Below are 139,489 nucleotides of genomic sequence, written 5' to 3'. Positions count from 1 at the left end.
GGCAGCCGTGTGATAGATGACACAATCCTCAGAGGAAGCAAGGGAGGAAGTCGGCCAACCGTTTTCGGTCTTGAACTAACTCTGAAAATACAGCCATTTTGGTTCAAAAGGATACAAAACTACTGAAATGAAAAGGACTTTATAACTAAATTAATTGATTTTGTTTTTCCCCTTTTCATGATGGCAGGGGAGGCCTCCTCTGACCGCACGTCCCTGATAAAGAGCCTGAGCATGGGTAAATTACAACTTTATTTGATATGAGAAAGTTTTGGGGAACATTCATTAAGACTTTAAAAGGCGCCTGCAACAATCATGATTAAAAAAGTCACAGATTGTGCTGATTCTTCCAACTTGACGTGGCTCGTGTGGTCGGGAAGAAGGCTTTTTTGGAAAATGCCACGCAGACGGTCTGATCTCATTTGCGTCGTTTTCATTTCTTCTTGTTTGGTCCTCGGCGTAGACATGGAAACATCGTAGCGCGGCGCACGGATCACTCCTCCGGTCGACGGTGGCCTTCCTCCACGTCGTCCTCCGCTGACGGGAGAGCAAAAGGGCTTACGTTACGGTGCGTTTTGAAACATGTCCACCAAGAGAGCTTGACTCACGGTCGGGATGCATTTGGCGGAAGAGAGACGAATGTCTTTCGGCCACAGCTTGGTCCTCCTCCACGGACTTGTACCCGCGGTCGGCCTTTTCGTCTTGACAGTATTTGATGAGACTGCACGTGGCGGCGGGACGAGACAACGGCGTTACTCTTCAGTCATGACACGCACGCGCCAAAGTGGTCGCGGCGGCGGCGGCGGCGGCGGCCCATCGGCACTCACCGCTTCCACACGGCGTCGGTGCTGAGCACCAGCGGGTTCCCCACCACAATCAACAAGGCTTGGGCCCGAGTCATCGCCACATTGAATCTCTGAGCAAAAACATTTGGACACTTATTTGCTGCATGAAGCACTTTGGCAGGTAGGAGCATTTGGGGGATTTTTCAAATGTGACATTTGTAATTTGACTAATGACATCAAGTCAATGCAAAATTGATCTCGGCAGGCCACATTAGATGATGATGATGATGTGGCGCACCGTATATCTGGCTAACGCTAACAGGTAGCCGGTACGCTAGTCCCGGGATGCAAAGCACGCTCCGTCCGGCCGGCATCCGAGTGTGTACGAACGAGCGCAGGCGTACCTTCTCGCTGGCAACAAAGCCCAGGTTGAAGCGTTTGTCAAAGTCCATGTGGGCGGGGCTGCTGCGGACCGTGCACACCAGGATCACTCGCCTCTCCTGACCTTGGAACTCCTCCACTGAGCCCACCTGACACAAAGCATCCGCCTTTAACTGACAAACCATTTGACACTCTGGGGCAGTTAGCTTTGCAGCTAACGACCTTCAGGGCGCTCATGTCGTGCCCCCGGAATTCTTTCTCCAGTCGCTTGAGGGCCCAATGGATCTTTTGCACCTGTTAAAGCAAACATCGAGACACTGATTGGCATTGCCTTTTCAAACAACGCTGGCCAACGCTGCTATGTGCGCACAAGAGCGACCCTTACTTGTTTCCTGTAGGGGGCGATGATGCCAATGTCTTTGGGCGAGATGGTCGCCAGGCCTTTTTTGCCAGCGCTTTGCAGCAGCTTCTTCACGTAGTCCACGAGAACCTCCACCTCGGCTCGGTTGAAGAACGACGGGCTGTTGGCCTCGCGCTCGTCCAGGCCCGTCACTCCGTGGAAAATCAGCGGAAAGTCCTGCAGCGTATCGGCGGACATGGTTGGCGTGCTACAACGGGGTTAAGGAAGCCTTACCTGTTTTTCCAGGTACTCCCATTTGCAGAAGGAGTTGCGCTTCATCTGGTCAGCGCAGGGCTGCAGCTCTCCGTCATAGAAGAGCTCATTGGGAACCTTCAGGATGGCGGGATGGGACCTTGCAGGCGCCGCAAAATCATTTCAGATGGGGTAGGAGGGAGAGACACGAGGAGGAAAAACTGGCCAAAACTGAACGCCACCTGTAATTGCGCAGCAGTTTGGTGACAAACAGGTCGTTGAAGTTGCCGTCCTTCTGGTAAATTGACGCGTTGGTCATCAGGCGCTCCAAGAGGGAAACGTCTGGGAAAAAAACAGACGGACGGTTGGTTGGAGCGGCATGGACCTTTTGCATCCGCCTGTAGCGGGCCGGGCGGCAAGACCGCACTTACCCATGCCGTGTCGAAAAGCGGCGGGGGACGCCACAATGGGCCCCAGCTGCTTGTGGTCCCCGGCCAGAACCAGCTGGCCGGACTCGGGGTCCAGAAGCCCTTTCGAGCAAAACGCATCCAGTCAGTTGGAAACGGCAATTTTTCTGGGTTTTCCTCCCCAAATAGATTTTAGTTTGTTTTATTTACCGGCCAGCGGGATTAAGCATTCGCTCTCGGTGGCGTGGCCGGCCTCATCCACAAAAATGTGTGTAAAATGACCCAAGGGGAGGTTTCCCGTGACCAGCCTGAAGAGAGCAAGAATGACAAAAGTGACTGACTGGAGCGCTCGCTCGCTCCACCAGCTACGGGCGCGCCAGCCATTGCCGGCCATTGCCAGCCAATGCCAGCCATTGCCGGCCGGCCATTGCCAGCCATTTGTTGGAAAAATGTATATATATATGTTATCATGCGTTCTCTTTTTGTTTCTTTATTTCAATATTACGACGAATGCTTTAGCGCAAAATTACTACGAATATGTGCTTGCTGCTCTGCTTTGCTGTTCTTCTGTTTTAGCACAGAAAAGGTGTGAGGTTACATCTGGGTCGGCGGGATGCAGCTGCAGAGAAAACAATGCCCTGCAACGGCATTGTGTCTATCAATCATCTTTCTTGGTCGAGTGGCTCACGCTCTCGACAGACCGAGCGCTAAGAGCGTCCCTGCTTTCCTGCCCAAGTGGTTGCTGAACATGCTGAACTCTCAATGCCTCTTCCTATATGGCCATATAAGTATATCACCTGGCGTTTTTTACCTTTACGAAGCAGAGCCTTCGCGCTTCCCCTTTTTTCCCTTAGTGGCTTCTGTTTCACTTTGTGGGTAGGGCAAGTCCAAATAAAAAGAGCAAGGATGCAGACAGACATTAGTGTAGTTTGGTCATTGCAAGCGGTCTGTACTGCACTCCTTGCGCAAGCTAAGTGTTAGAAAAATGTATATATATGTTATCATGCGTTCTCTAATCAATGCTTTACCCCAATAGTACCGCAAGAGATGCTTGCTGTTTTTATGATGTACCACAGAAGAGGGATTACAGACCGGGTCAGACAGGACGCAGCTGACAAGTCAGCATAAAGGAAAACATCTACCGTTCCTTTCTAACAAAGAGCACTTTGTTAGACAACATGCCTCATTGCTGTCTTGCACCCCAGATGAACCTCCAAGTGACCATTAAAGTCAGGGTTTTTCCTAACTATCTTTATCGTAGGATTAGGTTGGAATGTATATAACCAGTAATAAATAACTTAGCTTGTTGCATCCTACACAATGTCGTAAAACTTCCCTTGCTATGTTTTAACTAGAGGTCAAAGGTTTTTTCTTCTGTATCCAGTCCACTCAAACTCCTCTTCCCAGATGTTCTTATCAGTATGTAAAGTGTTCTGCCTCACTTGTGGTCTGTCTGCTGACGCTTTTCTCTTAACAGTTATTCAGTCAGCGAATTAAACCTGACACATTGCCGGCCGGCCATTGCCGGCTCAAACATTTTGCCGGCCTCCCTCCCTCCGTCCGGCTCGGAAAAGCCTGGCCGGGCAGCTGACTTTCAGGGCAGCTGACTTTCAAGGCCGCAGAGCCAGTCGTTGTCGGCCCGCTCCCAAAACATCCATTATCTGGTGCTCTCCCCTGAATAAAGAATACTGTCTGGATGCTAGCGTCCGTTAGCCCTCCTTGGAAGATGATAAGAACGGAGTTTCGATTTCTTTGTGTGTCTTGACATATGAAGGGTTTGACAATAAAGCTGACTTTGGCGATAAAAGGCACGTCGGCACCCACCCACCCGCCTCCGTCCCGTCCCGGGCTGGCATGGACTGACTGGGCTGTTGCGCCAGGCTGCCGGTCAGCCTGCTTTTGTGGCGTCCCCCCCACCCTTGCCGCTTCACCACATGGAAAGGACCTGTTGCATGTACGCGCTTGTATTTTTTCCCCCCCAGCACAGAGAGTGGATTCCGATTCCGAGTGGATTCGGTCGGTCGGCGACATGCGACGGCCATTCAAAAGCAAACGGGGCGCAACGCTACCTTCCAGCTGTGATCAGAGTGCTGACCATGATTCGATACTGCATCAGTTTCTCCTTGGAGGGGAAAACGTAGGAGTCTCCAACCAGGTTGGAGCATGCCTGTCAAAAAAAAAAAAAAAAAACACGTTCACACAACCTGCAATGAGACTGGAACACAATGGACTCAAGGCCTCAGTTGGGGGCTGCCCCCAAAAGTCACAGAGCACCTCTTCAAGTCTTTACATTCGAAAATTGTCATCATTTGAGAAATGAAGCCTTTCAAAACATCTGCTGATTTCGAAGCTCGACTTGAGCCGAAGCTCCTTACTCCGTTTGGATGTCAAATGGGTTTATAAAAAAAAAAAAAAAAAACTTTCCAGCCCCAAGTAAGCCAGCAGCACAAATGTTCTGGTTTTCCTCTCTGAAGCGGTTCAGTCATTGCGGCGTAAAATACAAAGCTCTCTCGTAACTCAGAGAGAGAGAGCGGAGGTTGGAGGCACCTCAAGGCACCACCTCGCTCGCTCGCTCGCTCGCTCGCCCGCCCGCTCACCTTGAGCTCCTCGGGAACAGACTGCGGGTCCCGGCTGCTTGCATACATGCGGTACACCGTGCTCTTGTTGCCGTGGCCCTGGAGAATCCTGGTGCAGAGGAGATCGGCAGCACTGTTGGAGGAAGCGCAGGCCAGAATGTGGCACTCTTTCTGGACCTTGTACAGCTGCTTGATGGCCTCCACCAAAGTCACCGTTTTGCCTGAAAGGACCGAGAGGCTTAGCTCAAATGGTGCCGACCGGCCGCCGACCGCCCGCCCGTTACCTGTGCCGGGTGGGCCGAAAACCAAGTAGGGAGCGGGTCTGGAGGTGCCGGCCACGATGTTACGCACGGCTCGCCGCTGCTCGTCGTTCTGCTCCAGTTGTCTGTTGTAGAAACTGCCGCACGTGCGGTCGGGACAAAGAGAAACGCATCAACGATGGGCTCCGAACCTTCAACCCGACTCCATCACGCAATATTGCCCAGATTGATGGCACGGTCCACCATGCCATGCCGTTAAGTTTCCAAAATTCCCTCCCGTGATAGCTGGCACCTCCACCTTCCCAAAACATTTGTCCAATTCTTTTGCGCGCCAACAAAGCGGAACGTGAGCCTCGCCCGCCTCACCTGAGTTCGGGGACGTCGCCGGCAAGCTTTTGGGAGGAGAGCTCGGCCGGCGGGAACAACACCTGGTTCAGGTTCAGCTTGACCGCCAATTCCACCGCTCTGTGCTGCAGGCGCAGAATCAGCCGATTGAAGGTGAACTCCACGTTGAACTTCATGCCATCCACAAAAATAGCCAACAACCTGCGAGTACATACACAAAGCGGCGTGAGGCTCAGACACCGGCTCGATCCGACGGAGCCTCTTACTTAGGACTGAAGCCCAGTTTGAGAAAGTCCCGTTCTACTTTGTGGACGTAGCCGCGGTACTTGGGCCCGCTTTTTCCCTGAGGGTAAACCAGCAGCTGATCTCCACGGAGCACAGACGGCCGGTTCTCAGCCAGACCCGGGACCTGAAAAAGGGTCACAGGTACATACGCTGCTGATCCTTTTGATGGCTGGTGTTCAAAACGGAGCTTTGTTTCGAAATACGTTCGACCGGTGCGAGCCGGCCGGGACACTCGCTGAAAAGGGGCCAGGCGCCGGGCCGGACCGACGTGTTGGAAAACAGGCACGTTAACACGTACAGAGTGGAGGAGCCGCGTCCGACTCTTCTTACGTGCCTTATCATCCCGGATTCATTTGGCGAGCCAGAGTACAATGGCCGCACCTTTGTTGCGCCCTTCAACTGCGGTTACGGGCGCCCCCGTCGCCCAAACACCAACGTGAGCAAAGCGGCCAACCTCCAGAATGAGCAGCTTGTTGTTGCTGGGGTCTCTTTTCATGCAGGCAAATTCTCGCTCGCTGTTGGGTATGAAGTATCGCCTGATGTCCTCTTGCATCCAATACTCCTCCATGAACAAGAACTGGTGGAACCTCTGAGAGTAGTTCTTGAAGTTCAAAGTCCTGTCCGGGGGAAAAAAAAAAGACAGAAAACATTGAGAGCAAGCTGTATCAAGCGTGGCCTGATTTTGAATTCTTGTCAAGTGCTTTTGCCCTACGTTGCTTCAAAGTGTGCTTGTAAGGGCTTTCAGGAAAAAAAAAAGGAAAAACCTTTTGCTATCTAACAGAGAGACTTGAAATGTCAGCAGGTGCATGTCAACAAACTTTTTATGGGCAGAAGGCTTCAAGATTTGCGGGGTGAAATCTTTTGGCAATGGATAAGCATGAAGCTGCCTTTCGCTGATCAGCTCTGTCTGTGACGTCCTGTGGGAGGGAGGGAGGAAGGAGAGAAGGCGGGAAGGAGGGAAGGCAGGAAGGAAAGTCACAATGAGGCCGTCCAAACCCGTTAGTTGCTTCTCTGCTACGAGGAAATGTTGGCGTGCTGAAATGAAAAGGTTTTGGACTAACCCATCAGGAGGCAGCCCATCCACCACTTGGCAGCCGTAGAGCGCAGGTAGGGGGGCGGGACCGGGCCGGGAACGCCTGAAGGGAGCCGTGGGCTTCAGCTCCATGCCCAGCGCGCTCAAATAATGAACCTGAATATAGCGCATGATGTAGAAGGAGGCAGCAGCGGGGGCGAGGAGGGAACCCAGCCTAAATTCAAAGGCCAACGTGATTGGATAGTTGCCCACGTCCTCAAAATGGTAGCGGATCTGGACCACGTAGCTGTCACCTGCAAGGGTCAGAAAGAGAAACGCTTTGAGCGGAGGGAGAAACGCCAGCGGCGGCCGGCAGATGAAAAGTGCTTTCGGACCTGGCTGGAGCGCAAGAGGGTTTTTCCGGGTCACCTTGTGCTCGTCCCGCAAAGTGAAGCAGCTGAGCTTGTGCAATGCCGTGTAGTAAGTCAAAAGCACACTTTGACTCCCGGTGTTTTCCACCGTCAGGTTCACAACGTACTGTTGGAGCAGAAAGACACAAGTGAAGTTTCCTCGTCTTTTGCCGCAGACGCCGAGAAAAGAAATACCTGATTGGTTTCCAGCTCCAAGCAAAGCGAGCCATCGTTGAAGTCGCCGCGGTCCGAGCGGATGACGATGCCGTTTTTGTCGGAAATAAAACGAGCCCTGAGAGATGAGAACAAACAAGTCCGGTCACAACTTTAATTGTCATTTCTCACCCGGCTGGATATTCCGTGCAACTTGTGAACACTCGGACGGACGGGGGAAGCTTGTTGGAATAATTGGATGGTGCAGCTCCCTCCCTCACTGTCTGTCTGGCTCGCTCTCTGGGAAGAGCCCCACTTGTCGCCCGAATGGCCCTTATATAGGCTGCTCGTTTCTCTTGTGTGGTTGAAAGCGGTTTCCTCTCTGATCTTGTGGTTCATTTATCGCGACTTCAGTACATCACAGATTTTTTTCACCCCGCAAAAAAACTCAAAATATATATTCTAAATTGGGCGGCTCGGTGGCACCCTGGCTAGCACGTCCGCCTCACAGTAGGGAGGGTGCGGGTTCGATTCCACCTCCGGCCCTCCCTGTGTGGAGTTTGCATGTTCTCCCCGTGTCCGCGTGGGTTTTCTCCGGGCACTCTGGTTTCCTCCCACATCCCCAAAAACATGCTTGGTAGGCCGATTGGGCGCTCCAAATTGCCCCTAGGTGTGAGTGCGTGTGCGGATGGTTGTTTGTCTCTGTATGCCCCGCGATTGGCTGGCAACCGGTTCAGGGTGTCCCCCGCCTACTGCCCGATCGATGACAGCTGTGATAGGCTCCGGCAAGCCCGCGACCCCCGTGGGGATAAAGCGGTACAGACAATGGATGAATGGATATTCTAAATTGAGGAATTATGGCACGACAGTTGATATGAGTTCTAAAAACATATTGACAGTATTTTACAGTTATTTTTTTTATAATAATAAAAGAGTTCTAAAAACATATTGACAGTATGTACACTTGTACCTTGCTCTAAAAAAGTTGTTAATAATAAGACTTGTAAAACCATATTTACATCGACATATGTTGTATCATTCCTATTATACTATGAATAACGTATTTACACATTTCAAACTATTATTTAATGTTCTAATGATAACGTGCAAGCTTTTAGCACAGCACAGCACAGCAGCCTTTTGGACGTGTCGGACGGAGCACATACCTGTCCTTGAGCATTTCCGTAAGAAGTATGGCAACTTTTTGATTTTCTTGGGCGACAGAAAGTTGCATTTGTCCCGCAGATGCCTCCACACTATCCATGACTTTGTTAGGCCTGGGGGGTAGGCGCCAGCTGGCCTTGAAAAGCTCCGTCACCTGCGTGCGCACAGCATATCACGCTTGCTTTTATAACTTCAGGAGAAGGATTGTCACTGGATTTTGGTTTCGATCTTGTGCTTCAGGCACTCGCTGCCATAAATCCATTTGACCTATTGACTTCTAAACACATCAAAAAACGATTTAGACCAGGTTAGTAAAAGGCAAGCTACTATTCGGAGGGGGTCTATGGGGCCAATTGAAGTGCAGCCGATTCGTTACCTCTACTTACTAACCACTTTAAGGTGGAGTCTTTGTTCAGCTCTTATCATCTCCAACCTCATTTGAGTCAGTCTCTTTGGTGTTTGACATATGTTTGCGTAGGGCCCCCTGGAGGCCATTTGGCACCATTATAAATATAATAATATGTGAACATTTGTAGTTTTCGAAGCAAACTAACATTACGTTATAGAGCGACCAAAAAAATGGACATTGAGCATGAATCTCCTCCTCCATACATACATCAAACTTGACGCGAATTGTCTCTCTGCCCACGTTAATTTTGTTGGCCAGTTTCATGGCGTACAGCATTGAACTGAAGTTTGGCAAAGTGGCCCCTTGATTTCTGAAAAGCACAAACAGATCGACCTAAAAGACTTGAACTCGGTCGGTCGGTCGGTCGGCCGGCCGGACCCTTTCCACTCGCCTTGCTTTGAACTCGCCGTTGTAAATCTCCTTGAGTTCGGATCGAGCTCTCATGTTTGCTCGCTCGGTTTCCCGCAGAAAGGCGAAGAATTCGTGCCCCGCTCGAATTTTCGACTTCTTCTTTCGCGGTGTCCTGCTGCTGATGTCCATTTCGGCCGACAGACAGACAGACTCGACGCTGGCGTGCTTGCCTCGCTCAATGCGGAAATGCTCATGAAGGATAGGGACGGACGGACACTCCGAGTGGGTTCGACTGAAAACGGCGGGGCGGTAGCAACACGGCTCCTCAGCCCCGCCTACCTGGTAGAGACACGCCCCCCTCCACCCCACACCCGACTGCACACGCAGTCTTAAATGAGAACTGAAATCAAGGTTGGAAAATGCCGGATGTGTTTAGCAAAGCCAAAACACGCACGTGTTCCAATGGATGGCTCTGCTTCACCTCCAACGATTGGGAAGAAAACAAATCCCCATTTCAGTGTGACGACGGGCAGGCGAGGGCGTGGCTTTCGGCGTTTTTCCCGCCGTCTTTTAGCCAATCCGGTGCAGTCTACGTTTAAACCACGCCAACCCACAAGACGGATCTCCGATTCCCAAGAAACGAAAGTTAAAGGGACTGCTCGAAAACGAAACAAGGCTGAATTACGTTGGACGACATTTAATCCACCTCGAAGCACAAGCAGGGGGTAATTTTCTGTGTGCGGCTGCTGTAGCCATTGTTGTTTTCAGGGGCACCCCCGCGTAGGATCAGAATTTTGGACGGAAACTATGTTAGGAAGTCTAGCCATGGGCAACACTGCACTCTGGCGGTCAAAGCGGAAACCAATTCTAAACTTTTAGCCGATTTAATATTTTTTGCTAAAAAGGGGGTTTGCGTCACATTAACGGGATCGCCGCAACGGAAAGGAAGGGCGCTCCAACCAACTTCTGGCCAATTGGAAAAGGGACTTTGGCCTTTCGAAGTGTCAAGTGCAAGCGTTGTTTGATCAGCCTGCAGCATTTGTTTTGTACATACCTCTTTTTGGCCAGTTCTTCATGTATCCGAATTTCAAAGAAACAGATCCAGAATGTGTGCGCGCACACAGAGACACAGTCAGACAGACAGACAGACAGACATCTTAAATAGATACTTTGTATCTCAGTAGCTGCCTCATTAGGTGGAGCCGAATTACTGTTAGAAAGTCCTTCAGAATTTTTGCAAGCTACTTTTTTTTTTTTTGCTGCTTGGCCGTGTTTATGTCTTTGCTTGTGTAAGGTTGATCGAGCCGCCTTGTGTACGAAACGTGCTTTGTCAATAAACAAACTGCAATTAAAAGAGGGTAAAAATCTGCCATCCTTCCTTATCTTCCCGATAAGACTGAGCTGGTGCCCATCTGAGTAGACTTGGGCCGCGGAGAACCTGTTATCACAAAAGAAACCCAGTTTTGCCTTAACTTCTCCAGGCCCGTCCGTCTTACAAAGCAGTCGTGTCCAATTCAAGACAAATGAAAGAAAGCAACTTGGTGCAGATGAAGATGTGATGTATTTGTCAAGTCAATGCACATGACTACAAAGACATTTCGGAGGGAGGGAAGGGGGGAGAAAGAGAGAGAGAGTGGCAAGTCCTTGGCTTCAACCAAAGGTGTGAGAAGCCGAGCAAAGGTCCCACAAAGTGTCTTGCTCGTACAGGCGTGCGGTGTCGTCGGTCTTTCACGCGTCCCCCTTACAGGAGCTGGCAGCCGTTCCTCTTCTTGCGCTTGCGCACCTGCAGGGCGGCCCGGGTGGCCATCTCAAACACCTCCCGCACGCCGTCCTTGGTCTTGGCCGAGCACTCCAGGTAGCCGAAGGCGCCGATGCGGTTGGCCATGTCTCTGCCTTCGTCCGACTTGACCGGCTCCTGCGGGGCGGCGAGCTGAGAACGGCACCACCTTTGAGGGATTTAAACACTCGCACCTGTTTCATCTTGGCCAGCTCTCGGCGCGTGCTCTCGTCGTTCCTGAGGTCCTTCTTGTTGCCCACCAGGATGATGGGGACGTTGGGACAAAAGTGTTTCACTTCGGGCGTCCATTTCTCCGGAATGTTCTCTACGGAAAGGTCAAATGAAACCATGTGCGGCAATGGACTTTTGCATTGGAAACGACAGCGGTTGCAATGCCTGCACGGGCCTCAGCCAGCAGGAGGCAGTGTAACAGGAGAGACAACAAAGCCACCTCGGAGCAATAGTTTGCACCTCGGAGTGCCACTCGAGCGCTTGGCGCCTCTTTGGGAGAACTGTTGGTCATCTGTCAAACTGCCCTTGTGTTTTTCGCGCTTGCAGGTCAAAGCGAAAAAAGGCAGCTGAAATTGGACCAGCAAAGTCATGCGAAAAGCTAGCAGTTGCAGATCGGGGGGGGTGCTGCGTGCGCACGATGGGGGCATTTTGCCTTACAAGGGAGAAGCACGGCGCTGGCTGGCTGGCTTCCTCCTCGTGCAAATATAGAGAGAGGTCAGCGGCCCTCCGCTAACGTGCAGAGAGAAGCGCTACCAACGCGGCGTGGGAAGGAGCTTCTCAGGCAGAACATTCCAGCTTTTCAAATTTAGGCTTGCCGCGTCGTCATCATCCGACAGAGACCGAGCGGAAACGATGTTTATGACTCGGCAGATGCTCAAAGGCGTGGACACCTCCTTGGCTGTACGACGCTCTGAAGGGAAGCCTTAGCGCCGCTGCACCGTGTTTGACAACGCTTTACGAGTGGCAAAGTGTCCACAGAGGGCGGCGGTGGCGGCGGCGGGCTCTCACGCTTACCGAGACTGTCGGGGCTGTCGATGGAGAAGCACATGAGGATGACGTCCGTGTCGGGGTAGGAGAGAGGCCTCAATCGGTCGTAGTCCTCCTGGCCCGCCGTGTCCCACAGCGCCAGTTCCACCTGCCGTTTCAACTAGGTCAGCGAGCTGCACTTCCAGATGCTTCCCCCTCCCTTTCCCTGCTGCTAAACAGGAGCTGGGGCCAAAAACACACTCGGACCTCCAATGTGAATGGAACACGCCACCCCACCATGCAACCGTGTCACATCTCTATGCAAGTAAATACGGGCCCATGTGAAAGGGTGGGCTGGGGGGCTGGGGTGGTCTCTTTTCTGAGTTAGAAAGCATTTGGGGCTAGGAGACGACTCTCCTCGCAACACTTGGGTTAGTCTTCTGGCGCTCGACACCGGACTTTGGTCTGCGGCAGACTCCCGGCGGATCCGTGCCCCGTTTGGAGCAGCTCGAGGAAGTGACACGAGTCATCGGGTACAAAGGCTTCAACGGGGATTTCCACGGCCGCACGGGAAGGTGCTGCCGATCCGTTTCCTGTTATTGCGACGAAGAAAAGCCCCACCTACCTGTTTGCCATCCACTTCAATGTCAGCAATGTAGTTCTCAAAGACCGTGGGGACGTAGACCTCCGGGAACTGGTCCTTACTGAAGACGATGAGCAGACAGGTCTTGCCGCAGGCGCCGTCTCCCACGATCACCAGCTTCTTCCTGATGGCTGCCATCTGCAAGCGCAAGACACGTGCCTGAGTGGAGTTACCCGCCTACCTGAACCAAACAACGAGGACGCCCGAGTCCTGGAAAAAACGTGCACTTTGTTCCCGAGCTACGCATTGCGTGATGAAGAAGGACGACGAGCGCAAAATGGGACCACCTTGCCAAGTGTCATTTTTCATCATTTCATTTAGACTTGGAGCTTTGAAATCCAGTTAAGTTGAATGCGTTTGTTTTCAGGGCATGCTTTATGATCATTTTGCCCCAATTGTCTTAATGACGCTAAAAATGACGCGACGAGTCACCGGACAATCTTGTCAGCAACTCCACAGAATGAATCTCCGCGGATTGGGTTTGGTGTCTGTCATCCCGTGCCACAGAGCAAAAATAAATGTACCATCCGGAAGTAGTCTGGCTCCTGTTGTGGATGAATAAGTCGATTGGAGCTCGTTGCATTTGCATGTGCAACTGGCTCCTTGCAGCGTCGCAGCGCTTTGCGGGTTCAAATAGCATCACATTTTTGCAGGAACGGCTCCAAGCCGCTGGGAAACGCCGGAGCCTAGCAGCACAACAAGGGTGTGGTTGCTCAGATTCCAAAGGAGAAGCATTTCGGCAAGCTTTCAAAGTGCTCCGCCGCGATCTACACTTCATTTGTTAGCCGTCGGACAATTGACCGCAAGGCAGTCCAGTGACGGACAGACGGACGTCAACACACTGACGTCTTTTTAAAGTCCAGACTTGAATTTCGCAATCACATGACGTCATCAAATCCGATACACCGTGCCACTTTCAGGGATGGTTGGTTCAAGGTTTTAATTTTTTGAAATTACTTTCAGGGCCAAAGGGAATGCTCGTGGAGTGGCACGCACCCCGAACAACATCTGGAATGCAAAACTTCGGGGGAAAGTAACATGTTTCAACAAGTCGCTGAGCTTCTGCTGCGAGCGAGCTAGCTAGTTAGTTAGCCAGCTCAAAGTCCAGTGCTGATTTAACTTTCATTTGTCTTGTCACAACAAGCCAGTGACGATCCTTCTTTTTTTTTTTTTAATATTTGCCTACCTGGACCGAAGAAGACCTTCACGCGCCTCCGTGTTTCCTGCCCACGCTGGCGGGTAGCGGAGGGACCAACACTAGCAGCAGCAATATATGAAATGAAGCGTCCCGGCTGGGAAGCAATCCCATCCCAACCCATCCCCGGCTGGTGCATTCAGGTGCCCCTCGTAAAACCTAAAGTCATCCGGTCGTCAACACGGCAACTTTGGCATTGAACACCCCAAGATCTTTCCGCTTGGATTTTATTTCACGTCTTGGATCGCACTCGGATTCTTGGAGGAAAACAAACTGCGTCCCAGAGAGAAGACATGTTTCCCGGTGCCCTAACACGTCCCCAGATATTTGGCCAAATCGGATTATCTGAATGCAACCTGATGACGATTCACAACGCCTTCACGCTATTGGCTGAAATCATTGAACTGTTTCCAATTCCCACACCCCTCCCTTAACGGTGATGTCACTTATTTGCTGGACATTTTTTTAAAAGTTGGCTTTAAATAACGAAATTGCTTACGTCAATACATATTTCACCTTGCGTATTTTTAAAGCAATTATAAACTGTTTTGAAAATGGTTTACGCCCAGGAAAAAAAAGACATGATCTCATCTGTTTCACTATCATTTACAGTTTACACCATTTTGCGAGCAGAGGGATTTTGAAACGTTTGACTGACTCCCAGCAGCGAATTAGTCCGGAAAACGAAGTGATACGATATATATCACAAGTATGAATTATGGCATTTTTGTGAGCTGCATTGACGTCAATGCTGTCCCGTTCTGAAAATCACAAGCCTTGCCTGTTCTCTAAGTAGCACATCTACTCTTTTGATACCACGGCAAACTGCATGAATTCATTTTGTTTGGATTAGTAAATAATAAGGGTATTTTCATCATTTGAAAACTCCAAGAACTGGCCTATTCATATCAGCTCATCCAAAAAGATTTAAAACAAGAAAGCGGCAGACGTGCATCACATCCCTAATGTAAACTATTCTTACTGAAATGAGCGTGATCAGCAGCAAGAATGTTCAAATTGCATGAACCAATTAGCAAATCAAAACAAACATACACTGCTATGCACTGATGGCATTAACTGTGGAGAGTCAAACAAATCAAGAAAGGATACATTGTGGTGTGCAAGGACTGGAGTCGGAGGCGGAGTGATAAATGACGGTGCCAACGGCAGTTGTTTTAATGACATTTATATCTTGCTTCTCTCAACCACGGGCCGACTCTTTTCTCCTCGAGATCCTAACACACACTACTCAAACCGGAAACTCCCACACGTGTAAACCATCCCACCGGAACTCGGCAACGTGAACTTAGGTTCCGGGTGAATTATGTCAACCCACTACAACATGATGTTACTGCGAGCAGTAGTTGTTGTCAAATAAGTGCATAATAGCACTTCAACCGATTCACTCCGTTCCACTTTTCACTTATTCCATATATTCATGGCACGACTGCTCACATTTTTCTCGTTCCAAAAATTTTCCGTTTTCGCATAATTCATAAATTTATGGCGATTTTTGCCCCATTCATTCTTAATGGCAGATTCAACATTTCACATTTACGTTGTTCCAGTTTGAAATTCACAACATTCAACACATTCAAATCACATTGGGGACATTCCCAAACTTGCCAAATTCAAAATTTTCACGTTTTCACTTTTAGAATTTGCATAAAATTTTGCAAAATTTCATAAAATTTCATTTTTCCCTTCTCATTTCTACATTTTTCAACCGATTCAACCCATTCCAACTTTCAACTGTTCATCATTTTTCTACCTATTCCACAACTTACCAAGTACTTCACATCTTTTATTTTGAAATTCACTCCCAATTCCTTTTCCCCTTCTCATTTCTACATTTTTCAACCGATTCAACCCATTCCAACTTTCAACTGTTCATCATTTTTCTACCTATTCCACAACTTCCCACTTATTAAAAACTTCACTTCTTTTATTTTGAAATTCACACCCAATTCCTTTTTCCTTTCTCATTTCTACATTTTTCAACCAATTCAACCCATTCCAACTTTCAACTATTCATCCTTTTTCTACCTATTCCACAACTTCCCACTTACCAAAAACTTCACATCTTTTATTTTGAAATTCACACCCAATTCCTTTTTCCCTTCTCATTTCTACATTTTTCAACCGTTTCAACCCATTCCAACTTTCAACTGTACATCTTTTGCCTACCTATTCCACAACTTCCCACTTACCAAAAATTCCAAATTTGAAATTCAACCAAATTCTCCAAAATTTCGTTTTTCTACTCTAATTTCTACATTTTTCAACTGATTCAACCCATTCCAACTTTCAACCGTTCATCTTTTGCCTACCTATTCCACAACTTCCCACTTACCAAAAATTCCAAATTTGAAATTCAACCAAATTCTCCAAAATTTCGTTTTTCTACTCTAATTTCTACATTTTTCAACTGATTCAACCCATTCCAACTTTCAACCGTTCATCTTTTGCCTACCTATTCCACAACTTCCCACTTACCAAAAATTCCAAATTTGAAATTCAACCAAATTCTCCAAAATTTCGTTTTTCTACTCTAATTTCTACATTTTTCAACTGATTCAACCCATTCCAACTTTCAACCGTTCATCTTTTGCCTACCTATTCCACAACTTCCCACTTACCAAAAATTCCAAATTTGAAATTCAACCAAATTCTCCAAAATTTCGTTTTTCTACTCTAATTTCTACATTTTTCAACTGATTCAACCCATTCCAACTTTCAACCGTTCATCTTTTGCCTACCTATTCCACAACTTCCCACTTACCAAATATTCCAAACTTTCAATTTTGAAATTCACTACAAATTCTCCAAATATTCTACATTTCTCAAGTAATTCAACACGTTTCAACATCGTTCGGCAGCATTCCCCGAAAAAGTTATTCATACATTTCGCCTTCACACGCAATTTCTCCAGAAATTGCAAAATTCTAGTTTATTATTATAATTATAATTGCCCCCCCCCCCTCTTCTGTCGAAATGGTCGTCAACGTTCAAGCTGTAATTGCAGTTCTCACCAGAGGAGGGCCCTCGTGTACAAGGAACATCCCACACTTGTTTTATGAGGACTCGTTGAAAAATAGTTGACGCCATCAACTACTGATAAGTATTCTTCATGCCCCTTGGCTTCTCTAGAGGATACTTGGAAGATGTTTGACCTCGATCCAAATCAAATAAAAACCCTCACATTTCTTTACAAATGGCCATTTATTTATTTAATTTGGTAGGCATGTCTTTCATGAGTAGAAAATAAAAAGTAGTGTCAAGAGACCGTTTTAATAAGAGGCTTTTTAAAAGCCACCTCCCTGGCTTGCACACCTCGACTGGGTCAGAGTTGCCCCTTCTTCTTTGCAGAGTTGCACAAGTTCAATCGAATTGTTGTTGTCGTCACTTGCTGTGAATAAAAATAAAGTTAAAGCTAAATATATATAGGTATAAATATAAATAAAGCACAATAATAGAGTTGATTCATCAAGAACGCTCTTAAGTCTGTTTGGAACGATTCGGTGAACGATTCTTTTGAACGAATCCTTTGAGTGAACTGATTCTAGAGCTTTAGTTGACTTCAAAGAACTGGAATGCCCATCACTACTGCGGCTTCGTCACTTGTGAGCTGTTGCTGCCATCTCGTGGGCATTTTGGATAACTGCACGTTTTGCTTGCCTTGCCATCAGATCACTCATCTTTTGACGACCGGCTGGCTCCAAATCCTTATGTCATTAAAGGTCCCCCCCCCCCCCCCCCCCTTTATTGGTCTGTAGCAGTTGTTTGTCAACTGATGGAAATTCCAAGAGCAGTACATAAATATTGGTACAAGTCTCCCGCGAGACGCGTTTTCCTGCTTCGGTTGGGGCGTAGTGTCACGAATCCGTGTTTCATAAAGTAGACTTTACAAAAAGTCATTTTGGCAATCGGTACCTTGAAGTAAAACCGCTTTCACTTGAAAGGTGGAAAGGTCAAGTTCTCTGCTGCGTTGCTCTTATCAGGACATTAGTATGGTTGTTGTTGTTTTTGAATCTAGGATTAATTGAATGAATGATTCAGACAATTTCAACCCTAACCACAACACCACAAGGTTCTACAGATGCTGATGGACAATGTAGAGGCAGTAACCAGGTTGGACTCCGAGTCGGAAATTTCTGATGATTAAAACCCCAACCCTAGTTTGAAACCCCGAGCCTAGCTTGAAACCCTACTTTGAACCCCTAACCCTAGTATGAAACCCAAGTTTAAAACCCTGACCCTTGTTCGAAACCCTCGTCTAAAACCCTACCCCTAGTTAGTACAACGCTTCACCAATAACACCCTCCTAAAAAGGCAAACGTAGGCCTGCTTATTGGAGGATTTACAGTTTCCACGAGAGATTTCCAAATTGGATGGCAGGCATCCAGCATTTTACAAACAAGGAACTTCTTTTCTCTGTAGAAGAAGTCTGACTCAAACACTGTTGACATTAGCGAGTCCCCTCGGGTGGATTAATCTCTTGTCTTTAGATGACCTCGACGTTCTCCCTTGACAAAATCTTCGCCTCATTTCAATGCTAATGTGCTGTTTTCAAAGTGTAGCTGCTATTTATTAGGAATCGGCTTACCGGCCAGGCGGCAGTTAATCCAGTCCATCCCTGCAGAACCTCCGAGAGGTCAAGAAGATAGCGTTTAAATAGACTCGCCTCATCTTAACATTCAGACGGAACAGTCGTACGACCTGCGCTCTGTACAAAGGTCCGGCTTTCCATTTGCTCTCGGGGGCCACGGAGGAACGGGCTGACAAATGCCCCCCCCCCCCCCCGAGGTGGCCATCGCTCATTAAGACACGCAACCGTCGCTAATCCAATTCAACCGCTATTTGTTATTTTCAATCTTCATGCAGGCAGGCGGGGAACAAAACTTTGTTTGGTTCATGGAAGAGTCTCGAAGGATTGGAGCTGCCGTTCAAAAGCCTTCATCGGCCCCCAGAATGAGCGCGTTTACCAAAACGTTGACCCGGCAAAAATGTTCCCTTCACGTTGGTCAAACATAGAAACGACTTTGTGACTTTTCCTTCATTGAACGTCATGTTGTCGTCATCCTGTCGCTAGATGGAAGGCAACATCAAATTGTGAGCCAAAAAAGCTCGGCGGCGGCAGCAGCTCGGCAGCAGCTCGGCAGCAGCTCGGCGGCCTTGCCCATGAATACAAATGCCGCCGCTTGCCACATTCAATTAGCGCTAGAAAAAAGTGCTTGTGTGGAGCAATTCACAAGGATGGCTGTGACATGTTTGATTAGCGGCTAGTGCACGGCATCCAGAGCGCCTGTTCCTTTGGAGGATGGCTGCTATTTTTCATGCAGATGCTGTCAACTTCTTCTTCTTTTTTTTTCTGTCGCCTTTCGGCGTAAAAATGTTGTGACGCTCACCCGCGTCTCGTCTCGTCTCGCCTCGCCTCGCCCGGCTTGTCGCGCTTGTCGCTCAATCACCCACGCTGTGACTGAAAGGAAGGCGGCGTTTAGTTTAAGACTCCTGCGGCACGCACCATGCTATTAGCTCCCGTCGCCCGCCGTTCACCTGTCACTACATCTGAGAGTCGAATGCGGCGGAGACATTTTCTCGGCCGGCCATCGGCTGACTGCAAAACAACGTTGACAAACAAGCACAAGGTCAAGGCGACAAGCCAACGCAGCGCTCTGACGTGACGTTTGGGAGCCAGCTGGCACCTGGGATTTGAACTTGGGCAAAAAATGTCACTTTAGATAGAGCCAGGAACGCAAAAAAAAAGTAAATGTGCCGCTTTTGCTATAACGGTCTTTCTTTTTCTCTGTGTATTCATTACACGCTTTGCATCTTTGCCAAAAACACGATCTTCAAAACAAGAAGTTGAAAAAGCTTCCAGCTCATGAATCGACACGTTCTTTTGAAAGGAGGAACCTCGGCAATATCAAACACAGGTGGAATCATCTTCCGTATCACAAAATGATAGTCTAGTCAATAAACTGACAGCAGAGGGAGCAAGCTAAAGAGCTGACGCGTTGACAATCGAAAGAAAAAATATCAGCACTCCTGGATGGTGAACTGCAAAATATTCTTTGAGGTAAACACAACACCAGAGCACGTCTAAATACTCCTTATCAAAAATAAAGAACCGAGCTGCGTAATATTGTTGGTTGTATCATGTCTTGGATATTGCGTGAAGAAACGAAACGAAACTGAACTAGTGTCAGTGGATGACAAGGTCAGGGAGAGATGGCTGACCAACTTCACTTTGATTTCCAAGATGATAAACCTTTTAAGTCAAAAAACAAAATAAGCCGTCTGTCAGGTTAAATCTGAAAAAGCCACCATTTCACTAATTGTTGGTCTGTCTTCTTTCTTGCTTCTTCCAAATGTGCTCAAATGTTTTAATAACAGATAAGAGCCACCTTTTCACTAATGGTTGGTCTGTCTTCTTTTCTGGTTCTTCGGAACATGCTAAAATGTTTGAATGACCAACTCCACCATACAGTTTCCTTTCCAAGGCGGTAAACATTTCCAAGTGCAATCATTTGAAAAGCTCCCGCTTCACAAATTGCAGGCGTGTCGTTTTGTTTCTTCCAAATGTGCTCAAATGTTTTAATAACAGATAAGAGCCACCTTTTCACAAATTGTTGGTCTGTCTTCTTTTCTGGTTCTTCGGAACATGCTAAAATGTTTGAATGACCAACTCCACCATACAGTTTCCTTTCTAAGGCGGTAAACATTTTTAAGTGCAATCATTTGAAAAGCTCCCGCTTCACAAATTGCAGGCCTGTCGTTTTGTTTCTTCCAAATGTGCTCAAATGTTTTAATAACAGATAAGAGGAGTTTGTTGAAAGAAAACCCCCCACAGACGGCATATGGATTCAAACATGTCACACGCGTCAAGGTTACTTTTAATGCATCTCAGAAAAAATAAATCCATTCAATAGGCAGAAAGAAAAATGCAGTGCAGCTATTCAACACTCGAAGAAAAGCTTTTAAATCCATCCGTCCGTCCATCCATCCGTCCATCCGTCCGTCCATCCATCCGTCCGTCCGTCCGCCCATCCGTCCGTCCATCCGTCCGCCCATCCGTACAACCCATCCATCCATCCGTACAACCCATCCATCCATCCGTACAACCCATCCATCCATCCATCCGCACAACCCATCCATCCATCCATCCGTACAACCCATCCATCCATCCATCCATCCGTACAACCCATCCATCCATCCATCCATTCATCCACCGATTGGTCCATTTCCGATATGATTTTCTTTTGAGTCGCTTTCTTGCGTCACATGAGCTAAAAACCAAGCAAGTTGTTTGCCAGAAAGGAAATTGAACTCAGTGCCTCCTCTGGGATGGCCCAAGTTCATCACCCCTGTATGAAGCATGACGAGCTTGTTGACACCGTGACGCTTCGACAATCCAACACGGATGGAAAAGTCCACGCTCGGCCCGGCGCTGTCAGTCTCTGCGGGATTTAGCAGGTGAGGGGGCCGCGTATAGGCAACGTGACTCTCATTGCTGACCCTCGACCCGCGCCGAGGGACGTTATGAAAAGGGAGCTAAACGACTGGCCGGCCGGCCGGCCGGCAGGCCCAAGAGCGAGATAGTGAACTCTATTATAGTGGAAAAAGGAGCAGGCGGCCAGTGGCAACGGCTGGACATGATGGCGGGCGGGCGGCCATTACGAGCCGCCGCCGATGGAGTGGCTCGGGGCGCACTTACGTTCTTCGTCAATACAATGTTCAAGCACTCGCTAACGGCCAATCGTTGACCCTTCTCCACCCATTGGAGAGTTTACTACTGCTTACTATACGTATATGGCACCTGACTCGCGGTGGACTTTCTGTTCGGTACAAAAGAATGAAGATGGCGCTCGTGACTTTCACTGAGACAAGGCGAGGTTGTCCAAACAAAGGTGACTTTTCCACAACATCAATGCAATGATTGGATTGCAGACAGACGGGAAATGTAATGAGTGGATGTTCCTCAAAACAAAAAGCAGAAAGACACATTTGTCTTCCAAGTGTGGAGAAATGGAGTCCCCTCCCTGCCGCTGATGAACTGGCATCTAATAAGAAGAAGGATGGAAGTGGTTTTATTTTCCTGCGGTTAACACGTCATGTGTGCAGACAGCAAGCACAAATCAAACAATGGCACTGAAGGTACAACTTGAAAAAAGATCAACTTCAAAGGAGAGCAAAAGATGATTGTGACCCTGAATGACTCTTGCGTACCTGTCGGCGGTCTCAGCAAGACGCCGAAATCCGACCTTAACCCTCTGGACAAGCTCCCCGCCCTAACCTGTCAATCTTCACAGGTTTTGACCTTTTGCAAGACCCCCTTGTGCTCCCGCAAAGAGTCGCAGATGGGCTGAACAATTGCTTGGAGGTTTCAAGCCATACGTACGGAGTACGCATGTTGTCTGTATTCCTCTAACAAGCAAAACGTCCGATTTGGGATTTTCTAGAAGCCATAGTTTGAGTTCGGGCTCACCCGACGAATGAGCAATACGAGCTGTCAATTTTTTAGGCGGATTGTTAGGGCCGATAGCTGGAGCTTTGGGGCATTATTTGCACGCTAAAATGTCACACAAATAAGAAAAGTGGGCACAGCATTTCTGAACTTCACATCATCATTTATTGAACACACAAATGTTGGAAATGTATAGTATATAAAATAGGTCATATCAAAAAGTCAGTCATTTACATCAAATATTCGTTTCCAGTTTGTTTGAACATAAGTGTCAATACACGGAACTAGTAATCATAATGATAGTCATGCTAATAATAATAACGAAACACAAACATGGTCCGATGCCTTTTCACAAGCGGTAGTGTCGTGCTGCCTTTTGCACAGACACGCCAGATGGTATTCGGGGTCTGACAGACGCTGTCACAGACGTGTCATCAGTCAAGGCGCAAGGAGAAGACGCCGTCCGATCATTTGACAGGGAACCGCAACTACTGTACAATGCCAACGTGACGCCCGGCGTCACTCAAAAGTCAGCATTAGCGCCCTCTTCAAGGCAGCATGTCTAATGCCAGTGCATTGGAATGAAATATAGAAGCTTCTGTCAGGGTAACATTAAGAATTGATGCGCCTCGTAAATGCCGAGCGGCTCATTGGAGGCGGCTGGCTGAGCATCTTAACCGTACAGGGGGCGTCAGGTCCCAATAGCGAGCCATAAAGCACCACTTGGCACTACTTGCGGCCGGCCGTGCGCAAGCCAAATGTTCCAAAATAAATCAACAGACAACATCTCAATCTCATTTCCCGACATTGAAAAGTGACCCGTAGCATGCCGTGATCCCTCGACTGAATCCCAAAGAGAGGTGGAGACCAAATTGCTGCTTTGGTGCTTTTGTGTGGTGAACCTAGAAATGCAGGCATGTTTGAATATGTTTTCAGGCAGTAAGGGCAAATCAATGAGGTGGCAGGCCCCGCTCATGCAAATGGCTCATTGACCAATGAGAGTAATGGCCCATGGACAGGCAGCATGCCATTGACTGACTGCTGCTGCTGCTGCTGCTGCTGCCGCTGCCGCCTTGGATGCCTTCAAAGACAGATGGGGGATGAAATGAGTGAATAAATTCACCTCCATCTATCAATCAAAGCTCAGCCATCTTTTCCAACCAAGTACGACATGGAAAGAAAGCCTGGCAGCTCCACAAAGCCTGACAACCCAAAGCTGAGAATCAGTCAAAGCTGAGGAGGTGAAGCAGTGCGCGCTCTTCTTATCTCACCCTGCCACCGACTGGCTCAGTCCGTACGGACGGCAAAATCACAATTGCCCTCAAAAGCTCATTGGTATTCGTTGCTTTCCTGGACCCCGTGTGGTCATGTTGCATATATTTATGCGCAGCAAGTTGGAGGTGTTGTATGGCATCCTAATTGTTGTTCATTAAGAGTCTTCAGTTGCGTGCTTTTGGAACCTGCCAAGATGCAGAAGAACTAGCTCGCACTGACTAGCATGCTAACGATGCCCGGCTTTTTTTATATATATGTATATATTTTTTTATTTATATTATTTTTTTTTCTGCCTCAGAAGACAAGCTTATACTTAACCCTGTGGGAGCACCTGCAAAATCTATCTCTGCCTTGCCATAACTTCAGCAGAGCTGAAAGGTCACTCAGCTGTCAGGGAGTAAAAGTCAATAGCTCAACCTTTCAGGCATGTGTCACCCACCGTCACAGCTACGCGATCTCTCAGTCGGACTGCTCGCTGGGTTTCGTGTTGGCATCTGGCTCTGACAGTCCACTTCCTCTCTGGCTGCCACAGCCAACATCTTTGAGAGCAGCCGTAAGATGATGTGCCCAAGGTCCAGACATTGATATCTGTCCGTCTGCGCCCCAATTAAATTGACCAAAAATGCACGAGATCAGCTGCGCCAGTCTTTAGATGCGCTCTGAGCAGGTCTGAATTGAGACCGATTTTTGGTCCTGCCACAATTCCCAGCTTTGGAGCGGTCTGCCAAATTAGAATACGCCATGTTGATGCAGATGCACTGTCTATGAAAAGAGATCTCTGTATATCATACATGTCAATTCCAAAATTCTCAAAGCAACTTTACAATGCTCAAAAACACCGAAACCCTCGCTAACAGCTTGCTGGCTTAACGGTACAAATGACAAATGAGCAGCAAGTTCTTCGGCTTCCGGAATCGGCAGCGACTCTCATGCGTCGCTGTCTGAGCGACAAGGCGAAAGTGGCAGCGGCACAACAAAGTTAGCGAGGCGCTCTTTGATCGGCAGCAATGACATGCGTCTTCCGTGCCACTTTGAAGCCAAAGGTTACAGGAAAAGGCAAGATAAAAGAAGAAAAGCAGAGACATCAAAACAGCCAGCATTCAAATGCCACGGAAAGAAATGCCACTGTGCTGATGCGCGTCTCTTCCTCGTCTGGACCCAGCCCAATTGAAGAACAATAGCGTGCATCTTTGGAAGATGGCGCCATATAGTGCCGCTGTGGACGATGAACTGTAAAATCTCGGACAGCGCATGGGCCGGCGCCCTGCCCCAAATGGCGGTCGATACGGATTTTCGGATCAGTGCAAGGCTCGCTGTGGGTCAGCGGTCTACATCAAGCTGAGCTGGCCATCACGGAAGAAGGCCCGTTTGGTGGCAACCTTGCTCAGACCAGAGGAGGGCAGACAGACAGACAGCAGGCCCACCGTCATTTTCTTGACTAATACGTGAAGAGTGGGCCTCAAAACGGCCAAAAAAATCATCCCAATGCGGGGATTAGCGACGGGGTTAACAATCAGTGATGCAGGGGCGGACTCCAAGTGCTCAATTCACAGTCCAGACATGCTTCCGCGAGCGGGCCACATATAGTAAAAGAAACCAAAATATCGGCTTTGACTTGCCATGATTTAAATCGACTGTGATCGCTCTCACAGTAGCGCATCCCTCCCTACCCTCCCTCACACAGATGGGTGAACGGCTCTCCGTCAGCACCAAGTCGGATGTATGTTTCGGGTAGGATTTCATTTGCTTGACTGACAGGTAATAGATGGATCTCTCCGTCTATGCATTATTACAGTGCGTCCATTTGTGGTAGAGACTGAGCCATTGAACATATTTGGTCCAGCCACCACCGCCACCGCATCAAATCCCCCGACTTCTATTTCACGGCTGGACGCCGACTCCAATGGAGGGATAAGCCTATTGGAGATGAAGTCTCTCCCTAATATTGGTGGAACAATGGAGGATGGCCTTCAGATCGCTCCGAGCAGCTTAGAAAGACCCACGGCTATGTGGCTTGTTTACATCCGCAGCTGCCTCTTGGGCCAAGACAAAGAAAGACGCGTGTGCGAGAGAGAGAGAGAGAGAGAGAGAGACAGAAAGAGAGAAAGAGAGAGAGAGAGAGAAAGAGAGAGAGAGAGAGATTTGAGTGAAACGGGATAAAGGTGATTGTCAGCGTGGCGAGAAGGAATCGTTGAGAGAACGCAAGTTCAACGCTAAATGGGGAGGAGGAGACAAACAACTCACACATTTCAAAGAGGTGAAACGACAAGTAGTGAACGTAAAGAAAACGACAAAGAGGTGGCAACATTCCTCTGGCAAGCCAGCCATCCGGCCATCCGGCCATCCGGCCATCCGGCCATCCGGCCATCCGGCCATCCGGCCATCCGGCCATCCGGCCATCCGGCCATCCGGCCATCCGGCCATCCGGCCATCCGGCCATCCGGCCATCCGGCCATCCGGCCATCCGGCCATCCGGCCATCCGGCCATCCGGCCATCCGGCCATCCGGCCATCCGGCCATCCAGCCATCCAGCCATCCAGCCATCCAGCCATCCAGCCATCCAGCCATCCAGCCATCCAGTTCAGCTGAACAATTCCAGAGAACGGCGGCTCCCATTGAACCCAAGTAGCGCGAGATGACAAAAGCCCAGCTCCTCAAAGGCAACGTAGACTCAGCGAAAGGGCAATTAAGCCGAGCGCCTGCTGCTCGCCGCCAAATGCCACCAGCGCGCTCCGCCAAATTCGCTGCAGCCAAAAAGAACCACTGCTGAGTAAGAACATCAAGCCGTCATGTTGTTTTAGACAGAATGCGCTCAACGGCCGCGCCTCATTTCAAGGTAGGAAAAACAAAACACACAGCCAAGTGTGACCGCCTCATCGATCCTTTTATTACTTGTACCGTGGAAGCTATCGTTCCTCAAAGGGTTCAAGGAAAGGGAGTCAATCCATCTTAGCGACAGGTCCGCACCAGCCAACCTGTGATGGATGGGGGCAGATATGGCAGCGTGGGCGATTAGGCCAAGCACACGCGCCGTCGCCGACAAATTGCTGGCTGGGAAATTCTGCGGGCTCTGGACTCATGAGTTTGTCATTTACCAAAAATCAATTAACTCCTGTTTATCTTGATCTCAACAAGGAAACAACAACCATGATTGATACGGTGGCTTTCCAGGATGTTGCCCGACCTTTGATTTGTTTGGATTTGGAAACAATAGGAATAAATGGAACCAAACAATTCATTCCAGGAAGAAACTGCTGCCATCATGAAACCATGCTACTAGCTAGCTTGCACCTAGCAAAAAAACGTTAGTCAAACCAAACAATTCATTCCAGGAAGAAACTGTTGCTATCCTGATACCATGCTACTAGCTAGCTTGCACCTAGCAAATAAACGTTAGTCAAACCCCACTCCTTGGAATTCTCAAAAGATACTGTCCCAGAACTTTTGGGTCAGCATTTAACTCGAGCGCTTTTAGCTCAGGATGTTGTCAACACTTGAATGTTCTTAACTGCAATAGGTGTTAAAAAATGACAAATGATAAAGGCGTTGTGGGACGACAGTGAGTCACGTGATAAAGTCAAGCTTTTTTTTTTTGTGTGTGTTGACTTGGACTTTGAAAGGCCGTCATCCAAATGATTACGTATACTTGTGGAAAACGACTCAAGTACTAAGTGGTGGGTAACTTCTCTTTTTCCCAAAGTAGAAATAGACAAAAGGAATAGAATCCAGAAGAAGATTTAGACAATCTGTTCACTAAAACTTCCGAGTGTAAATATTTTGTGTATGCTATGCGGCTGCTAACAAGCTGCTAGCAGGCTAATTGCGCCGAATTTTGCCTCCTACTAATCTGTGATATAATAAGACAGGGAATACAGACAGGAAGGTTAAAACCAAATAAAATCACACTAATAAAAGTTCCTTGGATGAGGAAATAAGATAAAGGCTGTTGTCAGCAATCTGGGGATTTTCAGGGTAGCGTAGAGTGAAAAGAAGCGCCCCCCCCATCCCAATCCCGATCTCTGACTAGCCTCTGTGATGCTACGCTATCCACATGTCAGTGTTGCAATATGACCCGACCGAGAGGCGTCGGCGTCACACCTCTCTAAGCTCACTTGTCACATCCGCCACTCAAAGGCCGTCCAATTTCCTGCGGCTCATTTTGTCCAACTGACCTCCTTCCCCGGTCACCCAGCCACCCAGCCACCCTCTTCCTTCCTTTTCCTTTCCATTCCACTCAGCCTATTTGGGCCCAAACAAAGAAAGTTGCTCATAGCGGTCAGAGCTTGCTGAACCCTTGCTGTGCTGTGCTGTGTCTGTTGTTAGGCTGTAGTCTCGTTTCTTCTGTTTTCCCCCCTCTTTCGAATTAGCATCAATTCAACAAGAGCAAGTTTCAAGGCATTTCCTTGAAAGTGTATCATTTTGGCCCAACGTCAGTTCATGCACACCACACCGACCGACCGACGATGGTCTGACAATGGAAACGGGACTGCTAATTCTTATTCACGAGTCAACGCATCGCTCCTCCCAGTTAAGTCGAGCCATGTACATATGAGCATCTTTCGCTCGTCCAGGTTGTGCAAACGTTCTGCTGAGCTGAATGAAGGTGGAGCGACCCAGAAGCAGAAATGTCAAAATTGCTTGCCTCTCTGTCTCGATTGTGCAGCGCTGCCAAGCGTTTCCGACAGACCTCCTCCGCTCAGTGGCCATACGTGAGTGGACAAGGGAAGAAAAGAGGCAGTTTGAATCCAATATTACCAGCACGGCAGCATTGCTGTGGAAAATTGCAGTTCCTGCATTGGAGAGATCAAGCTTGTTGGCCTTCTTTTGCCTTTGGGGACTCTGGATTTCACTTTTGCTCTTCCCGCAGTCCTTAATGGCTTCAAAATAATATCATTGATCAGCGCATTTGACAACATGAAGATATGGAAAGGTAAGTGAGGTAAAGAAGGAACTCGAAATAGTTTCCCCAAATCAGCCACATTGACTTCTCCAAAGGCTTAGGAAAGATGCGCTCGGCAAATAGCCATAGACGCTGATGATTCGGGACATCATCGCCTGCGGGATCCCGGTGACTGAGCGGCGGGCCGGGCCGGGCCGGGCGCTGGTGTCAAAAAGCAGCACAAGCATATCCTACGGCTCGCCTGAAATCAGGCATTCCACCCAGCGCTTAGGCCACATTTCCTCCCTTTCCATCACTTATTCCGACATGCACAGGAGCAGGTCACAGACTACTGATAAGGCAGAACTAATTGTTCTGTGAAGCCCGGCTTATACACAACACTGCCTTATAAGGCTTTGATGGTTTAAGCCTTAAAGGGGATTTGTCACAAGGTCCACTTTTCCCTTCCACATCCAAAATATCCATCCCTGATTTGCCATGATGTATTTGTCAGAAGTGCCATTTAGGTGGAGAGTCAGCGGCAATATGATGTGAAGCATTGCCGCCGCCGGCGTGTCTCATTTGAGTTCTACCTGTCTTGAAACGGCTACGCTAATTGCTTTCCTGACAACAAACACCACGCAGACGTTGCGTGGTGACTACAATCCAATTTCTAGAACGCCGCTTATCAGGGCTGCACTGGCCGTCGGGCAAAGCGGCCAGATGTCTGGCGGGCCACCCGCCCGCTTGCCCGCCCGCCCGCCCGCCGTCTTCGGGGGCAGATGCGACGCAACTGATCCAGTTTTAATTCATTTTTTGTAACGAATAAACCATTAAATACTGTTTTCCTAAGCGCCCGACCCACAGTCTATAAAATGATTCAAACAGTCAATCGAAGAAATTTGTCAAAATGCAAATAGTCCTTTTTGTGCGGAACAACTGACAACCCGACAGCCTGGTGGGATGCTGTGAGGTGCAAAACGCGACATGACCAGAGCAGCCTCACACAAGCATAAAAGCCAGAGAGCTCAAAGCATCTTCCTATTAAGCCCAAATGAATGACTGAGAAACATGCAGATGGAACAAATCAGGCTGCGTGAATATCCGATGACCTTGTCCGTCAAAGATGGACGGAGGTGGCCTCCGTAGATAAAAAATGCGCCTGCCCGCTCTGGTTGATAAAAAAAACATCAGTCAGATGAAAAATGTCTTTATGCATCATACCAAACTGGTGTCTAAGGTGTGCGTGCGCGTGTACGGCACACGGATACGGCTGTAAGCCATATCACATGATCCCACGGGGCCCATGTAGCAGTCATCATCACTCCTGAGTGCATCTGCGTCCGCATCTTTGTCGGCGTTCGGTCACGCTGACGGTCGGTCGGTCGGTCGGGTGAAATGAAATGAAAGCAGCGCCTCACTCCAAGGCTAGCTCCCGTCTTCCCAGTGGCCAATGAAATACGCTGTTCGCACTTTGAAATACCATTAATCCATTAAGGCGGCTCTTAAAACAGCTCGTTGAAGGGATGGCTATAGCCGCTATTCTATTAGATGACATTTCACAGACATCTCAGTCTGATGCTGAAATGGTCTGGCGTGGTTGCTTACAGCTGCCTCAATTCCCCCCTTCAAACCCACGCCGCTCGCTATATGATAAGTTAGCGCTGACGTTTATTTGCCTTTCAAGGTTCTCCTGATACGCCAGTTGACATCTTGGGGTTAGACAAAGTGTTTGGAACTATGTGGGGGGGGGAAACACCCAAAAAACATTCCAGGGTCTGGCTCCTTCATAAAACATTTATTAACGGCACAGCAACGGTTACTGTCTGTCACGGTGGTCCGGGGTGGGCGGTGTAAATGGAGCAGGGGGACCAAGTGCAGCTTGGACCAGCTCGGTTTATTGACAAACTCAAAAGACACACTCGGCCAACTGACATAACTTACTGACAAAATCAACAACAGGAAACCAACAGAGGCGCGAGACAAAACAGACAGGGTGGCATTACCATGACGGCAGCAAATGCATGCAACCGTCCGACGGTGAGCGAGGGGCAGACAGGACTTAAATACAAAAGACGAAAAACACGCGGGCGGTTACATTGATTGAGGTGACACATGAAGGAAGGGAGGGAGGGGGGGACGGCAACAGAAACTATGGCAACCTAGACACATAGCAAACTGGGGACGAGCGAGACCTGACGGAACGCAAACAGAAACCATGGCAACCTAGACACCTAACAAAAATGCGGACGAGACATGACACTGTCATCAGTAAAGAAAAAAAGAAACGATAACGCTCTTTCACATGCTGGGCAAGTAGCCACAAGGTAGCGCAAACTTCCCGCCACATTTCCTACAAAGCAGCTGCAACTTTAAAGAGTTTGCCAGGGATTTGCGCCTCCTTGTGGTTACTTGTTACGCTCATGTGATTGATACCTGGTTCGAAACCTGAGTGCCTGGAGATTTCATGAATGCCCTTCGTTTTAAGATACCATCATATCTGCAGGCTCAATGAGCATTTAAACGAGACACAAAAGAGGAATGGCCGCCGCCGCCGCCGCATTCATCGGACACGGCTGCTGCCATTTCGGCACCGCACAAGATGTCAGTGGGACAACTGATCTTTTGTTGTTGTTTTTCCTCTTCTTCTTCTTCTTCCCAAGACATGGACTTGACAGAAGCACTGATTGGTTGAGACTGCACGGGACGTCTTTGAAAAAGTCTCCCTGCCCAGTTCGAATTGATTCCCCGCAGGCTTACGCAGCATGCTAGTACCATGAACGATTGGCAAGGAAGAACAAGCGGCACTCTACGCTTGGCTGCAAGAAAGCAAAACCATTGTGTTCAAAAGGGCATTTTTCAAAGGAGCATAAACAACAGAATGACTGGCTGGCTGGCTGGCTGGCTGGCAGTCTTTTGAATGGTCATCCTTACAGGTTGAGGGCGACCGACCGACCGTCCAGCAAGCAGGTGGATTCAACCTGACAGCAACAGCAACATGCCAGATGAAAAGCTACTGCATGCTTACTTGCATGCGTGGCTTCCAAAAGTCACGGCTGTTAGCAAGGCAAATTGAAGATGTCCTAACTAGCAACCAGCAGACCTGAGGTGAAGTGTACGCTCTCTAGAAGTCGACTCTCTTTCCTTAACCTGCCGCTCTGTGCTTCTTCTTCACGTCATATCGCACCACACCACCCGTGTGCGCGGTGCGGCTCAAAGCACCGTTGAGAGCGGCCGAGCTGTGGGGAAATGGACGGAGGGTCAGCGGGCAAAGGAGACGGAGGGCTGGATGGGAAATCCTCCCAAGTCCTGTCTGGCCGGGCCCGCTGAGATTACTAGAGCGGTAATAGATTGTCGGCCCTTTTCCCTAATAGAACACAGAAAGGCTGAGCTCGCACTCTGGCCTTGGATCACTAGCGAAGCGACAACAACAAAGAAAGAAAGAAAGAAAGAAGGAAAGAAGCTTGCTCTCTCCGTCCGTCCGTCCGTCCGTCTTTGCTGGCAGCCAAGGAAGCTTAGTCACCTTTAGACAAGTGACTTACAGCAAATAATCCATCAATTACTCACTTCAATCAGGAAGCCCAAGAGTAGATTGGTCTGCTTGATGAAATGCAATTAGGTTGCTGACATCGGAGGACAAAAAAAAGAGCTCTTATCCAACATAATATGCCGTTGAATGGGTTGGGAACTTGGATTGAAATGAAACAAGAGAAAATAGTTCGGAAAAGATGACTCCAAAGGGCCTCCCTGACAACTGGAGAAGAAGGTTGACATGAGAAGGAGAATCACCTTCTTAATCTGCTTCTCATTTATTTGTTTTGGATTCGTGACAAGCGAGTCCTGTTTCGTTGTAAATGGATTTGAAGGAATTATTTGTTCTTCTATGATTATATTATTATTATTATTTTGGCTGGTTTTGTTTGAACACAGCAATCTTGTTGATCAAAATAAAAATGACATCAGAGGACATCTGCTTTTTTTTGCAGTTTCAAAAGGTCAACTTACCGTATTTTTTGGACTATAAGGCGCACCTAAAAACCTAAAATTTTCTCAAAAGCCTACAGTGCGCTTAATAGTCCAGTGCGCCTTATATATGGACCAAATTCCTAAATTTAAACTGGCCCAAAGCATTGTGTCATGAAATCAATCATAAGTGGCCTTCTGAAGACTATGAATCATGAATCAAAAAGACTATGGATCAATATTTTGTGATTATAAAGTAATTTGTTGCATCTGAAGTTGGAATAAAAAAGATAAAATGGAGCATGATTTGATTTGGATTAAAAATCTGACATGATGCATTAATGGTGCGCCTTATAGTCCGGTGCGCCTTATAGTCCGGAAAATACGGTACTTTGAATGTGGTTCCTATTTTTTCCTTGTCAAAAGATTCAAGATGTGTATTCATTTCCTTGATATAACCATGCGTGATGAAAGACTCCAACAAAATGAACACATTTGTTCTCCTGAGCCACTTGTGTCTTTGACAAGTGTCTAATTGAAGGCTTTTGCTTGGTGCGGATCAAACATATGGAATCTTTAGGACACTTGTCCCACAGAGAAAATCGACATATTGAACGCTCCCAACAGAAACAAGTGTCACCTGTCTCCAAGGGTTGCTATGGTGACTGCATTTCATCCTACAAACACAATATGGCCGAGCCGAGGGAGTAAAATGCTCTCAGGTCGGGCTCAAGGCCAACTGGAAATAAAATAACTACTGTCTGTGTGCGCGCTAGCGTGTGTGTGTGCGCGCGTGTGTGTGTGTGTGTGGCGAGGATTACGTTTGAATTTGAATTCAGCTAAGCAAAAGAGAAACATTCTTAACCTCTATGTGTAGCAGGGATCCAACGGTGGTTTGCCACTTTCTAGGTCAAGGAACTAGATTTGGGCTCTTCAAAACGGACAGAATTAGAATCATAAAATGACTTATTGTTATTTGTTAAACCCAAGTCATAACCATTCTCTGGGGTTTTGTCAACACGATTTCTTTTTTTTTTTGGACTGATTGACAACTTTGATTCGGAACATTCAAATCCACAAACAATAGCGAGCTTCCCCTTTGCTATCAGACAAAATCCCTCCATAAAACCAAATGAAATTGAGGAAGCAAAGTAAACACAGAGAAAAGAGAGAAAATGTACAAGTATGACTGAAGGCCAGAAAATACATTCTCATTTTAGTATCATTTGTCTCATAAGTCTTTCGTTTTTGGGACATTAATGCTTCTCTGAGACAGTAATAGAGAAGCAAGGTGGCTTTCAGTCCCCAAGGTAAGAGAGGTTTTGAAGGAAGAAGAAAAAAAAAAAAATAAGGGAAAAACTTGAAGCTGGGATCTTTTCATGCATGAAACTCCGGTGGTGCATAATGAAAGCCTGCCCACTCAGGTACATCACTGTGTTATCTCGGCTCTGACATAACTGGCCTCTGTAGAAATGATTAACCACTGTCTGACAGTGATGTTATCCACCGTTCATTTTAGGCGACGTCCCGCGGGTGCAGCTTCTTGCATTATAATCACACTCTTGCTACTAGTACAGGCAAGTGGCCAGCATTTCTTCTAATAAGTACATTCAAATAAATAAAAAGTGAGATAGCTCATGAATAAATACATTCAAATAAATTCATTAAAACATTTAAATAAATAAAGTAAGTAAGTAAATAAATAAATATGCACGCACACACACTACATGCTAATTCACAGCACTTGCTGTCTCGGACTACCTGCTGATAAATGGATTGGGGCATTGTGTCACTTTTCCTCATTTAGAGTCGACGCTTTATGGTTGAATGCTGTGAATTAATCATCTTATTATGTGACAAGGTAATGAGCTGGACTGGAGGGGAAGAAAAAAAAGAAAAGAACCAAGGCTGTTCCACATGGTCGTTTTTGTTTCGTTTGTTTGCTAGTGGATGGAAACCCAGGGAAAAAAAAAAAAGAAATGGAGCGAACGAGGGAATCTTATTATAAACTTTGGCAAAACGAGCTCACCGCAGGGTGTTGGCTGTTCCAAAAGCGCTTGTTGACCTCCATCCTGTTGTGTGTAACGAGCTCCTGGGAGAGAGAGAGAGAGAGAGAGAGCAGCACCTGAAAATACACGTATTTAATATTTGACTTTCATCTCCCGAGCAAGGAAGTGGGTTAGATCCTTGTTATTTCTTGATTGAGTCATTCATTAAATTTGCAACCGCAGTGCGCTTGAAACAAGAAGCAGTTGAACTTTGACCCACTTTGATATTCCCAAAAGCCATTCATTATTGCAAACATTTTGCGCTCCCCCGAGTCTTGCAAAGCAGGACTTCATTCTGGGGCTTATTTATTCAGCTCTACCGCTACGTGGTGAGCTGAGCCAATGATGGCAACATACCCCTTTTTTCTTCGTCTTTCTTTTATTTCCCGTGGCTGCTATGTGTGTACACGAGAAGACAGATTGGGAGCGCGTTATTCCAAGGATTCTTGTGCATGCTGTGTAAATGCCCTGCAAACACCCCACCCCGCTTTACCGGAATATTTTCTAGGGGGCACTTCGTGTTTTTGAACAGAAAAAGGATTACCGTATTTTCCGGGCTATAAGGCGCACCTAAAAACCTAAAATCTTCTCAAAAGCCAAAAAGTTGAAATAAAAAAGATAAAACGGAGAATGGTTTGATTTGGATTAAAAAATCTGACATGATGCATTAATGGTGCACCTTATAGTCCGGTGCGCCTTATATAAGGATTAAGTTTTAAAATGGGCCATTCATTGAAGGTGCGCCTTGTAGTCCGGAAAATACGGTACAAAGGTCTCACGCTGGACACAATAAGGGCACGTCGGGGATGTTTCAGAACAGGCGCCGAATGAATTGAATCTTCCAGAAGTATCATGAGGATTAAAAAAGAAAAGAAAAGAAGTTTAGAAAATTCCGCTGTGATTTAAATTTGATCACGCTCCTGCAGAACGTGAGGATGGACTGATCGTTTGAATCAGGTGTGTTGAACGGGGGAAACTTGGAAAACATGTAGGAATGCGAACGAGGACTGGACACCCCTGGCCTACACTGTTTGCACTATATACCTGTCCTCTCTGCATCCCTTGCAGCCTGGTCATCCTGGAAGAGGGACCCTCCCTCCTATCTGCGGTCTCTTCTCAAGGTTTCTCATTTCCCCTAGCTGGAGTTTTTCCTTGCCCTCTTGGGAGTTGAAGATGTTTGAGAAGATTTGTCATTTTTCACATCACGTCCTGAGTGTTGTTGGTCACCTAAATGGTGAACAGAGGCTGTGATTTACCCAAGTCCAATTCCTTCTTTGGCACGCTCAATCAAACATGGCCAATCAAAACTCTTGAATCTTGGTCTGTCTTCTAAGTACCTTTCCATTTCTATGCCAAACCTCCATATCGCTTCCATTTTTCAGCATGTTTTGATCCATTATGTAAATAATGTGAATTTCCCAGGTGCTCAAGATCACACTTTCCACAAAAGACACATTTTTTTTAGTCTTAACAGGCATTTCAGGAAGGAGAAATCACTTTTCATTTGATTCTACATGGGTAGGATGTGCCAAACATCTTAGAGATTTTGATAACTGGATTTTGTAGGTCATGGCAGATGGGCCGTGACAGGCGCAGTGAACAATTTAATAAGATGGCGTCTCGGAGCTGTTTTTGTCAATTAATGGCAAATGAATTGCTCATTATATTAATGAGTTATAAATGCGTTCCGTGCAGTTGGTTTTTATCTCCTACTTCCCTGCACACGACATCAGTTCACCCCTAAGAAGCAGCATACAGGAACAGGAACAGGAACAGGAACCTGCACAGCTTGTTAGTATTGCAAACATGAACCTTGGTCTATCCATTCATTTTAGACATATTTTCTTGTCACTCTAGCAGAAACTTTAGGGGTATAAATTGCAGCAGGAGGGAACTGGCAAGTAAATGAGAGAAAAATCAACGCCTAACAAACAATCGGCACTGACAACGGACGGACGGACGGACGGACGGACGGGGCTGGCTGCGGCTGATTGTGCGACGAGCAGCATACAGAGCAGCTTCCAAAGTAGTCATGGAAAAACACAGACCTGTCACCATTTTAAGCTTGTCTGAGAAACAACTCTGTACAGATCTACTAGCAGATTTGCTCTTTAGATCAATAGATACATGGACCGACCGACCGACTGACCGACCGACAGACAGACAAGCTAGCTCAAAAAAGATAAGCTAGATCAAATAAAAAAAATGAATAAATGACTTGATGTGGCTCTCTTCCAACACACCTATTTGAAATGATGGGCTCATCAAATAACGAGCCTGTTGCTAGCTACGTAAACAGGCAGAACATTGCTAGCGATAGCATCAAGGGAGCGGCTGATGGTGGAGTGCTGGCTACACTTGCTCGTCTTGTGTCAAGTTCTGTCAACAATTCACCCAGTTCTTGCTTAAATTTGAAAAAAGCCTGCTCTGAGGAATGCAAAGGGACAAGTCCAATCTTCATTTAGTTTTCCTTTCATCGGGTTCCAGTTTAGATTCCATTTAGGTCCCAATGAAGGTTGTAATGTAGATTGTACTTCAGGTTGATAACCTTTAAACAAATAAACATTTGTCTCATTGTAATTGAATCAAAACCTACTTCAACTTTGAAACAAGTACTCAAATTTCCCATTTCAACTTCATTTGACCATTCAAATAGCTCAAGTTCCTCAACAATCGATACAAATGTCCATTTTCATACCAGTTGCGTGTTGACCGTGAGCGGAGTGACTGATGTTTGGTTGTTTGTTCCAGTGCTCCCAAACATTGTTGATTGCTCTCCATGCCATGCAGGCTACAGGAAATATATAGATACGTAGGTAGGTAGGTAGTTTAGTTCCAGGCCTCATTGGCTTGGGCTCCTGCTTTTGGCTGACACTTTCCTCTTCCTCTGCCCCCTGCAGGTTAGGAGGTTTGGAGCTGATTGCAAGTTGCCTGTGGCTTGCACCTCTGACTTGACATGACAGACAAAAGAAAGAAAAAAAAAAAACAAGTGACGGCATCAAGTTCTTGCTAGCTGCTGGATGCCGAGTCACTGCTAGCTGGATACCGCTGAATGTCTTGCCTCGGAGTGAGCCATTTGGGAACTAAATAGTCGGTTCGTGTTTTTTTTTTTTTTTTTAACGTGCTAAAGTCAGGCCAGCGAACCGAACCAAGCGGACACGGACCGACCGCAGCTGGCAGAGGAGAGCATCTGGCTTTGTCACATCCCTGGTTAGCGTGCGCGACCTCAGGTCCACGCGGGGCCGAGAGGCGACTGGAATACGTTGCCCTCGCACATTTGACATTCGACACAAAATGCGTACGGCCGTAAGGCATCCATCCCTGGGAACATGTGGGAACAGACGAATTCTGCCAACTTGGAAGCTTGCTCTTTGATAGGCGTGCGTCCGCACATCCGTTAGCAGTGATCGGGCGGAAGGTTATTATCCGTAAATGTCACTTTCGAATGAAGGCATGGTGTCGGTCAAGCTGATTGTATTCACGCTACGCTCATGTGTCCAAACATACAAGCCCCCCTTTGCCAGGATAGTTTGTTTCATCAGCAGACGAGAGTGCCGCTGGGCCTTGCCTTAGCAGCATCCACTTTGTTTGGCCTAACGAGGGCCGCCGCCGCCGCCGCCGCCGCCGCCGCCGCCGTCCAAAGCAAAGCCAAGTCTTGGCTGAGAGCAAAGTTGACTCACACTTTGGTAGCAATCACCTTTGACTGGTGATGAGCTCCACACTCCGCAGAGGCAATTATGGGGGCAATTTTGAGCTGTTTAGCAAATTGATTTTGAACGCTCCCCAGAGGCACATCCATTACTATTGGGTTGAATTTGAACAAAAATCCAATATGAATTTGCACCGAGTAACTCCGGCATATTAGGCTAATAGAGAAGAATACCGTGGCGCCGAACGGCCCCGCAAATAGTTTGACATTTAGCCTGCCGTGCGCTCGCTCAATTATTGGGAGCCTTTTTTCTTTTCCCCGAGGCTCTGTGCACTTATGCATGGTGCTTTCTGCAAATGGCTGTAATCCATACAGGCTTGAAAGGACTCTGGCTGTGATGATGCGTGGCTTCATGATTGCCAGCTTGCATTTCAAATGAGCGACATTGGCCACTCAACATCTGCCGCTTGATCCCGCCTGATACATGAAGGTGGGCTTCTGTTGTGTGCCTTGAGCATTCTTTCTGCTTTACTAGACGGTGGGAGGGAATCCATTAGGCCTTACAAGCAAATTATTACAAGCAGCAGCAAAATGAAGTGATTAGCGTGCGCTTCTAATTGGCTGCTGCGCTGTAAAAGTGTACCGCATCATATTGTACGTACGAAGAGCGTTTCAGGCTAAGAGTTCTTTCATTGGAAGCAACTGGAAAGTAGGATTATTCCCAGCAGCGCCTTTCCCAATATGCCGGTAACGCCAGACGTCTCAAATCCACTTTTAAAACCAATGAGAATGCCGTCGATGGTGGAACGGATCGACGGCATTCTCATTCATAAGCCTAACCCTCCCGGCAAAAATCGGGTGATGAGAAGGAGAAAAACAGCAGTCTACATAATCGATGTTGCTAGAATGTCGGTCTATATTAGTGTTGGTGTTCAAATACCCGTGACTTTGAGTATTTGAATGCCGCAAACCTATTAGCCTGTCTGTGAGCTTTTGCTTTATGTGCTAGCATTAAGCTAGCGGTAGGCAAAAGTTGTGTCTTCAACTCAAAATTTGGGTCACTCACAGGAACCACCTAACGATAGCGATGTTTTCCCCATGATTTTAATGCAGCTGCCGAAATCTTGTACGTGAACGTAGGTGAAGAGTTGAGCTGCAGCGGGTGTCGCGACAAAGCTTTTAACGTGTGACAGATAATGACACGGCAGTCCTACTACAGTAATTCAAATGAAGGAAAGTACCTTTGCGACGCCATCTGTGGTGGGCACAAATGGACCGCCAAAGAGCCTTTGGCACTTCTGACGCGGCCACATGGGAATCATGGTGTCAGGTTACCACCTGAATCTGAGGTCAAGCTTCTCCGCTCTGATTAGCGTCAACATTCAGTTGAAGCCGCTAGGATACTTTGTGTGCTTCTGGTCTGGTCTGATAATGATGTGTTTCATCACCACAGAGGTAAAAGGAAGGTGATGTCGTTTTTTTTTTTTTACGTCAGTCGAGCGTGGACCAGAATCCAACAACCCCCCCCCCCCCCCCTCGCCTGTCAGCTCAGAGCCCAGCCGGACCTGTGCTGGGCGACTTGAAAATCAAGCAGATTAAGAGAGTGGACCTGGCAGAAAGCTTGCGGATGGATGGATTTGCCCGAGTGGAAAATCTCCTCCACCTTCAGCGCAGGCTGGCAGAGCTTTAGAAATGAATTTGTGCGCGGCTGTCACTGCGGAATTGTGCGGAGAAGCGGTGTCTTAAGTGCACGCTTGCTTTTACGCATAAGGGAGCCCAAACTTCCAACAATGGCTTGGGTGTTGTCTCAAACTTTCTTGAGTAGTTGGGATTAAGGTGCTGTCTGTCAGTATCATGGGGGACTCTGCAAAGCGTAAGATTAGGGGGAAAATATTACCTGGAGGCTTATCGTGCTCTCTTTTTTTTATGACTTGCTGCCAGTCAGCTCAAAACAATGTTTCAATTGATGTGGCCCAACCAAGACATGACAAGTTGAACAAGTGAGGGAGGGAGGGAGGGAGGTAGCGGCCGGCCGGCCGGCTATCCATCCGCGTGCTATCCTTTTGGATCGCCGGCTATGATTGAGGGCCAGCTCATCTCCGTCAGGCCTTTTGTTTCAGATGAGGGTCTTTCAAAAGTGCTCTATAAATAAACCGGAGTGGAGAATTTTTACAAACTGCCATGATCTGTGCTTTGTTTGGATGTATATTTTGTTTTCTTTCATCAGAATCAGCTTGATTGGCTTTCAGTCCACCTTTGGCCTCCGCAGCACCAAATGTTGACAAAAGCCTTTATGACTTTCCAATCAATTTCTCTGGGTCTCTGTCTGGAAACAAAAGCAGTTAAATGAGCTGCCAGTGGCATATTCATACAAGCTCCATTTATTTGCAGTCTGGATGCTTAGGGGCTCAAAAATGGAGGGAGTTTCATCAGCGCTAATAACAACCCAGAAAGATTTGCAACTAGTCATTAAATTGCCAGAGTGGTCACGAAAATTCCTGAAAAAAAAAGAAAGGTGATTTTACGACAAGGCTTTGATTGTTGGTTATGGAGGAAAAAAGGCGATATACTAAAAATATTATTTTTCAGAGAGGATTACACGAGCAATTTGTTGCCCGTCTAAAATTGCGCACTAAACAAATGTTTCCCGCTCACTGTATCAAAAGCAGTTTGGAATTGAAATTGTAGTTGATGGCACTTAAACGTGTGCAGTGAAAAGCACGCTGCATTAAAATCTTCATTTCATGTCACCTTGCACGCACAATTCTCTTGGCTTTCTCGTCCTGGAGTGGAGGATGGATTTCAATGCAACACAGCTTCCATTTGAAATAATGTTGGCTTAGAAATGACCCTGATGGAAAAAAGCACTTTGCCCTCTATTGAGAAAGAAAAAAAAGCACACCCAATTGTCCATTGAAGGGCAAAAAAAAATCGATGTTTGTGTAAGAATGTGATTTCACCGACAGTTTGTCACAACGGGATAATGACGAGGACTGCCGTGCGTGCGTGCGTGCGTGCGTGCGTGTCCGTGGACGTCCTTGAAGCAACGAAGAGAAAGCCACATCGGGAACCAGGGCCTCTTCTACCAGGACATGTTTATTTACATATGACACAAGTGTTGCACAGGTACATACAGAGAGACATCGATATTCCCACGTCCTGCCTGCACAAAGCATATTCCGCGAGGGCTTAGGGTTGAAGGTCCAAACGGGTGCAAAGAAATTTGGGGCATGAAGACGACGCGCACTGTACACTCAGATCACACGCACCCGTTTGACCCCCCCCCCCTCCCCCGATAGAAGAATGGAACGGACACGGGAGGAATGAAGAGTAAGTTCCGACGTCAAATACAAAAAGAACACGTACAAATCGTAACCCCACCTAGGCACTGTGCACTCGCGTTTATAGTCGGCGTGATAGGCAGTGGAACCGCCACGTGGCGGGACAGCGCCACGTGGCGGGACTGCGCCACGTGACGTGGCGGGGCCGCGCTTGTCATTCGGGTGCATGGGCTGGCTGGCTGGCTGCGACAAAGTACGTTGTAAAAAAACAAAGCAAAAAAATAATCCACAGTCTGAGCGGCGGCCTGGGGGAGTCAATCACGGTCCACAAGTGCATAAATCAACGAGTCACATTCATGGGAGGTCGTGATCATCTCACACAGCATCAAATGAAAAATACAGTAGAAAAATAAAATCGGAGCTGCCAAAGACAAAGTTGAGTTTCCAAATGGGGGGCCGGGCTTATAGGACAAAGGACATGCAAATGCAAAAAATACATCAGTTTCCTGACACATAAAACACACTGGGTGAGAAATGAATTGAGCTCGACATGGTAGGTCAGAAAAGTTCTAGGGCTGGTGTCACAAAAGAAACCAAATGGTCCTTCTGTGGAGCTCAGGCTATCAAGCGGCACCTCCACAAAGCGATCCTGTAGCAAATGCTGTGGTTTCAACTCGCACCTGCTCTCAATACCCTGAGCATCTGACACTTCCTGGCAGAGAACAACGTTGCCGTCCGTGCTGGAGCAACATTCTCGACCACTCATGATTTTGCCCCTCCTTCCCTAGCTCAAGGAGATCCGAAGGCATCACAGAGTGGACTGAAAAAGTGTGTTGAAAGATATCGATTGCGCCGCCGGTCCTGGAATTTTTTTGACAGACCTGTTATCAGTCAGCATCAGTAGTCATCCCACCCCTCCTACTAATGTTCTCTTCAGTGTTTACTACATTTCCCAGTGCATATAAACATTCATGTCTCAACAAATAGAATGACCTCTTCAATTCAGATGAACGCGATCGCTGCAGATTTGACAAAACAATCAAAAGTTGGACGAGCGCTAAGCTTTGGACGGAATACAACATGACAAAAGAAGAATGTGCCTTTTGCAAAAGAAGAAAAAAAAAGTCACATCCTGTATGGTGTATTTACATAAAAGCTCTGCAAAATATTTTTTTTCTTCTCACCTATGTACAACACGTGACAATGTCAGCGAGCAAAAGGAGAAAGGGGGGGGGGGGGGGGACTTTGAGGAGACATCAGAGGCACAGAGCGCAAAGATATCAAGGTAAATGTTGACTGCTGTCTCGATTGGTCGCTTGGTTCCCTCCGACAAAGCGCTCGCTCGCTCGCTCGCTCGGATCGATCGAAACGTTCACAGTTCAAGCTCGCAGGAGGAGACGGAAACAGCAAAAACATCCATTGCGTGATGAGAGATGACAACAGTGGCAGCAATACTCATCGTCAATACTTTAGAAAAAGACTTTTGAAAACAACTCAACCCACATACGCTACTTGCCACGACATCATTCTTTTTTTTGTCTTTTTTATTTTACGAGTCCCTTTTCGTTGGTTCTCTGGCAACACAGAATGAAAGGATTCTTTCCTCCTGTTCTGTAGAAAATAGTTTGTCCATACTGAAGCTTGCCCAATCACGCCAGGCAAACTAAGAAGGTTGACATCACGGGCGTATCGTTGAGCTTCTCTTGCTAGAATGGCCCGCAAGCGTGATGATGCTGAGCGAGAGAGAGCTCAGCGGGGGAGCAATGACTCAACTGTGAATACTTTTCATATGAAAAGGAGGGGCGGGGGGTCACATAAAAGCATCGTAACCGGACACAACAAAACAAGAAATATACAATCATTTTTCACTGATGTCATGTCACCACTCACCCACGCTTCAATGGAGTATTTCTATTTACACATGCCGTATTTCTGTCCTTCCATCGCAGTATGTTTGTTAGGGTTTTGGTCTGGTGATCCGAATTTTCTTGCGGGAAAGCTGCCGCCGCCGCCGCCGCCGCCCCCCTCCCCATCCCTTCTATGCTTTGCTGTCGTCCGGCTCGGCGTGGATGCGGCGGTCGCCCTGCAATTTGATTTCAATCGTATCCGGCTTGAGAGACTCTTTGCCATTTTCTTCCTTCAGCGGCAGTTTCCTGCAATTTTCAGAGCACAGCGTGCATGTGAGAGAGAGACAGAGAGAGAGAGAGAGAGAGCGCCGGCCGGTGAGCAAATAACTACGGCGGAGATGATCGGAGCAGGCAAGGAGGATGTCCATGAGACGTGGGTCACAGAACGGAAGGACTCGAATGAAAAGGCAGCAGTGATGGAAGCTTGCGAGAAATGTTTGCATTCATTCTTTGGACGGACGGACGGAGCTGTCAGTCATCGTGGCCATCACGTGCGAATGCGGAGCTAGCCTGAACCTTTCGCTGGCTTTCCCGAGCCCAACGCCAACGCTTCAATGAAGGTCACTGTCTAAAAGAAATTGTTACGTGGCTCAACCGACACTTCCTTCAACTCAATCCAAACACGACAGTTTCAGTGGGAATCCACACACTTGGAACGCTTCCTTAATTTTACTTTCTGCCTCAGGTCGGTCATGTGACAATACCACAATACCACAATATCCAGCCTCAAGAAGGATTTGAAGGACTCGTTCAGGAGATGGGATCATTTTCTCCAATTTGCACTATTTACTTGATGATCAGTGTGAATGATCCAATCTTTGCTCTATTCACACGGTAACTGGTCACTTCAACGGTCAAATCATTGTCATCGATTTCAAAAAGCCTCGTGTTCAAGTCAGAGTACGCGGAGAGACTGACTAGCTTTGGCCCGCCGAACGAGCCCAAAGATGAGGCACAAGCGACAGAAACATCCAGCGTCGTTTCATGACGCAAATCCATTGAAATGGGACACAAATTGCATCGCAACAAGAGAAGTGAGATTATAGGAGAGTGAAATCCAGCCAAGTAAGCACAATTGCCACAAGGGGGAGTTCCTCTGTGCTTTTCAAGTACCGTAATTTTCGGACTATAAGTCGCACCGCAGTATAAGTCGCACCAGCCATAAAATGCCCCCCCAAAAACATATATATGTATATAAGTCGCTCCTGAGTATAAGTCGCCCCCCCCCCCAAACTATAAAAAAAAACGCGACTTATAGTCCGAAAATTACGGTAGATGTCTAGTGTATTCGATCAGGGATTGTCAACAGGGCAAATTGGAAAATGAGGAAGATTCTCAAAGTCAAATGGATTTTCCAATTCATTTTGGGCCTCATTTACCCATCCAAATGGAGTTGAATTTTCCCGAAATAGACCTGCAGATGCAAATAAATGGCCTGCATCCAACCTTGGGTGGAAAATAAAGGCATATTCCACCCAAAGCACTTGCTTCGTGCTTAGAATAGTGGTCCCTTGTATGAGATGATAGTCGAAGATTTCATTTGACCTCTCGATGAAACAAATTTCAATCAAGCCATCAAAAACCTGCTTTCCGTGTACTGCTGCAACCTAATTTCATGTCCATGAAATGAGGAAGTGAATGACAAGCTGAATTTGTGTTTGACGTGCACAATTCCAACTGTGTTTGAATCATGAGCGCTTCAATGGATTGCGGTCAAATACGTAGACAACCGCTTGATCCGTGTGAACGCCTACATGCAAACGAGACACGCGGGATGAGATGTTTGTGAAGAAGACATTATCGGAGACATACTGTGGTTGAAAAGGTGGTCGGGCGGCTGTTGTAGGTGCACCTAGACGGCAAAGAGAAGGTTTCTTTTCTCATTCTCCAAAAAAAAAAAAAAAAAAAAAAAAATCACTGGCTAGCCAGATTTGAGCCTTTCACGGGTTTGGTTTGGTTTAACTTTTGTCACACAGGTCACTCAACACGTGTGCACATTAGTTTGAAAGAAAAAATAAAAATAATAATGTAGTCGTGAGCCAAAGGCCGTGACACCCACAGCAGATGCTCCCTGGGCAAGCATGAATGACTTGTTGACATTGACAAGAAAAGGACACTCACAGGTAGGCGGCCTTGCCCTCTTCCATTTCTTTGCCGCCGGTGGCTGTCTTTTTGCTGCGCAGCGTGCGCGTGATGCACATCAGCAGACCACAGTGGCGCAGGAAGAAGCAGCTGACGTCCACCAGGACAAGAAGCAGCAGGAGCGCTCCCAGGCCCAGGCCCACCACCGCCCCGAGGCTCAGCCCGTTGAAGAGGGATTCTGCTCACGCAGAAGAAGAGGTCAAGTGATGACAATTTAGCTGAGCTTTGCAAATTCATTCATTCATTCAGTCATGGCGGTCGCAGCGCCAGCACCTTTCGAAACTGAAAAGAAAACTAATAACAAACACTTGAGAGCACTGAGGGTTAGGTATGTTGCTCCCGGAGGGCAAGTTGGAGAAGCTCCAACACGAACCAAGCACGGAGGGAGGGAGGGAGGCAGGGAGGGAGGGAGGGGGTGAGGGAGGGTGGGAGCCTTGGTTGGCTTCTCATTAGGGCTCAAACATATTGGAAAAAAACACAATATGGATTTTGCTAGATCTAACATTTTATTGGACTTTTTTTTCATGTGACATGGCTGAATGTGACTTCATCTGTTTTTGTGTTTTTCCAATAGTATTATTGTTTTAGTTACAATTATATTGTGAGGCAATAATTGAATCTGGACATTCCTATTTGATATTTTTGTCGTTTTGATGTTTGTGCGCTAATGAAAGAAAAATCTGAATTTAAGCAGTAGTTTTATTTTTCATTGGTCCAAAAAATATCCAATTTAAATAGATTTATTGAATCACAGAAAATACCTTTCACTTGGCTAATCCCATCCTAATAGTTCATTTTGATTCTTTTTGTAATAGTACATTTTTTTCAAGAGCTATTTCTGTATGCGTGGAATCTTTGGAATTCATAACTGAGTTTGCGTTTCCCTTTTTTTTTCCGTTGAAAAAGTGTCACAGAATTCACCTGCGTTCCAAATTTGCATGTTGAACTGAAATTGTATTGAGCGGCGATGGACGTAAAGTTCATTTCTGTAGGTGGACGTTTTTGGCTAGAGGGTGAGCCCACGGGTCGGGATGGTGCTTGAATGCTTCCAGATGCATGTCAATCACAACTTTTGGCTCAAACACAAAAAGTCCTTTTGGTTTCAAAATGCTTGATTGCATGTTTTTTTTCCCCCCGTTAAGCACCCACCCCCACCCACCGCATTGTCGCTTGTCCATCGTGTACAAATGCTGTAATTAGAGTTGCTATGCAACAGGAAAGTGTCTGGCGGTAATGTCGTCTGTCTCCCTACCGCCCGCCCTCCCTCCCTCCTCCCTGCTTTTTTGTTTTACATCTTCAAGTGTGGCAGGCCAAACGCATTCATTAATCTTTGGGCTCAGAACCCTGGGCTGGGCTTCTCTAATTGGTTCTGAGTGAGCTTTCGCACATTGCCTAATTCCTAAGACACATTCATTTTGATTTGCATGCTCCGTGAACCCCAAAGCGACGACGACTACCGATTTACTCCCTGAAATACGGAAGGTCTGTCTATTCCCCGGTATCCAAACACATCCGTACCCGTCCAACCTCCGACAACACAGAGTCATTACGCCTCGCCGCTGATTGACGGTGCCTCGCGCGCTCCGAGAGGAAGGCAGTCCATTAATGACGACCGAATGGCCATTAATTGATCGGGGAGGCAGCAGATGCTAATCTTCAGAGGGATAAACACAAGTGCTTGAGGATGTTGGGACACGCTGCGGAAATCAAAGTTGCGCTGAGAGCTTTTCAAAGGATACTTAAACAAGGGGGCCGGCCCTCTCGGACCAGATTTAAGCACCATTCGGCCGGCCCGCATGCCGCTGGAGAGCACTCCAGAGCCAACTCCAGGAACAAAATGCGATTAAAGGACAAATAACCGCTTGTGGTTGTCGTTGTTGGTTTTTTCATCTTTAGTGAGCAATCATCGCCGACTTTTTGTACATAACCAATTGGGCATTATTATTGCCAACTGGCTTCTTCAACATCGGCACTCACAACTTCACACAGGGTGATGATCATTATGGATGCATTTATTCAAATGGACAGAAAAAGGAACACTGTCAAACGTAAGGCCCGGCCAGGGGCCGGATACGGCCCGCCCCATCATTCGATGAGAGATTTGTGCTCATTTTACTAAATCAAAATGATCGGAGTTCACGTTTATAAAGTCGAGATACTGCTAGCAAATGATGTTCCCATTCCCATCAGTTTGTTGTGTAGCCTATAGTGTCACCAATGTTCATGGCCCTCCAAAGTGAACTACGACAACACATTTCCTTTTGTCCAATGTTCACACGAGAGGAAAGCTTTCTCCCCTCAGTTTTGCTTTCCTCCCGGGATCTTAGCCACGATGCACCTACCTAACCAGGGTGGACAGTCAAAGGAAGGCTTCCTTCCCTTAAGCCTGCCGCTCCCGAGGGCCTCGATCTGCTCTGTTTAGGAGGCAGCCAGCCAGCGCACATGCTTGCGGGCCATAAGAGGGAAAGCACCGGGCGGCTGGCTGGATACAGTCCAAACCGTTCCAAATAGATTCCGGGACTGCGGGAGGAAATGCAAGCCTCCTCTGGGAGGTGGCACTCACAGGGGGCAATGATGCAATGCCATTTTTATTTCAACAATGCACATGTAAGGCCAGAGATGGGAAAGCGAGGGTACCCCCCATCAAAGCATTCGTCTGCATACTACATGTGCAGCGCATTTGGATGCACGCGTGTGGCTCCAAAGGAGTTGGCTGGAGGACTTTGAAATGGCAAATCCACTTTGATTCCTTGTAAAAGTCAAGGCCAGCGACAGACAGGCTTTCCCGCCTGCAAGCCGAAACACTCGGCTTGAATAGAGAAAGCGCTCGGGCCCTTCAAAATGACCGACGTCAAACCAGAAGAATGGGATTCCTGTCACGTGTTGTAGCCTCTTGCTGCGTGTCGCGTTGCACCATGCCTGATTCGGGCCGAGCCGTTCCTTTTCAAATCAAAGAAATCAAAGGAAAATTCTTGGTCAAACTGCGCTTACCTGTGATTTCCGGTTTCTGTGGCATGAAGAACTGATAGAAGGTGGGCTCCGACAAGCCTTTAACATTGCGGGCCGTAATCTCCACCTCGTATCGGGTGTTCCACTGCAGCGGCTGCAAAGTGGCAAAGTCATTGGAGCCCGGAACCAGCTTGGTCATCCATTGCTCTTCTTTATCCTGCAATCGAGTCAGATGGATGGATGGATGAGAGGTTTGTGGGATCACAACGGACAACCTTTGTTGTCACTCACTGTCTTGTACTTGACGATATATTCCACGATGGGCATGCCGCCGTCATCCTGCTTGACCAAGCCCAGCTTGTAGGCTTTGCCCAGTCCCCTCTGCCCGTGGACTGCCGGTGGGCTCGGTTCTCCTGACAAATGGAGCCTTTTGAATTTCTATTGATATTCCATTCCATTCATTCCAATGCTATTGACTGATTGAACATATCAGAAGAGTAAGTCGTAGTTTTATGGCACAACTACAACGCCTTGCATTTATATTGACACAGGCTTGGAACGAAGATCAGCACCCGAATGGGAAGGAACGTGTGAGCGAATGAATATTGCAATTATTGTGTCTGGAAAAGCATTATACCCATTTTTTTTTTGGACACTCCAAAGCTAGTGGCTGTTGTTGAATTGCCTCTATTCTTAAGGGTGAAATGGCAGCATTTAAAGGCAGTCGATAAGATAAAATGATCCGTAGAAAACAACAAAGCAGGCGGCTGGCTACTCCATCTCTTAGTTCATGTAAACAAAACCACCGCGCCTGAGGGAAAACAACCTGTCCAAAACAGAAGGCCTAATGTGCCTTGAACACAATGAACCGACTGAAATCAATAAGGACTAAGGAATCCTGAAGTCCATCAAGAAATATGCCAAATGAGAGACTTACGTATGGGTAAAGTCTGGAAAGTCTCCATGTGACTGAACTCGCCCTGACCCTTCCCATTGACGGCCGCCACTCGAACCTCGTACGTCGTATTGGGCTCCAGGCCGCTCAGCACCACCGTCGCTGGTGAGACAGAAAGCCATGGATCACAGGGCCAGCGCAAACAGGAGCGTACAACTTTTCCTGTTGAGAACAAGTTGCCTCCCTCATCAATATTTCTTTCTTTCTTTCTTTCCCAGCTTGATTGGGATTCACTCAATTGCTCAATACCTGCTCATTTGTTGCTCTTCTCCCGCCGCATATTAAAAATGGAGTGTAAACACCGAGGACCTCAAGATCAGTCTGTCGCTAGTACGCATTTACATAAATAACCTCGCCTGCGCTGAAAAGCCAACAGCGTAATGAGTTAGCGGCGGGCGTTGTTTTGTCGCTCGCTCAGCGCAAATGAAATAGTGCGTCATAGCGCGCACGGCTTCGGTCGGCTAACAAAGTCGGCAATTTGCAGCCGCGCTTAGTTAGTGAGTGAGGTGGCTTTTTCAGCCTTTGAGCGCAGACTTCAATTTGCTCGAAAGCATTTCAATGTAAAGACGCCAACCATCTAATTACGTGAAACGGTGAAAGGGGCTTTCTCCAATGAGATTCTACTCATTAGCTACCTAAGTACGCAAATGTATTTGTGGTCTCTGAAAGAAGAGAGACTCTAGTTATTAGAAATACTACATTCAACTGGACCAGCTTATTCATCCGCTTTCATTCTTTACTGTAAAGGAGGAAAACGAGCGATAGCATAACGATTTCGCAAAGCGCAGCTCGGTCGATCGACGAAGCGAACGAGCTTGGCGAGAAAATGAAAAAGTTGGAGGAAGTCTGTTTTTAGAGGGTTTTGACCTCTGACCTTGTGTCTTCTTGATGAATACGGGCAACGGCGTCTCTTCTTCCATGACGTGTTTCGATTGCGCCTCCCGATACTTTTGTCATTCAGTGCTCCGTGGAATACTCACTCTGCACACTCTGCGATCGGACGTCCTTCCAGTCTTGCGGGCCCACCTCCTTGTACTGCACCAGGTAATAGCCGATGGGCACGCCGCCGTGGGAATCGGGCTTCATGAACGTGACGGTAGCCAAACGCTGGGAGATGGCTGACAGGCGTAGCGAGTACGGGTTGGACGGCACATCTGGAAATGGGATCAAAAGTCGGTGGCAGTATGCGGGGGCGGGAGGGAATATCCCGAAAGACCTCCAATTTGAATAGGAGCGCCTGTCTTGTCTCTTATTGGATGTAATCATGCGAGGTTAGCTTTTATTCCTTACTTTGGTTACCATTCAATCCGCCCTGAAGATAATTGGAACGCGCAATCATGTATTGGCCTGCACCGCAGTCAATTAGAGGCCACTTCTGCAAATAGCCGAGGGAATGGCTTTGTTTGAGATTAAGATAGGGGGAATACAAGTGGCCGTGGAACTTTGCCATAATTACAAATAGGCCCATTACCATTCGAATGTTACACAAAGTCCTTGTACAGTCAAGTCCCTGACGCGGGTCGGCTAACTTTGCCAACTTACTCGGAAGTCACACTCACCTGCCTGGGCCAGAATAAATTCCTGGTAGCGAATGCCGACGTTATTGCGGGCGGTGCAGTTGTAACGACCAAAGTCCCTGTCGGACATGGGCGTAACCTACAAGTATAACAAGCCGTCAACTTTCATACGGGAAGAAATACAAAGCAAACGTGACAAGACAACAAGTAGGTCGGTCATGCATCCGTGTGCTCATGCTTCTGCCACACCTCTAGTAGAGACTTGCCCATGCCGTTGTGCACCCGAGTGTTGCTGGTCCCTTCCGGCGAGATGGCAAAGTGTTCCCTCCTCCACAGCAAAGTGGCGGGCGGGTTGGACATCACATCACAGCTGATGTTCACCGGGTTGCCCTCCCAAGAATAGTAGATGGTGTGGTTGCTCAAGAACTTTGGTACGTCTGTCCGAGACACATCGCGGAGGTGTTAATAAGAGAGGGCGCTCTTAATTGGAGCCTCGTCCTACGGCGAGTAGCAGATGCAAATTCTGCCAAACGGCGGCGGCCAACATATTTCCTCGCAGCCGAGGTATTCTACGACACTTGTGCATGCGATGCTGGGAGGACAAAAGTCACGAGAAACATCCTGGAATGGCCACTTACACTCAATGTCAAGGAACATGCTCTTCTGATGCCCTCCGATCCTGCTGAGCGCCTCACAGTCGAAGCGGCCCAGGTCGGCGAGCCTCACGCCGCTGACGGTCAGCACCGATTTGCCGTGGTGAGCGCGCACCTCGAAGCGTCCGTCCTGGCTCTGAGGACATCAAATGTTCAGGAGCCGCACCTTTTCATTTCCAATAAGCCTATGACGTCTATATGGCAGTGCACGAGTTCAGTTCATTCAGCTGCTGCTGAGATGAAAATAGTTTGGGAGGTGAAACACTGGACTCGTCCATATTTCACAAAGTAACTGCACCTGAAAGCAAATATTACATCAGGACAGGCATCATTAATCTGATTCCCAAGTCAGCTTTTGCTACGCTCTTACCTTTGAGATCGTCAAATTGCTCCATTTATTCAGTTATTTGTTGATTTAATCATTGATTAGAGTCAACGAGGGGGCACTTCAGGGAGGGAGAGTGTGTATTTATATAGTATGTGTGTAGATATATACATAAATCTCAGGACAAGAAAGTGCGAAAACACCTCATAGTGATCAGCTGAAGACTCCAGGTTGCTTCTTATTTAAGACAAATTCAGTTGAAAACAAATCTAAAGTGGACCATTGTTGGTGTAAATGTGGCTTTGGTCATGCTATTCCCTGCAGTGTGCATCTTCCCTTGCACATTTTGCTCTTGTAATGACCCCCCAGTTCACCAAGACACTCTTTGTTGTCTCAGCGTGATCCTATTTAGCTTATCGGCACTCTTATCACAGCAGCGCTCACGCTCTATCTATCTCTCTATCAGCCAATGACTTGCAGTGGCTCACCACTTCACTGTTTACTTTGCCAGCTGGGCTCAATGGGATTGGAGGAGCACGCAACACTTTGAATGCTGAGGATGGACGGAGCAGCCAGGAGGAAGAGAGAGGACACCTTCCAGGGAAGGAGCTTCTGAGTCAGGAAAGGCCCCCTCCCTCGCCTGCATCCCATTCCTCTCTGCCAACTGGCGGGGTGTGTGAGCAGAGACCAGGGCGGCCAGAGCACAGCCTGTTTGATATGCAGCTCAGTGGAAGGTGAGTGGCCAGCAGCACACAACACACAACAGGGAAGCGCAGGCACGCGCATCCTCGCGGAGGCTCCCCGCATGTACTACGTACGTATACATGTACATGTACATGGTACTTGCATGCGGCTCAGGGAGCAGCTGCCGCCGCCGCCGCCGCCGCCGCCACGGCTAAATGGTGCGTCGGTTTGAAGGCTCGATGAAGAGGAGTAGGTAGAAGAGATCTTACAGAATGCATCAATAATACAAGCAAGCATCTGACTCTCAGATGGGGGGGCTGGCATGTGCGAGGGACGTATTCCAAATGGCAGCATGGTTTTAAAGTGTCGTCATCTTCCGTTTGTTTTTGTTTTTTTCTTCTTTTCCTAGTGCTGTTGTCTTGTTTAATAAAATCCAGATGATTATAGCTGCTTATATGTATCATTACTGACGATATAAAAAAAGATCAAGATAACTGAGTGATGGCAATGTTTCGAAAAACGAACACAACGTGACTATACCAATCATTTAGAACGCATGTTGACTAGGGATGCACCGAAATAAAAATTCTTGGCCGAAACCGAAAACCAAAAATGAGGAAACCAAGGCCGAAAACCGAAAACCGAAACACCGAAAGAAATGTCAGTTATTAGAACCACAGCATTTATGGCTACATGTGTACTAACCTCACTAAAATCAAGGCATTGCAATAAACCAGTTACAAAAGTATGAAAATATTTATTTAGCACTGACAACAATGCACAATATAAATGAAAATTCAAAAATAAAATAAAATGTTTAACTTGACCCAACTCATGTGTACATTAAATAATAATTTACAGGCTTATAACTGACTGTAAAATTAAATATGTTCTCTTATAAAAACACAGAGAACTTTCTTGCCTTTTCAAAAACGTCCCCCACAGACGGAGTGGGCGTGCTCGGTGTCAGTTTCCTTTTCTGTGTCGCCTTCTTCTCATATTCAGAATGGCGATCGGGATGTTTGGATTTCAGGTGATGAATTAAACCCGACATGGAGAAACTTTTTGCAGATGCACCCCTTTCAGCATTGCATATTTTGCAAATCGCTATCCGTGGGTCTTTCTCTGAGATAGTGAAATCAGTCCACACCGCAGACTTATCCCATTTTCCCGCGTGCTGGCTGCGCTGTTTGCTCACGTCATCACAAGTTTCGGCCGTGTTGTTTCGGTGATTTAGGTCTTTCGGCCAAAAACCGAAAATGCACTTTTGGGTCATTTTCGGCCGAAAATTTTCGGTGGCCGAATTTTCGGTGCATCCCTAATGTTGACGTAGTATAAGTTGACGACAACAGTAGCAGAACTTGCATGTTGACATACGTATAAGTTGACAACAACGCCTAAACGAGGGCGTTCATTCATCGCGTCCCAAATGCTCACTCGGTCTTTGTGTGTTTACGTGCGTTGGGCTCCAGTCGCATTTCCATAATTGCATTTGCAACGTGTTATTTATCAACCAAAGCGGTTCAAGCCAGCACACACGTCGTTCATTTATCTTGGTGGTGACCTTTTTCCAGCAAAAAAAAAAAAAAACAGCGCTGTCGTTATTGTTATCCCTCCGCCGTCCGTCAATGATTCCGTTCCCAAAGTAGCCTAGCTGTTCCTCGTTCAATTTCAAATCCTTCCTTGTGGTCAATTTAAGCACAAGGTCATTGGCATCCTGAGTTGCGGCATGTGCGTGAAAAATAAACAACGCTATTATGAATATTAAAAGCATCTGATTACGGACTGGTCACGGGCGGCACTTGTAGGCCGACAGGCTGACACTAATTTCACCCATTCATACATGGCGAGTGGGAAGGATTATGACTCTACATTTATGAAGACATAGAGCAGAGCAGTAATGACCTGTAAATGTTGGCTTTTAGCATTCAACTAGACCAGGCAAACACAGGCACTCAATTACTTTGCATAGACGTCAAATGCATCGATTCAAAAAAATGCAGATGACTTGTATTGGAACGCGGTGGACGTCACACGGTGAATAAAAGATGGCAAAATCCAACACTCACAGCTATGGCCAATTTGGAGTATTCAAATAGCCTAGGGTGGATGTTTCCAAAGACATTTTGGTTTGCTTCGTTATTGTCTTGGGGGAAGGGAGGCTACACGGCGAATAGCAGTTTGCAGTTTGCAGCGTAAATCCGCAAAGGCTGAGTCATAACAATTGTTATTGGGGTTTTTCGGGGGGAACAAATTTCACCGTTAATCTAAAAATCTTCTCCAGTTGAAAATATGTAGGTGTGGAGTCTCTCCATTTGCAGCTCAGCGGGTGTGCCCCCCCCCTCTCCCCTCCCCTCCAGGCCTGCTCACAATAGTGTTGTTGTTGTCCGGCATGCTAGCGAAAACACCGTCCTGCATACAAAAGGTTTCGGTCGCCTTTTGGCAACGCGGCTCGTTAGGGCCCCTCTTTCCTTGCCTTAAGGCTCCTCCCCATCAAAACAGTGGCACTCCCCATCACTAGGAATGAATGTCCTGTCTTCATGAGTTCCAAATGAGCCGCTGACTCGGGACCTGAGGAAGCCGCTAGCGCCATGGGTGTCAAACTCCTTTTTTGGGCGTAGTCCTAGTTTCCTTCGGAGGGCCATTATGACTGTCAACTCAAATCAATGGATGAGGGAGGCTGCACAACAAACTCGTTTTCAAATCAGAGTAGTAAGAATGGTCATAGAAATTGCGAGAAACATCTGTATTGTTTTGAAAGTGAAGACAATTTTCCATTTCAGTATCGACACAAACTCCATGCACAATTTGTCTTAACGGGCCAGATCAAATGACACTGCGGGCCAAATTTGGGTTCGACGCCCATGCGCTAGCCGACAAACAACATGGCCGAGTTTCCTGCTTTTGTTGTTGAGTATGCGCTATTGTATTAGTTAGAGAACAAGGACAAACCCAATCCACTTGCTTGGATTCTAGTTTTGCGGATTAGCAAGACCTGGACAACGGAGAATCTACGCAAGCAATTTGTAGCAGAATCTTTGGGATAGTTTGTTTTATGACGTGCTTGTGCTCTGAAAGGAAAAATGCACCGGGACGGGATGGGGTCTGAGGGTTACGAAATCAACACATTTGTGAAGACACTGTGCACAATTCCAATGGCAGATGGGTCTTTTGGCGGTCGGTCGGTCGGTCGGTCGCTAGCTACCTTGTCTCCGTCCACAAAGGTCCGCCCATCGCTGGCTCGTCTCCAGGAGATGTCCGGCAACGGCTCGCCCTCAGCCACGCAGGAAATCATGGCGGCGTTGCCCTCCACCGCTGTCACATTCTTCAGTTGGGTGATGTGGGGCTGGACTGCAGGCCACGTCGAATGTATTTGAAGGGTGGAGACAGTGACCAAAGAAAATAAGAGAAGATGAGAGCGCCAGTCAGAAAGAGAAGATGAAGGCTGCGCCGCCGGCAGGTTTAAACACACACAGATGATGCATGACCGAGGTGCTGATCATTTATAAATCACTGGCTTCTGCTTCTGTCAAGACGAGGAGGAAACCCTCTGGCCCACTCTCAGCAGATTTACAGATAAAACGTCTTTCTCAAACATCCAGCCTGCCTCTGCTGCCATGCACATTCTGCCTTTCCTGATTTTTTTTTTTTTTTTTAGAAGAACCGGGTGTTTTCATTCTGACCCAAACGTTAGAAGTGTGCTAAGGGAGATTGCTTGCTCCAGATAAGGAACTCAAAGCTAGCTTGAAAACCCCGCATGCGTGTGTGTGTGTATGTGTGTGGGGGGGGCATGGTTTCTAAATGTTGCGTAACACATTTTCACCATCTTTCCAACAACGTCGCTACATGGGTTCTCAACGAGCGAGCGAGCGAGCGAGCCCACACGGTGGATTGGGCGTATTGGATGGAAGCTTTTAACCTTGTCGAGAGTGCACTCGAGGAAGTGTGAGGCTTGCTCAAAACAGCGCAAGCGTATGTATATGTGAAGGAACATCAGATCCCACAGTGTCAAGTGATGGAAAGACGGAATGACAGCTTTCATTGCTGTCATATCAAAATGACACTGGGAAGACGTTCGAATTTATGTTTGACCTGTAGGGATGTGAATTTGTTTCGATTCAGAACAACAGATTTGAAGGTCTTTTGCTTGCTCTTTTGACAAAATGTTTTTCAAGATTTTTGTGCGCAAGTCGCAAGAGAAACGGACCCAAATAAATGTTCACATACAGGAAACTCGAAATTAAAAGTCAATATAAAAAAAATTAAAAGTAAAAAAAATTGAATCATAATAAATGAAATGATCCAGGGTTGATCAATGCCAGCAGCAATGATCATTCGTAATTGCGTAAAAAATAGAGACAGTTCAAATGGAGCTGATGGAGGAAAACCACGTTTTTTTTTTTATTTTAAAGAATAGGCTCTTGTCAAATTGGAATATTTTTAAGCAGCTTGGGACAGACAGTAAGAGAATATGCAATGTTTTGTTCTTTGCGTAAAAAATAAAGACAGTTGAAATGGAGCTGATGGAGGAAAACCAAGTTGTTGTTTTTTTTAAAGAATAGGCTCTTGTCAAATTGGAATATTTTTAAGCAGCTTGGGACAGACAGTAAGAGAATATGCAATGTTTTGTTCTTTGCGTAAAAAATAAAGACAGTTGAAATGGAGCTGATGGAGGAAAACCAAGTTTTTTTTTTTTTTAAAGAATAGGCTCTTGTCAAATTGGAATATTTTTAAGCAGCTTGGGACAGACAGTAAGAGAATATGCAATGTTTTGTTCTTTGCTTCCACCCCAAAGGCTAAATTTAGATTGGAAGCAAACAAATGTCTACACAGTCTGACCTAATATCTGCTTACACAATGCCGCTTTGTATTCGTGGCTATTTGTCTTATTCCTATTCAAATTCAAACATTGCCTTCCCCTTACGCGTAAGCTCTTCATTTCATGTCTGTATTCTGAAGAATGAGCCAAGTTGATTCCGATCATTTGGATCATGTAGCAGAGCCGACATTGGAAACACCGCAGATACGCTGTAGGACTTCAGTCGGTGACCCCTCCTCGATAGCAAATGGAAATCTTTGATTAAAAAAAGGCTCAGAGGCGCAGATGAATACATCACCTTGATACGGCGGAGAAATAGGATTAAATATAAACTTGATGTTATACGCTAAACACGCAACGCAACGCAACCTTGAGAGCTACGGGCATTTTTCCACTCACCAAATACTTTGAGGAAGAGCTCCATCTCCTGAGAGCCGGCCTTGTTGGCAGACTTGCAGTAGTAGAAGCCTCCGTCAACCTGACGGATGTTGCGGATGGTGAGCATGCTCCGCCCCCCTTCCAGTTGACTTAGAATGTACTGATCCGATGGCTCCAGTCGCTGGCCTTTCCTATGCAAAGACAGAGCACATGTTTTTTTTCAATGAATCTTTCATGCTCCGCCCCCATTCCAGTGGACTTCCAATGTACTGAGGATCCCATGGCTCCAGTCGCTGGCCTTTGCTAAGCAAAGACAGAGCAAATGTTTTTTTTCAATGGACCTTTCATTAGTGAATGGTTATAACCCCCCCCCCACCTCTCCTCCATCCAAATTCTCCACACGTGCTACAACTTCTCAAACTCTGTCACCCGGAGAGATCTTCCTCCTCTGCTCAGGGAGTGCGTTGTCTGTCAAGGCTGACGTGTATTGGCTACACTGGGCTGCCGGCGGCCCTCGGCTGTGGTGTGGAATACGCCGTTGATAATCTTCATCGCACGCACGCACACACGTCACAGTGTGAGGCGGCTTCCATTTCCTAAACTCACTTGTCTTTTGACTCCTGGGAAAATTTTCTCACGATGACCTTTTTTTTGGTACGGCTTTTGTATCGGATCTGTAGAAAATGTGAACTGCCAGCGTGTGTGAGTGTGTGTGTGTTTATAAACACATCTAAGGCCTTACAACAAAGCACAACACAAATCCATGTTTACAGTTCTTACAACAACAAAAAAAAAAATAGAATAGCTATATGATTTTTTTTTCTTTTTTTTTAATTCAAGCCTGTTTATTTGATGGCAATGATAAGACGCATTCAATCTGAAGCCGGACCCTGTTTTCTTTTCAAACCACCGCCATTGTGCTACTGAATTGAAAAGTGATAAGAGAGCAAGTATAGAATATGCTGATGGACTTGTGCGCGAGCTCACACCTTGCATGCCAATGAGAAAGGTAGATACTGGGAATTTAGGAGACACACACACACACACACGTGCAAACAACGCGATGCTGTGACACCAGCTCCTGTAGGAAGAGTGAGCACAAATAATTGAAAGTCAGCAGAGGAAACAGCCAAGCCAAGTAATAATAACGTTGGCGAGCCAAAGAGGAAATGAAAGAGGGGAGGGGGGGGGGGGGGCACGAGCAGCATGGGACAGGTGGCTCGGTGGATGTCATTACGCTGACTGACAGGAGCTCCATTACTCAAGATGCATGGGTGCGAGGCCACACATCCCGCAGACAAGAAATGCAACTGAGCTTGCTTACTTAAAGGTTCAATTCATAACTTTGTGAGGGCAGGCAGAGGAGTCGCTATTACTTGACTTTCAACTATTATAATAATGGATATAATAATAATCGTACAATAATTGCGCACCGTTTTATTCAACCAATCAGTCCAAGACCCCCCCAAAACAAAAAAGAAATCGGAAGACGTAGGCACAGCTGGCAGCGGCAGCACAATCGTCTTCATCCCATTCAATCCTGCAAGGCTAGCATAAGTATGGAATGCAGATGTTACCATTGTCAATCCTTGACCGTTTGTGCCAATCAGTCTTTGGAGGAAGCCATTTTTGACTTTTAAACAGTGCCATCCATGCCTGACAAAGTATTGCAAGCACGACATCGACATGTGGCACCATCCACCAAAGTGGAACAATTATCAACGCTAAGCCAGCTCGGATGAATCCGCCGCATCAAAGAATTAAGCACGCCACAGGAAACAAGCACCTTTATCAATAGACCCTCATGTGGAAATGGCTGCTTTTCTATGAGCTCATTTTTGGAGCACTAGGTGCAAAGCTGACGGCGCGGTGTCAAAGGCTCTCCAGGCGCTCATTTTCACACCCCCGCTCCCAAAGTAGCGTGTGCTATTACTAGACGGCTGGGGAGGGAGGCAGCTAGGTAGGGAGGCCTGTGCACGAGGACGGAATATCAATTCAAAGCTTTATCGACTTGATCTATAACCAGCGTGCCGTGCCGCAGCTCCTTGTTTTACCTGCAGGAAGTATTGACGCAGTTGGGAACACAAATTCAAGAGCTGCTGTGAGATTTCCGTGAATGGGACGCCAAATGTTTTTCTGAAGAGTGGAACATACCTGTGCCATGTTACCACAGGGTCGGGCGATCCGGAGGTGATGCAAGTAAAGGTGACGGACTCCTGGTAGTCGGCGGTGGCGTTGAATGACTGTTGGGTAACGGACAGAACCGGGGGAACTGTGGACACAATGGGAAAAGAATCGCATCAGAAAAAGAAGGCGACCCAAAACTGCGCACAACTGGACACAAAAATAGCAAATGTGCAATTTGCGATTGATCCTGCCGAAACGTGAGTCGATATTTCCAATTGACCCTCATTAACATTTTCTTCCAAATAAATGACGTTCAAACAGGCTATGATTTTCTTTTTTTCTCAACTAAGAAGAAAGAAACGGATCAAAAACAGAATAGATCATGAGAAAAATACCGAACAAATAGTGTGAAGGTGATATTAATTCCCCGGTTCGACTTTGTAGTGGCGAGTAAAACAAACAATTAAAACCCATCCAAAATAGAAACATTAACCTAAGAGTCAATGTGACGGTGTCGATCAGAGATTTGAACACTATTCTTAAATAGAAGAAAAATGCATTCAAATAATGATTCAATTCAAATGTATTGCACACAAAGGTTTGATAATAAATGTACCTAAACATTAGCTAGCTCTCGAACTAAAATGACAGATGGCTAGCTTGATAGTTAGCTAGCTCGATAGACAGCTAGCGAGAGAGAGAGAGAGAGAGAGAGAGAGAGAGAGAGAGAGAGAGAGACAGAGACAGAGACAGAGACAGAGAGACAGAGACACAGAGACAGAGACAGAGACAGAGAGATACCAGTACCACTCTTTGAGAATCCCTGGCATAGACCACCGACACAATCATGCATTAAGCAGAGATCCGAGCTCACTCACTCATCAAGTATCAAAAGCTTTCATGCTATGCAAGTGCTCAAAGGAAAAACCAAACACTTTGAGTAGTCGCAATTTTGTGGTTGCGAGAAGCAAACATCTGCTTGGTGCGATAACCATCCATTTCTAAGCCCATCGATTTTTGCTCCCATGTGCTATTCCTTTGCAACATGCGAGCGACCTCCAGGACTCCTTGTTAACTGGGCACAGCGCTTGAAAAGAGCAAAGCGACCACCCTTCTGGTGCTCATTACAAGCACAAAATGGTTCTTCACCAAGTCCACACATCCGTACGTGCACCAGAGTAATGCACTCACACTTTCTTCCATTTCACTTGGTAGCTAGCCCCACGAGTTGGGCTAAAGTATGTGGACACACACCACCATTCCACCTCCATGAATTGAAAGTGAAAGCAAATATGTGAAAACTACAGCCCAGAGCTGCTGGCATAGCAGCAAAAGCACACCGTCCGTCGTTTGGTGGACTGAAGGCTTTTAAGGCTGGCTGGCTGGCTGGGTGGCTGGCTGGCTGGCTGTCACCAGAGCACTCAGGGGATGCTGGCTGGGACCTTGTCAAAACAAGTCCACAAGCAGCGACAGCGGGTCCCATAGTGTGCACTTTGAAACCAAACACCAAATGGAACATACACTCTGGGAAGATGCCAAACATTCCACGCACAGGAAAGTTCATTCAAATATGGACTTGATCCATATGATAAGAGCCACCAATCTTTCCGCACTGCTTGTGCATGTTTGTTTCCAGTCATCTACGTATAAAAACGTTCATGAGTCCAGGAGCAGTTGTCGACGTTTTGCTTCATCCTTGCTTGTCCAGGTCAATGTTTTGCACATGTTTATTCGGTGCGTTCCCAAAACATAAACCGAGACAATTCCATTTGTTTGTCGTAAAAGAATGAAAGGACTACAAGTGAGTGGGCAACCTAACAATGTCTGGGGAGGATAGAGGAGGGGACGTCAGGAAGATGACATCTTTTGCTTGGAAGAAAAGGACATCTTCCATCATTACTGGACACCATTTTACAATTTGCACATCAAGTAAACACATCTTTGTGTGTGTGGGCTGCGTGCATGTATGCGGGTGTATATGCACATTCTGCCACCAACCGGAGGCAGCGGCTCATCCGTCCGTCCGTCCGTCCGTCCGTCCGTCCGTCCGTCCGTCCGTCCATCCATCCATCCATCCATCCATCCACATTCTGGCAGAAAAATTGCGCTGACTGATGTTGTCGGCCAGCAGGATCATTTCCCAATCTTATTAAAGCGTCTCAAATGTGCACTTAATGGCAAAGCCCGAAACTAGCGATGAGCTTCTAAGCCGAGATTGAACAATCGCTGCTTGCCTCAACAAATCCCTTGATGAATGTCATATCTGAGCCGCCTTTGAGCCCATTCCTCTCCATTTTGAATGCAGTGGATGAAAGGCTTATTGCAGCTTTTGCGTGTGATTCCTTCCTGAGGTGTTCCGCAGCCTATTAGCTGTGTGTTGCCCTCAGGTTGATTGAGCCCCGCCTCATCAAAACACCAAGCCCCTGCGGTCCTCTGGAGACCAGCAGCTACGGCGACCCGCCCGGCCCGCTGCCGCCATGTTCGCTGAATTTCCATGTCAGAAAAACAGTACTCTTATCAACAGAGGTCTGAATATTTATGACACCAAATGGAAGGAGCAAAGTATACCGTATGCAGCTTCCGTTTGTCCTGCTCTTATTACGCATGACTGGTTCTGGCAATGTGTGTTGACACGGTGCTGAAGTAGTCCAAAGTGACACTTTCTCCGGCTCACTGTCGACGAAACAGCACGACGGCGTGTTGCTACAAGGCAAATTGAAGCGCGAGTAGGACGGACGGCGGGCGGACGCACGCTTGAGGTTCAGACAGAGTTCACGCTACAATTTGAACACGGCATAGATCAAAGTGGTACGAGAAGATACATTGGGCAAAAAAAAAAATCAACGTTTAAAACCAGATCGCACTTGTTCTTACATTTCCACTTGAGTCCCCTTGAAATGCCTTGAGGTGCTATCATGTCAAAAAGACTGATTCGAAAAGCCACTTTGATCCCAATGTCCTCATTCCTCTTCCACCTTCCTCCTGGGCTCTTCAGACAAAAGCATGTTTCTTTTCCCCCCGCTTCCACCTTTGTTTATTATACGCCCCCCAGCAGCAGCAGCAGCAGCAGCAGCAGCAGCAGCAGCAGCAACAACAACAGCAGGTGATTGCTAAAAGTGGTTAATGTAGCCGAGCCTCCGAGCCATCCGCTCCATCTCCAGCTGATTGTATACAGTCATGGCCATAGAAATCGACTCTGCTGTTTCAGGTTGCTGTTATTTTCATAGGCGTTTGTTTTCCACACAAAGGGAATGAAAAGAGGAAATAGCCCCCCCCCCCCCCCCCCCAAGAAAAGCGCCTCCTGTTGATTTCTGAAAATACACGGCATATCTCAAACTGTGGATTTTCCTTGCCTTGATTTCGACGAACCTACTAAGTGGAGGCTGGAGTTGCCCTTTTGTCTCATCTCTCACAAATGGAACATAAAACAAAACATGCTTTGTGTTTAAACTAGTCACTGTTAGTTTGGATATGTGCTCAACAGAAGTCCAAAATGAGGCAGTTGGTATCGTACGGCAAATTGCTGTCATTGAGCGTTGTGCACCAATATCAACATACGGCAATGTTGGAATGTTTCAAACTAAAGTCAATCTATTACATTGATTAAAACGGTAGAACCAACATTCACACGGAAGAGCGACCTCACTCGTTTTGACCCTTAACGTCTCTCACAAAGACTCGAGCACTTCAAAAACTGGCACAATGACATCATCTTCCTGGAACGGAGCTCTTTTGAAAGGTCTGAGAGCTTTGAGCGATTGCAATTTACAAAACCTTGAGCTGCACAATAGCAACAAGAAATCGGCAAGAATAAGAAATAATTCAGGCAGACGCTACAGATCAATTAGGCCAAGGACTAGCAGATTCGCCAACACTTTTTACCCTACAGCGGTAGTCACATTAAATGCCGCTAAAAGAAAACGATTATTTCTGTGTATGTTCTTCTGTGGGTTTTGAGCTTGTATTTTTTTTAATCTTTTTATTCTATTTATTTTTTATTTCACGCACTGATCGGTTGGCACTTTTTAAATTTCGTTGTACATGTGTGACAATGACAATAAAGATCTATTCTATTCTATTCTATTCTATTCTATTCTATTCTATTCTATTCTATTCTATTCTATCTGACCGATTCCTACATCATTGAAGTATTTTCATTTGAAACTAAAAGTCAGTCTGCTTGATTGTCAATCCCTTCCCATGCCAAGACACACAAAGAGATGGAAATGACGTTTCCCACTATCCCACGGTGACAAGACGTAAGCACACAATATACGTACATACAAGTAAACAACACAAAAAGTCAAAACAAGAAGGCACAAACAACGGAGAGCGATGAATACTTTGAAAAGTAACATGAAAGATAGATCTGGAATCTCACTCTTAAGCAATTTTCAACATATTCAATCGGTTGAAGAAAAATATGTGTCAAATTTGGACCATATTTGAACATTCGAGGTTTCTGGCCGACATCAAGCAACGGCAAGCACGTTGCTCGCTTGAAAGCAAAGTTGGTTAAACCATCGCCCGTTACAGAATCCATTATGTCTCAGCCCAACACCGCACCGATTGTTGCAGGCAGCCATGTCGCAAATCAATGAGCAAGCTTCGCCTCGTATAAGTGGCGAGTAATATCCAACACAGTTTTTTTTCGGGGGGGTGGCGGCTCAAGGGACAATTTGATATTACTACATGAGGCACAGACAGGATTAGAGCAGCTCAACCATTACAAGACAGGAATGGTGCCGCTAGATGAATACAAATTGGGAAATCAAAATTCCATCCTCCTTTTCTTTTTTTTGAAACCTCCAAGCCATTTTGGACATTTCCAATCGCACGAAAGCAATAACAGGAGACTCGGGATGGAAACATAACCGTTGCCAAACGCTACGTCGTTGACATTCATCCAACTCACCGTTGACCACCACGGCGATATCCACGTAGTCGATCTCGCCGCGAGCCTCCACGCTGGCCTCGCAACGGTACACTCCCTCGTCCGCTTTGGTCACGCGGTGGATCTGCAGGCTGTTGTTTGTCAGCACTTTGAACCTGCCTGAAGCGGGGGAAAGAAAAACAACATTTTCAAAAACAAGGCAGGGGGAAAAAAAATCGACAGACAAGAGAAGCCTGAGAAGCATGTTTATAAAAATGACTAAAGAAGATTGCCAGTCAATCTTTGGCAGGTCCAATGGACACGGATTCTTTCTTTCTTTTTATGGGCCTCATTTCATCTTACTGTGGCGTTCCTCAGTGATCTCCCTCCCCTGGTAGGACCACACGACCTGCGGCACCGGCGAGCTGATGACATCACACACCACCTCCGCCGTATCACCGTAGCGGAATTCCTGCGGCGACTGGATGTCTCGAAAAGTCAGCCTCTCTGCGAGATCAAACAAGAGTGTCGACTTTTTTGCCCGAGTGGCAACGTTCATTACACAGTCTTGAAGTATTTACTTCTGGTGCAAAAGTTTGCTTTGTTTTCAGTCCAAATAAATACCAGGAGATTGTAACAAAGACGCTAACGGTACTTTGGATAGAAGTAGCTGGATCTTCATTTTTCACCTTGGACATTTTGGACACGTGTGTGGTTGATGTGTGCTTTTCCACTCACTCAAATGAAATGCAAGCTAATCCCATTACCGCTGACTTTGTCGGCCAAAATAAATGGAAAGTGCAAGTGCTACTCAAGCAAGCGCACTGCCGATCACGGCGGATGCTGCGTGGCTGGCTGCCTTCCTGCGTGGCTGCCTAGCTGCCTTCCTGCGTGGCTGCCTAGCTGCCTTCCTGCGTGGCTGCCAGCGCACGTGTCTGACATGTCAGCACTGTCATTAACTTCAAGCCGGCGCCACAGCGCATATTTGTCATTCATTCGGCTGCTTTCTTACGATTGATCTCTTGCTGCTCTTCCTCTTATTTGCTGCTTGCGCTGCTGTCGGGGGCTCAAAGGCTCATTCCTTTTTGCTTGCGTCAGAGCGCCAGGGAAACAAAGGAGCAAGCGACGGTGTGCCGGCCGGCGGCCGGGCCGCTCACAGACACGACGCATCTATTGGGTTGTTGGGCTCATGGCAGGATCTGTGGCCTTACAAATGAGCTCACAGGTAGCGGCTTATGATAGCAAGCAGCAATCATGTAACTCAATCTCTGTTTTTTTTTTTCTTCTGGATGCAGGGGCCAGTTAGGGGCGGCAAGATTCGAGGCAGCCGTCCGTCACGGTGTTGTCAGATCCTCATGACGGGATGTTGACACTTTTCCAATGAATTTCATGTCAGACACCGAATCGGCTCCTGGCTGGCCTGTTGCCTGAGGGCTCTTTTGCTGAGGCTTCAGGTGGACTTTCATGTCGACGTGCGCTGAGGGCTGGAGCGGCTGATGGTTGGTTGCTATGGAAACAATGTTTTTTAGGAGCTAACCGCGGCAGGTGAAATTGAGGCTGCGATGTCCCCGGCGACGGCTCATTGAAAGTGGATCAGAAAAGGTGACCGTGCATTAAGAGCAGAGCTGTATCAGTGTGTACGTACGTGTGGGGAGTGTTGGTTAAGGTGAGTTGTATATTTTTGCCAACACAGGCGCTGAGTATATCAAGTAAGGTAAGCATGAACTGATGTTCTCAGTAGGTTTGCCATATCGGACTTATCTCACTTTACTCCTTTTCTACTAGTGATATGTTACAAATATAGCATTGACAAAAACCACGGACTGATATGTTCTGGCATAATCCAAATTTGATGATGAACAAAAAAAAAGGTTTCTTTTCAGCACATGGAACTAAAATGTAAATAAGCAAAAAAACAAAAAAGGTTGTGATGAATTTCATCAATTGGTTGCCCAAAGCAAAATCTTTTAGGTGCATTTTTGTAATATTCTACTATAAATATGTATTTGGCCTGGATTCAACACCGTCTTTTTTTTTCAGTGCATATGACAGACGCCTGCCCTCCTTAATTAAATAACAGCAATTACAGTCAACAGTTCCAAAAAGAATTTTGGTGAGAAAATAGTGGGGTTGGGAGATGATGGAAAAAAAAATAATAACAATCACAGTTCTTTTGACGATCAAAATCACAATGACTAAAAAATGTTTGTAGATCTTAAAAGATAGTATTTCTTGACCTGTCAATGCATAGTGCCTACATGGCCGTTCATCCAATGTCCTTTCATTCTTGTACATTGGACATCTTGAGCACTGTGTTCTTTTTGTCAAGCACAAAATGACCTTTTGTGTTTGAGTTCTGCTGTGGTCACTTTTATTGCATTGCATCTTTGCACACATTCAAAACGGCAAATAAGCATCCCCTTTATTTCAACACCGTTTTGATTTGATTTTGCTCTCCTGTCTTTATTTTCACAGGTCTCGGGACGGACGTCTTGGGCTAACCCAGTGCTTCTCAATTATTTTCTGTTACGCCCCCCCCTAGCAAGAAGAAAACTATTCGCGCCCCCCCTTCCCCACCGTGACTATCCTAACTTGTCTTGTAAGTCGTAAAATGTTGCACTGTCGCAAACGTCACAGAAGTAACAATGAGAGCGCCACTGCCCCCTGCTGTAGTAAACGCGCAATTACACTTTATTCTAGTACTGCCAAAAAAAAAGCCTGTTCCCCAGGGTCACACGCGCCCCCCCAGGAATAGCACCGCGCCCCCACTATTTGAGAAGCACTGGGCTAACCTCTGGAAGATTTTGTGCAAAGGGGTGCTAGCACAACAAGAATTCGATAAGCTTACTTGGCCATCACAGAAGGCAACCGCTGACTTACAGTACATGAAACATAGACCAATCCTACTACAACGTGCTCCAACAAAACCACAACTTTGTTAGACTAGACAGAGGTGGCCTCCCTGCCTGCCTGGCTGGCTGGCTGGCTGGCTGGCTGGCTGGCTGGCTGCCTGGCTGCCTGGTTGGCTGGCTGCCTGGTTGGCTGGCTGCCTGGCTGCCGCCAATAAAGAAAGGCAGGGCCAATTCTGAGTTTGTTTTAACGATCCCATCCTCACAATGGAATTGTCTGTGTAAATACTGAACGACACTCCACGTCCCCCCCTTCCTTTGTGCCTCATAACATCCGGTTTTTCCTTGCTGGGTCAGCAAGGAAGGCTGGCCTCAGTGGCGTATCCCTCATTATGCCTGGCAGGATCAGAGTCCCATGGCGTGGCTCCAAGTCATTCGACTTTAATTACAAGACAAAGAGGGAACATAGACACACATAATCCTACACATGGACATAAAACGGTTTCCGAATCAGCCAAATATGCCGATCCATTGAGCTGCGACGTGATTATTAGCTAGCGTGGCACGCTCTGAGCAGTAAAAAGAGAAAGGTGTGTCGAGCTTACGGTAAATCTCCAGCACCACTGATGCCTCTGCCATGCGACCACCGGCTTCAGTGGCCTGGCAGCGGTAGATGCCGGCGTCCTCCACAACGGCGTTGTAGATGATGAGCCGGGATCGCGAGGCCTCCGTGTGCAACGCCATTCGCTTGGAGGCCACGATGCGCTCGCCCTGAGGATTGTACCACTCCAGCCTCACCGGCTCGCCAATGGCTGCAAAAAAGCAAAAGTCGGAACGCCGTCAAGATGGCTACAAGATGATGATTAGACAGCGACCGTTCTACTGTATATCCTTCGTCCGACTGGCGGAAGTAACATACAAGGCGTTGGTTGAATCCATGTCACATGATTTCTGGATCCCAAATTGTTTCCACCATTCCGCCAAGGCCTTGCATTAGCCTCGAACACTTTGGGGTCTTTTTTTGTTCTCCTGGTGGCGGATGCTAATAGAAGAAGGTGGTGGTGGTGGTGGCGGTGGTGGTGGCGGTGGTGGTGGCGGTGGTGGTGGCGGTGGTGGTGGCGGTGGTGGTGGTGGCGGTGGTGGTGGCGGTGGTGGTCATGCGCCACACGTTCTATATTTGCCAATGGCCAAATGATAGTAGCAGAAGAAATACTCCCGGTGCTAGCTAGCTCATTTAGCATGCTACTTGCGCCGCAAAAAGAATGGACATCTTACAGCAGTTTAGGTTGAGTCAAACTTGACGAATAATACCAAATTGAGTTAATGCCACTCTGGTTAGATTAAAAGCGTCTACAAGTGTCCACAATTATCAATTGATACAATCCCATTCCGCTCCCTCATCCATTGATCTGAATGAGACAATGCCTTGGAGTTGCAGCTCACGAATCCACGAGCAAAAGCTTCTCAAATGATTTTGCTCAGCTGTCAGTATCCCTGCTGATCCGTCGCCCTATACCTGTTAGCATCCCGTCACCTCTCGTCGTCTCGCACCCGACGTGACAGGTAAATATGTTGACATTGACACCACGTGCATGATGGCGTTTCATTCGCAGATAATGTGACAAGACAGAGATGTGTGGCGGCGTACGGCGTTATGGTTCACGCCATTCAACTTGTGGGAAACCCTGGCAGACATCTCTTCAAATCTGCATAAGCTCTGCCATTATTATTGATTGGCTTTCTTTCACGCCGGTAGCTCCCCTGACAGCTGCCAGTTAGCTGATGAAGCAAGCCTACAGCTAGACCCTGCCAACAACAATTTATAGAAAATATTCTTTTAATTACAAGCAGGACATGAGCAAAAGCTGTACCATTTGACTCCCATGCTGAGATCTAAAGCAGCCTTACGTAAAAAGACCAAATCTCACGGCTCATCAAGGCAAGGCAGATTTATTACAGCTAAAAGCACAATAAATTCACCAACAATTTAAAAGCAAAAGAAAGAAAAGACTGTATGCTAATGATCCTTTTTAAAAAGCCAAATCTTAAAGTCCATTGGAGTTCAAAAAACAACAAGAAAAAATGGCTGACTTCATTCAGAGCCACTTTTTCACGCATCTTTGTTTCAAGGCAAATGTTTCAGATCCTTTTCTTTCATTCATAAGCCCTTTTTCAAGCATCTTTCTTTCTCAGATCATTTTCTAACGACAAAGCATCTATCTATCTATCTATCTATCTATCTATCTATCTATCTATCTATCTATCTATCTATCTATCTATCTATCTATCTATCTATCTATCTATCTATCTATCTATCTATCTATCTATCTATCTATCTATCTATCTATCTATCTATCTATCTATCTATCTATCTATCTATCTATCTATCTATCTATCTATCTATCTATCTATCTATCTATCTATCTATCTATCTATCTATCTATCTATCTATCTATCTATCTATCTATCTATCTATCTATCTATCTATCTATCTATCTATCTATCTATCTATCTATCTATCTATCTATCTATCTATCTATCTATCTATCTATCTATCTATCTATCTATCTATCTATCTATCTATCTATCTATCTATCTATCTATCTATCTCATTGTTGGCTTAACAACCATCTATTTATCTGTACTTGTGCAGTCCCATGCTAAATCCTGGTTCAGTTCTTCCAAAGCACAGGCAAACAAACATGGCGCCGCCTGTGATGTGTTTGAGCAGCTGACGCTTGTTTTGGCGTGATGCCACTGCGCTAATTGGAGAGGTTTACATCATGTCAGTTGAACCACCTCCCTCCCTTCCTCCCTCCCTTCCTCCCTCCCTTCCTCCCTCCCTTCCTCCCTCCCTTCCTCCCTCCCTCCCTCCATCCCTGCCTCCCTCCCTCCCTCCCTCCCTCCCTCCCTCCCTCCCTCCCTCCCTCCCTCCCTCCCTCCCTCCCTCCCTCCCTCCCTCCCTCCATATCTATCACGCGGAGCCGCTCGCTTGGCTGGACCCGCTTGTTTGACATGGCATAAATGCTCTTTAGTGCCAGCCAAGCGCAATGGTTTGATTTGATGATTGGTGCCTCTTCTTCTCTGGTAGCCATTTTTCTCATTTGAAATCATTACCCTCTCAGATGGAACTTTTATCAGTGTGTCCATTTTGTTCCATTTTTTACCCCCTTCTGTTATACTGTCGATGCAGGAGAGATGGAAGGAAAGTTGATGTTTGCTTGTCACCATCGTCACCCTTGTGCTGGTTTCGCCAGCTTCTCGTCTTGCCAGGAAATCCTTTTTCTGTTTGCTTTTAAGCACGACTGAGGATTTCAAATGTTCACCTTCTGTGTGAGTTTTGGTTTGTACCAGTTCTATTTCTATTTGTTTTATTCCTGTCTCGTACGGTTACCCTTTTCTTATTTGCATTTCACTCATGCTTGCATTGACTTCTTGTTTAAATCCTGCAAAACCTCTCCAACTGTCTTTGCTTTGGAATACACCGTCAGCAACTAGTAAAACTGCCCCAAATATTTGGATGATGTACTAATTCCAGGCTGGATTCATTGAACGTATCGCTCTCTGCTTTTTCGAATAGGTTGTTTAGAATTTGATAGAATAGAATATTGTCATTGTCACACATGTCCATGATGATTGTCATTAGGACAGGCCAATGTTATGCAAGCAAGCCCATTATTAAGCCAATATTGCATTTAAATAGAGCAAGGCCGAGGATGAGTGAGCGAGCCAGCCAGCCAGCCAGCGAGCCAGCGAGCAAGACAGCCTGCGGTGTCAAGAAGAGCTTCTTATCGCACACCTCCAATGCTCTTTTCAGGCTACGCTTGTTTGTGAGCTGGCTGGCAGAAGTGAAGAGGCAAACAGCGGGAGGTGGCTTCTTGGACCTGCCAGCGCTGGACTCTCTTGATGACCATTTAGAAGGGGAACAATGGGGGGGGGGGGGGGGGGGGGTGAGACACCCGGCGGGGTCGAAATGTCACTCACCATATGGGGAGTATGGAGCTGCTGTTTACTGTCCCTAAAAGAACAAACAGACCCCCCACTGTGCTGATACAACCAGTCTCCAAACATGATGCATGGAAACACACACACGCGCGCACACACGCACACACACACACACACACACACACACACACACAGCAGCGGCGTTTTCTACCTGTGCAGATGAAGAACTTGGACTCTCCAACACTTAACTCCACCTTGCTCAAAGAAATGGAAACCTGCAGGATAGCTGTGACAAACAGACAGAGGAAAGAAGGGGGGTGGGGGGGTACAGAAATACTTAGTTACGGCTGAGCTGATCATATGTTGTATAACAGTTTAACACATTTGCCGAGAACGATTTTCCGGGAATGAAAACATTCAAGGGTTTTTGAGTCATCCGTTAGCCTTCTAACACAATTAGCAAACCCAATGGAGCACACTAGAAGGATGGTTCCTGGAAATGGGCCTTTAATGTACGTAGATATTGCATTCAAAAACAGACGTTTGCAGCTCGAATCGTCATTTACCACATTCATATTGGATAGAGTGTATTCCTAGTTGAATGTCATCCGTCCGTTCATCTGTCCATCCATCCATCCTCATTGAAAAATCGTCATTTTAGAAATACAGACATTTTGAACAGTAGTGTACATGAAGTCGCAAATAGACCGGTATCACGACCAATTTCTTGGGATGGAAAAAAAAACCCGAACCTTGTGATGCTGCTGAGTTGATTAGAATGACAACACAAATAGAGAGCTTATCAATGTCAGTTGAGTGAAGGAACATCCATTCACCAGAGTGAGACAGAAAGCTTGCCGTTGGAGGCAGCGCTCTTGCATCTGAAAGATGCAGCAAAAAATGGAAGAACTGTTTACATGGCAACAGCCAGGATGAGCTGCGAGTCACTCTTGATTATAGCTGTGTTCCCCCCACCACCTTTTATTTTCCAAGCGGTAACACGGTGGATAATATTCAAGTGGTGATTAATGAGCTCTCTTCATCATAGCCAAAAGCAAAGTGACTCTAGGAATGACCATGATGTACGGCTGCCAACAAACAGGGGGCAGTAGAGGGACATCAAGCGCAAAAGACGCTGTATTGTATGTACAAAGAAGATAAATGAGTGTTGAGATTAGCGGGAAGTTAGCAATGCTATTACTTGTCAAAAGACTTCGACGACAACCTTGAGATGCTTGAATAAGACAAAGACAGCCTTTGTGGGACTGACGGACTGACTGACTGACTGACTGAGTGCAGCCGCTACAAACTTCTTTGGCGACGCAATGCATTTCGGGAGGTTTCCTTCAACTGGGTTAATAGACCCAGCTTCCGGTAAAAAAAAAAGTAACAACCGCTGAGCTTGTGTCCAACACAGCGGTCAACAATGTGCATTATTAAGAGACTAACGATCAATGAAGAAAAACCGAATCCCCCACATTTCATCCAAGTTTCTGAAAACCCTAACCCTAACCATCGTGCCCATGATCATCTTTCAAGCTATCATGGCCATCCGTCCGTGCATCAAACATCCTCTCGCCAAGATTATTCTTTGACTACATTGTGCTGGATGAGCTGACCCCGCTGAGTACGACAGCTCCTAGTGGAGCCGATTAAAGCTGCTCCACGCTCTGTTGCCCTTCACTGAGCCCAGCGTGCAGTCAGTCAGTCAGTCAGTCTGAGCAACCGACGTTGCCCTCCATCAAAGACAATCATTGCAGCCGGGAGGGAGGGAATTACAAGCGACGGATGCGCGCAATAGGAAACTAGATTTCCGACGACTGGCCTGATAAAAGGTCATGTTTGCAAAAACTTACATACTGATTGTCTGATTGAAAAAAAAAAAGGATATATATCTAATAAGATAAAAACAAGAATTAAAAATGGACCACACTTATATTAGATCATGGTATCCATTCGAGGGGAAAGGCACAAGTATGTTTTCAACACAAACAAAGCCACCCTAGCAAAACTCAAGCAAATATATCTCTCGCGTTTTTTTCGAAGAGTGAAGGAAAAAGCAGGCCGGTGGCGATGGTGGCGATGCTCCCTCCCTCCCCTCGAAGATTTCACCATTATCAACTCTCTTTTTATGTTGGAATTTGTGGCTCGCTCATCACAGCAGCTGAGTGTGCAATTCATGCCGTCGGTTAATGAACGAAATGAGCCTGGAGGTCGGAGTCTATGAAAGTTCATCATCCTGCGAGGCGTCTGGAGTGGGAATGAAACTTTTTTTATTGTTCCTGTTTAATTTGTTGAACATTTGTCCAATTTGTTTTCTACGAGCGTTATTAGCTACAATAAATGCGGCAATATTTGGAGTCAGCGCCTAATTAATTTCGACTGTTTGCTTTCACTGCGATGACACTGTTGTCATCACACGGCTTTCATCATCATTACGGAGCAAACGTTTTCCTCATCGGGAGCGTCAAACTCTCACGAATGCTCAGAAACAAAGAGGAGAGATGAAGAAAAGAGGCAGAGACGCTACAAACAAACAAAGAGCCTGGCTGAGATATGAACAGAAATATTCCAATGAAAAGAGCAAGAAATGGAATGAAGATGATCAAGCACAAATGTGACCTTTTGCACAAGTCGCTCTTTCTACATCCAATGTCAGCTGTCACGTCTGCTTTTTTTCGGGTCGAAGCTTAATTAAACCAGCGAACCATCAACTCCTTTTGTTTGATTTCGGATTGTCTTTGATTTCACACAAATCAAAACAGGCACAAAGTGAGCACCATAACCTAGAAGTTATTGTCACGTTAGGAAGCGGCCAGATAATGACAGTTCTTCTGTCAAAAATGGAAACAATGCAATCAGCATCGGCCGGCCGGCCGGCGTGAAATCAACCGCGAGAATGCAAAGGATTGAGGTCAGCGATTGCTCGCCGAATGAACTGTTGGAATTGGGAGCCAATGTGAGGACAAGCACTTTTCCCCCCATGGAAGACGCACACACAATTCCTCCATGGCCAAATTCCTCTCCTCGGCCGCGTCCGAAAAATCCCATTTGCTTGGATATTGTGTTCATATTTATGGAAAGCCGAGAAACCCGGAGCCCACAGGTGAACAATAATGCTTTGGTCCCAAATTGAGAATCCATTTGTTTTTGGTCTGCCTTGCCTTGTTGTTCTCACTGTACCTAATCTAATGGTTCTTTTTCATATCTCCGCTCCATGATCAATTGTGTTTCTCAGCAGCGTTTTCTTTTCTCCCCCGCCTAATGTGGCCTACATCATTAGCGAGCGCTTTAGCTCATACGTATGTTCAAGAAGGGACTGATACCTTCAAACTGGCAAAAAATGAATGTGAATTGCATGTCTCGGGACCATTACTTTTCCCGTTGCTGTTTGTCTTTTTAATGGAAAAGGAGATGGGAGGCCTGACAGACTGGTAAAAAACAACACAGTTGGCTACAAATAATAATCCTACAAAAAAGCATTGGGGTGGGGGCGGGGAGTACTTCCCGCCGTTCACACAAACATCGATTTGAGCGAGCAACCACGGTGGGAGGAGGAGGAGGAGGAGGAGGTGGCGTGGACTGAATGACAAGATAGATTCAGTAATAAAAGCAAAAGGGCTTCCAGGCAGGATCTGCTAATCCGACATGTGCAACAATCCATCTTTCAAGACAAACTTATTGAATCCAACATCAAAGCCTGCAGCGCTGGCTCCAATGCAAATTGCAGAGCAACCTCGCTAATAGAGCCCACGGAACGGGCTGTATCTTCCTCCACCGTGACGACCTTCTGAAGCAAGTCAGCGCTCACGATAGATAACACGATAAGTGCGTTTGCTTCTTCTGTTGACAAAGTAATAACCTATAAATCGGCTTTCTCCAGCCACAAGAGCCACAAAGCTCTTCTTACATCCGCCGGGACCGAGCGTGTTGTTTTTAATGGCGGCTACTCAGACTGACTTTGACAATTGCGCTATGACAAGAGTCCCCCAGTACACTGGTAAAAACAGTGGTTGGCTTCTTGTAAGCACGAGAGGCCAACATTTTGTTTGTATTTGCGAGCAAATGTCCACATTTCCATCTCAGTGCGCCGGCCGCCTCCATTTTGCGGGCTGAAAAGAACACAAGAGGCCGACAGGTGACGACCATCTGCTCGTATCCTGCCAGTGGCCATGGCATTGCCATTATCTAATGGCCGCAGATTCATTCAGCTACAAAGAGGAGGTTAGCGGTTGTCGTCCAGCCTGGAGAAAAGAGGCTCTGAGGTGAAAGGAGCAAATGTCTGGCTCTGTCTGTCTGGCTCGCTTGCAAGCAAGGAGTCACAGCTAAGCCGGCTGGTAATTGGGAAGGTACGTCCATCCCGTGATAAAAGCAGAGTCAGGGCTGTTAAGTGGTCAGCAGGTCAAATTGAACGAGTCCTACTTCCTTCCAACAACGTCATTCACTAATAGCGAGTGGACGTGCGACAGATTCATGGCCGCTTTTCTTCTTACCACAACGCATGAGAGGGAATCCGAATCGGTTGGAAATGTTGAGCTCATGCCCACGCACTGCAGCCTGCAGAAACTCCATGCGTTATTCCCTTAAAAAACAAATCATTTGATGCATATGAGGCGAGGTCTTTTTCTTTTGCACACCTCTTTTCTAAAAATTGCTATCATCAGATACAGAAATACAGAAACTGAGAACAGGTCATTTTTAATCATTCAAACGATTTCTAAAATGAAAAAGTGGCACAAAATACAGGCAAACAAATATACCGCTGAGAACAATAATAATGTTCAAATACGTACAGAGTTAAAAAAAATCCCATTTTAAGTCACAATAACAATAGTGAGAAAACACACTCGTTCAACACACCTGATTGAAATGATCAGTTCATCCTCACGTTCCGCAGGAGCCGGATCATTGAATCAGGTGTGTTGAACGAGGGAAACTTGGAAAACATGGAGGAATGCGCCCCAACCCCCTAACCCTAACCTAACCCCCCCCCTTGAGACCCCCGCATTAGCATTTCCAGAGGGGCGGGTGAGTGAATGGCTTGATCGATGCTATTGGTAAAATTGCGGAATGTAACTTTTCAAGCCACAGCTATGCAAGCCATTGGGATGAGGAGTGAAAATCTCCGTATTTTATCCACTTCACAAATGTGTTGATTCCATTCATTCCCCGTTGAGTCAATGAATCCTTCTTTCATCCGCCACCAACATTGGCTTCATTGTGTCATGATATGACAGGAGTAGCTCTTTACTTTCTATTTGGAATGTCATGTGTCTCTTGCTCACCCTCTCTCTGACAGAAGCCACCACCAACTGTCGCCGTGACTCGGCCAAGCAACTGGGCTGCCGGATGGACGCCGCCGGCCGGCATTGGGTGCAATGGTGTCATAACACGCCAGCGCCAGCGGAACTATCCCTCAATCAGCTCTTTCTTTCCTCGGACAGATCCAAAACGGTTGCAAATTATGGCCGCATGAAAGATACAAATCAAAGCACACATCACATTTGTTTTGTTCACATGTGTGTCTGGTCGGCAAAAGCAATTGTTTTCGTCTATGGAGATTTATGATGACATGTGTCAACGCTTGGTGCAATACAAGCACTATTGGATAGGAAAATGTCGCTGGACATTGCCCTGGAATTTTCAAAATATGGATTTTTCTCTGTCTATTTTCATGCATGACAACGCTGTTGCACTTGGAAGTTGTTTGCCAACCTGTGCTCGCTCATAAATCACGTATCAAAGCATGCGCCTCGGTGGCTGACGCTTGTAATTAACGGCAATTTCCAAGCGACGCTACGTGCGTAATAATCCAGCAGAGTGCATCGGAATTTTGCTGTAAGTGTTTGAGGAGGCATCTGTCACTGTGCTCACATGCCAATTCTCATGCATGTGCTGATGGATGACAGGAGTGTGTGTGTGTGTGTGTGCGTGTGCGTGTGCGTGCGTGTGTGCACGCGCACTGCCAACAGACGTAACTTTGATGTTGTCAAAGGGAAGCATTTTTGTTCCTCTTGGCATGCACAGTATGCGTCATTCCGTTCCGTACACCCCCACAAGGGCTCTTATGCACTCCATGTGTAAATTGTAGCATCCTTATTTTGCTGGCTGTAAAAAAACGACGGCTGCAAACATGTTGAATAACAATGACAAGACTCAGACAGGAAGCAGTATCGTCTTCCCAACTTTTGATACAGCTTTTGTTTCGGAGCTCATTAGACTGCGCCGGAGTGCCGAACGGAATGTAAAAAAAAGAAATCCAAACACATAAACAGCACGCACGAACGAGCGTTGATATCCCCGAGTTGTATAATTGTTACTGCCCCGGTTTTACAATTAGCATTTGTTCATTTTTAAGTGGGGAACAGCTGGCTAATTGGCAAATGAAATGCTTTCAATAACGTTCACATGAGAAGCCCAATTCGATGAAGCTGAATAGAGTACGGGAAGGAATGATTAGATGGCCAAGGAATGCCTGGAAAAGGAGAACTTTAAGACAAAAGTGTCAGCCGGGTCTGTTGTTGTTGTTTTTGTCATCCATGAGCATGCAAATGAAAGCGCACACAAACGCGCTCAATTACAGTCCGGCTCTGCAAAGTCACCAAGTAGACAAAAAGGCGAATAAAAGCCAGCCCAGGTAGTTGTTGGAATAGAATGCTAAAAGCAAGTGACTCGTGTCTAAATTAGAAAGGAAGGACAGAGTGTAAAACCGCCCCACCTTCCATTTCCATCTCTGCTCGTACGACTTAATGAGCAACTCCCGGCCGGGCCATTTATTGCCGTTTGTCTGATCCTGTTCAAGCATATTAAACTTTGATATATTGGGCATTTTGCTGCTGCTGCTGCAAAAATAAATCAATAAATAAACAAATAAATACTGAAATACTGAAATAATATACTCTGAATGGTTAATGCAAACAATGAAGTCGATATTATACACGGTTGCTAAGATGATTTTTATTTGACCTTTTTGAATGTTTACCAGCGCGTAAACAATACCTGCATGCTATGCGTCAATTTCTAAAGAAAGCAAATAATAGCCGAGGAATGCTCTTATTTGGAAGTTGTACCCGGACGGAAGCGTGTTTGGTCGTAACATTGACCTGACTCCCTTGGCGTGACAAACTGACTCGAACAACTCAACGGCGTCGTCAAATAACATTGAATCGCTGATTAAGGGCGTTAAAAATCAACAACTGACACCGGGCGGGCAGCCTGTCGTACAAATAATCAAATAACATGTTAGTTTGACCCTGTTTAATCGTGTGCAACTGATGTAAGCGTGTCAATTAAGTCGATGGATCCCAGCAAATCAGGCTATTGTATTAAACATGGGTACAGAGACAAAAAAAACTTTTAAGGTTATCGGCTTATTGTACACCGGCGTGGATTATCCACGGGATTTTACGGTATGTGCTTCCAATTTATTTGGGAACACTGTTTCCTATGCCCAGAGCAAAGTCTCTAAAACATACTTGGATAAGGTTGGCAGAAAAAGAAGAAAAAAAAAAGCTTGAAATCAACCCCGGGATAAAGAATGCAAGGCAGGCAGGCAGGCAGGCAGGCAGGCCCTAAAAAGCAACATCACCGCCGTCCTTCCTAAGAACCTATCAATCAATGTACGTATGGTTTGCAGCAGTGGCTCGGCATCAAAACAACGGTTATAAAAGGCAGCAAGAAATGTCAAGCTTTTCTGCTAAATGACACCGAGAGCCAAATTTGAGCGTTCTTTCCTTTCACTTCTCACTGCAGCTTCACCATCATTATCAATGCAGCCGGATTAATTATTCATACTAAGTGTGCCGCATTTGCCTGCAGCTCTTCTTCCCTCACTCACTTTTCTTTTTTGCTCTTTTTTTTTTTGAATTGAGTTGTTTTAAGTTTGTGTAAACATGCATCCTGCAGGTGCATCTTGGCTGAATCGGAGCTGGTGTTTCGACACCAGGGGTCTCAAAGTCCAGTCCTTGGGGGGGGGGGGGGGGGGGGGATTCCTACATGTTTTCCAAGTTTCCCTCGTTCAACACACCTGATCAGGCTCCTGCAGAACGTGACGATGAACTGATCGTTTGAATCAGGTGTGTTGAACGAGGGAAACTTGGAAAACATGTAGGAATCCCCCCCCCCACCCCCCCAAGGACTGGACTTTGAGACCCCTGTTCTACACTGTTGCACATGAGCAATTTCCCCCCTGCCATTTTACGGGAAAAGGAACAGGATGAGGTAAACACTAGCATCGCACAAAGCTTCCCTGCAGCTGTAGTTGAAATGATGGGCAATTTGATATTTCGTACTGCCCTATAATATACGTGTAACAAGTATAGAAGTCAATATTTGAAAGCACTTCAGTAGGCTCGCTGTTAACGGAACACATCTTTGAAAGAGTCAATCAAAACTAGGCTATCTATCTAGGCAAAACCATCTGGAAAAGTGCACGCACTTGTTGAATTGAATCTATTTTGGCCTTATAATGTGGCCAGTGGCTTCCTGCTTTTCAGAATTTCCGCTCATTCCAAAAGATTCCCTCTTCTACTTTTCGCCACCAATGTGGCTCGAAGAGGTTTCTTGTTTCCATAGAAACTGGGTCGACTCCCACATATTCAGGTGTCGACAGACACTCTGGGAGGAATCCATCAAAGTCTTCGGACTAACTACGGGCTCCGCAATGTGAATCGATAGCTTGGCTTTTGACTGGAAGTCCCCGGGTGTCAGTGTCACAGATGGACGCGGTTAGCATATACGTACATACGTAGGTACTTTGTCTGGCGGTGAATGTGGAGGCTGCAAGTTAAAACCGTGGCGAAATGAATACTCTCATTTTAATCATGCCAAAGCTGAAAATCAATAGCATTCGACGCGGGCGGGGTTCTTTATGCTAATGCGCAGGCTATAGGTTAGCATGTTGATTTCGTTATGGTGTTTCGTAGTTATTTCAAGAATGCGGATGAGGGAGCACGACTTCATTCGAATTCTTGTTTATGATCCGGTTCGGGTTTGCAAAGGAAAGTTAACGGAGGGGGAGGAGGAAGTCCAATTGGTTCCGTTTTAAAATCCAAGACACAAAATGTAGACTGTGTTGGGTAATGGGTTTGGTGATTGCACTCAAGCGGACGAGATTTTCTTTTTTTTTTTTTTTATCATTCCTCAATTCTAGCCTTACTTATCAAGTCAAACACTCTTTCCAAAGCACAGTTGCCCATTTTAGAACATTATGGCGAACCTTTCCAAACACACAGAACAGCGTTTTTTGTTTTTTCTTCTTCTTAACTCATTCTCTGCCATAAAGGTCACCTGGAATCTGCTCAGAAACGGATGACAGCACGGAATCCCTCTTGGTAAATTAGGACTTCTCTCATTTTTTTAACGAGAAAAAATGGTTGTTCCGTTTCTTTCTTCAGCAGTCGGCCTACTTAGTGAAAGAAAGACATCCGTTTCTGAGCAGATTCCAGGTGACCTTTATGGCAGAGAATTAGTTAAGAAGAAGAAGAAAAAACAAAAAACGCATGCTTGCCAAAAAGTGAGAAGTCTGTAGAGTGAGGGTTCTGCTGTCATGCCCAAGGTTTCAAAAGCAAATTAGAATTGTATCTGTCGTGGTTGGATTTTTTTTGGAACCTGCCTCAAGCCGAAGCATTAAGCAATGATCCACTAACATCCGCCCTCTGTGAATGGTCGATAGATATACAGCTTGCAGCTTTACAATGCTGTATTTAGCTTCCAAATAAATGACACCTACTCTTGCAGTGCAAATGTTGATGGTTTCAATTGTTAGAAAAATTTATATATGTCATCATGCGTTCTCTAATCAATGCTTTCCCGCAATATTACTGCAATATATGCTTGCTGTTTGGCCTTGCTGTTTTTATGATGTAGCACAGAAGAGAGAGGTTACAGCTGGGTCAGACAGGACGCAGCTGACAACTCAGCAAAAAGAAGACATCTACCGAGACAGTTCCTTTTTTACAAAGACCCTTTTGAAGTGACCATCATGTTTCCTGATTTGATCACAGACACAAAGAATTGTTGCTAATCACTCAAACTCCTCTTCCCACTGTTCCATATCAGTATGTAACACCTTGCGATTTTTCTGCTCACGAGGCAGAGCCCACGTGCTTTCCCCCTTCCCTTTAGGGGCGTTTGTCTCACTTTGTGGGTAGGGCAAATCCAAATCAAAAGAGCAGGAGTGCATACAGATATTTAGTGCAGTGAGATTGTTGTAAGCGATCTGTACCGCACTCCTCGCGAGAAAAGAATTCATATTCTGTCTCACTTGTGGTTTGTTTGCTGTTGCTCTTCTCTTAATAGTTATTCAGTCAGCGAATTAAACCGGACATCTACTTTTTCACTCATTTTGGAAATGAGCTTCTGGCACTTTTTGCAACAAAACAAATCAATCAGAGTATGGTCACGCTTTGACACATTAAATAGAAGATGCAGGTCCAAAGTAGTCCACGGGCTTTTTTTCCCCTACATTATGAAAACATGACCCTATTTCAGTTTCGCGTGTATTTAATGGATAACAACCACCTCGAGCTATTTGCTTGGATCCGCATGGAGCACTTCTCTTTCATCATCCGTAAATATCATTTCATACCGCACGGCGGCTTAGGAGAGAAAGGTCTGGTGGATGCTTCAAAACAATCAATGGAGAGCGAAGAAAAGACACGCACGTTGTCCGCATTGCTCCGTGGCTAAGGGTCTGTGTCGCTGAGAATGATCTGGATGGGTTACACATGAAATCTTCCGCCAGAAGACAGTCGAGGGAATACTGAATGCAAGCAAGCGGAAGTAGGAAGACGGTCAAAACGGGGCTGTTAAGCGTGTCAACTGTGATAAGTGCAGCGCCATATGCTGAAGGAGAAGGCTGCCAAAAGATGCCAAACACTCCATGGTAGATAGATATGCAAGACGTCATTTTGTCGTTTTCCTTCGCATCCATAAACAAATGCACGGTCAACGCAACGTAATGCTCTCATTTCACCTCAACAGGATACGGTCAAGTTAATCTGACACCTTGACCGATTTTCATCCGTTTGAAGGCAATTTAGAAGTCACGAATGTGATTGGTTATTAATAACCAATTAGTTATTGGTTATACATCCCTGCGCCAGAGAAAGCAAAATGCAGGTTTGATCGGGGAAGCTCTCACAAGGCCGTCTGCCATCTCCAAATGTCCAAGTGGAAACACTCCCACCCACCGTGTCGAGTGACAGGTGACGGCGACGGATCGCATTTCCAAAGTGATGCACTTTTTTTAGCGAGCTCCGCCTCTTCCAGCGCTGACCCAGCTCCAGTCGGCCACTTCCAACACCTCATTAAGGAACCAGAACCTTGGACTTCTTCATTACAGGTCCTAGCAAGCGGGCGGCCCCCCAAGGCTCGTTCCGGATAGCACTGCGGCGATAGCGCTGGCCGCTTGGCCGGCCGGGGGTGACAATTCGTTCGAGTCTAGCGCTGCCACTAAATCTGCTGCAGCAAACGACGACTCATGCCTGGCGTGATAACGAGAATTTATTACCGCAGAGTATTTTTATGCTCCTGTGTGATGTGGGCATGAGAGCAGCTGTAAACACCGGGTTCTCCTAGCTAAAGGCACGTCCAGATAACAGAGCCGTTGCTTGGCCGAAGCAGGGGTGATGTACTGTATATACTACGGCAAACCAGTGTCCCACGAGTGCAAGCGCCCCTCTCCCCGCCCTCTCTCTCTCTCTCAGGGTCCCGAGACTACTTCTGTTTTTGCTGATCTGATCTGCTGTCGAAATAAAAGATGATGTGCAGTAAACACAGAGAAGTGTGCAGATGCCTCCCTCCCTCGCATGGATCAGGCGCAGCAGCGCAATATCTAGCCTCCGAGCACCTCGTCGTAAACACTGATAGTGGAATCAAGATAAATCACGCTGACCTTCAAAACTCCTAAAACACACAAGCTTGTTTGTCATATAAAGCAAAGGCTTGCTCCGAGTGCTTCTGAACAACACCCTGCAGAATACTCTGACGAGGTGCTGCTGCTGGCTTGCATGCGAAGCCACTTTGTGCCTTTTAAAACTTCTTTGCAAGGATGTTCCATTGGTTTATACCCATAGCAGCAAAAGCTTGACTGCTCATTTTCCGCAGTAGAGTCTTGCATCATTTACTTGCCTTATCCATCTCCTTTCTTTTCATTGGAGCAATTGACTGAAAGGGCTGGAGCGTCGCCCGGAAGCTGAACTCCATGCATAGCCTCCATTTTGTGCTTGATTTCTCCCTCACTCGTCCAGCTGGACAGCCAGCAAAAGAATTCATTCCAAAGAATGATCGGTGGTGGCTGCTTTATTTGGGTCCACCTCATAGTGCTTGGCACCAAACAGGAAAAATGCGGCAGCACTTTATTTTGCTCTTTACTTCTGGATTCCACAGCGAGTTAAAAAAAAAAAAAAAAAAGAAGAACAAGAAAAAAAATGATTCCACAATGTTTGGAGTCTTGAGTATGTGGTCAACCAGCTCTGTTATTGAACAGGAGCTGGCAAAAATGCACACCTTTGTACAAAAGGAGCAGAGTTTGTTAGCAAAGAATGACTTCATCAATCTATAATGGATGTAGCTACACTTGATTGGCCTTGGCAGTGGTCTGCAAGTGCCATCCTAAGCCTTTTGAAATCTTTTCAGGGGGGCAAGTCGCTGACACGCACGTGTTTGAACAGCAAACAGTGCATTGCAGAGCAAATGATTCATCCCTTGATACTTTCTTCTGCTTTCAATTTAAACAGACCATTACGCCAGTTCATTCCAGATGAAAAGCAACACCGACAAGAAGTCATCTTAGGGAAACAGCGGCGGCGGCGGCAGCAGACTCGCATTAAAGTCGGAGCATGAAAGTGTGCCGTGAACATCAATGGCTTGCTGGCAAATTGCCAGGACGAGTCAGAGCTCACTACTGCAAGGTTAACTATAAACAGGGCAAAGAATTGAATGGATTCACTGGTGGCATAGCAGGGAGAATAAAACAGCAATTAGGCATGCGCAGGGAATACTGGATAGAGAAAGCCAAAGAAACATGGGTGGGTGAGAGAGAATGACATCCCCAAGCATATGGAGAAGTATTCCCATGTAGCAAACAACAGGCGGGAACAAGACATACTGAGATGTGATTGTGAATGGGAACAAAAAAACAATCACTAATATTTCAAGAAATGCGCTGAATGATGGCAGTGAATTCAAGCTGGAAGCTGCACAAAGGTCTGCTAGCTTAATGCTAACACATCATGGGAAACACTCGAACTCTTGAAGCAACTGCTATTTCAACACACACACACGCACACACACGCACACGCACACACGCACGCACGCACACACACACACACACACACACACACACACGCGCGCGATCCAAATACAAAAAAAGTCAAGCCAAGTAATTGGATTAAGAATCCAAAGAATCCCCTGGGCTCTAATATATTTTTTCCACTTTTTAAATGAATTGAAACTGCTAGTTTTTATATCAAATGGTATTTTGGGGGGGGAATGCATTTGCTAATTTAATTGGGGGATTTGAGGCAGTCAGCACAAGCAAAGCTGATGGGAAATTAATTCATGACTGCACAGGCAGAAGTTCAAGAAAAAAAGGGGTGGGGAAAAAAAGAAAAAGAAGACTTACTCCATGGAGCAGTGCTGACTCATAAATCACAAGCTCCTGATGGCGTTTGGGACCGCGACCTTGATTAGAGACGCTAACCCTGCCGACCATTAAGTCCCAGCCGCGCCTTCTGCTTCAGCAAGCCATTAAGTGAAAGATCCAGAAGCTGTGTGAAATGGATAGGAGCAGACCAAAAGTGACTGAAAGTCCTTGAAAAAGACTGCGGGCGCCTTCAAGAGTCTCACTTCCACACACTCGGATGAATATGAACAAATGATCCACAATTATTCGGTGGGCAACACTGATCGTGGTTGGAATGGAGATCAAGTGAAAGCTGGTGTGTATTAAGAGAAAGATGTGATGAGCGAGAGATAGTCAGGTTCAAAGTGCACCTTTGAGTGAGTGGGTGGCTGAAGAAACTACATCGACGGTAAAGAGGTCGTGCCTGTGAACTTCAACTCGGCCCAATTCGACAGGGCTTACGGACTTGAAGGGGGCCGGCCAAGTGATCAAATATTAGCAAAGGAGGCTGCATGTTTTTGGCCTTTCCCTCCTCAGCATTGAAATGATCAAGATCGGTAGATTCCCGCAGAGCTCGCTGAACTCATCCGAAATAAATCAACAACTAAATTGCATACATATATATAAAAATGTAAAATATAATAATACAAATGATGTCAGTTTCTCTTGAGACATTGGAGCTGACAAAAAACATCCATCATCCAATAAATCAATCAAACAAAAGAAATGAATCATGCGAGATTCTTCCGCTTATGAAAAAAACAGCCATCATCCATCTATTATCCGAAGCAGCGCCACTCATGGGTGGGATGTTGCACTGCAGCTAAGCATCTCATGCCCTTTCTTTAATCGAGCTTCTCTGGCGTCTGACCTTTGCTACCCTCGCAGTCCATACGTGTAAAAGTGACTCTGCTTTAGTTCCCTGTTCCCCGCCCAAGACCAAACTTATCCAATTCCCACAGTGCTGGTCTTGATCATTTTACAGCTCATACAACCTTGTCTGTGTTTCGTCCTTCTTCAGCGGAATTACATTTCCTCAGATGCGTCGTTTCAGGAGCACTTTCATGTTGCGTCGCTACCAGTGAATCCTCAAAAGAAAGAGATGGCCCGCCGCCGCCATTATCAGCAGGCAGAGTTCTACGGCCGCCTGAGTCGCTAGCTCCGCTCCGCAAGGTTCTTCTTTTTGTACTGAGGGACATTTTTTCAAACGGGAGTGCATAAAGACACAGACGGCAAGGAATACAGAGGGCAAGGAACACGCTGTGGCGTTTCCAATTTCTGCCCTCATCGACAAGTCCTCCATGGCGATAGCAATGCAAGAAGTCTAACGGAAGCGCCCAGAGACAACCTCGCTCGCTCGCTCGCTCGCTCACTCGCTCACTCACTCACTCACTCACTCACTCACTCACTCACTCACTCACTCACTCACTCACTCACTCACTCACTCACTCACTCACTCACTCACTCACTCACTCACTCACTCACTCACTCACTCACTCACTCACTCACTGTCGTCTAACTTGCCGTTTCTTTGGACAGTCTTTGCCTTGTCTCCGCTCAGCCATCCATCCAGCCAGCCAGGCAGCCAGCCAGCCATCCATCCAGCCAGCCAGCCAGCCAGCCAGCCAGCCAGCCAGCCAGATGTCTGAGACGGGATCATCTTTTAATTAACCTGGGAAACACTCGAGCTCCATTTGCGCGTCTCGCTCTTGGCGCATTCTGCCAAGTGTGCTCACAGCACTGTCAAAACTGTCTCCGCTGACAAAACACACACAACCGACTTCATTTTGCGCATGCTGAGAGCACTCCAGTGCACTTGGACATTTGGCAACATTTCCTCAGATGCATCCACTACAACAAATGTATGACTGAGTATTATGTGCCTTTGAACGAGGGAGGATGTCGCTCCACATTGTGCGCAATAATTGCTGCGTATAGGCTGCCCCGCATACGATGAAATCAAACGAAATGACTTTTGACGTCTAAATGAGCGCCTGCTCGGTTGTCCTCATTGTGTCTTACATCAGATGTTATTACCGGAGGGCACATTTAATTTAGCAATTGGTTCGATCCCACCTCCGGCCCTCCCTGTGCGGAGTTTGCATGTTCTCCCCGGGCCCGCGTGGGTTCGCTTCGGGCACTCCGGTTTCCTCCCACATCCCAAAAACATGCTTGGTTGGCCGATTGAGCGCTCCAAATTGTCCCTAGGTGTGAGTGCAAATGGTTGTTTGTCTCTGTGTGCGACCGGTTCAGCTTTGATGGCTTTTGCCAAAAGAATCATTGTAGCCCCGGCCGTGAGGCAGTACAGACTCCATCCGCACTCCCCCCCAAGCTATCGAAAGAACATCTCCGTCGTCTCGTCTTTCACACCCATTTTGCTTTCATTACCGGCAAGAGACTCTTTGGGCAACACACTCACTCACGCATCACTCGTTAATAGAAAGCGCTTTATACATGCTACATATACGGGCAACGTAAATGCAAATGTCACAATTTGTAGGACCCTGACGTGACCGCTGTCTGCTATTAAAGGGAGGAAACAAGAGCGGTGCTCATCAGTGAGAGCACCATTAGTCCAAAACTTGATAAGCATGTTCCTATCATTGAGCAGTCCTCAGGAGCAAAAAGAAAAAAAAGTTTGACTTTGTTGAGGGACATGAATCTGGCCTCTGGAGTAATGTGCACTTCTCATGCTCATTGAATATCAACGAAGAAGGATTAGCATGGATGAGAAGCAATTGTGAGCAACCTTAAACGCGACACTTGCACAGCAGCCGCCTGCTTTACACAGCTGGCAAAAGTTGATAAGAGATATTTTGTACTTCAAAGTCCTTGCATGTGAACAACTTTTGGAAGCGGGGGGGAAAAAAAAAAAAAAAAGTACAATCAAAAATCAGAGCCCAAGACGCAAATTGCCCAGAGACATTTGCGGCTATTTTCGGAGGTTTTTTTTGTTGGAAAACAAACTGCAGGGAAAACGTCGCGCGCTATCTCGGGAAATGCTAACCGTAGGGAATAACACATCCGAGCTTTTAATTAAATGGTTCTTAAAGTTCATTCATGAGATTGATTTCTTAAATGAAAGCTTGGGAATAGAAAGACGACAGAGATATTTGAACAGAGAAAGACTGACTGCCGTAACTTTCAGCTGGAGCTACTAAATCCTCCCAACCCGCGCTAACAGAATTGCGTGGCTAGATGCTAATTAGCGGGTGAAAACAAACTCATCCGTTGCTTTTCATGTTAACAGCGGGGCAATAATAAAGCCACAATTCTACTCTTGCAGTCATTCTGCGTCATAAAGTGAGGCTCAGCCTGAACAGATCTTTTTTATTGAATGATTATGTATTTACAGCGTATAGTAAAGTTTGAGTGCAGCTCGCTTCAGCGGGATTGCGGCTGGCTGAGCAAACGCAGTGTTGGACGATGAATTCAAACTCCAATCTCAAGACGGCCTTTTTCCCACGATTGCATCCAAAATGTTTGAAATGAGCAAAATGGGTCAGAAAATAAAGGCTTAGCATAAAATGATATCCAAATAGGGCTAATTGCTTGATGAACATCCAGGGGTGCCAATTTCAAGCGCTCCAAATCCATGCCACCTCGCTGCTGTAATTTGCTTCATTAACGGCTCTCTGCTAGATTAGCATCACAAGTTAGAGAAAAGATACTCCTCCACGCAGCGGGGAAAATGATGAATGCCTCCCCCCCACCGCCATCTTCTTCTATAATTGATACCATTTTGGATATCACACCACGGTAGGGAAGACCACGTGTCGGCCGTTGGGTTGCTTTTCGTGGTGTTTCGCTTGGATAATCCTTCTTTGATACGGGCGTCATATTTCATTGGCGTGCTGCTTTTCTACCTTCAAAATAGTCAAATGCCTTTAGAATGCTCTTTCCATTCACAGAGCAATGGCGCAACTCAAGGACACGTAGGGTCACGCGGGGACTGAGTATTGAAGGAGAATGACGATGCTTCGACCTTAGTTCATCTATTCAATTTGGCACACACAATTTGTGTGTGTGTGTATGTGTGAGCGAGTTCTTTGCTTTCTATAATGCATTTCCAACAAACAAGCCCAACTTCACGTCAAGACTGAGTTTAGGCGAGTAAATGTCAATCTGACCACACCAAAACAGCACAAATGCTGCATGCAGTGCAAAAATTCAAGCCATGTCCTAAAGCTGCTACGGATGCTGCCGATGCTGCCGCCGCTGCCGCCGCCGCCGCTGTTGCTGCTGCCGCTGCTGCTGCTGCCGCTGCTGCTTTTCTCATGACGCTCAGTTGAACGCTTACGCTGTTGCCATGCGCGTCTGTCTCATGGCCAAACATGTATCGGAGCCCGCCCAAGGATCCACCGCGCTCATCGCCTGCTATCAGGACGAGAAAGGTCACAACAGTCCATCAGCTCCAGTCGCGCACAGCCAGTGAATACATCACCCTGCCTGGGACGGAGGGAAGACGTACGGCCCCACATTGGTCGGCAGGCTTCGGGAGTTATGCTAAGCGAGAAAATGCCCGTGTCGCTGATTTGATCAATTGTGTGAATGCTGCGCCACAAGACAACAACAGGGCTGTTGGTGCTTCAGCTCAGAAGCGGCTCGTGTGACTAGCTGTCTATGTTCCGCCATGGTGACCGTTAGCATGTTACGCTAGTCAACTAGAGTAACTGGCTAATATGCTAACAACAACAACAACCTGGCCCATGACAAACTCCGTTTATATTTTTATTTGGAAAGAATAACATGGTGAAGAAGGAACACTGCATCAGCAGTGGCTGCCGACCGACAATGGAAGAAAATGAAGTCAAATGGAAGACCAGAAGGGATAGATGGACTCAAAAATATGCAAGCATGCCAACATTTCAAAGTTGGATGTTTTTGTTATTTTTCTTGAAAAGACTCAAAAGATGTAAGAAGGAGGTCTACTTTTGCCATTTGTGTCTGTATCCGCAGACGCCGATTGGCATAGCAACACAAAGGCGTGCGTCAACAGTGCGTTTCCCTTCAGCAGCAGCAGGAGGAACCGACGCTTATTCTCCAGGCATGAAGTTCACGAAAAGCTGTTCGTCACCTAACACAAAGACCAAGGGAATGAAGGGACAGCTGCAGAGTTGTCTTCTGTGTGTTGGAGGAAGAGAGTGTGAAATGAGCGACTACGCTTCATTACCACAAAATCCCTTTTGTCTTTGGGCTCTGACCGGAGCAATTTGTGGGTGTTCAGCTGAAAATGGGGAGGAATTACTCATTAAATTAAGAGGGCTCGGTGAAAACGACTTGTGGAGTTGGGGGTTGCTTCTGCTCTTCTCAGCCTCATTTGAGGAAAGAGAAGAACCTTGGGGACTGAAGAAGAAGAAAAAAACCCGGGAGGATTGATAGTGTACTCACCTCTAAATGACTGAGACTAAAGGCCAAGTAATAACAGCTCTAATTACATGTCATTGCGCGATAAATAAAAGTGGTAACAAGGTCATTTGGTACGAGTGCGGGGCGGGGCTGAACGACCGTATCATTTGGCCTATACTTGATTTCCCTCCAATTATACATGCGCAATGAAGTTCTGGGTGATGAAAAGGAAAGATTAGCTGAGGGCCATTGAGTGATGCAAACGGACGGGCAAAAAATAATAATAATGAAAAAATGGAACCCATCCCAAAAAACAGACACATCCCGTTCAGGCTGCGGCATTTGAAAAGTGGTCAAAAACCTCAAAGTGCCCCGAGTTCACAGTCATGGCTTCGGAAGACTGACGTCGGAAGATTGACGTTCAACTTCAGTGTTGTCGTATGCTGGTTTTTTTGGGGGGGGTGTTTTTTTTGGGAGGGATAGCGCTCATTCATCCGGCCATCTTTGATGTCAAACACCGGAAAGCTACTACATCAAGCGAGCGCTGAGACCATGCTAGCTAGTGGCGGCGGCTGTGACTACCAAGTTCCATTGTGTCAGCTGTGATACAAAAAAAACACACAACTTGGAGTGTGAGGTTGAAGGAACCTGTCATGGAGGCTTAATGGCAGGTTGTTTCTTGGCCAAAGGCAACATAAACAAAATGCGCCACAATCATCCCGGAAGAGCTTTGAACACTGCAGGCAAATATCGCCAGAAGCGCACACACAACCCTACACACAAAAGCCAGCACACACCTTGCCGTCTCAGATTGATCTGCGTGATCGCCCGAGATGGCCCAAAGTGTCGGTGAATAAGTGCCCGGCCGGACAAGCTGTTCTTTCAGGGGCTCGCTGGGCAACAAAAGGCTCGCTAATGGAGCCATTTTGTCTCAGTTAACAACAAGAACCGCTGCCGCGCTTTCTAACCGTTCTTTCACACAACACACACATCTTAATGGACAAACACCACGGGCTCAATCTGGTTAGTCTTTTACTATCATCTCAATCATGTATCGTTTGTACGCGTAGTGACAATCATTGGGTCTTTACCTTTACCGTTGTTGCTATGCTAGCACAAAAGACCGAAAAAAAGACACCGTGGTCAATGAAATAGCATGTTTTTCCGTACAATGGGTGATCGTTTTGTACTTTGCACCGATTCAAGAAACCTTGTATATGTGTGACAGTGACAAGAAAGATCTATTCTATTCTATTCTATTCTATTCTATTCTATTCTATTCTATTCTATTCTATTCTATTCTATTCTATTCTATTCTATTCTATTCTATTCTATTCTATTCTATTCTATTCTATTCTATTATCCAAGGTGAAGCATCCAAAAAAAAGCCAAATAATCTACAAACCCCTAAAACAGGTTAAGAACAAAGCTTCTTCCAAATGATTCTTGACCTATGCGAGCATCTGAGAAGCAAGCTCCAAACACAAATTGCAAACAGTTTGCACGTTTGGTTATGAAATGTGATACCGCATTTAGATAAGCGAGCTCGACACTTTTTCTGAAACACAAAGAGAAGAGTAGAAGACAAACGCCACAGAAGGTTGGCTAATAACAAACTAAAGCGAAAATAAAGAGAGGGGGCGGAGCCAGAGCTGTTGGTCAACGGCAGAAATGACAAGAAAAAAACGGGATCTCCGCAACAAAACGCTGACAAATAGCAGCACAATTCAAAAGAATGATTCGTATTGCTGGGTTTCGCTGTATGGCTTTGTTGGGTAAAATAATGGATGTTTGATCCTGCACTGGATGTTAAGTGGCTGGCAGGACGGTGATTGTTATCTTGCACTAAGTAAGTGCGGCTTCATGCTAAAAAGCCATGTTGTTCTCCCATCTCCTGACACTGCCCCTATCTGAGAAACAATCCAAACAAATGCACTGCGACACTTTGCGATTGTCTTCAATTTTGTAAGAGCAGACGTTTCGATTTGCATCGTCTCCCCATACATGATTGCTAATGGTGTGGCCAACGTATACTTAACAGAGCTGCAAGTGCAGTGTTGAATGCCAAAACAAACACATTCGCCCGGCCGGCCGGCCAGCATCCGCGAAATGAGGAGGTGCCTGAGTGTTCCATTTTGTCCTCAGCGGGGAAGCTGTTTTGGAGAAACGTCGCACCCACACATTCATCCCGATGACAGCAAACAGGACGTTTCCGCGCCGCAGCTAACAAACAGAATCACAGAGCATCACTTGGGGTGCAAATCCACTAATTGACAGAAGATGCAGCTTTTTGTGCGTGTCTGGGGTTCTTTGACGCTGCAGACAAGTTCAAGGCAATTGCTTTTGGTGCCATGTGAAGTTGAGCTGAGGAGGAAGACAAACAAAGCAGTTTCATGATTCACTTGTGCGCAGAGGTAAACAAGCCTCCATCATTCTCTCGTGTCCTCATTTCTAGTCTCGGGCTGCATTTTCGAAGACGTTTTTTCGACAGCGATTTGAATTCCTATTACAATGCATGGGTTGATTTATTGCTCCAGAAGGTTGCCGGCCAATTCGCGGGAATTACTCATTGTTTGTAATTCCACGTTGATTACCTCCCAAAGTGTAATACAGCGCACTTGTGTGGAGCCGGATGATTATATGATGGATGATTGCGATATTACGGTGAGCAGCTGTCAGCTGTGACCATTTTTACCAATCAGAAATGTTTCAAAATGTGTTGATTTTTGAAATGTTTTATTGGTAAAAGCCACGCCTCATTGGCCAACACTTACTGCTCTACGTAGATCGAGTATGTATCAAATGTACGTATGTATGCGTACGTATGTATATAAAATGCATGTCTTTCGAAAAAATATAGTCCAAGCGTCCCTAAGCATCATTCTAGCAGTCAAACAGAATCTGGCTGTTGACACAATGCCAAATACCTGCAATGGTTTAGATCAGGGGTGTCCAGACTTTTTGCAAGGAGGGCCAGATTTAGTAACGTGAAGGGGCCCGGGGGCAATATTTTTTGAGAACTGAGAAGTGCAACAGAGTTGAGCTCAAGCTTCCTGTTCGGGCCATATTCAATTATGTTTTCAGAATTTGCTGCGGGCCAATAAAAACTGGGCCGCGGGCCAACCGTAGTTTGGACACCCCTTGTTTGGATGATAGATTATGACTTGACTAGCCGTCAGATGGCTTGTCTGTCTGTCTGTCTGTCTGTCTGTCTGTCAGTAGCAAGGCAAAAGCACAGCTCCGTTGCACATGTCAGTCACCTGTGCACGGATGCAGACGGACTCACACAGGCCGTGGCGTCACCCAGAAGGTATTTTGAGCTCCCCATCACTTCTCCGCTTGTTGACATATTGGGTGCAGCGCCAAACCGTCATTAGCTGATGGCTGTGTTTTTAGCTGGTGTAGCCGCTGCAGCTCCCAGCTCAGCTAAGTGGCCAATTGACACGGACTCTCTTGACAGTCTTTCCTTCATGGGCATGTCCATTAGTGCGAGTTGCCGTCATCCAACCAAAGCCACTCGGCAGGGCGCGAGGCCTAGCAGGCAATACAGCCCAGAGCCATTTCACACACTCTGACATCATGTATGACACTGTAAAAAACAATCATGCTTGTTTGACTCATGTTTGACTCAATGTGACAGATTGAATGCCTTCGATTGCCAGCGGCCTTAAGCAAAATTAAGCAAAGTGTCAACGTGCGAGGCACTTAACTGTTTGGGATACTACAGTGAGGGAACACGGCTGCTTCAGCGCTCCTATTCTACAAGCTGTAATGTCAGCAATGTGCTAAGTGAAATCGTGTTATTTTGAATAACATCGGGGGGGCAGCGAAGCGATGGAGTATGTCCGTGAAGGTCAGCAAAGACACAGCAGCCGACATTTGAATGGATCCACAGCACATCCCTACAGGCAGGGGTTCACTGATCCATAAAGCGAGCTCCCGCTCAAAAATGAAGTTACACTCACAGACAGTTATCTTAGCTTGGCTTAACCCTTAAGGGGGCACTCGCCCAAATACTTGGCCGGAGTCCTCTGTGGCTAACAAGGTGAGCGGCAACGGCGGCGTTAGCTTGCGTTGCTGATTACCATTAGCGAAATCACAGGCGTGATCCAACTGTGTGATACGCACGGCCAATTCTGTAAACTCACTTAAAGGGGGAGTAGTCTGTTTAACAACTGCTAGCAAGATTTGAATCTAGCTTCACAGTATGCCCAGCCGCTAAGTCTCCAAGCAAGCTGCCATCAGCCATGGCAGCTAGCATGCCTTGATTAGCCCTTTTAGAACACAATCCATGATAAGTGAAAGGAGGGGATCAACTTTAAAGCCTGATGATTGATGACTTGTTTCTCTGAGTGGTTCTTTTCCTTTGGTCATTCCTTAAAACGAAATCAGAGGCAAACGACAGGGAAAAGGCTTTACTAATGCACAACTGACAAAAACAACAACAACAACGCAGTGAGGGTTGTTTTTTGTTTTTAATTGCTCACCCCTGCTTCTTCCATGAGGGATACAGGGCTAAAGAAATCGAATCAAATGGAAAAACGAATCATCTGGTACCATGAATAAAGTTCTATCATCATCAATTCAAAATAAAGACAATGTCGTACAAAATCAATTGAAAATAATCCCAAGTACTGCATCCATACTTAAGGTTGTATTACAAAGATGCTCCGCTTTAAGGAATGAATGGATGGGAAAAAGAGGCCCATTATCCCCTAATCCCAAACGTGGGCTCTGACATTGCCTTGCCGCTACCAGCATCCGTGGGTGGAAAGGAACAAGCCAACACAGGACAATGCTTGTAATCCCGTTAAAGGATTAAAGGCTCGGGCGCGCATGTGCAACACAAAACACGTCCCTGTTTTGTTAGGGCGCATTGCGCTAACTTCTTCATTAACCCACATACGGAGCTACACACTTCAGTCGTCTTGAACAAACATTGATTGGCGACTAAACACACCATAGCGCACGCACGCACGCACACCGGCACTAAATCAGTCTGAGGCCGCAGGCAATGCGCTTGACTCGTAGACATCTCATTCAATTTCCAGCACCAACAAAAAGATAACACATCAATTACGGATGTTTTCTTCTCCAACAACCAATCTATAGTGCGAAAAGGCAAGCCGGTGGCAGAATCGTTCCTTCCTTGCGGTCAGATAAAGCGTCACAAGAGCCGAAAGGATCATTTGGCTGCTTGATGCTCCTTAATCCTCACATCGCTTCCTTCCCGCGGTGCTAATGATCAAACTCTGGGAAGCCGGGAATGCCTAAGGCGCCCGGAAAAAAAAAAGCAACCTTGTGAACGCGCTGCAGCGTAGCTCAAATGAAAGCAGCATTTCACCGTGTGGGCTGTGACATTGCCGGGGGCCGTGCTTCTGAAACCTCCACTTGAACTAAAACTACCATCAGCGCTCGCTCGCTCGGCCCGGCCCGGCTGGAACCGCATAGGCCGCTTTAAAGTTGTGCTGTTTTTCAAAGATTACGTCGTGCCTCCGAGGGATGCCACTTGATTTATTTATAAGGTTTGCAGACATCACACGCGCATGGTTAACGCTGATTCGCACACAAATATTGCCTTTTGCAGCTCAATGTGTGAAAGTGTGGGGAAAAAAAAAAACCACACCCAAAATACCCATGCAGCTGTAAATAGGACCAAAAAGAAATAGTTATCATAAAAAGACTCGAAACTTAGATGGGTTGAACGCTTGCACTTGTTCAGTTCTATGATGAAAAAAGTGCTCCGCATTCAAAGCAACAGCTGAGCAGGCCAGTTACCGTATTTACCTCTTTATGTTATTATTGTGGAGTGGGGTCTTGACGTGAAATCTGATTGATTCCGTTTTTTTTTACATTTGCTTTGCTGTTAGTACCGAATTTTTCACATTGCAAGTGGTCGAATTGTGACCTTTCGACAGAACGGTGAAATGGACCCAGCACTCGTGTTGCACCGAGGCTGAAATACAGAATAGAGAAAAAGTGGAGGCTCATTGATTCACACGTATGACATCTATTTAAGTAGGTTTTCCAAAACTTTAATACTTCATGGTCAATCGATTCTTAGAATCAGAAAGGCACGATCGTTTGCGTTGGTGTTTTTTTTTTCTTTTTTTCTGCACCTATTCAGAATGTTTCCACTGGAGTGGTCTTGAAATGACATTCCTCAAAAGAGAAATGCCTTTCCTTCCAATAACCTCCATACCCAGGCATAGACTCATGAGGGACAAAGGTTATTACAGCGTTTCATCTGGGCTGCCATTGGCGTGCCAAAGCTCCAACCTTGAGGTCACAGATGGAAGATTTTTTGATCTATTGTATAGCTGTCACTGCACTGTCTAGTGACTGCCTCAAGATGAATCCAGGGCTCGCAGTCAAAATGGACACTCGTCTCCCTCCGTCTGATTCTCCATTTGTGCAAAACTATCAGTCTGATCAGGAGGTGCCGAAAAGGTGCAAGCCGGCTGGCGGTCAAAGTATAACCGTGTACAGCAATTTGAAAGAAAGAAAGAAAGAAAGAAAGAAAGAAAGAAAGAAAGAAAGAAAGAAAGAAAGAAAGAAAGAAAGAAAGAAAGAAAGAAAGAAAGAAAGAAAGAAAGAAAGAAAGAAAGAAAGAAAGAAAGAAAGAACATAACATCAAACAAACAGCAATGATGCGACCTGGCATCCAACGGCAACACACAACACCAAAAACTTTATTGTCGCTTGGACAATTTACATTAGCGCATGATGATGGCGGAAAGACATGTGCGCCAAGGATTCATGGAGGCGGCGCCGTAATATTGCTGTTATTTCCTGTCAGTGTGCCTTATCTGGAATAGCTGGGAGGCTGCTATGAATACCTCGTAAATAAATAGTCATAAAGCCAGAGGGGACTGTTAACAAACTACAGGATGCCTTTAAACATGGAGTGGATAAGAACTCCTGAAGTCCATTTGCTGGGGAGCACGATGGGCTGGACAGGAATGTACATACAAAATACTACATCCGTTAAAAAGGCAACAATCGATAGACTACACGATTGAGACATCTTGTGAGGGTTTTGAGATACAAGCTGTCGCTGAGCCAAGTTCTCGCTTTGGCTTCAGAGCGCAAATTTAAGACACAAATGCTGCCATATTATGGTAGCAAACAGCTCAGCTTAGCTCACTTGACAACAAGGAACGCTTTGGCAGATCATTTCTCACAATGAAACAAATCCATTTTTTTAAAACAACCACATATGTACGTTTGTTGTGGAAATGTGCTCAGACCGATTCAATGACATTCTTCCATCGTGACACAAGTTTGCCGCCCGGTCGTGGCAATGAGTGAAAAGCGAATCCCATTCGACTTCCAACGTTGAGTTCTATGAATAGCTTCGCATCACGAGTGAGATTTACATATTAGGCCAGTTCATCCGGCAGATGGATACTGCAATTCTATCGTGTAGTGGAAGGCCAAAGGGTTTGCGAAAGGAAGTAAAGGACAACCGGCCCCTCCAGTGTGAAGGCCAATTGTTCTGCACGGGAAACATGTCAGCAGAAAGACTCACGGAATAGAATGGGGCAAGCAAAAGCATTAGAGGTGTGCGCAAGTAGACAAAGACCATCCTGGAGTGTGAAATGAAACAAAAGAGGTGAAGAGGACAAGCTAGTGAATACTATAATAATAGAAACAGGCCAGAGAGGACAATTCCCCTGATCCTATTTGCCATTTTTTTCCTTTTTTTACCAGAGGCAAGCAAACTAGCGACAGCGCAGATCACAATCCTATACTCACCTTTTCTTGTTCTTTTCATTCCCAGCCCGCATTTCATGTCACCATGGACACAAGCTCTGTGACATCTCATTAGTGACCTTGCTTGTTCCATCGACTTTCTCAGTCCCATTCAAGCACACCTCCAACATGTTTTCATGGAAATGTCAGCGCATGATGCACATCAAGTTGTCAATTATAATCCAAGACTGTGTGAACGAAGCCGATCGAACGAAGACTGTCGACTTGGAAATTTCGCCGTGACAATGATCTCCTGGAGTTGAAGCGGAGTTCATCCCAGATCTCAACCCTCACTTGAAGTGAAATGCAGAAATAGCTTGCAGGGAGGGGTGTTGTTTTGGTTACACAACAGCCAATTAGTCAATATCTACATTATTTTCCCTAGTCGGCTTTTCATAGCTATATATATATATTTTTTAAATCAGCCTGTGCTATTCCATTTTGCCGGTTGCCAGTCGGGTGTATGGAAAGACAGGAATTCAAACTATTATTATCCACCGACTGGCTGCAGATTTGATTTTTTTTCCGGTTTCCGACGCTTGTACATAACTGTAGCCTCACCGACGATCATTCCATTATCGTCTTGTAGGTCTGTATTCACAGGTCAATTTTCCCATCAGGCAGCCATTATGTACAGCTGACCAGCTACTCACTCAGTCAGCACAGCTCTGAAGTCAAGCGTACATCCTACAACTGGTGTACTGCATGCATTTGGAGCACAGCGCACTTTCCGATTGTTATTGTTTTGAAATGTTCCACTGTAACGCGACATTCAAGCAACTATGCCAGATTGGATTTCTTATCTCGGAAAACACAGCTTTGGCCCAGAAGGATGAATGCAAAATGATCTTTGGAGGAAATAACAGCATCACGTACACTAAAAGCCAGCCATTCGTCACAGAGGGAATTTCATTCCAAGACCACTTATCGTTATCGCTACCAGGGAAGAGTTCTGATAGGTAGCTGGACCATGACTCCCCCTTGTGCCATGTCCATTTCAAAACACCAAAGAGAATATTTTGATCAGAAAGCTTCCATGCATCGGCGACAGCAGAATAGAAATAACAACCGTTTCCAGAAAAGAAAAGAAAAGAAAAGAAAAGAAAACTTTGTTGGCAGTGCATACTATTTGACGCTACATGGAGCAGGCAGAAAATATGTTGACAATTTAAAGCAGAAGAAAGCAATATTGGGACACTATTGTAGAGGAAGTGAACAATTTGTTGAGGTGCAGCCAAATCCCTTCCGGTGGCGCCCTTGGATGGAGGTGAGATCAAACTGTAGGGTGCTCCCGACACGGCTAGCTTGGCGTCGGTATCCCGCTGAGATGTTTCGGCTAGCTTGGCATCGGTATCCCGCTGAGATGTTTCCCAAATTCATATGGCAGCTTATCCGATGACTGCGGCTCACTGAGGCTCCCTCCGCAAGTACCGACGAGCGAGCACGCCGTTCCTTTGCTCACTTTCCGACAAAGACGACGACGACTGTGATATAAAAGCGCCTGCGAGTATGGATGTATCCACCTTGCTTCTTTAAAAGGAAAAACAATATACGCCATCCTTTTGTTGACAGTAAGACACAGCAGCCATTCAGCTCATCCCTGTTTAGCCTTGGAGGCTGAACACGACAAGAAACTAAGATGCCGGTGAGCCCCTGTTGGTGTATTTGGAGAGCCACTTCATAATGGATTCTTTCAGCCTTGCCATATGCTTCTGTCTGGTGAACAAACTGAGTCACACCAACAAAAGCATCTGGAGAAGAGGGCAGGGAAGGCAAAGAAAAAGCAAAAATAACAAAGCCCCCTAATTCCAATGAAGTGTGTTGACTTGATTCCCACAAGTAATTGCTGTGTTGTACTCGGTCGGGATGTTAGCATTGTCAGACACGTCGGATAAAAGTACAAACACCCCAGCATCCTGGGATGTAGAAGGGAAAGAAAAGCAAAGGCAGCTGGCTCCAAACACAGAGCATGTGCGTGCATGGGCGTGCACGTGCGTGCATGTGCGTTGGCTTTGCTTCCGCCTACACTCCCGCTTGTGAAATGAATAGCATCAACAGGCAACAGTAAGCCAGGTTCTTGTGGCAGAGAGAGGAGTGTTCAGCTAAGAGAGGAACATGTACTACATTGTTGTTTTTCCGTCCTAAAGGTGCTCTGCTCAGGAGGTTGTCGCCTTTGCTCCGATTGTTTTAAAAGGATCAGCCGTGGCAACTCGCATTTACACTGATAGACACAAAAACATCTCATCTTCAGCATCTTGAGGCCCTATCCACTTTCCTAATGCTTGTTTTCTCATTTTACACCCATACAATCGGTTTCGAACATCTTCTATTGCCACCAGAGGAGCCTAACCAACCCAAATCATCGCTAATATTAGCCTTAGGTAGTATGGCCGGTCCCAAGCAGCTTATGCGCAAATTGGACATTTCACCTTTCTCTTCTCAAGGGTTCTCATTTCCCAGAGCTGGAGTTTGGAGTTTTTCCTTGCCCTCTTGGGAGTCGAAGATCCGGCCAGGGATGTTTGAGAAGATTTGCCATTTTTCACATCACGTCCTGAGTGTTGTTAGTCACCTAAACGTTGAACAGAGGCTGTGATTTACCCAAGTCCAACTCCTTGCTTGGCACGCTCAATCAAACATGGCCAATGAAAAACTCTTGAATGTTGAAATTCAAAGCATACGTACCTGAGAGGACGATTTTCTATGACGGTTTGATTTTCTTCATCATTAGATGCTAGCAGGTCCTACGGCTAACGCCGAAAGAGTCTCGATGTAATCTGGGTTCCGAAATTCCACACCGACGCAAATCAACCAGCCGTGACTTGAGTGAACATATCAAATCCAACTACTAGTCCAGAGATTCAACTGTTGCTGATCTAAGACGAAGCATAGTAACACTGGCAGGTGTTTGATGCTTAGCCAAGGGATGCTGCTGATGATATAGTATAAAGGGAGTAGTGATCGTACCCTCACCATTTTTCTTTCCCAACGCTCAGTCAAGGGATCATTTTAAAGGCGTCGCGCTTGCTTCCGAACCGTGAACAAGAAGGTGCAGGAACGCGACTCCACGCAGATGACTGGTCCTTGTTTTGAAGCCCACCGGCATAGTTGGCTTTATTGAGATGTCGCCGGCCGGGATGTGCTCCCTGCCAGGAAGTGAATTGCAGCCCAATTAACTGATAAACGCTGCCCCGCGGGGAGCTGGCAGACAGACGGATCAATGGAGTCACAGTGAGCTGAGCAGCATGATTTCCACAGCGGACAAACTACACACACCAACGTAGCCAGAGCATACACTCAAGCCTTTATTTCATCAAGCCATTGGCTTTGACCCAAACAGGTCAAGTTCTCTTTGGTGGGGTCAAGGGCTCCGGTATGCTGGAGTTGGCGCAGTATATCAAATGAAGAAAAGAATGTCAGCATATCGTACGAATGTGACCATTTTCCCTGGAATCCCAAAATAAAAATGGCCACATTTGACACCACGTATGACTACTTGTTTGTGGGCCTATGGATCCTGCCAGTGGATTGAAAAAAAAGAACAACAACTTTTGCGGGTGACATTTTCCCATTGAACTTTACCATGAGACGGGAAAATGAAGCAGACAGTAAAGAGACAAGTTTTCTCTCACTTCGATTCATCGCACATGTTCCTCTAATCGAACAATGGTTGACCTCTGCACAAACAGAAATCTGACATTAAAGTGAATGTATACTTTCTTTCGGCCGTATTCAACAAAATGCGCCCACTCGAGCTGTGAATATTCCAATTAGTTGCTCTCATAGAGACTGAAGCTCTGCTAATGTTCCACAGATTGCTATCTATCGTTAGTCATCCTTGAAAACTTTTGCATACGTACCCGCAGAGAATCTGAGGACTAATTAGCGAAGAAATTTGGATAATTGCCTCGACTCAAACTGCGGGCGCGCGTGAAAAAGATGACCACAGATGAGATAAAGCACAATGGCGCTAATAAACAACAATAATAATGGTCTTTCCCGGGCTCCCCGAAGACAAAACCAAAGGAGGAATAATTGAGATTTGCTAAAACTCTGCTGCTGCTGCTGTCGTCTCTAATGACCTTAACTAAAGTGATTGTCTTGCTGAGCTGCTTTCACGAGGGACTTGGGCTGGAAACGAGGCTGTGGTTTGCGATGGCGGAGATTTCCTCCAGCTGTCTACGGCATCGATTAACACGATTGGTTCATTACAGACTTCCGCTTTCGACTCGCTCGCCTGAATAAAATGTCAGCGTTGTTTTCGTTTTGGTGCTGTTGCTGCCTGCAAGCAGATGGAGACCATGCTTTTAAGCATTGTCGTCGTCGTCATCATCAAGTCGTCCGCTTCTGTGTCTATTTGGTGTACGGACGTGGATTAGAGTGCATGGCGTTGGTTGATTTATTTCTACGATTGAGTCATCCGTTAGTGCTGCACAAACAATTTACTGTTGCACTTAAAGTTTGCTATCTGGAGCCTTTTGTTGCCACTTTTTGGATTTAGGAAGCACCTTCATGCCACTCTCGTAAAGAATGCGGCTCCGAGAAAGAGCGCTAGAGAGTCGTAGCTCACCAAATAAAAGTGCATCGAGCCTGAATTGATCGGCCATTGAATACAAAGTTTAGAAATTGGATTGAAAGTTCATTTGAGAAAAAAGACAAAACAAATGGCTCAGTGGAAGGGTGACGAACAGCATTGTTGTGAGCTAATCCAGCAAATAAGACTTTACACACGCCAAAACTTGCAAGCAAAAACATGGATCGCATTCAGTGCAGGTGCTCACAGAGTGGCGGGTAGCACTTTTATGCTAGCACGTGACATTAGCTAACATCACCTCCAGCAAATTAGAAAGGCGCAAAGTTATGGAAGTTGATCCAGCGAACTCAATCCATCATGTTGGGAGTTTGCGCCTTGACTGTGTTTCCTTCTCTTGCATTGCTAAAAAAAATAAAAAGCATTTATGACGTTTAGCTACACGCAAAGATCTCACGTTAGCATATACCGCAGTTTAGAGAAATTAACCAATCAAAAATTAATCAGATATAATTAAATCTGTCAGTGATGACGGCTTTGCACATTTATACCGAAAGTTGCCATGAAAGCTTTCCGATTATTGGACCGCCTGCGTGGCTGCCTGCGTGGCTGCCTGCCTGCGTGTCTGCCTGCCTGCGTGGCTGCCTGCCTGCGTGTCTGCCTGCCTGCCTGGCTGCCTGCGTGGCTGCCTGCCTGCGTGGCTGCCTGCCTGCTTGCCTGCCTGCCTGCCTGTTGATTGACATCTGCTGCCTACATTATGAAGATCCTGAATGAAATTTTGCTCTAATTCCGACATAATTTCCCATAATAGCTATTGCACACCTAACAGCTACTCTCGGGTGACATTTCTATCACTTTTAATATTGTAGCATTGATGTAGGAATGAAGTCAATTAAGTTCTCCGCTCTGAGTCAGTTGGTACACGGGGAAACGGTCACACTTCAATAAATACAAACTGGCAAGAGATAGCGACGCCGTTCCAACACGACGAATTGGAGTGCAAAAGAGAAAAAAAGGCAAAACGATAGAGTAATTTGGGAATAACTCGACACAGAGGCAATCATCCATCCCTCTTGTTATGCAGCTTACATGTGCCCCGTTTGAAAAAATGCGACGTGAAACAAAAAAGCCATTTTTAAAATCAACATCATCGAGGGACAAAAGCCAGCAATGTATTTCAATAAGAAAATGCAAAATTGGCTTGCAGCAGGAATGTCTTGCATGAGCTGGCATATCACTTACTCCTTCCCCACAATCAGCACTGCTTTTCCATATTTCCAGGAGAAATGGGCTTTTACTCCCTGCAGAGCCAAGCGCCGTAGCTACGTGGGGCCAAGCCATCCCGCCTCTGGGTGGCGGGCCATGAATCATCCCATTAGGAAACACAGAAAAAGTCTTCCTTTCTACGTGGGCTACTGCAGGCAGAGTTTGTTGTTTGAGGCAAAGCCATAGTACATCACAGTTATCGCGCCGCACACTCGCCCTCTTGAACTCCTCCCTGACTACCTCGCATCCTTATCGTTGTAAATGCCTCATTCACTCGGCCGGCGCGACGTTCCACTTTGATAAATGTACACCGCATCACCTGCGCAGATAAATCACACGGCTCCAGATCCTCATTTCCAGCCGATAAAGCGCCGCACGCAAGATGGCATCAACCTCAGCGCGAGTCCAGTGACTACTTGCGGAAGGAAGTACGCCAGGCTGGCATTTTGGACCGACCAAGCAAACAGCTGGAAGTGTCCAAATGGGCCAAAATGCTTGCTTGCTCGCTGAGTGGCGCTGCCGGGATAGGCTCTCACACTCGCAATCTCCTGGCCGCAAATTCCAGCCTTGAGCCACTCCACCAAAGTATTTACGGCATGCTGAGTGGAACGTCTCAATCTAGCAAACCTGAGTATTAATATGGCATTGACGTGGCCTGGCCTGGCAGCAAGAAGAAGGAAAAACAATGCTTTATATAGGGTAGTTAGTACAAATGGTCGTCATCACATTTTCCAAAGCGAGCGATGCATTCAGCAAGAAATACCAGACAGAAGAAAAATACCAACTATAAATGGAGAAATAGTCTGTACAAATGGAATACAATACAATGCATAGTATATGTGAATGTGAACAAAAGCACTGGCATTGTATATGACGACTCTACGTGGATTTTTATTCCATGTTTTAATAGAATGCGGGTTGGGATCAAGGTTGGACAAATATCGCCAGTATTCAAAAAAAAAAAAAAAAATAGTTCACGTGATCAGACTTCAGTATTGTAAAGACGCAATTGAGAGTAGCAGCGATAGAAAATGCCGGTTCAATATGGATGGATGGATGGTTATGATCTGAAAATGTGTCAAGCTGAATATATTTCCTACTGCGACTTGGCTTGTTTTACAGGGCAGTTTATCTGCCGGAACCTCAACTTGACATGCAGCAAAGCGCAGAAGGGATGCTTGTTCTGAGACGAGAGCACGGAAGATGTTCTCATGAATATTTTAGATATAGTGTAGCGATTGGGCTCTTGTCAAGCTCGCTCCCGAGGATTGCATTCTATTCTTGTAAGAAGAACCTCCCTCGGAGCACAAAGACCACTGATGATGAGAGCTGCTTTCTCCTCAAAGAAGGGCCGCGACCATTTCAATCCAAAATGCGGAAATGCATTCTGTTGCCACTTACGGTCCCGTACGGAACATCCCGGATTGATTGCCAATCATTTACCGGACCGACTGACCCGCAGAGACACACAAACAAACATGTGCACCTACCGAAAATATCAACGGCGCATTTTCGACTGCTGGAGGAAACCCACGTAACTACAGTGACATACTTTTATGTCAGCAAAACTGTTGCTACCTCTCTGTTGAAGAAAAACTCACTAAATATGTGTATATAATAATAGATGCATGGATGATGATAATAAGTCTGGCAAACACACTTACTCAAGAAAAATGCACATTTTTGTTTCAATATGTAGTTCCTCGCTCATCTTGATACAAATGTCCGTGCCAATGGCGGAACAATTTTCAATTAGGTATCTGTCCATTGAGGATTAAAGTCGTCATTAGTAGCAGCTCATTAGCAGCAGTGTCGTGTGTGTTTACAGCTTAAGGTCAAGTGCGGGAATTCATGTGGGCCAGGAACTCGGCAGAAATTCGGAACGTGAATATTAATAGCTTCGCAATTACAGCCAGAATCACTGCGGCTATTTCCAAGTGAATAGTTCAGCGTTCGGAGTCCAATTTTTAGATTGCTCTTATTTTCCGCTTCAGTTGCATCTTGAATAATGAATGCGTGCACTTCCCATCTTTACAGCCCAAAACGGACAGAAACGTGAGCTTGCGCGCCGCACCGGTTCCGTAGGCACATGGCATATCAATTCGATGAAGTCACACTCCTACAGTGTGCTACACCCCCGTACCGTACCCCCCCCCCCCCCCACACACACACCAAAAACATTACGGTGGTAGTGTTTGTACTCTGTCCTAATAGAGCAAAAAGAGCAGCCCGTCTGAGCAATTTAAAAAAGCAATTTGTTCTCTTTGGCTCTCTGTTTGCTTTTGCTGTGTTCTGACCTGATGCACTGGGAGCAGGCTAACCTTACGTAAATTACTCCTAGTGCCTATGACAATGTCAACAAGACGCGTGTGTGTGTGTTTGCATGACGGCTTGCGTCGGGGATTTGGGATTCCGGGGGGTGTGGGGGAAACACTTTGGGCCCGACCACTTTGACGCCCCCATCTGTCATGGGCCCTTGGAGTCGTCGTCGTCGTCGTCGTCATCACTCCCCCCAGCCACGGTAGCATTTCCAGCCTCTGCGTGTCATCTAGGGGGCAGCTGACGGATGAATGCATGTGAACATTTCTTTCAGCATCCTGTCACGACGTTCATCTTCATCATCATTCTACGCTGTGGCCCGTCTAGCCGCAGACTGGAAAATGTTGGCCACCTGGGCTGCGCCGGCCGGAGCCTACCTACGCAGCGCATAAAATGCACATTAGTCAATGTGAGGGGACTTTGAGCTTCTTAGGCACTTTCATCCCTCATTAAGATGAGAGCCGGCCGTTTGTTCCCAAGGATTGCAGCGCAGCGCGCCCGCCACGCTCTTCTCAGCCGTTAGAAATGGTTCTTTGAGCTCCTGGGGCCTGCTGGTTCCCTCTCACCAAATAAGAGCCAACTTGTCACTTGCCAGCATTTACAGCAAGGCAAATGTCTCCAGACCGAGCGAGCGACTTTGTTCCGGTTAGTTTTATCGGCTGCTAAAACTTACAATCCACAATGTTGTTTTGTATCAAGTTGATAGCAGGCTGTAGTTCGCCTGTAAGGGATGAGGCGGTTGAGCAGATAGATAACCACTGACAAGTCGGTAAAAGCAAGCCAATTTGTGTTGGAAACGGAGATATCTCATCTCGCGTGAATGAAGCATTTGAAAATTGTTAGCACCCACACACACTTGGCCCGACAGGTCAGATTTAAAGATGCCAAAGCCCGCACTAAATTGAGGCCTTCATTCACCTTAACAGATTGTGTGCATTGTTGGCAGCGGCAGCAGCAGCAGCTGTAAAAAAACAACAACAGAAGAGTGGATTTAAGAGAAAAAAGTTAGCAGTTGAAATCTTTCAAGCAATTTCATTTTCTCTTTTGTTATCCTCTCTTCATAATGAAGTCAAACGAGGCTAATGTTAGCTTGTCGTACCTTGGCCATTGTTAGCTAGCCTAAAACTAGCTAACCCTTAAAAAAAGCTAGCATTGCAGACATGGGACAACGTTTGGGGCAACGTGTCTCAATCATTTTGGGGTTACACATGGGACAACATTTGTTTGTCAGATTTGGTGCCTTTCTTGTTGTTTGTTTCAACGTGATTTGAGATTTGTGTTGGATAAAAAGGCCAATGCCGGTAATGCCAAAATGACAAATATCGTCCTGGCCGATCATCGCTCCGTCGCTCCGACGTACGTCAACGGAGCCTATCATTTCCCCCTTTCCTGTTGACTTTCTCAAAAGACTCGGTGAGTGGATGTGACGGCCATTCGGCAAATCCTAACACCTGTCCGTCCGTCCGTCCGTCCGCCCGCCCGCTTCATGTTCAGCAAACATCCCGCTCTCTTTGTCAACACGTCAAAGTATCAGAAGAGGCACTTTGCCAGCTCCCTCTGCTTTGTGATTGCCTTTGGATACAAGGGCCACTTTTCAAAATGACTTGCATTACAATGAGACACAAGACAAGAGATGCGGCTAATCCGCAGCTAATCACTTATAACGGCAGACGCTAAGCACCGGCCAATGAATGACAGCTGCATTGATTTGCTCAAAGTCAATAAAAGAAGGTGCGAGCATGTACAAAAGATCCACAGCACACGTCCTGTGTATCATTAACAAACACTCCCATATGCGGCAAGGGAGGAAGGACGTAATTCAAAGTAAACACACTCAACTGGCTTCGGATCTTTTGCAAGCAAAGCTGCAAAAATTCCACAAAGGTGTGCACCTGCGTTGGCATGTATGAACGCAGCTCGCCGAGCTGGGGGCTTTGGATCCAAACGCAAAATTGGTCTCACAAAAATCGGATCGCGTGTAATGAGAGTCAGAGACATTTCACTTACAAAACACATTAGCACACCCGGAATATGCTTTCTACCAAGACTCCGTCCGCCTCCAACCTACCGGATGAATTATTCAAACCCTTATTTGTGCACAAAGCTTCGAAGGATCTCATTGCAATGAGATTAGACAAAGAACTCGAATTGCAATGTGGAGCCCGGCCGGCCGCGAAAGGCTGAATGTCACGCTGACATCAGCATGTGCGTCCTACTCGACAATGACTTCAAACTTCACGTTTCATTCGCCGCGTGACAGTGACAATGCTCTGCTACGAGTGGAAAGTGAAGGTGAGAAAGTTAGTGTCCATCAAGTATGGCCCTCTAAGGCCTGTCAGCATTTTTTCTTTTCTAAGACAAGCAGCTGGATGTCTCCCAGGGGGGGGTCTTTGCTCATGCTGTCTTTCTGCCTTGAGTCTGCGCCGCGCCGCCAGCCTGCTGCTGCACATGGACTATCAAGTAGCCAGGCTACCTTGGCTAAAAGAAGATAGGAAAAATGGAGCTCCTACTTTTGAGGAGGCCATCATTATTTTGTTACTCAACGTTAAGGAGGAAGCTAACTGAGTTGGCAGTCCTCAAACGTCAGCGCTAACCTTGATCCTAGGAGGTGATGACAGAGGACTTGTCCCCAATGGCTCACTAACATATCTCAGATCAACAGGAGTCCAATGGCTGTGAGAAGGTGGTGGTGGTGTTGATGGAGGGGGGGGGGGGGGCAGGTTGATTTATTACTGGCCTAATTAGGTCACCCAAGGCTAAAATTAATTTGACAGGAAGCAGAATCCAAAGCACGTCTCTCAGCTATCGGCCGGATCCAGAAGAACACCCCTTCCCCGTCCGTCCCTGCCCCACCTGCTCTGAATATACGGTTATGGCACACGCTGACCTCTTGTGGTAATTAGAAAGATACACGGATAGTTTGACCAAACAGTCATGTTCTTTCTTTCTTTCTTTCTTTCTTTCTTTCTTTCTTTCTTTCTTTCTTTCTTTCTTTCTTTCTTTCTTTCTTTCTTTCTTTCTTTCTTTCTTTCTTTCTTTCTTTCTTTCTTTCTTTCTTTCTTTCTTTCTTTCTTTCTTTCTTTCTTTCTTTCTTTCTTTCTTGGGGCCTCAGAGAAGCTGGCGGGCGGCAGCCGCCAGGCAGTGGAGCGAGCGCTAAATGCACAAAATGCATCCTATCATCTCATTTGTGCGACCTGCCTGAGTGCAGGTTTACGATCAATTGTTATTCAAGGAGCGTGAGGACTGCTGGCGTGGGAAGCAGAATAAAGCTCTTATCTGAATCAACCGTTTTGTTTGTGGCTGCATGCATCAGACGTCCCATGCTGTGCAATGAAGGCGTGTGCGCCTGCGCCTGCGCCTGCGCCTGCGCCTGCGCCTGCGCCTGCGCCTGCGCCTGCGCCTGCGCCTGCGCCTGCGCCTGCGCCTGCGCCTGCGCCTGCGCCTGCGCCTGCGCCTGCGCCTGCGCCTGCGCCTGCGCCTGCGCCTGCGCCTGCGCCTGCGCCTGCGCCTGCGCCTGCGCCTGCGCCTGCGCCTGCGCCTGCGCCTGCGCCTGCGCGTTTCTCTCTTGATATGAAATGCACGTGATGACCGACCGGGTGGTTTCGTTACAGAGTTACTTTACAGTTTGACGCGACAGCGTGCTACATTCTCCTAGGAGTTTAGCTCAAGATTGCCGAGTGGCACCGTCGGACACCTCGAAGCCGAGAAGGGAGAGTGTGACACCAGCTTACCGATGACAAAAAAGCTGTTGGAATACGGCGCTACGGATTGTTAAGAATGATGAACTGAGAGCAAACCAAGGGCTTCCAGTCGAGAGAGCGAGCCATTGGTTAACCTTGTAACTTTAAGGCTAAGAGCTAACAGCCCGGCTAGCTTAGCCGCTAGAAATGGCAAGTCCTCATTTAACAGGCTGTGAACTACCAAAAAAAACGATTTTATGGAAAATACTCGATGAATGCCAAAGAAAGGAAAACAAAAACAAAAAAAGTGGCCACGTAAACCCAGCTAGCTAATGACGCCATCTTGTGAAACTCTGGCTGACTGTCAGGAGAATCACTTCGAATGTGTCCGCATCAAGAGCTGATTCAATCCAGAAGCTTCTGAGGTCAGATGAGCGCTTTTGTTTTGCTGCGTGTGCAAATGGGAAAGCTGCTCAATACTCAAGACTTGACTTGTGACTTTGCGGCGTCCTTGGTGACATTTGTGGCTGTCAGGGAGAACGGCAGCTACTTATCTATCTCACGGTGTCTGACGGCTTATCTACTGCTCGCCGGCGCGTCCATGGCAAATCAATGGAGGCCTTCAGTGCGCCATCAATATAACAAACGAGCCATTGAAACAACCGACGCCAAGCAATCCGTGCAAGCTGACAGACATGCGCCAAGGCCGAAAGACAGACCTCCTAATTCACCTCAAACTGTGAGCTTGGCATTGAGCCACAATATTTTCATGACCGAAAATATTGGCTACTGTAGGCCTTTTTGAGAGGAAAATGTCGCAGAGGCAAAATGTTGGCCAATTATACCAAAGTCTACTCATCGTTATCCCACTGACAAGATTGAGTCCCAAACGGTGTTCATAAATAAGATGGCAGACAAGATGACAGAATGTTTCAGGCTTCAGTTTCGATTCAACCTTGGCCTTTCTACGTTGAGGGGGGAAAATAAGAAGGAGAAAAAAAAAAAACCCGGCACTCCAGCTGAGGGCTCAATCAATACGACACCTGGGGTAAAAGGACGAGTGACTTCCTCCGCTGCCGAGGTGATGTGAAAATTAGGGCTGAATTCATTTTCCAGACATTGTAGCTCCAGCCTCCGAGGTTCACGGACTCAGCTGGTGGGGGGGGGGGGGGGGGACTTTGCATTTATGATTCAACGGCAGAGGCTGCAAAAGTGAAACGAAATAAAGTTTTTGTGTTCATCTCAGGCTGGAACGCTGACAGATAAGCAGTCCTCAAAGGCTTCCGTCGGTGGTGAATTTAAAGTAATATGAAGCGAGGCAGATGGCGCATAATGCGGAGACTATGAATCGGCCTTTATATGCGTTGGGTGCGGACTGACCGCTCGCTCGGTGATTAAATCTCTTTTGCGCCTTACGTATCATGATGGCGCCGCGGATGGCAGCCACGGTGAGTCGCTCTCTGTTTATTTGTCTTATTTTGTGTGTTTTCTGTGTCCTTTGCTGCCCATCCCGGATCACTTTTACCAGAGAAGCTCTGTTAAACATCGGACAGACTTCTTCTGGTACTTTCTCTCCTGTTCTCTCCGATTCAGACTGTTTGTCGGAGATTCTAGCCGGAGCGGCGGTGCTGTACAAGCTAGCGTACAAGCTAGCGCGACGACGGCGGCGCGGTAAGCGAGCCGGCGCACTCGTAAGGCTGAGGCAGAAAGGGTTCCGTTCTGCCCTACCGTCAATTCATCTGGCGAATGTCCGCTCCCTGGCGAACAAGATGGATGAACTGCTGCTCCTCACTTCAAGGAACACGGACTTCAGCGGATCCGCCGCGCTGTGCTTTGTGGAAACGTGGCTTAGCGAACGAACCCCCCACCACGCCGTGGAGCTAGCCGGGTTCAAGCTAGTGCGAGCAGATCGCAGCGCGGAGCTCTCCGGAAAATCAAAGGGAGGTGGTGTCTGTTTCTACATTAATGAACGTTGGTGTACTGAAGTCACGGTGTTGAAAGAGTTTTGCAGCCCTCTCCTAGAAACACTTTTCATAAACTGCCGGCCGTTCTATTCACCACGGGAGTTCTCCTCGATTGTCATGGCGGCTGTTTACATTCCACCACACGCACGTCCGAGTGAAGCCACGCAGATGCTGGCTGACCAGGTAACAGACATGGAGAAACTTCTACCAAATTCACTAATCATTGTTCTAGGTGATCTTAACAGGGCGAACCTCGCACACGAACTCCCCAGATACAGACAGCACGTAACGTGTCCCACCAGAGGGGCACAGACTCTGGACCACTGCTACACCGTGATCAAGGATGCATACCACTCTGCGGCTCGTGCAGCTTTAGGACTATCGGACCACTGTCTAATTCATCTGATCCCGGCCTACAGGCAGAAACTAAAAACTTCTAAGCCTGTGGTGAGGACTGTGAGGAAGTGGACAGTGGAGTCAAGGCAGGACCTCCAAGCCTGCTTTGACTGCACCGATTGGGGAGCTTTCGAAGCTGCAACTTCAGACTTGCATGAACTCACTGACACTGTCACATCATACATCAGTTTTTGTGAGGATCTGTGTGTGCAGACTAAGACCTTCTGCACGTACAACAACGACAAACCTTGGTTTACACCGAACCTCAGGAGGCTGCGCAAAGTCAAGGAGGAGGCCTACAGGAGTGGCGACCGCGAGCTGTTCAGGCAGACCAGAAACGCGCTGAACCAAGAGGTCAGGAAAGCCAGGAGGTGTTACGGGGAGAACCTGAAGAGACACCTCTCTGCCAATCCTGATCCCTCAACGGTGTGGAAAGGTCTGCAGAGCATCACGGGCTACAAGAAACGAACCACCCGTCTTTTAGAGAGCCCAAGACTTGCTAACCAGCTAAACAAGTTCTACTGCAGGTTTGATCGGTCCTCCCACACAACGGGACCTCCTGCAACACAATCTACATACTCACCTCTCCCCACAACTGCTCTCTCCACACCTCTATCATCGTTGTCACCCACTCACTCTCTTGCAGAGGCCGCGCCCGCACTCCAGGTCCGCGAGGAGGAAGTGCGCCAGATGTTCCGGAGACAAAAGACCAGGAAGGCACCGGGCCCAGACGGCGTGTCACCTTCCTGCTTGAAAGTCTGCGCTGAGCAGCTGGCGCCCACCTTTGCACGGATCTTCAACCGTTCTCTGGAGCTGTGTGAGGTGCCCTCGTGCTTCAAGAGCTCCACCATCGTTCCAGTAGCCAAGAAGCCCGCCATCACAGGTCTGAATGACTATAGACCCGTCGCACTGACATCTGTGGTCATGAAATCGTTCGAGAGGCTAGTGCTGAACCACCTGAAGGAGGTCACGGGCCCCCTGCTTGACCCCCTCCAGTTTGCCTACCGGGCAAACAGGTCAGTGGATGATGCGGTCAACATGGGACTGCACTACATCCTGCACCACCTGGACACCCCAGGAACGTACGCCAGGATCCTGTTCGTGGACTTCAGCTCGGCGTTCAACACCATCGCCCCTGACATCCTCCAACAGAAGCTCATCCAGCTTGCGGTGCCTGCCTCCACCTGTCAGTGGATCACCAGCTTCCTGACCAACAGGAGACAGCGTGTGAGGCTGGGGGGCATCACATCTGACACCCGGACCACCAACAGTGGAGCCCCTCAGGGGTGCGTCCTCTCCCCACTGCTCTTCTCCCTCTACACCAATGATTTCTCCTCAGGTGACTCTCGTGTGAAGCTCCTGAAGTATGCAGACGACACCACTCTCATCGGACTGATCCAGGACGGTGATGAGACTGCGTACAGACAGGAGGTGGAGCGGCTGGTCCACTGGTGCAGTCAAAACCATCTGGAGCTGAACCCGCTCAAGACCGTGGAGATGACAGTGGATTTCAGGCGAGACCCTTCACCACTTTTACCCCTCACTATCCGCAGTAATACTATTCTTTCCACAGACACCTCAAGTTCCTGGGAACCACAATCTCTCGGGACCTGAAATGGACCGGCCACATAGACTCTGTCCGGAAGAAGGCCCAGCAGAGGCTGTACTTCCTGAGACAGCTCAAGAAGTTCAACCTGCCGCGAGAGCTTCTGAAGACCTTCTACACTGCCATCATCCAGTCTGTCCTCTGCACCTCCATCACTGTCTGGTTTGGATCGGCCTCCAAACAAGACAAGCACAGACTACAACGGACAATCAGAACTGCAGAAAAGATCATTGGAATCAACCTCCCATCTATCCAAGACTTGTACCTGTCCAGGACCAGGAATCGGGCAAGGAACATCTCTACAGACCCTTCTCACCCGGGTTGCAGTCTGTTTGAACTACTCCCCTCCGGACGGCGTTATAGAGCTCGGTACGCCAAAACCAGCAGACACAGAGACAGCTTCTTCCCCCAGGCTGTTGCTCTGATGAACTCACACCACTCATAGAGTCTCAGAGACATTACTGTGCAATAACATCCTGCTCCTCACACCTTCTTGAATTTGTCTACACTGTTTTTGCATTATTCACATGTCCTGAATGTTGTTAGTCACCTAAATGTTGAACAGAGGGTGTGTTTCTACCGAAGTCAAATTCCTTGTTTGGCACGCTCAAACATGGCGAATAAAAAACTCTTGAATCTTGAATCTTGAATCTTGAATTTATGATAAATGGAGACGCTGACATTTCTACCAAAGCGTGTGACATTGCCCACGATTGCGAATAAAAGCTTGCCCGATATCCTGACAGGCCACACTGAGGTTGACAACACCAATGCAGAATGGAACCTCTTGAAAAGGAACATTTAAAACAGTGAGCAGTATGAGCCTTACTATATGCTGGAATTGTACATACAGACAAAGGCCCATTCTCATCATTCTTTATAAATATATTGTAGTTTGTACGCTTCGACTGCAGCAAATCCGGAAAGCAGTAGAGTTGCGTCAACCGGCAGTGTAGCAAGTTGGTTGTGTTCACGCCCACAACTGCGCATACTGCCTGTTTGTATAAATACTTTGATGATCAACAAATACTGTTTTCACCTGAGAATGACGACATTTGTCATTTGGCCTTTCATTTAGATTTCTACCCAAGCCCAAATCTGAGTAAGGGTCACTTGTAATCATACAACTGTATAATTCAACACCTCATTATTCTTGTTAAATGTCAGGCGTTGGTAAGAAAAAGGGAACGTGGCAAGCATTCGGAATAGTCGGCTTTAACCACTAATTCAACGGTTGGCGAATGAGGGTCACCGCTTGAGTGGGCGTACGAACACAATCAAGCAAATAAACAAGCATAGAAATGTCACCTTTAAAGTATTCATCGACTGCCAATAGGCGCATTGTTCATCGACAAACATTTGAAGCTTACGAGGGTCGAATAACGACTGAAAGGGCTCGCCCCGGTTTTAGGATTAGAAAATGATAGGAGGATTCGAAATGCACGGCAATTTTTTCAAAATGTCCTTTCCATGACCATTTGGATGTTTACATAAGGATATATTGAGTTGAGTACATATGCTGACACACCAAGATTTGGCAAAAGCGTCAACAAAATGACGTTTCAGCCTTTAGTTGCAACTGAACCTTTGTGGTGCGTGCTGTGTGGAGGGGGGAAAAAAAGGCCGCCCCGATCGACAGGCGCCACTCCAGCTGAGAGCGCAATCAATGCAACACCTGGGGGGGATCTAATAAAAATGACCAGCGACCTCCTCCCCTAATCTCAGAATTCGGCCTGGATTCATTTCCCAGCTGTCGTAGCTCGTGGGCTCGCTCAGCTTGTGAACGTCGGTGGCATTTCTAATTCAAGAGGCAACATTACAAAAGTGATTCCGTTTACGTTGGCTTGGAAGACTGACGGACACGTCCGTCCAGTTCACTGTGGCGACCGTGATGGCCCTCAAAGGCGTCCATTCTTTATCATTCCAATTTAAAGATTTAACATTTTCAATTGCATCTGCAGAGCCAGATGGCTCAATGTGCATGCGACCGACATGAACTGCGTCTGGCTGTGGGTGCACAATGACTTGAGTCCACACTCGCACTGACCACCGATCCAAATTGCCTTTGCGCACATCAGATGGGGACATTCAAAGGCTTTTTCAATTGTCACTGCCCGCACAGTTGCCACCGAATGCCCGTCCAATATCCACTGAGCTTAAAGATGCCCGTGCGGAGTGCTATTCTATAGTGATGGTCATGCAAACGCAGGTCAAAAGCGGTGGCGCAGGTAACATCATTTCGGTGGAATTGGCAGACAGATCGGGAGCTTGGTGGAATTCTAATTATTTCTATAACATATGAAATACTATTTGACAGAATGATTTATTCATATGATTGAATTGTAATTCCGACCTACTTTTTTTTCCATTCTTAAAATGAGCCCTTTGCAAATATTCATTCAGTTCACAGCATTGATTTGTGATCGCCCTTGTTGAACTTTCCATCAATCCTCTTTGCAGTACCGTCATTTCGCGCACTCGGCAAAGCTGGCGCGAAATCATCACTCAACGAGCTGAAGTGACCATCGTTGCTTGAAAATAGAATAGCCAGTTGAGAAGCTTGCATGTAAATGTGAAGAAGAAGAGATGCAGAGGATAAAAGGCAATCTTGCAAAGATCCAAGACGAAAAATGACAGAAACATGCTCCAGATTCTCGCCGTGTACCGAGTGCATTTTGTTCTATGGATTTCTTTCTCGAGACGGTTGATCTCCTCGCAGAGAAAGAGGCAAGTGGTTCCAATGTCTTTCGCTCGTAAATGACGCAAATACAAGCGGCTGCAAACGATGAGTTGACCAAACAATCTGTTCAAATGTCGCATAGACAGACTTAAAGCAAGATTTGCCTCCTGACAGAAAATCCCTGATTGCATGTCTGGGAGGTGGAAACCGAAAAAAAAGATCATCTACTCACAATTCCAAGAATGTTTCAAGCAGCTTGTTGATGCGTTTTTTTTTTTAATTTTTGTCTGTCTGTCTTTCTTTCTTTTAACCAGAACGTGCTCAAATTGAATACGCTGCGAGAACTCATGCACACTCTGGAAATGTCATGCACTTCAATCAAACAGCCTCCCTCCCTCCCTCCCTCCCTCCCATGAGCACGGCAGCTGGCACTGATGAATTGCTGTTTGCGTGCAATTGAAATATGCATCCTCATAAGTCGACGTGTCTGTCATACTTGTTCCTCGTGGAATACGCAAGAGCTGCCCCGTCATGCTCTACGGCACACGGTGGGAGCAGAATGACGTGGAACACGTCGGCTGCATGGCTCGCTTACCTGAGTCCGCCCAGAGATTGAAGCATGAAAGGAAAAGAGGGAAGGGAAAAGGCTCATCATTTTTCAACTGTTAATATAAGGTCCGCTTTCATTAGAAACTGCAGTATGAATTCCCTCCCTCAGCATCCAGAGTGCTTTGTGTACAAGCAATCCTTCCTTCCTTCCTTCCTTCCTTCCTTCCTTCCTTCCTTCCTTCCTTTCTTCCTTCCTTCCTTCCTTCCTTCCTTCCTTCCTTCCTTCCTTCCTTCCTTCCTTCCTTCCTTCCTTCCTTCCTTCCTTCCTTCCTTCCTTCCTTCCTTCCTTCCTTCCTTCCTTCCTTCCTTCCTTCCTTCCTTCCTTCCTTCCTTCCTTCCTTCCTTCCTTCCTTCCCTCCCTCCCTCCCTTCCCTCCCTTCCTTCCCTCCCTCCCTTTCCCATAGCTCCCTTTCCTCTCGGGTATTGCGCAACTGCTTAACGATTTTATTTTTTTGGAGTCAAGAACAAATTAGCATATTTGCTAGCGCATTCCACCCAACTGGGAATCATCAAGGTGTCGAAACAAAACAAACTAAAAGCCCTCGGAAAGTTGACTTTTTCCCCCAGTCAGGATCGATGGTGCGGCAGGAAGGGGGGGGGGGGGGGGGGGATGTTTGTGCAGGGAGAGGGCTCCGGGGGGAATTAGCACTCGCTGCGGCCGGCCCGCAGCGAGTGCTAATTAACCAACTTGTAAAATAAAGTAGATGCGGCTGTGTAATGATTGGCAATATACTCTTGATGTCCTTGCAGGCAAGGCATAAAGGAGGCTGCGCAGCGAGGAAAACATCCCTTCCACCCCGTCCGTCTCCTTGAATGGACGATTGCTCCTCATTTGAGATTTGCTTTGAAAAGTGGCCCGCATTATTTGCAAGATAGGCTTTGAAGTCCCAAGTCCCAGGCCGAGATATGAAGTTACATATTGATGACGAGCACAATCGTGGTGGCCACCTGTAAAGCTCATTTGCGAAGACTGGCGAAAAGGATTCTTTTCCATTTGGATTTGTTTTGCTTTTTCTAGGGGATACACAGAACAACCAGCTCAGAGGCCTAGTGGTAGAGTGTCCACCCTGAAACTGGAAGGTTGTTGGTTCAAACCCCGGCTGGCCGGGTCATACCAAAGACTGTAGAAATGGGACCCATTGCCTCCCTGCTTGGCACTCAGCATTAAGGCTTGGAATCGGGGGGTTCGATCACCAAATGATTCCCGAGCGTGGCGGCACCGCTACTGCTCCCCTCTCCCCCAGGGGATGGATTAAAATCACACGGGGATGGGTTCAATGCAGACGACAAATTTCCCCACACCCAGATGTGTGTGTGACAATGATCATTGGGACTTTTTAACAAGTATTTTCATCATCAAGCCATCATCAAGTCTTTTTTATTGACCAAAATGTGCATTCTGGCAATAGAAATGACAGTACAAACAAGTGATTGTGACAGTACAAATGCAAGATGAACCATTGGAACATAGCTGCTCGGTCGGTCTTATTAACATGACTTGCTTGTTTTAGAACTTGGTTGGCTAAACATGGAAAACGAAACTTTGAGTTGAACTAAAGTCATGGGAGCACACAGGCAGATACCGAGACACATAGCAAAACGGCCGGGGACGAGACGTGACGGTAATTCGCTTTATGAAAAACAAAGGATAAGATCAAAAGAATCCTATTGTATCGTCCTAACGTCTCTTTTTGACTTGCGCAAGCTACAAACCTCAGAGCCCTTCCAGTTCCTATAAACTCAATTCACTTTTGGCCTGCCAGCTATGCTCGACGGTGACATGATAGCAGCGGAGGTGTCATCTCTGAAGCTCTGTTGTATTTCAACGAAAGTTAAAAACACATTGCTAGAGAAGTGGGACCGCAAGAATACATTTCATTCCGCCGTATGGCGCTGTGAGATGATTCGGCTGGGATCTTCGTAAGTCGCTCATACTTTGAGCGAGCACTCCAGAGCTCTGACATGTGTCTTGATTGCCTGCTGTTGAGACCCCCTGAAAAGTGTGACTTCAAACTTGCAAGCCGTCACTTTGTGCTTGTTCACACATCGGTCGGTGCATGCTCACTGACCGCCAGAGCGACAGCTGCGAAAAACACCAAAACAATAAAAAGAACCAACTCAGCTCATAGACAGAGAGAAACACTGGAAGCTGTATGTACATACTGTAGCTGAGATGAATGATGTATATTTGGATTGCTATTTGTTTGTTAGCAGCTGGCAAATTCGTTTCCAATTTTTCGTTGTTGTAGACTCGGGCTTGGTCCGAGACAGTTAGTGGTGAAATAATGACCGTTTTACTGCCACGGAATGTTACCCGAACATAGCCGCGGCTACGGCTAATGACTTCCCAAATCAAGATGTCAATTTGGAGGTTCAGCAGAGTACCCAACGCTCATTTGCTTACGGAAAGGACAAAAAAAACATTCTCCTTCTCCCATCTGTCGTGTTTGCTTACATTCAAAACCAGCCGGGCATTTTAGAGAGCGAGCGAGCGAGCGAGCGCTTAAACAATTGACAATGTGGACGTATTAATGGAAAGCAAAAGCGCTTGCTTTCCTTTCGAGCCCCTCCCAAGCTGCAATTTGCGGATTTAGGTGCTGTGAGGTGCTATTGATTGCGGCGGCGGCGGCGGCAGCAGACAAAACACCCGCTAATGCGAACAAAGCTGCGGGTAAAAGACACGAGACTTGGCAGAGGAAAGAAATGTGATGAAGGAGAATGTGCCTTCCTTCCCTTCCCCCCCCCCCATTCCCTCGACTCTTTTAGCATATGACTCACACCGACTGTAAGGGAGAAGACCGAAGCTAACAGAGGCTAACAGAGGTGCTTAGGATGAAACTGAAGCAAGTACAAATGCAAGCACACTTGCCGATTAAGACTCACTTGACACAAGAGGAGTCTTAGAACAAGCCACGAGTCAAATTGGTGACTTGGCAAGATTATTATTTGTTTATTTTTATAGGTCCTGTGACAAATGTCAAGAAGGACAACGAGAAAGTGGATTTAGCCAAAGACAGACGAGGACGCCGCGCCGCAAAGATGCTGAGGGAGCGTCGACAGCAAATCTCTTTTCTTTTTTTTTTTTTATGGGAAAATGAGCATCTAGGGGAAAGAGTGGGAGTAAATAAAAAAAAAATGACACCGGTAGAGAAGCGCGGGCAGAATAGCATCAAGCATCTCATTGACAGAAGGCATTTGGTATTAACATGTTTCAGCGGTGCAATAAGCTTCCTCCAAGGTCCTCTACTCTTCATACTAATTTCATTACATCTGCTATGCAGGGGAGACATCTTTGTATCCAAATGAGGACGCTCAGGACATTACAGAGCAAGGAAGGTTTGGGCTGCATCCCATTGTAAGATGCGCTTAAGGGACAAATCTGCCCAGGCGCCAAACGCCCATTCCGTTGCCGATGAGTTAGCAGCGTTTACCAATGACCTTGACGATTCAAACATTCACAAGCCTAGAAAGAGGGCGATAGATATAGGCACGTATATGTATTGATTTTTTTTTTACCGAGAGGGAAATGGGTTTCTTGCTAAGATCATTTTTGCCCATATTTGAATGTTGCTGCTAGATGTGTTCATTTTGCTTTTCATTTGTAATCCTAATCATAACAGCATCCATACGTACGTATACACACAACGTTTAATATGAAAGACAAGTGAGGTTAGCGTTTTAGCTTGGCCCTCAACAGTATTTCGCTTTTCTCCAAACAGCTCCATTGTATCCATCAGGTGTGAAGACTGCTCGACCGCATGCTTTTGTAATTACTTGCGTCAAAATAGTCGAGTGCCCGCCTACTCACCAAAAGTGAAGTTACACAACAGTCCTTTTTTTTTTTTTTAGCATCCCATTTCCAAAAATGTGCGCGAGTTAGCCATTCTAAAATCTGCTCGACTGCGAGTGATGCAACAGTGGGACCGATTCAACGATCTACTCCCGATTTTGAAACGCTATTATTCCAACACCAAGACGCTACGGGGGGAGGGGGGCGTGTACAGACTGGGCCGGCAGTTCTGGAACATTCCCGCTTCATCAAATCAGACTGAAATGTACATGCAGTACCGTGTTCAACCTGAAGTAGAGTCTCTTGCACCCACCCCCTGACATTTGGATTGTGGCCATTTTTAAACGCTGCCACCGCTCCTCTCAACGACCTCACCCAAACTGCTTTTCCCGGATGGGAGGAGGTGAGGCCACGATGGTCAAAGTGAGCCCGCTGCGCTAACGATTCCGCATCGACAAGATCTGAGGTGGGCCGCTTCCCCCGAGGCGTTGCCGCGGACAATTCCGCATTGACCGAGCGGCCATGCATTTCATGGAAGCGTTGTTTGAAGCAGATGGGATTCCAACCAATGGCAGGCAGGCTGGCTGGCTGAGTCGCTTGGATACGGGAATCTGCACCCCTGCAGCATGTGTGGGAGACATTTCCTCAAGAGCACACCTCGTTTTCTTCTTCTTCAGAGGAGTCTCAGTTGAGTGAAGTTGACTTGCTTCCAGTTGGCTTTCAAAGATGTACTTTTGAAACTTGAAATTGTAGTTTTAGAATCGAGGACGGGAAGGAAAAGAGCACAAACATCGAAGTTCCGACTTCAAAAACATTCACGGCGTCGACTTGACTCCCTCCGACGGCAGATACGACCGCATTGAATGATTTGGAGAAAAAAACAAAATTGTACAAAGCAACAACAGATCGTACAAGCAAGAGTCTGGCAATGTCTTTTTTTCCCTTCAGATTTAATTGAGCTAGAAATATCTTGCCTGTTTTGACTGAGAACAATGGTGACGTACGGTCGTGACCTGGAATCAGTCACTTTGCCGGAAGTTTTGCTTCCCTCGAACTCTGCCTTTTTTTTTTTGGTCTCAGAGGATTTGAACTCGGTGAGAAGTCGGTAAAAACTCTGACAGAGAAGCAATTGCAATTGTGCCTGGAGATACACTCATGGCAAGTATGCTTTTAAGAAATGCGTCGTTTTTTAGTGGAGAGGGGAAAATGCCCGGTCGGTAGGTGGGTCGGTCGAACAAGAACCAAATCACATCTTTCTGCCTCTCCTCAAATACATGACAAAGAAAAAGGCAGAGAATGAAAGCAATCTTTCACTTTGCTGGGCCCGATGGAATTGGAAAGAACATTCGTTTTGGTCACCAACAGCTTGACAGCCGTTTTATGACATTCCAATTCGGGTAAAAATCCAACTGGAAATCTACTTGATAGGAAGTGATTTGGGAATATGGCCAGGCTATGACATTAACAAGCGGTACAGGAGTTCAATCTGTGTTAGCTCAAGTTTCTGAATTGATTTGCTTTATTATAGGGTAGGGTAGGGTAGGGTAGGGTAGGGTAGGGTAGGGTAGGGTAGGGTAGGGTAGGGTAGGGTAGGATAGGATAGGATAGGATAGGATAGGATAGGATAGGATAGGATAGGATAGGATAGGATAGGATAGGATAGGATAGGATAGGATAGGATAGGATATATGAATGTACAATTTCAAGCTCTTTTTCGACAAAATATAGACTTTTCAAGAATTTCAAGTACTCGGCAGCCTGACACGAGCTCCTCGTTGCATAACCAGACAACTTTTCATTTCTGGTTATTTCAAAAGCCCGATCCTCACAGTGACACACATCCACTGACAGATTAACGCTCACAAAGGCAACGAGGTGAAGCCCGAACGTCTTCCTCGCCGCCTTGGCAGCGGCAGATCCCTTTGATCTGCCGCTGGTGCTTTCTTCCTCGCGGCTAGCAGCCGCCGCCAACCCGCTGCCAAAAAGAACTTCCCGTAACAGCAGAGTGCAACTTTGAGAAAGTGCAGCGCTTCACAGAAGCTGTGCTCATTGAAGCTCTCCGCCGCCGCCGCCGCCGCCGCCGTCTTCTCCAGGCGTGGAGCGGAAATGTGACACCGACGTGTTGTCGCTTGTCTGTACCCTGAGCAACTTGGCATTGGAGTACAGGGACTCACTCCATCATCCATTGTTTCCGCTGGATGATTCGTCTTCATCAACACTAAGCAGTAGTTAAGTGGCCCTGACCAGGGAGGAGGCGCCCGCCCACTCATCACGTAAGCAAAATGGGGTCAAAAGGTCATCTGGTGCCATATGCTTGCCGACTCCATTTTTTTAATCAGAATGTGGTCGAAAACAAAATTCATTCAAATGTTGCAATTGCGGCGGCACGCAAACCACGTCATTCTTTTCATTTGATTCATTCCAAACAACAACAACAAAAACAGTCTTAAAGTCTCACGTTGTAAAACAAAAGAGAGGAAAAGAGAAAAGTGACTTAAGCGACGGAGGACGGGGTGCTTGAAACGAGTCCGTGTGTCAAGGAGTAGATTTGTCTGCCGTGTTTTCACTCACACACACAAGATCAAATCTGTCTGGCCATAGTCCGCCACCGTTGATGAGCTTTGCCGCCGGGAGCGTCCAGCACAGCCCGTAATTGAATCGCTGGGCAGGAAAGGCACGCCGGCCGGAGTCTTGGCTTCCGATGAAAGCGCTAATGACCTGACGCGGGACGTAGCCGCCGCGCGTGGGCAGATGCTCGGGTTGCGTCGGGCGGCGCTCATGACCGCCAGCGGCTGACACCTGTCCCAGCGTGACCTTGGCCATGAGCGGAGCGGGGGGCGCCGCCGCAGGGCCGCGCTGTCAGCCCTCATCACACTAAGTGACAGCCGACCACGGGAGCCTATTAGCGCCTGCGCGGGCCCAACGGGAGCAGGTGCGCAACGCGCGCTTATGCTACCTCAGGAGGGAAGCGCAAGGTTCACTGAGAGTTCACAGGGGATGTTCTACCCCTCCTCGTGTTATCTACGGTGCATCGACGGAAGGTTCTGCCTGACTGCAAAATGGATCCTACGTATCAGAATGGGCTTACGCTTGTTGTTGGAAATTCCATTTCGACGGACGGCTTTTCATTCCAAACGTTGAGCAGCTGTCTGTTTTACGTCGGGTTTGTTACGTTCATTTGACGCACACAACGAGATGGCCGTAAAGGCCATCCGTCAGTGACTGTCGGCCTCCTCGGCGACTTCCCGCTCTCCTTTCAACGCGCACAATGGACAAGCTCATGTTTTATTCCCCAGGTATTGATAATGGCTGCATTGAAATAAATGCAAATTCTCAATCGGAACCATAGTCGTCGTATGAAACCTGTTCAAAAGGTTTCGTAATTAACACTGCATGTGAACATGATGAATGACAGTTGCATTTAATGTTTCTTTCATTGTAGCTAATTGGAACATTTCCATTGGTAGTTCTTTCATTTGTTCAAGCGGCGATATCCTTTAGCGCTCGCTCAATCGTGAGCTTTGTTGCTTTCATTTCAACTTGTTTCAGCTTTTTGATGTACTCCGCTGTGTGTTCAAACTACGGCACGGGGGCCACATGTGCTCCATTGTTCTTCTTTTCTCTTCTCTTTTTTTTAACAAAAAATCTATTTATACTATAACTATAGGCTAGGCTTGAACATATCAAGTTACAGACCTTAAAGCGGACACAAATAAAGCAATCTAACAATGTAAAACTATGTAAAAGAAAAAAAAAATACAAATACAAAAGGTCAACGTGAAAAAAATACTGCTGAGGATAAAAAAGATACCTAAAAGAGGTGGCGAGGAAGACACCAATGGAAAAGCAAAATCACACTTGCTGACTTTCGCGTAAAAAAGGAAATGTGAGAAAAAAGAACGCTGCGGCACCTGACAGACAAACTGAGCAACAAGTGTTGAAACTCCGTGGAGAGGATTGCAATAAACTGCTCATGGGAATACCCGACAGCTGATAGCACAGAACATGCAGCCAAAGAAGTATGGACATAGCGAGGACAACGACAATAATGAAATCATTTCGTCACAGCAGAAAGAAAGTAGCATGAATCACATCGTGCTTCACTTTCTGTTCCCATCAAGGTCGTCCTGGAACAGATTGCGCTTGTTTTGGCTTGGAACATTGAGATGGGATCCTGCTGCTCAGGACAGGGCCAGAACTATTCTGATACAGGACTGCCAACAACCCTCCAAAAAATATCATCTTTGACTTTCACTTTGATCACACAGATGTTTGTTGAAAGTAACCATTAATAAATATATCTATAAAAAAATAAACATATAGATATATATATATATATATATATATATATATATATATATATATATATATATATATATATATATTTGTATTATTTGTGCGAGGCTTGGCCCCCGTCGGCTTCACCTTGACCTTGTCCGGCACACGCTTCACTTCCTCTCCAGCCACCCGGCTTTTCAAACAAACGCCAGGTCTTCAGGGGTAATAACATCCCACATATCATATTATGAGGGCAACAAGGTCACGTGAACCTTGTTGGCATGATTTATTTTGGCTGAAGGCTTTGTCCTGATGGATAGCAGATAGCGGCCACAGTGGGAGGACAACAATTCTCTTTGCCGGATAATGAAACGAGCGATAAAGCTACAATTGCCAGTTTGTTTTGTGTATGCCTACCTGTGCACTGAGGATGTGGATTTTTTTCAAATGAAATGTTTAAAAAATTTTAAACATTGAAGACCTGTCAGGGCTTCTGCCAAACTCTCACTTTCAATCAGCCCGCGGTGTGACAAGATGCAGGAAAAGTGCGCAAATAGCACTTCATAAAGAATTCTATTGATCGTACCCAGCTCCAGTTCACTTGCGCTCGCTCGTGATTTAACTTTCAACATGTAGACACGCCAAGCATCCTTTTCATACTTTTCTACAAGCATCTCTGTGAGATCTGCGCTGATGAGACAAAAAAGATGATGGTGATAATCAAGAGGCTAAAATGAGATACTGTCAATAATATTTCAACTTTTATCTGCTTTGTTTTCTTCTACCGTTATTGCTTAACTATTTTTCCAAAGTATTGCCGGTTTATGGTTGGAGTAAAAATCTATTTTCCAATTTCTTTTCATTCAACATCGAATGCAGTTCGATGTCTCTCGGGAGCTGGGAAGATCTGCCCATCATATCTGCTCAATTAGGTTGGCTTCCTAAGATGCGGCATAGTGTAAATGGTGTGTGATAACTAGCCCATGTTAGCAATCTTGAGCAAGAGTGTGAAGTTGCAAGTCTGGGGCAGCGATTAAATCAGCAATATTTTTTGTAACACCTCAATCCACAAATTGGTTGCTCATTTTGTCAATGAATCAAAGTGGTTTAAAAAAATGTTTTAATTTAAGGATATCGTTCCAAAGAATTGTGATTCAATTGCTGGTTTGGTCCACAAGATATCAGCAAAATGTTAATCAATGTTTGCCAAAATTAAAGTAAACAAACAGACCTTTCAATGACAAGTGAGAAGCAGCTAAGGAAAAAACCATTTGTAGTTAAGACCTCAAACGAGTCACTTTGATCCAGCGTGAAGTCTGCTGTTTGTTTTTGTGTCACGTCTGTGAAGCATTTCCGTGCTTATCTGCACAGCTTATGGTTTACTTTGTTGACTAAACCATCAGCCAATGAGACACATTGTAAAGGACAAATGATTAGGCCGTGCTGGCATGCATTCCAAGTGGAGTGGCATTGAACCGACCGCACGAGTGCTTCAAAGTGCTGCGGGACAGAATTGATTTCAAGCTTGGAACTAAGAGTCGCTCGCCCATTAAATGTTCAGGCATGCGTCTTGTGGCTAGCGCTAACGCTAATGGCAAGCAACCATTTGTCAGGGTTTACATACAACATAGAGATGAAAGAATGAAGAAGAAAAAAAAATGCTCATCTCTTCCTTGTTTGAGCATGATGAATCATCTTGTCAGATTTGGATGATTACAGAGAAGCGGGGGTAGGCAAAGTCAGGCAAATCCAAGCAGGCTGAGCCGATTAGCCAGCTTTGACGCTTTCCTTGAATTCCATCTCGGAATATCTGACGAGGCGAGGCGCAAATGGCTCTCGTGGCATTTTGTAAAAAGAAGCGTGGATAAAAAGAACTGTTTGCTGCTGAAAAAGGGACGAAAAGGACGTCGTCGGTTCAAAGAAAATCAAAGTTGACGCAAAGGATGGTGGCTCGTGTCGAAGGTGTTTGATAAGCGCCCGGCGGCTGGCTCATCTGGCATTTTCGGAAGTTTTCCTTTTCATCTTTCCTGGAGCATAAATGACAGCATGGATCGCACGTGTTTGACGGAAAGGATTGCTTGGCTTTTTGTGATGCTTCTTCCTTTTCTTTTTTTCCAGCAACTTGTTTGAATCACGCAGCTAAAGTCAAGTCAAAATCTGCCAGAACAAAAACAGACGGTTAAAACGTCATATTAATAGTATGAAGCGCTTTGTTACTGCTAAATACAATTGTGTCATAAAAATAGTAAACAACCAAATGCTACAGCATGCTGTCGTCTCATGGTGAGTAGAAAGACAGAAAGGAAAAACAGAGGAGTTTTCAAGATGGCCAGAGGAGTAGTGCCTGCTCACATGACCTTAGGGACAGCTAGCTAGAGGTGGACGAGAACAATGTGGGGACCGACTGAAGCTTGGTTTCTGCTTCATTGATGTTGTATGCAGAAGCGAGACGCATTTTGCAGCCTTTCACGCAACTTTTCCTGGATGGATGGATGGATGGATGGATGGATGGATGGATGGATGGATGGATGGATGGATGGATGGATGGATGGACGGACGGACGGACGGACGGACGGACGGACGCATGGATGGAGGAAAACTGAAAACAGGGCTAACATTGCACTCATCCCACGGGTGATTTCCCTGGAGATGACGGGAAAGGGAAGAGAGGACACGGACAGGATGGACACGTCACCTTGTGACTAAATTGCAGGCGTGCTCGGGAATTGTACGAGTCTCGGCCGCCATCCTCTATGTTTCCTTTAACTGCAATGTGCGACTCTCTTTTGAGGCATTTCATACAAAAGTAGAAAATAACATTTCTATTTTATAAATCAATGAATTCTTATGATTAATTTTTCATTCATATTTTTGAATATTTGTTTTCTCGTCGTATTGTGATTTCACCTGATTATTTTTCAAGTTCCTCTTCCCGTGTGTTTTTGAATCAACACAAGCAAGAAATGAACCTTTATGTTCAAGCCCTTCGGCTAAGGCTAACGCTAAGATGAAGGTAAACAAACCATGAATTCATATGAAAGACACTTGGATTCTAGTTATTATGAACTGAATCAACACTGATTCTAAACCTCGGCAAACTTGTGGAAAAAAGCCTGACAAGGCCATTGCCAGAATGCGTTCCCATCAACACATTGCAGTCTGAAGAGCGCTTGCTTGTCCCTGCAATCACCGTGGGATCCCGCAATCCACGCCATGGCATGGCGTGGAAATGGCGAGCGGGAAGGATTGGCATCCAGCTCGCCCGCCCGCCCGCCCCGCCGCATGGCAACTCCGCCGACGGGCGTTTCCAGATGGTTGTGATTTACGAAGCATTCCCAACGGCGGGACTAATGAACGCGACTCGACATGTGTTTGGGATGTTTGCTCATTACTCTTGTCTTTGAGGAGCGAGCGCTCTTGGACATGCACCAGAACGATGGTGAAAAGCACACATTTCAGATGCTCGGTAAAAGAAGAACTGTATGATGAATCAAAAAGCCAACGGCATATCGACGAGCTCATCGTGTATTACCATTGAATGGTTTGGATTCTTTTTTGAAACCCACTCAGTGGTGAAAATAAAATATGCCCTCAACTAATAAGATTACATTTACAACACCATCCTTTTTGGAAGCGAATCTGCGCAATGGCGATGAGACTCCAACAGAAGCTCCCAGGGGAGCATGGGTAAAAACAGAAAGTACAAGCAAAAATAGTTCTTGCTAGATGAAGCAAATGCTACGTAAATATACGATATTATTTGCCTTTGACATATTGTAGCTAATGTTAATAGAACACTATTTTGAGGGAGTTTAAAATAAAGAAATAAACAAACCGATTGAAGGTAACAGAACACTGTCTTGAGAGTTTATAGATAAATGAATACATACATAAATAAATAAACAAATCTTCACTACAATGGCTAGTTAGCTAGCTAGCTAGCTAATGTGCATATGCGCATTGCATTGGAATGGGTGTGGGGGGTTATTTAACCAAATATTTTGAAGAAATGACACATTTTGGTGCCTGTTATGGCAATATTTTGACCAAACTGTCAGAATGTGACTTTGGCCCCCCCACCAAGTTCTGAATGAAGAAGATTTTGTCCGTCCGCCCGACAAGCCTTTTTGATACAAATACCGATGTAGGGTCATTATAATTGCTCTGACACTTATTTAGAGACAAGAAAGCAACCTCTGTACGTGCGTATGCAAACATTAAAAGCAGTTTCGCCGTATGTATACTATACACACAAGCACCCACTTATTTCCACCAAACGGATGTTGACGAGCAAAGACTTTTCCTTCCATTTAAACAAACAAACAAACAAACAAAAAAGCATCGAGACAGGTAGAACTCAAATGACTGAATATTTATTTCCTCATGTTTTCACCAGTCCAACGGAAGGAGCAGGTTGGTGCCGACGCACTTATTCGAAATCGAGCCATGCTGTCGATTTCCGTTTGGGTTGGCTTGTTTTCACCGGGCCGAGGCGGCGAGCAGGTCCGGGACTGACCCGCCGACGTGTTATTGACAGCGGAGGATACGTTAACTCTGGACTTTGTGTTTTGAGTCAAAGGAACCATGACCGTTGCTGCACATGAAAAGAATATGATCAGACACGTCCTTCCTTCTCTGCGCAGACAAGGACAGACACCATGTGTGACAATGACAATAAAGAACGATTCTATCTTCTATTCTGGAGGACATACACTCAAAGAACTCTGCTGGTGGCCAGATTTGTTTTCTTGCCAGTGTCAAGGTTAGCTTCCCTCCCCCCTCCTCCTTTTTGGTTTATCTCGCTGCCCCCTCAGAGGCTCACTTGGTGAGTTTCCTGCTCCAATTAGAGCGGGCTTTCTCAGGGTGCATCGGGGCAGGGCAGGGCTGGGGCTGGCTCGTTTACAGGCCGAGAGAGAAGCCGCTAGCTTAATAACGTTTTCCACAGCCTGCCGGATTTTAGAAACAGAGCATATATCACATGGTCGCGCCAGCGGGCGGGCCCTCACACGTGACCAAGTCTTTGGACATTCTACCCAGCTTACATGTCAGAGGCGGCACATTTTTGCCCTCTGTGTTTTGAATCAAACGACAAATACAATTCGAATCCCGTTCTGTTGGCCTTCCGGGGAAACAGAACAGAACCAGCCTTAGATGAACGGGAGCGACACCAAACAAAAATGACTTATTATCCGTCCAGGCACACTGACATTGCGCCTGCCACAAGCGAACATCTCAAACTGGCGTGTGTTTTTTTTATTTTATTTTTTTATTGTCTACCCACCAAGAAACCCACTCCAGCTAAAAAAATAAAATAAAAAAGAAGCTATTCCCTTTTGGTAGCACGCCAGAGTGTATTTTCAATTTAATGCTTGAAAAATTGATTCAAGCATGAGGGGTCGAAGGTTTGGAGCATCGGAGCATTTCGAGCGTTGTGGTCGTCGTCGTTAAAGTGCAGCAGGTGAAATGGTGTGTAAAAGTGAATAAATAAACAAACAAACAAACAAAAATCATGTGAAAAGGAGATGCTCCTAATAGATCTGAAGAGGTTGGTTGAAGTGAAAAGTCTGAAAGAGCCACCCTGAGCTGCACCGTCGTCAGATAAAAAGCACATAGTGGAAGGGATTAAGCTTGCGTCACGTAACCAAATGGATTTTTCAAAGCCGATGTCAAAGACAAGTGCACGGGAAGAGACATTTTCACACTTCCCGGCTACACTGCGGAAAGTCCTCCACGGAAAGCCTTGGCCACACCAACCGAGTGACTCTCCGTAGCGAGATTGATTGACAGGTTCGTCCCATTCCCAGCGGCTACTTGCTTCCGGACACGAGCCACCCGTTTCCAACACCGACCGCTCATCCTGTTCTGGGCTTCCGGAGCCTCTCCCAGCTGACATCAGGTGAGAGGCCAACTACACCCTGAACCAGTCAGTCGCAGTGCACCTACAGTATAGAGACAAACAAGCGGTCGTAGCAAAATGGCTGCCGCCGCTGAGCGGGAATGGATTCGCACAACAGGAAGGAGCTTTAGACAAGCAATCATGACTGCACATTTCTATCTTACATGACCTCAATTTGGGTTTGGGAAATTTCTCCCCAAACCTGACAAGGGTTCCACGTTTTCATCCAAGTGACTTGGATTGATTGACAGGTTCATCCTGATTTGCTCCTCCGGTATTTACGTCATGGCGGGAACCCCATCGATGAGTGGAACTCCGAATTTCCAACGGACGCCTTCCGGGAAAGGCTTTCCAAGGTAGCGGCGTGCGTCATTTTGCCGAAGCAGGCAGCTCCCGTCATCGCTCGTCGCACCGACAGCCTTGAGCGGTCGGTCGTGAGGCACAACGAGCATCAAGCGAGCGCAAGAGTTGAAGAGTAAGCAGAAATCCGTTTCCTGATGATTTACTTTCCGCATCGTCGCCGAGGCCTTTGCGATGCGCAGACTCGGGAGTTCGACTTGACAGCGGGATGACCTCGGAGCATCCATCACCCGCCCAACCGTCACAAACCAGCAACGGTCGGCCGCTGAAGCCTCTGCGCACCGTGGCGCGGCTAACGCAAACGCCGCTTGCTAACGTCCGAGTCGCGTGTCATGCCGAGCAGACTTTGACTTTATCACATCAAACGCTTTTAGCCCCTTACACACCCGCGGCGAGAAGTAATGGCAAAATGTTCGCCAGCCGCAGGAGACGATAGATGAGCCCGTGTTGCTGCCGCTTCCTTCGCGACAAGCGGCGCAAGAGAAGGAAACGGTCGATTTTCCCCAATCGAGCAAATTGTCTCGACAAGTGCGCTTCATTAGATGTTGCGTGGTGTCGCTGACAAACCAACAAGAACAGAATAACCACTGCAATGCTTTTTGTCCTTCCTACATTGAACTTTGATTTCTTCGGAATATACTCGTTAGAATCCCTCGGGGGGGGTTTCAGTAACTAGCCGTTCTCTGTTGTCGCTACCGCACACCACACACGAGCAGACGAGCGAGAAGTGAGAGCCGCTGCCTTGCTTAAGGGCAGAAGTCAGAGAGTGAGTTGGGATGAATTCTCCCCAAAAATTCCAACTTGCTTCATCAGCGTGTTGGAACCTAGTGTCACCTTACAATATGAAGAAACAAAAGTTCAATGAGATGAATTCATCCCAATAATAGCTTTGTGCATAGGATTTCAAGTGAAACAAACAAGATGATGAGGTTATTACCTCCAAATGTCTTCTTGGCTCTGCCGTGAACGAAAACAGCTGCCAGATTTTTTCCAAAGTCGACTTTGTGGCACAACATGAATCGTTTTGCGTCCGGAGCGTCGAGTGGTTCGTCATCGCGGTAATCCTCGCTGCGAGGCACGCAGTCGTGACTGAGCCGGTTCCCATGTCTAATCTCGGCCATTGCAAAAGTATTGATAAGAGGCGGGGGTAAATTGGTACGCTCCGTATTTGCCGCTCGGAATTTTAGCCGGTTGCCGAGAGACAAAAAAGGGGCAAAAAAAAAAAAAAAAGGTGTCTTTTCATTTCATAGATGAGCAAACAAAGGTTTTTCCTGGTGTATAATTCTAATTGACAACAAAAAAGCTAGTCGTGGCCGAATGAAGACGGGTTGGGCAGGTGGAGGAGCAGCATGACGCAAAGGTTATTCTGGGACTCCTGTCAGTGAACTCCTCATTTCTGTGGCGGTTTATGTTGCGCGACGGTTCCAAATGAAACTCCCTGATCGGCTCGATTCATTTCCATGCGGCCGTGGGCCGCGCTTCTCGTTGCAGCTATGCCGTAGCTTATGGACCGGCCCAGTCAGGCGCGCTGCACTATTTCTTTTATTTGTTCACATCTGCAACTCTTTCGGATGAGCTGTCATTGTTCCGCTCCCTTTGTTTAGAAGGGAACGGATGGATGCAAAGCTGTGCCCTGTGAAAGGACTTGGGTCAAGAAGGACTAACACAAAAGAGCGAGCGTCCAATTAAGCAGCGAAACAAAAGGAGCATTTCCAAGGCAAACAGAGCTGCTTAAAAAGCTCACTGACTCCCCAAGCAGATGAGGCTAGTGGCGGGCGTGGGAGGAGCGAGCACATGGAAAGAAAAAGAAATGAAAAGCCAAAGTCAAACGAGAAACAAAAAGAAGCTGGCCCACGTTGCATTAGGCAATTCTCTTTGAAGCTCTTTTGGCAATCAGGAGAGCAGAGGCCGATCGTTCCTTCCTTTCACCGACCCACACCGACAAGCAAAGCAAAGCAAAGCAAAGCAAAGCAAAGCTCAGCTCAGCTCAGCTCAGCTCAGCTCAGCTCAGCTCAGCTCAGCTAAAATAAGCTAAGCTAAGCTAAGCTAAGCTAAGCTAAGCTAAGCTAAGCTAAGCTAAGCTAAGCTAAGCTAAGCTAAGCTAAGCTAAGCTAAACTAAGCTCAGCTCAGCTCAGCTCAGCTCAGCTCAGCTAAGCTAAACTAAGCTAAGCAAACCAAAGCTAAGCTAAGCTAAGCAAAGCAAAGCAAAGCAAAGCTCTCATCAACTCCTCATTAAGCACCGCCTCCATCCCTCCCTCCATCCATCTATCCCTCCATCCCTCCCAGAAAGAAGCATATTGGCCACCAGACAAGAAGTGAGCAATCTCTTTTCAAGATACGCTCGCTCTCATTTTCAACTTGAAGCAAACGTGCAAGGACAGCCAGCGACATCAAGTCATCTGGCAGATAGATGGATAGAGGATCTTTGGTGCTGTTTACACGACGGCGGGTGCGTGGCTTGCGTGGGTGAGTGGGTGGGTGCGTGCGTGCCTGCGTGCGTGCGTGGGGTTCAGGCAATCAAAAATTGGAGCTGAGCTCTTCATCAGACGACTGTTTAAATCTTTTACTTCTGATCACAAGGGATGTGATGGAAAGGTCATACATAGGTCATAGGTCGATTTATTGAAAAAATGGGCTTCACCACAAAAGCCAAAACGTTGGCTCTATTTCAATTTCTCGACTACATTTCTAAAGTAAATGTGAAAAACTTTTTGAACAAAAAAATGGGTTCAAGCTTTTTGCCAATTTGAAACTATTTGAACAACGTTGAATAGTCTCTGATATTCCATAACTAGTGATTGTTGCGTCGCCCGTACTGTGTCAAATAGAAGGCGTGGACAGTCACAATGGCCGCTCGACGGAAACTCGAGCGCCGACAAAAATGAGTTTGACAACCCTGTACTAGACCAAGTCAATCTTTTAAAGAACGAACAAACAAATACTTGAGGCACACAAAATACGATGCAATACTTGACTACAACTCGATAAGAAATCCCTTATCGAGTTTGCACCGCACAGACAGTTCATGTTCCAACTGCCAAGTATTTGCTTTGCCTTGCAAAATGTGTCAACCAAGGATGGCTGCTGAATGGATGGATAGCCTTTAACCCATGAATAAATCAACACAATCCAAAAGGTGCGCGGGGCGAAAATCGTCTCAGGAGAGGGCAAAGCCTCATCGCAATGTAAATAGGAATAATAAAGAGTACAACCTCAGACTTCTGCCAATTGAGCCGTGACACATTTGCTATCTATCAAACTGGACTGCAATCTAGGAATTTAATAGCGAAAGGGGGAGAAGAAAAAAGAAAAGGAAAAAAAGGAGCTATCCAGAGCCACATTTTGCCTACTGCATAAATCCAGCGTGTAAATATTTTCAGCGTTCAATCCCACAGCAATGTGGCTAGCCAGCACTCCTACTGGTTCCGGTGTCAGGCAGCGTCTTGGCCCGCTGCGGCCCATTAACCTGCTAGGAAGACTTTCCGGATGGAATGCGGGCCGGGGCGGCAGCCAAAGTCTTGCCCGCTTGGCCGCTAGCAAAGTAAGGTGTCACGTTTCATCGATACACACCGATGAATCGATATAATGCTCTACGATTTGTTGGCATCGATGCTAAACGTAAACATCGATCTATATGGCCCGTTTTTGACCTCGGACATTAGACGCGACTTTATTTTGAAATCCAGTTGATTGTTGCTCGCTTCCTCTTTCCGGGAGCAGTGCGCAGCGCGGCGTGTTGTGTTGTGAGCAGAGCAGGCACGGGAAAGGGGAGCAGACAACTACGCGGCTCCTGGGCTGGCGCTAGGGTTAGTGTCCAAGAAGACGGGGAAGGAAATTCGCTCCCCTTTGGGCTTCAAGTCATTCGTTTGGAAGCACAGCGTTTGTCATTTCCTAAATAAAGACTTTGCCGTACCTTGTTGATTTTGCGTATGAATTGTTATACATCAGGATATTGTTCCATATCGATCGTAGAGCACTATATCGTGATGTATCGTGAACGAATCACAGCAGGCTTGAAGATATCGGCAAATACCGTACCGTCGTATCCATACGATATGGTATCGTGACAAAAGCCGCCATTTACACCCCTACTCCATCAACCTTCAAGAAGTCAAGCAAAGTACGGAGTGGTTTTTCCATTTGGGGGGGGTCGGGGCCACGTTGGCACGGTTATTTCGCCGTCAGTCACAAACACCAGTCGCTACATGGAGCAAAACGATTTGCATGTGATTATTTGATTTCCTCCCCCCAGTGAGACTTTTTGCTGTTGAATTCATGCTCAAGGCCCTTCCATTCAGTTGCGGGGATTGTCTGGCAGATCAATTACAGCGGACTATTGCCACCATGAATAGATAATAGATGACGAAAACGCTTGGTAAAAGTGTGATGAAAGAGCTCTGCAACAAAGGAATAAAGCCCATCCATATTCCGCCTTCATGCCAGTTAGGGTAGAAGTCCAACTCACAAAGGGAAAGAAAAAGAATGAAACCCAACGTCCTCTTCCTCAGCACATCTGCAGAACATCGATTTGTATCGAGACTTTTGTGGAAATGAGCAGACCTCATTAAATGAAGGACACGAGACAGACGATGCAGGCGGTAGTTGTCTTCAATACAGCAAGCGACGACTGATCCAATTGGAGTCATTGAACTGGGGCTTGAGCGAGATGGATGTTTGAGGCAGAGAAAAGGAGACGAGCCAATCATTGGCCCATTCTTTTAAAAATACAGAATGGGTCAAATAAGCCGCCATCTCATACATTGGAATCGGCATCAAACCGTTTTCTGCTATTAGTGGGCGAGCCTCGTCCCTGTAGTCCATGACGTATATCGTTTGGAAAAAACACAAGATTGTGGGAAAAATAGTGCCATCCAACTTAACTCCTTACACAACTTGGATTGCTCACCAAAGCTTTGCATGCCTCATGTCAGGTTGAGTGTGGTTGATAGAACAGGGCTTTTCCACCAAGGGAGCGCCCGCCCCCGCCGCTGCCGCCGCCGCCGCCGCCGCCGCCATTATAACCAAGAAGCAAATCTGGAACCATTGCTTTGGCGGAATATTCTTTGATTTTGCAGGCTATTTATTTGCATCTAGTGTGTCTGCAATCTCAGCTGCATTTGACATCATTCGGATGGCTAAATTAAACACTAGATAAATAAAGCCATTTGATTTTTCCAATTTGGCAGGCCGCCTGCAATACCGCCACGGACCACCGCTTGACAATCCCTGATCTCATCAACAAACGTCATGATCTCTATTTAAAGACACAAGGTTTTGGTATACTGTCGATTTCTGTGCATGCGACCATTTTTCCATAATTGTCGATAATTTGGTGCTTTATTGTAATAACAGTATCGCTAGGTTGCCTACATGCGAAATTAGCTGTGACAAAATGTTTGCTTAGCAATTAGAATACCATGACTCTGTCAGAGAGGAATTTATTTGACACTATTTTCGTTGTCGTGGTTGCAGTGGCGCACCACGTCATGCTGCTTTTTTTTTTCTTTTTCATTTGATTTCCAACACAAGCAATGACAAACAAACAAACAGCTCTCCGTGTGAAACCATGCGCCACCAATATCATAAAAGGGAAAACAATAGCCTACCATGAAAGTGTGACAGAAGAAATGAAAATTGGACCTTTTCATTATTACAATGATCCTGATTCTTGAATGTGGGTGGTTATTGGTGGATTTGTTAAACACATGCTGCCACAGCTCTTAAGTGGAATGACATAAGAACTGAATTTCTCAACCACTGTGCCAACAACGATCATCAGCGATGCTGCGGGAAATGATCAAACGGATTTTTTTCGTAGGGGCGCGGAACGGATTAAAGGGATTTGCATTTATTTCAACGGAGAAAGACCACTTCAAATAGTGTACTAAAAGCTTTGGCCGTTGTTGTTGTTGTTTTAGTTGTTTTTCTCACACGAGCCTGAGATGAATGACGGATTGTTCGGAAAGACTGCTGCATTCGACTGTGCAAGTGCACCAAAAAGTGGGCCGCAACAGAGACGCAACAGCCCTCTAGCCCCACCTGCCGTCGTGTGAGTGTCAATCTGCAGGCCGCTGGAAAGAACGTCAATCGAGCAGCCATACGTTGACATCGGATTGAAACGCCACAACGGGCAAAGCTCCAAAGCAAAGTGCGTCAAGTGAGCAAATGTTGCCAACACACTGACAGACAACGCGGATGACGTCGTTGCAAGCGTCAGTCAGCCAGTCGGTCAGTCAGTCCGTCCCCAGGCAGATCCTATGTGATTTACTTTCCGTGCGTTACCCGACCGACACTCAGTTCTGACAATCATGAGGCTGCTCATCGCATGTGCAAGCGCAGACACAGGCATCGTCTCCACTTGTGCACACACATCAATACACGAGACACAGACGCAACAATGCAGCTTGCGCAAACTTCTCAAAGGCATCACTGACTACAACTGCAAATGTCTCACTTTGGATCGACTGGACAGAAGAAGTGGGGGGGTCATGCACGATTCACAAATCTTTCTTTTGCGACTTAAACTTCCAAGTATCTGGATGTACATGTAGGACATTTCAAAGAACCTAAACAGAAAACAGTGACCAGAAGAGTGAAAAGAAAAAGAAAGCCTCCCTCAACCGCCCCCTCCTTTCAAAGCCCCCTGGCTCCTGCAAAGACGTGCTGCAACTACCAAACAAGGTCCAGTCCAACAATCCAGCCCCTCTCTCCGTCCGTCCACAGCATCTCAAAACGCCCAAATCAAGTTGTGCACTAAGTCACAAAGCTCGGGTATTCCGCCCGCGCGCGCGCATACACACGCACGCACGCACGTACACGCGCCCGCGCGCGCGCGCGCACGCACGTTTTACCTTGGCTGCCGCACACCAACAACGCCACGAGATGCACGAGTTGGAGCATCATTGTAGAGCAGCTCCTTCGCAGCTATAGAAAGACGCCGTACAAGGAAAAAGGTCGGATCCGTTCATCCACTCCGTCTTGGACTCCGCGGGCGACTGTGGTCCACTGGTTTTTATCGACTCCTTCCTTCCTTCCTTCCTTCTTTCCTTCCTTCCTTCCTTCCTTCCTCCGCCCCTGCCTCTACGCTCGCTCCCGCTGCCGCGCTCGTTCACCGAGCTGGCGCTGGCTGCACCCTCCCTCCCTCCCCGACAGCTTTTTGCCAAGCCAATATCTCAGTTAGCCAGAGGTGGAACTCAAGAAGCACAGACGTAGCCTACTAAAGTACTAAAGTGTTGTGGAACGCATTTGGAAAATTGGGCAGAAAAATCCAATATTGTCATTGAACTGCATGATTGTGTCAACTTGCGCCACTGCCACAAATGACTGGTGGAACTTTTGATTGAAATGTCTCCATAAGAGGACTGACGTAAGAGGGAGCACGCCTTTAGCGATGGCTTTCCTGACCCCAAAGTACGTCCGGGTCGTTCTTTCCATCCGTGCGTGAAGCTTCAACTCGTCGGTGACGCGCAGAAGTGAAAGGCATCAATGCACGTGTCTTGGGGAAAGCTTTGCGTGAGGCTACTTCTTCCAAAAGCCCTTGTTGTCACGATATGCCAGACAGACAGCCAGACAGACAGACAGACACTATCAACCAGGCAGGAAAATCACCACGCCGATGCAGTGGATTGCATGCTCTCGCTCTCGCTCCTTTTCCGACGGCACGGCCCAAACAGAAGCAGGCCGGGAAGTTGCAGTTGGTCTGAAAATGCCCCAAAATCAGGGGCATATTTGGAAGGGCAAAGGATACTGGCAAGTAGCAATCATCTATCTGTTCTGGATGTTGATTTGATTGATTGATTTTTTTTATTGTCATGTATCTATTGATTGATTTGTATGATTCCGCCCAATCACTTGTTGCAAGCAAATGCTTTTGCAGCTCAACTCTTTCTCACGGGCCACATTGGAGGCGCGGGTGGCTCGCAGCACATCAATGTCGAACGGAACGCTTCCGTAGGGATCTTATCTTTTGCCTAAACAGGA

The 139,489-nt window shown here is 46.6% G+C and overlaps 3 protein-coding genes across 3 annotated transcripts; all 3 read right to left on the bottom strand.

The window, feature by feature from the left end:
* Positions 1-231: 231 nt before the first annotated feature.
* On the bottom strand, positions 232-7,602 carry LOC133149146 (putative helicase mov-10-B.1). Its single transcript, XM_061271805.1, has 21 exons — positions 7,520-7,602; positions 7,246-7,342; positions 7,036-7,177; positions 6,690-6,954; positions 6,447-6,545; positions 6,083-6,245; positions 5,610-5,752; positions 5,365-5,544; positions 5,023-5,135; positions 4,760-4,959; positions 4,232-4,329; positions 2,373-2,470; positions 2,187-2,285; positions 1,998-2,097; positions 1,798-1,915; positions 1,549-1,740; positions 1,386-1,457; positions 1,187-1,312; positions 825-913; positions 606-718; positions 232-534 (listed from the first exon to the last, which is right to left on the bottom strand). Exons 1-21 carry the CDS (start codon positions 7,600-7,602, stop codon positions 491-493), a joined length of 2,634 nt encoding a protein of 877 aa, XP_061127789.1. The 3' UTR covers positions 232-490.
* Positions 7,603-10,669: 3,067 nt separating this feature from the next.
* LOC133144546 (rho-related GTP-binding protein RhoA-D-like) lies at positions 10,670-14,164 on the bottom strand. Its single transcript, XM_061267337.1, has 5 exons — positions 13,712-14,164; positions 12,508-12,663; positions 11,931-12,051; positions 11,099-11,229; positions 10,670-11,042 (listed from the first exon to the last, which is right to left on the bottom strand). The coding sequence occupies exons 2-5, from the start codon at positions 12,661-12,663 to the stop codon at positions 10,869-10,871; spliced, it is 582 nt and encodes a 193-aa protein (XP_061123321.1). The 5' UTR covers positions 13,712-14,164; the 3' UTR covers positions 10,670-10,868.
* Positions 14,165-41,078: 26,914 nt separating this feature from the next.
* On the bottom strand, positions 41,079-138,589 carry LOC133144034 (neural cell adhesion molecule 2-like). Its single transcript, XM_061266410.1, has 17 exons — positions 138,361-138,589; positions 71,617-71,691; positions 68,066-68,272; positions 64,975-65,118; positions 64,654-64,791; positions 59,766-59,883; positions 57,633-57,802; positions 55,620-55,765; positions 51,391-51,541; positions 51,002-51,189; positions 50,795-50,891; positions 50,216-50,389; positions 49,218-49,337; positions 48,572-48,693; positions 48,323-48,497; positions 45,311-45,509; positions 41,079-43,435 (listed from the first exon to the last, which is right to left on the bottom strand). The coding sequence occupies exons 1-17, from the start codon at positions 138,410-138,412 to the stop codon at positions 43,321-43,323; spliced, it is 2,391 nt and encodes a 796-aa protein (XP_061122394.1). The 5' UTR covers positions 138,413-138,589; the 3' UTR covers positions 41,079-43,320.
* Between the last annotated feature and the right edge of the window lie 900 nt (positions 138,590-139,489).

This window comes from Syngnathus typhle, linkage group LG2 (assembly GCF_033458585.1).
Source record: "Syngnathus typhle isolate RoL2023-S1 ecotype Sweden linkage group LG2, RoL_Styp_1.0, whole genome shotgun sequence".
Taxonomy (NCBI): domain Eukaryota; kingdom Metazoa; phylum Chordata; class Actinopteri; order Syngnathiformes; family Syngnathidae; genus Syngnathus; species Syngnathus typhle.
Note: the sequence above shows the minus strand (reverse complement) of the source record. Positions and strands in the feature narration are given on the sequence as shown.

Bases quoted from the DNA above. Each gene is read 5' to 3' on its own strand.
- LOC133149146 (XM_061271805.1), bottom strand. From the start codon at position 7,602: ATGAACCACAAGATCAGAGAGGAAACCGCTTTCAACCACACAAGAGAA. The intron at 6,955-7,035 runs GTCCGAAAGCAC...TGACCCTTGCAG, and splicing joins CCCTCTTGCGCTCCAGCCAG to GTGACAGCTACGTGGTCCAG. The intron at 6,246-6,446 runs GTTTGTTGACAT...TCCCCCGGACAG, and splicing joins AAGCCTTCTGCCCATAAAAA to GACTTTGAACTTCAAGAACT.
- LOC133144546 (XM_061267337.1), bottom strand. From the start codon at position 12,663: ATGGCAGCCATCAGGAAGAAGCTGGTGATCGTGGGAGACGGCGCCTGC. The intron at 11,230-11,930 runs GTAAGCGTGAGA...ACCTTTCCGTAG, and splicing joins CGACAGCCCCGACAGTCTCG to AGAACATTCCGGAGAAATGG. The intron at 11,043-11,098 runs GTGCGAGTGTTT...GCCGCCCCGCAG, and splicing joins AGCTGGCCAAGATGAAACAG to GAGCCGGTCAAGTCGGACGA.
- LOC133144034 (XM_061266410.1), bottom strand. From the start codon at position 138,412: ATGATGCTCCAACTCGTGCATCTCGTGGCGTTGTTGGTGTGCGGCAGC. The intron at 57,803-59,765 runs GTATGTTCCACT...GTCTTTGCATAG, and splicing joins CCTGTGGTAACATGGCACAG to GAAAGGCCAGCGACTGGAGC. The intron at 51,190-51,390 runs GTAAGTGGCCAT...TGTCTCGGACAG, and splicing joins CATGTTCCTTGACATTGAGT to ACGTACCAAAGTTCTTGAGC.